Source organism: Ochotona princeps, chromosome 3 (genome assembly GCF_030435755.1).
Source record: "Ochotona princeps isolate mOchPri1 chromosome 3, mOchPri1.hap1, whole genome shotgun sequence".
Classification (NCBI taxonomy): domain Eukaryota; kingdom Metazoa; phylum Chordata; class Mammalia; order Lagomorpha; family Ochotonidae; genus Ochotona; species Ochotona princeps.
Window position 1 is genome coordinate 105,770,880 of NC_080834.1, and position 144,179 is coordinate 105,915,058.

Here is a 144,179-nt window from a genome sequence, read left to right on the forward strand (position 1 = left end):
GCCCCCCCCCCTTTTTTTGATGATGATCTTTACCTAGTTGATTAGGGCTCAAAAGGCCAAGGGCTACAGGAAAATGTGTAGAACCATTATTTCCACATTTTCTTTTTTCCTTCCTGCATCTAGAGGAAGAGGAGAGACAAAGGGAGATGCCACACCCACCCTCCCAGCCATCCCAGGGTCCCCAATGTGGGGCATGCTCTGAGGGCACTGCTCAAGTGGTTTTGATAGTTCAACTGTTCTGAATTGCTGCCTATTTTGCCATTCCAAGCGTGATGGAATCTCTTCAGAATCCACTTCCACATGTTTTTCTCTCTGTCCTCACCCGCCCACTCACCCTTCCCCTCCCCCACCCACACACACGTCTTAACTATGAATAAGGAATCCTGTTTTCCTGGCTAATTTTGGTTGTCATCTTGAGATCATGAACTAAACCAGCCTGAAGGCTAAAGGTAACCCAAAGAGAAGAGAAAGGCTCAAAAAATAGCATGAAGTTGAACATGGAAAACCCTTATACCCCTTTGCCTGCAACCCATGCTATCTACGGTTGTTTGCTGTTACCTGCCAACTGAAAGGTTTCTGATTGATATATGTTGCCGCTTCCAAGTTGAGTGTGATAAATACATAAGAGCATGATTTTATAGTGATTTAGAAGATGGCCAGGAATATAATATGTGATTGTTGTCAATAGATGTCTTCAGTCACAAAAGTGCTGCTGTCATTATGTGTGAGTTAGCTGATTGCACATCTCTGTTAGTATGTTAAACTATTATAAGCATTAACGTGCATATATAGAATACAGGCATAAAGTTCATATCAGCTTCATAAATGTAGCATTACATATAGTATGCATGACACATTCAGGAAAATAGAACGAGCTGGAATAAAGATGAAATAGCTAATTTTAAAGCACTCATAATTTTATTTTGTTCATGGGTTATAAAATATTCTTTACCTCCAACTGACATCATCATCACCTTCATTAAATTATTTATCTAATAAAAAGATACACTGGGTAAGACCTAATGCTTTCAGAAAAGCTTGAAAAATTTGGAACATTTTTTGTGACAAAAATCCTTAATTTTAACCACTGCTATAAATACTTTTTGAAGAATTAACTAGAAAGTGTCTGTATTTAACCAAGATTTTCACAGTCACTACCAAACCAACACCAGGTACTGTAAAATTTCTATTCTTCAAAGCAGTAGTCACACATATGTACATTTGGTCTCATGCATAGACTGCACGAGGTCACCATGCACTGAAAGCTGTAGGTGAATTCAGGTTGTTACTACCAACCCTCTGCATGGCCAAAATGACAGACACTTCTCTCATCCAAACTGACAAACCTATTAAGACAGTATGTGATCAACTGCACATTAAATTTCATATCTAACAACAGAACTTATTATTTTAGAAGATGCAAATAACTGTAAACTCATACTCTCTTCCCACTTGTCAATTGTCTAATACTGTCTTGGTTTGCACTCAAAACAGAATGTAATTGGTTAGGTAGCACTGATGAGCTGCTAAAAAAAACAGAAGAAAACAATTAACAAGTCTACATGTAAATTTATTCTGATTTTTTGAAAAGCTAATATCATGAGATGTTGTGGGCCTTGTTTTTCTGGACATTATATTGATTACAAACACTACAATCACAGTAATTGGTGCTAAATTGAGGAAAAGCCATGTCAGATCAATGTTCAATTCTTCTAGTTAAGAGGTAAGACCAGGAATTTATTCAGTGTAGCAAAATCACGTATAGTTTTATTTTAAGTGCTTTCAACATCAACAGAGAACCAATGGTGTTATTGTTCATTTGTTCAAAAGTTTAGCTGGTTTTAAAATAAGGCAATGGGCTGGCATTGTGATATAGCAAGTTTTGCCTCTGCCTGTGACACCAGCATCCCCCGAGTCCAGCTTGAGTCCCAGCTGCTCCACTTACAATCAGGCCTCTTGCTGACATGCCTGAGAAAGCAGCAACAAAAGGTGCAGCAAGCTGGGAGCGCTGGAAAAGGCTTCAGACTTATCCAGCCCTGACAGTGTGGCACTTTATGGTGTGAACCAGTGGGTGGAAGATTCTCTTTGTCTTTTCTCTGTTACTATGCCTTTAAAATAAACAAAAAATGGATCTTTAAATAAAATGAGGTCAAAGGAAAAAATGGTTACATTTGAGTATTATGAATTCTTGGAAAGTGAGTTGTGCTACACAGCTACCTTTTTTTTTTCTGCTAAGGACTAGACTCTTGATTAACTCCTTAATTGTATTTTAATATTTCTGATAAGAAAGTTTTTCTAGAATAGATCTCAACTGCATATTTACTAACAGTGCAAACCCTTCAAAGAATCTGCAGTAAATGGTTATAGAAGGCACCTCTGACTATGAAACCAATGGCTATACCTTAAGTGACTCTACACTTCGTCTTTTTGAATTTTTGCCTTATTTTTTATTTGTTTCTTTTATTTTTCTCCTATACTTCCATTCTTACTGTTAATGGGAATATCACCCACCAGGCCTTCTTTTCCTTCCTAATTTTCTGCTTGAAATTAGTTTTGACCTTGAACCAAATTGGAAATATCCATTAAGGACCAGATTAGTTTTGACTATGTCCTGGGGTCTCTTTTATGAGCAATGTATTTATTTTAATGCCTGATTGTCATAATTTCCTGCTCAATTATTTAACATTCATTTTTCCCTCTTTGGTATTGGTGAGAAGGCCAGAGATCTAGACTTCAGAATGTGTAAACTGCCGTGTGTGCACACCCCGCTTCTAACTCTTAACTTTTGACCTCACATCAGTGGTTTCCTTCAAACCTCTCACATTATAATACATTTCTTATTTACACAGCTACTCATTTTCCCCTCAGTCTGAGAATATAGGATTTGGGAGAACATAAAACCATCTTAAGAAAAACCAGGAAGTAATCCAGCACTGAAACACAAGTAGTACAAGTTGGGCTTTGTAATTCTTTCATTCAAAAAGAGAAGTTTTCATTCAAAAAAAAGTGGTAGGAATTTGTCCTGGCAGTGAAGATGCTGGTGAAGAGGACTATCCATACTGGAGTCCCAGATGGCTCTGACTCAAGACCTGTATTGACTTTCGAGTTCTGGGCTGGAGCCCTGGCCCAGTCCCAGCCTTTGTGATGACTTGGGGAGTGAACCAGAAACTGAAACTCTCATTCTCAACTTTTTCTGCTGCTGACTCTCTCCTCTTTCTTAATTTTCTTAAGAATACTAACTGATGAATTGTATGCATTTGATTTCTAGAGATCCAGAGTAATATTCTAAATTTTGGCTGAGACAAAGTAAAGGTGACTGAATGAAATATTAAATAGTTTCATTCTTTATATCACAACTTTCAAATTATTTGAATATTTACCAAAATTGAAGTTGGTAATATTCACTTGAAATTTGAAGTACATTTTATAATAGTATTTTTATTTTGAAATTATTATAAGATTTTTTTGAGAAGTTATAGAAATTTAGCAATCAGAAAATGAAGCCATGCAATATTTTCAGCTACGTAAGAGGTTACTTCAGAAACTTGTAAATGAATGACTCGTCTTGGCAAAACGGGACGTGTGAGCAGTGAATTGTGTTCAGTGCTTTTTGCCTTTCAACACACCATTCTAGAATACAATTTGTAGGTCTCCTCATATGAAAATTAAGGCTTCATACAAACATTTATTGGTGGATCGACTGATGATTGATTGATGAGTGAGGGAGTAGGACTTCTGTTGCTGAAATAATAAGAGACCGCCAAGGATCACAGAACGGACCTAGAGAAACCCTGTACTTATCTGTGTACTTTCACTGTCACACATGACAAAGGGAATCAATCATCTGCCTGCAAAACAGGCTCAAAAACTGGTCAGAATTGAGGGTAGGGCTCTGTATACCTCTCCATATGGAAAGGGAACACTGGAACAAATCAGGAATTCCACCTTCCCTCTGCATCGTGAAAGTAGTCATTAGGAGGACACTCCACCCAGCAATACTAAAACATTTTATGACAAGCTGTCCCTGGTCCTTAGAAGCTAATTTCCTTTTTTTATGTTGCACAGGACATATCCTAGAAACTTAGTAAAGGACACGCTACAATATTAAAAGTTCTATAATTAATGTTGAACAGGATTTGAATTTAAATCCTTTACTTTTCAGGGTCTAATTAAAGTCACACATTATTGTGCATGGAATGAGACATTTTCCTGTCCAACCGTATATTAATGGTTTAATATGTAAGGATTTTGTGTTAGAATGCTAAAACATATTTGGAATAATGTGTTTCCCTTTGAAGTCATGGAGAGTGAAAAGTTATCTTGCTATAACATAAAAGGAAAACACCTTTGATAAAAGTGGCCCTAATAGAGCAATTATTATTTTATCTCTATAGTTCTCAGTAGCTCTGAATTACACTATATAAGGTTGTAAATATAATTATAGACACTATATCCCAAGATAACTGCTGTGGCTTAGCGGCTTGTGGTTCTAAATTATTAATTCATTTCAGATCACATTTTAGGCATTAAAATGAATTTGTTGGGGAATGATGTTAAGATTTGCAGCTATCTTTACTGGAGAAGTGTTGATACAATGTAATTATGTCATTTAATGCTTAATTTCAGTATTTACTTGGATTACAAAGATAGTTTAATATATGTCTTGGAAAGTAAGCTGCAAGAAAATAACCTTCTGTTGATGTTTATAATGGATTCCAGAAAGGAAAATGAATCATTTTCAGTGAGTAATTGTTTCCTTATATTGTAAATTATATTTAACAGCATTAATGACTTAAATGTCAATGATAACTTTCTAATAATTCAGGTGTTTACCTATATTATTTCATAATATTTTAACATCACTTCGTGCTTCATTATATTTTAAACCCATAAGTCGTTAAATTAAAATAGGCTTGAAATTTAAACCTTTGAGAGAAATGTATAATCTGTAATCAACAGTAAAAAAATCTCTGTGCTGTTTCATGAAAGAATATTATTGAGATTTTATAAAGAAGAAAACATTAGCTGTTTTAGGTGAAATCCAACTAATATTGAATAAGATTACAGGGCATAAATAAAACATCATAACATGCTATCAAGTGGGCTCTCAATTATTGTGTAAGGTAGAAGTGTATTTCATGCTCACACAGCTTATAATTTTTTCTGTTCCACTTCTTCCCTGGTCCTAAAAGAAAAAAAAAGATCAAGTTCCTTGCTTTCTTTTCTGATCAAAATAGATATTACAGATAATAGAAGCAGGCCATGAAGTAAAACAAAGGGCCAAGCATAAAATCAAGTGTGTTGTAAAGAAGGCCAAATTCTTTCCCAGGTACCAGTGTTCTTTCGCCTGGGCTTCTCAATGCCTTTTGCTGTGGTCTTATGATAACTGTCATTCATTTGTATATTTTCCTAAAACAGAGAATTGGACTGTTAATTTCAGGAAGAAGATAACTGAGTTCCCAGGGCACTGAATGAAATGTGTGAGCACTCAGACATGAGGACATTAAAGCTGAACTTGGATGATTTACCTTTTGTTTGTCACCACCAGCAAGTCCTGAGGTTGTTATCTCTTGAAACTTCCCATGCTTGATTTCAGCAGCCTGGGGGTTAAGTTTCCTTCCAACATAGGAGCTTGGAAAGCAGTTCTTCCAAATCCCAACTAAGTTATTCAAGATAGCATAAGGCAGAGCTAAATTCTTCTGTTGAATTTATCACAAGTCAAACCACAAGCAAATCTAAAGAAGCCTGCCAGACTGCTACACTACTGTCCTCCCTCACCGAAAGAGGTAAAACGGGAAATTTACAAAGCAAACTACAGTGTTCAGAATATATAAATAAATAAATATATATATACATTTAAACTCTACCACTTTGTCTTATTTGCATGAGCATAAATCGTTTTCAACCTAATACCAGAGAAAAAGGCAACACTCCCTGTGATGACTTGCTGAAAAGCTCACTGTATTTGTTTGATAATGGATTTTAGTTCATTGTCATGTACTTCACTCTTCATCAGCAGGAGCACTTCAGGTAAAGAAACAGGCTTTTACCACATTGGAACAAAAGCTATATAAGGGAAAAAAAATTCTGAGCAGATGGAATATTATTTGCATTTGTACAAATAGAGCTTTTTACCACAATTCGTATTACTTCATTGTGAGCTGAGAGAAGCCAGATGTGTCTACAGCATGCTGCAGACTCAGAATCGGCTCTTTTTGTTTGTCGGACTCAGAGGTCCCAACCTTGTGATATCTCTGTACTTGTATATCCATTAGTTTTATTTCAGTTACTTATCAGGAGAGAAAAAAAGAAAATAGCCCCAAGGACTTAAGAGGACCACTACAGAGAGGGCCGAATTAACTACTTTTTAAAATTTTCATGAATGAGGATCAAATAGGTTTCACGTACCTGAACGTCTATTAAGAGATCAGGATGATGATGTAAAATTAAAATGCAGAATGCGTAATAAGATTCATCTCTTATGATTACATTAAATAATCTAATATATCTTTTCTTAAGTATCTCTTGTACAAAGTACAGTAATATGATTTGACATTATTAGAACAGAAATTTAACTCTTAAAGGGTTTTTCTTTTTTAAAGATTTATTTATTTTTATTGGAAAGGCAAATTCACAGAGAGAAGGAAACACAGAGAGAAAGATCTGTCTGCTGGTTCACTCCCCAAGTGACCATAACAGTCGGAGCTGAGCTGATTTGAAACCAGGAGCCAGGAGCCTCTTCCAGGTCACCCACATAGGTGCAGGGTCCCAAGGCTTTGGGCTGTCCTGCACTGCTTTTCTAGGTCACAAGCAGGGAGCTGGATGGGAAGTGGGGCTGGTGGGATTAGAACTGGTGCCCGTATGGGATCCCAGCGGGCCCTAAAATGGATCTTAGATAACTAATTTAACGCTTTCCCTCTACAAATCAGGTAACTGAGGTTCTAGAACTGAAATGACTTACATTCCAGGTGCCAAAGGAAACTGATAGTCTGACCAATCCAAGCTTCCACTCACAGATCAGAATTACCTAAAACGTTTGACTTGGGCTGTACCTCAAACATATTTGATAATTCTGGTTTCAAAAAAGTTAATAAATCTTTCTCAACTTCTGGTATGTGCTGTCTTTAAGAGCAGGAAACAATAAACCAACATTCCCAGTCATGTGATCCAGAGCCTCATTTGAGCATACTACACTCCAAGGCCCTAGTGTCCAGGACGATATTTTGAGGATCAAGAACACTATTCCCTTCACAATAAGAAGACACTAAACACAACTAAGGAAATTACTGAAAATAAAAACAGAGAAGATTTCTGGTTAAACTAATGTAAAGATACTTTGCTGAATTTTAAATTGTAATTGTTGTTTTTGAAGATTTCTGGAAACTTTTATTAATGATTATTTAGTTATTTCATTCTCTTTTATGACATGAGCTATACTGAGGAGCTATTCCCTAGGCAGCGGTACAGGAAGTTGTGAACATTTTTATTTTGTCAGCTTTGTACTTCAAGATGATCACTTTGCTTGTGACATGAGCCCAAGGGAAGGAGGGCAAAGTTGTACACACTTAAGCAATTTGAAAGGCTATGAAACAATCCAGGAGAAAGGTGAAAGTGAACTAAAGTTAGTTTAACTGTAGTAGTGATGAAAAGAAGTGGATAGATTTCAGGATAATCAGATAGGGAACATGAATAGTTCTTGGAAACAGATGAGTTGTGTGGTCAAGAGGGAACACTTTAAATGGTGTTTGATGGGGTATTGGAAGGTTACTTAACTACTTAGTTATACTGAGCTTGGGTTATTACCCTACTGGGCAGCAAAGGAAACGAGTACCCGAACGTAATTAAAATGGTCTGGAGTCACAGGGATGCAGAGAAACTGTGTTTCTTTCCTAAAACCTGATCCTCAAAGGAAACCTTTTATCATCTGGTTATAAAAGAAATATTTGTAGCTTACTAACTTTTTAAGAATAAATGAAGCATTTTAATCTAGCCAATATACATAGTTTACAAAAGTAGAGGAAAGATCTTCCATTTGCTGGCTCATTCCCCAAGTGGCTGAAACGGCCAGTGATGAGCTGATTCGAAGCCAGGAGCCAGGGGTTTCGTTTGGGTCTTCCACATGGGTGCAAAGTCCCAAGGCTTTGGGTCATTCTCTACTGCTTTCCCCGGCAAAAGCAGGGACCTGGAAGTGAAGTGGAACAGCCGGGACACTAACTGGTGCCCACATGGGATCCTGGCACATACAAGGCAAGGACTTTAGCCACTAAGCTACTGTGCTGGACCATATGCATGTATTTTTAACTAAAATCTTATTAACTGAATTCAGGAACTAAAATAAACTCAGAAAGGTGGAAATTTTATATTTATTCCTAATTTTTGTACAGATGTTTTACCAAATTACCCACAGGTTGTTTGTGTAATTCTGTTATGATTTTCTTTTTGTACTACATGTATTTCCTTACATCATCACATAATGTTTAACATAAGATTGCATGGTTTGGACAATCATCCAATCACACTATAATTTATTGAACCATTTCCTTATTGAAGGATATACAGTTTGTTTTTGTTTCTTTCATCACAATAAATACTATAGTCATGGACATGCTTTTTAAAAATAATTTTAATTAATTTATTTTTGTTTGTTTGTTGATAAAATTTAGTTGGCACTGGGTTCTTCCCTTCCCCTCCCCCAAGTTCCCTCCCCTCCTCTCTGTTCTCCCCTCCAGGTTTATAATCTGTGTCCTTCGTTAATTTTCCCAAGTCCATTATGTTTCCACTGGAGTGTCTCCCAACCATATAGGAGACTGTCATTTCCTTGTGAGTTCATTCTTGTATCCTGGGTCCCTAATGTAGGTACATTGAGGATTAGATCCTCATTACTTATGGGCAGTACCAGTGATAAACGGGACATTGACCTTCTCAGGTGATTATAAACAATCAGCATCTTTATGGACGGTTGATTAACGAATTATATCACAAATTCTTGTTGCATAAGGTACAGATAAGTATGAAGTGACATAGAGCAAGATTCATATGTAATATACCTAGATTTGAAATCATATTATCTTTTTTTTTTATATATATTTTTTAAAGATTTATTCATTTTATTACAGCCAGATATACATAGAGGAGGAGAGACAGAGAGGAAGATCTTCCATCCGATGTTTCACTCCCCAAGTGAGCCGCAACGGACCGATGCGCGCCGATCCGAAGCCGGCAACCTGGAACCTCTTCCGGGTCTTCCACGTGGGTGCAGGGTCCCAAAGCCTTGGGCTGTCCTCAACTGCTTTCCCAGGCCACAAGCAGGGAGCTGGATGGGAAGTGGAGCTGCCGGGATTAGAACCGGCACCCATATGGGATCCCGGGGCTTTCAAGGCGAGGACTTTAGCCGTTAGGCCACGCCGCCGGGCCCGAAATCATATTATCTTATATTAGAGCAAACATGTGATATCTGACCTTTTGGGATTGGCCCATTTCTCTTAACAAAATAGTCTCTATTTTGGCCCATTTAGTCACAAAGTAATGTATTGCATTTTTTTAAATTGCTGAGTAGTATCATGGACATGCTTTGACACAGTATTTTCTGAGGATAAAACCTTAAAGTGAAACTGCTAAATCAAAAATCATTGGGGGGACTAGGGTTGTGCATAATTGGCAGATCTTCTACTTGTGATGCTGCATCCTATATGGGTGCCAACTCAAGATTTCCCTACTTATGTGACTAGGAAAGTAGTGGAAGATGCTCTAAGTGATTGTACCCTTTGCCCACATGGAAGATCTGGAAAGAGCTACTGGCTACTAGCTTTTGCCTGGCCTCATGACTGTTTGGGGAGTGAGCCAGCAAATGGAAGACATTTTTCTATATTTCTTTTCTTCTCCCTAATTGCCTTTCAAATAAATAAATAAATAAATAAATAAATCTTTAAGAAAAAAACCTTTAAAAATTATTTACACCCTTAAGTCTTTTAACAGAAATGTCCAATTGAACCTATCATTTTTGCCAATATTTTGAGTATTTTACTTAGCTCCAGCTCTTGAGTGTTTCCAGAAAGCCAAAAGATTTCAGAAAATGTTTGTTAATCAGGGATCTGTATCAGATATATTAAGGATATTTATATCTTTGTTTTGTCAGCCATTTCAAATGGGGTAGTTGTATATTTGGCAGAGTAAACAAATAGTAATTCTAGGTGAGAAGTAAAAAAAGCTTGACCTAAGAAAATCACAGTGAATGTGGGAGGAAAAGGCAGACTACAAAGCTGGTGGAGATGGATCCTCCCTATTGTGAAAGATCAGTATTTAAGGAGATATCTTTGCTCATGCTATACTATTATTTTCTAATGGTACAGAAACAATGTGGCACAGAGACAACAAAGTGGAAAGGCTCAGGCTTTCAAGTTGAACAAAGATTTAGAATGTCACTTTTTTTTGAGATTATTTTTTTATCTACTTGAAGACTACAACTATAGAGAGATGAGAAGATACAGAAAGACACTAGAGCTACATAGAGGTGAGAGAGAACCTTGTAATTGCTGCTATAATATCTTGGGCCATTCTCTACTATATTCCTAGGGGCATTAGCAGGAAGTTGGATCAGAATTGGAGCATCTAGGACATGCAACAGGACCCTGAGATGCTGTCATTCCAAGTGGAGGCTCAATCGGCTTTTCCTCAATGATAACCAACTAGAAAGTCATTTCTAGTTAACTAAGTTAACTAAGACTTTGAAAGTTACTTAGCTTACTTGACTCCTGGTTTTTCTTCTGCAAAGTAGGCAGTTGTAACATCTACTTTCCAGGATTATTATATGAATTTAATGTGACGATGTGGATCCTGGTATATAAAAAATGTTCAATAAATGTCAGGTACCTTTCATACTAGAACTTATTCAATTACTGAATGAAAAAGATACAGTCAGTAATAAGAAGAATGACACTGGCACACATGACTGGGAATTTAAACAAACCACCAACCTACATCTAAAGCAACATTGAAAGTTCTAAGTCTCTTCCTCTTTCACCTCTATTTTTTCTCCTGTGTTATTTTCAATTTTACCTATTCTTTATATGTAGTATTAGGATGGTTCTGTGAAATGTTATTTACACATTTATAACATGCTGTCTGAAAGAAGCTTGATGTTAAATCTCAAGAAGGAACTCAAATTGTTTCTGATTGAGTCCTGTGTTTATCCAAAAACCAATCTCTATGTCCTAGAAAATGTATCATTAACATTGATCCAGCCTTGAAGTCATATAGGACTTTGTCTTGGCATTCTTGCCAGAATGCAACCAGGGAAGGATAAATTCTACTCAGGAAATGAATGTTTTCAGATAAAAATATTTCTTCACACTTTTTCAACTCACATTTTTGTCTAGTATATCCTCCACAATATAATCTTCCTAAATTTCACTTAACTCTCAAAATTAAAAAAAATCTTTGCTTCTCAGAAAATGTAATGCCAACTTCTTTATAGGGATAAAATATGCATGCCTCTCTGACCTTAATCAACCGTCAACTTCCAATTGTGTTTCCCTGAAACCATTTACTCCCTCCCAAAAGTTTTCCCTCTTTTGCCTTTGCTCAAACTCTCTCTTCTACTCAGAATGGATCCTTTTTTGTGTTAGCTTGAGGGTGGCCAATTTATTTTTCCAAACTGTAATGGAATTGATTCTTCTGGTTACCCAGAATCTTTCTTCCTTTAAGAACATGCTTCTGAGGCAAAGCTGTGATATTTTCTGGAGTTTTTAGCAATCCCAGAAGTGCCCTAATTCTGGACACACAATACAAGGCAGATAGATATGTCATCATAATTGTGATCCTAATGCATGATCCAAGGATGAGTTATGAGCTAGAAACTCAAGTGGTTTCAACTGGAGTCCTTCCTAAACTGGTGATAGGGAAGAGACAGCCTTTCTGAATCCTTAATTTGGAGTGATGATATCCCAAATGTGCCAGTGGCCATGTTCTCCAATGCAGGGAGAAAACCCACACACAGTTAGAGAAGGTGAGGCCAGCACATGTAGAATCAAAGAGATATGATTAAAGACCCACAGAGAGACTGCGTCAGAATGTCCCAGACCTTGTTCTGACAAGGCCAACTCATAGCTTCTCTTTTGCTGTGTTTTCTCTTAAACTACTTTGAATGGAATATTTTGTCATTTGAGGAGAATAGTATTCCAGATCCAGTTTAAACATTTCTTTTTCTGGCAGACTATTCTGGCCTATACCTTTGTGGACTGATTTTGTTACGGTAATTGCTGTCTTTGTTTTATAAGGCACACAAAAATATTTGTTCATTCTACTGTGTGCATTTGTTCAGTAACAATGACCAAATTTTACCATGTTTCTGACTGTGCCAGACTGGGGACTTGACTCCCACTCAGCACAGGCCCGACACACAGTGGAGCTACAAGAAGGAGTCTATAGAATGAATTGCCAAAAGTCATTAAAAGAAGTGCTTCCCAATGTGCTTGAGCACATTTTTTTCTGTATTCCTAACTCTGCATTTATAATTGGATCACAAATGATCTAAAATATTTCTGTGAAAATATAATGTTTCTAAAAATATGTGAACAAGTTGAGAACATGAGCTACATTTGAAGTGGGAAAAAGGTTACATTTTCAAATAACGAATTCAAGCCATTTCTGCATCTTACTTCTAGGTACAGATTGGTTTATTTGCATTTTCTTGGTTAATTACACATTTTGGAATGATCTTTCCATGTGGAAGTCATTGATAACAGGATCTAATTCCAGAGACCAAAGTGCCATTCGTTTCATTGAATTGAAGCATTTTCTGAGGTTGGAGTCAGAGCCTGGGAATTAGAAATTGTGGGTCTTAATTACATCTTGGTCACACGTTGGTTGCTTTCTTGGAAGCACATAACCTCAAAAACTCACGTGCCTACAAAATGAATCTGAGAATCTTTGCACCCCTCAACATTAGATGTTTATGTAGTTTAAAGAAAATGTCCATAAATATCTTTGAAACACTAGGATGGTGTGCATTACTTTCTTAAATACTTGGCTAGATGGACTGTTTAGCAGGACAGACCAATAGGAAAAGGGAGTGGACCCTTTTCTTCTTATCATGATTGCTATAGGCTTTGATTAAGGTCTTTGGCATAGGGATATGCAAAGTCTAGATGTTCATAATGAAAGCACAGGACTAAGAAAGGGAAGCAACCAGGCCCAGATTGGGTGTTTACTTTATAACACCTTAATGTTAGGTAAGCCTGCTTACCACCTTTGACACTTATAAAATAGTTATGAGTTAGAGAATATATTTCACCCATAAGGAAACTGAACTCCAGATACCATAAATAATTTTATTCAGGGTCATACACCAACAATTGGATGATAGTTTCTGATCTGGTCTTTTGTTGAATCAATTATGTTGTAAAAAGGGATTATATAGTTGTCTCTAGAAAATTGACATGTAACACTGAATGAAAACTAAGACCCATTATGAGTACTTTATCCAAAATAATGATGTACATTTTGTTGTTCACTGTCAGCTACAGGGGAACTTTGGACTCCATTTTCTTTTTTCCTTTTTTTTTTTTCTCTGTAAGATTGGTTCATAAAATTAGAAAGCTGGCCCTTGAGTTTGTCTCTGGTTGGAATTATAGGAATGCTTTGGAGGGTCATATAGACTAGGCATCACATTCGCTCAAGAAGCTACTTGCAAGAACCTGATCTTGGATTCATTTTGGCAAACTCTGACTCTGAAGCCTATACATCTGTGTGCCTGAGAAGATGGGGAGGATGGCTACAGTCTTTTCTCTGAGTAATGAGATTCAAGAAGTCAACATTTCCTTGGAAGAAGACTAAAAGGCAGTCCAGTGGAGGTACCCAGGACAGGAACCCCATAAAAATCTACGTTCTCTTTAACATAAACTAGGGTTTCTAGAATCGCTTTCCAGTTGCAGATATGTCTAAATTCTCTTCAGAATTCAACTTCAATAAAACCCATTTGGTAGTCATTGTCTGTTCTTGATTTGTCCTCATCTCTCATTATGACAAAGGCAAAGCCGTAACAGTTAAACCAGGCGATGAAGCAGCTCTCTGCGTGGGTGTGAGAAGCAGTTAAAGTGACAATCCTTTGGCAGTAGCCCAAAAATCTTACCATGAGGGAGGCTGCACCCCATTCAGCCAGATAAGGCAGGATAATACCTTCATGTTTCACTTGGCCAGTTCATAATGTGCCACATGAAAGGAAGCAAGTCTGTCAGGCTTGTGTGTGTGTGTGTGTGTTATCTGATTTTCCCCCACACTGCTCCTGCCAGTCGTGCATTGTGTGAGGGGTGCATTACTTGTTGGAGCACCAAGGTTCAACCAATGTGAAGACTGGGTCTGGGGGGATTATGGTGAAGAGCAATGAGGCTCAACTAATGTGAGGAGTGCAAGAGAGAGAGTCATCTAACAACACAACTCTGCTTTGCCTCACATGACCAAATTCAGCTGAAAGCTGGTACAGATTCTGGTGTAACAACTCTATTGGCAAAAGACAGCAAGAGGTTTTCCAAAGCTGCTTCTTTTGAGTTCAAGGAAGTAATGTGACGTGGTGAATACAGTTCCTTAATTTCCTTTATTGAACAGAAATGAGTTGTGTGTGTGTATGTGTATATGTGCATAAATTACTTCTTAAGCTAGTGTAAAAAATATAGATGAAGACTCTTTTGGAAATAGAGTGTTAGGGATAGGCCATTTCGTTGACATTTTTCATGCCCATAATACATGTGATTTCAATTGTTATTCATTGAAAATCAGCAGAGATCAAACAAAATACTAAGGGTTTTGAAGAAATTTAGTCTGTGTGAGGGTTCACATTTTTATTTGGAAAAGCAGTCAGTATCATAGTATGTATTGACTGTAAGTTTGGAGCACATTTGGAAACTCATTATTTCTTAACCAAAATAGGTGTAGTAATCCTGTTGCATATAAAAATGGCACAGAGAAAATCATAAATACCATTTAAAATATTTACCATTTAACAAAGCAAAGAAGATGCCTTACATTTCTTCAACTCCCTGACTTTGTTGTTATTGTTTACAGGTGAAAATACCATCTAGAAAGTGTATGGTAAGATTTATTGGAGACTTTTATATGTACTTTTTATAATGAGCCTTGAACAGTAACAAATAATGATGACTACCATTTGCTGAGTAAGTACTCTGACCTTTATACTTGACTATGTGGGATTTTTACAGACATTAAAGCGTTATATACATATAAGCATTACATACACTTAGTCATCTCAAAGGTCCTATATTCTGATGAGGAAAATAAAGGCCACAGAGCTAATGTTAGTGATGAAATTAGGAATGAGCCCAATGAAGCTTGAGTGATGCTTGGAACCTATTACTGTATCCTAGAATCACAAACACCTTCACCATAACCCACAATACAGCAAGTAGTGTTAAACGGCTTGTCATGCTGATGATTCAAGGGTGCAACTTAGTCACTAGATCACACAGAATTAACACAAATCAAGTAATCTTCCTTGTTTTCTGCCTGGAACCTGTAAAGGACAGACCTGAGTAGTAAGATTTTTAGGTGAAGTTTGTTCTATAAGGCAGCATTTTGCTTTATGTTATTTTTAATTAAGGAAAGCTCTGAAGAAATATACTTTTGTTGTTTTAAAAAAGGAAAAATACAGATACATTCAAGAAAAAAACCACCCATGACCCCATTAACCAGAGATCACTGTTTATTTCCCATTCTTACATTCTTCAAATTCCCTTCCACATGTCTATTTTAAAATTAGAATAGATATTTCATAATATTTTCCAGTAGCTATTCTTTTTAAATCAATATGTGAGTATGTGGTATCAGATTATTATAACATCTTGACAGGATGTTATTAATTCTACTTTCCTTTACAAGAAGGTATTTATGGATTACAGAATAGCATACAGGTTTACTGGCCCACATTGTTGGATAATTTTGTCAATGCCTTGATAATACAAAGAGTTATCTTTTCTTATACATATTCATAATGATTTCTGAAGAATTAATTCCAATATCAAAACTACTGGTGAGTACAGTAAGGGCGCAGTTTTCATGCCACATTAAACATTACATCTGATGAACTGCAAATTTGGGGGGAAGTTATTTAGTGTTTAAATGTCTTATTTTGTGTAAAGTAAACATATTAGTACCTACCTCATAGTGCTATCATAAAAGTTTTTCTTTTAGTATTTAAAAACATTTAGAACACAGCTTGGCACACAGTAAACACCATGTACATATTTACCAAGTAAAAAAAGGAATACTGGAAGTGATGTCATGGTGTAGGGGGTAAGGGCATTGCCTATGACACCATGAGGGTGTCAACTGTCTCCTGGCTGCTCCACTTTCCAGCTGCCTTCCTATGAATGGCCTGGGAAAAGCAGGATCATGTGGGAGACCTGGATGAAATTCCTGGCTCCTGGCTTTGGCCTAGTTGAGTGCTGGCCTTCGTGGCCACCTTGGAGTAGACGAGCAAATGGAAATCTCTCTGAGTGTGCTGTTCTTTTGGGGCACCACTTCTTAGCTTTCCATGTGAGTTAGGAGGCAGGAATGGATTGCATACTTAAAGATGGTTTTGCAGGATATAGAACTCATCATGGAGTTCTACAATGTCAGTCACTAGAAAGAGAAAGGGATCTGGCAATATTCACATTTGGGATTTTAAGACAGGTGATTTTGTCATTTTTTTTCAAGTATAAGTAAGACTTTTTAGTAAGTAAATTGTATAATTATTTATTTCCACTCAGAATGGATCTGTAGGAAGTAAACTTTAAGTTGTAGCATGACAGATATAAGTTAGAATGGTTAAAAATATGTTTGCAATATACATTTTAAAGGACTGCAAATAACTAAGCAAAGAAAGCTGTGCAAGTTCTTTAGGAGTATTTAAAATGGGACTTTTTGGTATTGGTTTCAAATTATTTCAGTGGGTCTTAACTAAAGGCAGAAGAATAGACTAGTAGACTCAAAGGGTTCCTTTCTATGATTTGATGATTAAAAAAAAAAACTTGATCCCATAAAGATTGCTCTGGCTTCTTTTCTATTGCAGCTACCCAAGGAACAGCTGTTGCCTTGACAACAAGGGACATTCTTGGGTTCCTCATATGCTAATAGGAAAACGGCCAATTTTCTTGTTCATAAAAGAAAACTGTTGGTTAATGTGTGCATCTCTCTCTCTCTCTCTTTTTCTCTCCCCCGCCTCCTACCTTTCCTTGCTACCTGTCAGAGAGCCTTGGTGAGAAACAGAGTTAAAATGTACAAGGATAGGGTAGTTTGTATCTTCAGTAATCCTCACTGAAACTTAAAAAACTTATGCAAAAAGGAGTTTGAAGGAAGATAATAGTATAAGGATAACAAGAACTCATCATTGAGTGTGTAGAAAAGAAAAACAATGCGTAGCACAAAATTCTTAGCCTGTTGTAGGTAATGGGCAGGTCGGTTACAGATTCCAAGAGAAGAAAAACAGTCAGTATAACTCACCAAAGTCTCTGGAAGATGGCTTTTCACACAGATACTTCCGATACTCCCAAATGCCTAGGTGTATATGTTACAGATATCATCCACTTGTAAATAAACTGACTAGACTGTATACAGATCTGGCTTCACACAGGACATATGTGACTAATGCTACAATATAGCAGAAGAGCAGCAATTACAGCCACCTACAATTCGTTGAAGTAATAAGCAACAATTAGTGCCCTCTGGGCTCAAGTCCTGGAATAATCTTTTGCTACCTGAAATGTAGCCAAAATGCAAGCTAAGAAACAGATTGACAGCTGATAACAAGTGCTTTGAGTAAACTTACCCATATATTATGTGGAGAGCAACAACTCATAGAATAAAGCAGGCCGCCTCTGTAGTGGCGCTTAAAGCTTTAACTATAAAAAAGCGAAGTGTCTTTGCTCCCTAGAGGGGTGCTTTTTCCCTACAGCAGCACAGAGGGTCCAAGCTGCAGCCTCACAGCAGCCTCGTTTTTGTGCTGTGCGCTCACGGATTGTGTGTGCAGTATCAGGATGAGCAACACATTTCCCTCTCTCTTTACCCTACATTTTTCTAAGGCTTTTTGTTTGTTTTCTGCTTTCACCCTAAGATTTTTTTGCACAATATTGCTGTTAAAAGTGTTTTTTTTTCCTGAAATCATAGAATTAGTGGTCATTGAGAAGAGTAAAAGTTTAAAAAGAAAAGCAATGATGCTGCATTATTTTGAGGAGTGATAGTGAAAACAAAGAAAGCCATCACCAATTCATATTTTTCTTACTGATTGAACAGGGTAAGTCACAGGATGGATGTATGCCTCTGCCCCCTTTCTTCATTTATTTTCCTTGCTGAGAGCTGTGCTTTCTATAGACCCTCAAGAATAATACTGTGATGTGGGATGGGAACATATGGGTGTTCATATAAATTCTCCACACTTAAATTGTGGACACTGAGCACTTTGTGGAAGGTGCATGCATTTGAATATCTGGAGGAAAATGCATTTACATGTAGTCAGGGTAATCTTTGAAAATTTTGCTCCTTATGGCACAATATTACAGGCAGATTTGGGATTGTTCTCCATTCCCCTCTCCCCTACAGTTAGAGCTAATTCTCTTCTAGATGAGCCTGGTTAGCCTTGCACACACCCTCCTAGTGTATGTACCTGGTCTAATTATTAGCCAAAAGTTCTGGAAGGCAGCATCCTAGAATGTTTTTGTTAACAGATACTGGTGCTCATCACTCATCATAGGATGCAGGCCACATATTGGGTGATCAGGGACACATACAATGGAAGGAAAGAACATCCACCGTGTAGTTGTATGGAGTAGTCAATGCTAATCAGCAGCCAATGTACTTTTGTTTTTCACTGTGTTAGTGGACCTGGAGAAGTAAAAAGTGAGTGTCATGATAGCGAAACTGCGATGTGTGTTAACGTTGGAGAAATCTGACGCTAGGTGGACAAATACATGGGAAGTGTATCCAGGCAGAGGGAAGGAATGTGCTACAACTTGAAGTGAGGGAGAACTTGAAAAACGGGAAACTAATTTAGTCTAGAAATTCTGGTGCCAGGTGAAGGGTAGTGAAAGATGAGGCTAGAGAGAAAGTGGAAGTCCATTCATGAGTGGCCTATAAAAAATGTCGGGGAGACCAGGGAGTTTCCATAGAAGGGGGAAGTGTTAATGATGACCTCAGGCACGAAGACTTGAAAACTTTGGTTGCGATGTGGTGATGATATAGAACAGATATCTGGTGGCTTCTGTAATCACTTCTCTACTCGATGGTGACCGCCTTGAGAGAAAGGATTATCATATTTTCAGTACTGTAGCTTAAAGACTCATGCCACTATTTAAACAAATGCAATGTTTCTTTCATGTATGGAGAAAAATCTACTTATGCCAATGATCATATCCCAAAAAGTAAGAATAAGAAAGCTTCCTGCTTTGAACAGATTTATTCCGTATGACTAGTCTAATCATTGGCTTAATGCTACTACTTCTAGATAGGCTGGTTATACAAAGGAGACTTAGCAGCATCCTACTCTTGCCTCTTCTTTCTGGGATACTTGTTGGTACTTACAGTTTGCCTGTTTCACAGGGACCAACACCATCTTGGAGGCAGCAGCTGTCTTGATTTCTAGGTGACAGTCATCCCAAACCCCATGATAAGGTAAACAAAGTAAGATTAACTGCTGCTCTGATCAAAACTTTGTCATCCAGAATGTCTCTCACCTAACTCCTGGAAGAAGCCCAGGTGCATTACAGCTAGCCATGAACCGCCTTTATTTATAGCATCCTTGGCCTGCTTCAAGGTGGCTCATGGCTCCGTTGTTTTGTGGTAGATGGAATGCTTTTCTCGTCTGCTTCCCCAATAAACTATGCTTTGTGCAATCCTGGATTTGCTACTTCTTTTTCAGTCCCTAGACCACTTCTAAATTTAACAGGTAGTTTTTTGTTTGTTTTTACACTGGGTGTTCTCAAGACAGACCATTTGATATCTTTTTTATTAACGTGCCTTTCTCTGGATTAAGATCATATGGTTTTTGTTGTTGTATAACACATCTAGAAATAACCAATTCAATTCTTTGTGTTTTAATTTTCTCAAACACTGATAAAAATCAATGAAGACGTGAGTGAAGGAAAGCATAAACTATGAAATAATTCTTTTGAAAGGTTTCTTTTGCCTCCTCTGTATTTGTAGTAGAATCTAATTCTGAAAAAGGTATAGTGCATCAAACAAAGCCATTTTATTAAGACTTTAGCCAGCAGGTTATGAATACCTACATTTTGTGTAGCACTCATTAGTGATCATAACGTTCATTCTTTTTTTGATTTAGTGAGGAGAGTAAAATTTTCAGAGATTATAACAGAAATTTATGTAATAATGCCATAGTTAAGTCAAAATGTAATACAACAAAACTAATACAGTTACGGAATTGCTCTGATTTTTATATTAGTAGTTGTCACCTTTATTCTTGATTTGCAAAACCACAGTATTCCAAAAAAAATTTTGAATAACTGAGTGATAGCATATTACAAATTTAGAAAGATAAAAGAAGCAGAAATGTTTAAGGAGGATAAAATGGATAACTTCTGGATTCATACTATGTGTCAAGTTTAGCTGTTTCTAGAATATACAAGCAGCAAACTAATTACTTGTAGGTTACTTGCTGATGTAGATTATTTGGGCTGATACTTAAATATGGTCCCTACTTTACTAAAATTTTCACTATTTGATGATTCATAAAGAAACATTAATGTATATTGTTACCTTAATCAGCAATTCAATTACAAATTTCATGGCTATAAATTCTCACATATATCAAATATTTTAAAATGTATGTTATTCACATGAAATTCATTTATGTGGGGATCAATTCCTTATAATATTAAATGTAAACTTTCATTAATACTTATTATCAATGTCATAGTTGTTTCAGAGCAATAGCAACTAGCAGGATTTTGAAGAATAAGTTGGATTATGATTTTGTGCTTCGTGCTTTTACTGGACCATCATAGAGTTCTGTGTGAAACCAAAGAGCTGTCATTTTAGAATGAGAAAGAGCCATTGTGGATGGGGAGGAAGCTAATAGATTGTTAGGCTGGTATTTCGTCCACAATTACATTTTTTTTCTCTTAAATGTATCTCAAATGCTGCATCCAGAGATTTGGCTCAGATGTCAAGAATAATGATCTTCTTTATAATAGTAGACCTTGATGAGAGTTCTGGCTCAAGAAAAGAAAAAAGGCACTTGTGGTACTTCACATAGACAGACATGCAGCACCATCTACTGGATTAGAGTAAGTGAATAAAATCAGGAAAATATGGTTCTTACTACCGAAAGTGTAAAATTCTGAACATCAAAACGTCTCAGAGTGTTCCTTTAGCCCATTCATGTATACTTGATTTTTTCTTTTATGAATGGCTAAGAATACGTTTTTGGTAAATAGTTATCTATTTAAAAATAGGAAATAGTTACAGAAAAGTGTTAGCTTTTATTTAAACTCATTCATATATAGCAATTGATTAGACATGCACACATATCCCACTGTAGTCAACATAATTACATATTAATGCTCATATATATACATACTGTCATACTCAGGTCAATTACATAATATTTCTTACAGTTCAGCAGTTGTCACTTGCAAAATAAATTTTATAAATGTGAGTTTCCCAGAAAATATTAAAAAGTTTGTGATTACAGAAATCTTTCTTCTTTTGTTCTTTTGTGTTGGAAAATGTTTTCCTTAAGCCTAGGTTGCCACTCCTATTTAGTAGGAGAAATAGACTCCTAGGAACAATTCACAGGTTAGTTAATTTGGCAAGTATTAATCAAGATATTGCTATGTGACAGCAACATTTGTCAAAATCCTAAAAAAGCAGGAATACTTCAGAATCATTTGATAATATGAGACATATTCAAAAGTTGATATAAAATGCATATCATGAAAAAAACTATACATAAGTTTCAAATGGTTTTTGTACCATGATAAATGATGACATGGCAGCAAGTTAAGCCTTTACCTGTGGCTCTGACATCCCATATGGTCGCTGGTTCAAGTTCCAGTTGCTCTAATTGGAATTCTGCTTCCTGTTAATGCACCTGAAAATCAGCACAAGATGGGGCAAATCTTTGGGCCCCTACATCCTTGTGGGAGACTGGAAGAAACTCCTGGCTTCTGGCTTAAAATTATCATAGCTCTGGTCACTGCGCCCTTTTGGGGAGTAAACTAGTAGATGGAAGATCTCTCTTTGTTCTTCTCTTTCTGTTACTTTTCCTCTGAAAAGTTAATGTTTTGAAAAAAACTAAGTTTGTCCTTTAATTCTATAAACTTTTTGAAGTATATGTTTATTTTGCTCTGAGATCAAGGCTCCTTTATAAAGAACTTGCATTAATCTCTTTGATTAACAATATTCAACATAACATCCAGTATTCGGACACAGCCTTGTGAACTTAACATGTTATCAAAATTGGTAAAGAGACTCATCACTAAAACAAACTTTGTGTAGGTAAAAAATGGTGGAACAAGATAGTAACCTCTCTGATACTGTTTTCAAGAAATTTGCTTTTTTTAACCTCATAATTATCTATTTCATCCATTGTACTAAGATGTATTTCCCCAGGAGGTGATGAGTACTGAATCAGAATGAAAGCACTGTTTGTTTCTGATGTACATCTTGTTAGGGACAATCTTGCAAGTATTTTTAATATTTAGAATATACACAACACTGAAACTATTAATATGCAACTGTATTAAGAATTAGTTACACAAAAGACCCAAATAAATGGAGACATTTATCATATTTCCATTCAGAAACGCAATGTAATAAAATGTATAGATCCTCTTAACTTATTCTGTATATTCAAGAAAGTTCAACTAACTCTCTTCCTCTTTGTTTTTTCTTTTGAAGTTACCTTGATTCCAAAGTTTTAAAACTCACTTAGAAATGTTTTTGAGGACAGAAAAATAGTTCTGATTCTAGTGACAGATGGTGTGTTTAATCCAAACATATTAAAAAACTGTACTACTCAAAACAGTATGACACTTTTGTAGAGACAATAAATGACATACTGAACTTCTATTAACATATCTAGCAACATAATGAGAATTTAATATGACAAAAGAATTCATTTCAAATCAAAGGTGAGAACAATTCTACTTAATAAATAATCTATTGTTGTCTTGAAAAGTTATGACTATATGACTATATTTCCTCTCACATATGAATACATATTTTATATAGATTCAAATTTTTTATTATATAAATACAAAAATACTAGAAGAAATTAATAGAATCCATTAGTGTGGAGCAAAACATAAAAGTCATCAAAATATAGAAAGTTTTTTTTTTCATGGCCATGGTACTTTATTTGAGGATATTATTTACATATAGTTAAGTGCGTAAATCTTTTTTTTTCTTTTTTAATAAATTTTATTATTCTTATTATTATTTTATAGTACAGTTTCATATTCCCTTATCCCCTCTCCAGTTCCCTCCCCCCCCCCCAGTTCCTCTATATCATTACTAACATGTAGTTCTTCATACTCAGTCATATGTCCATCATTGCAGGCCTGGGCAATGGCAGAGAGTCCAGAATCCTATTGTCAAGATATAGTAAACAGTTTCGTTGTAAGTCCATCTTTGTCTGGAAGCAGAAATGCATACCACACTACATCCTCACATCTGAATGTTAGTCTCCATTTCACAGCTACTGTACATCCCCTTAAATGAAAAGTCATGTTTCAAAATCAACAATAGAAAGAAAAATAGAAATTTACAATGCCATGAAGTTAAATGACATGTTACTAGATATGACAGTCTCCATTACACAACTACAGTACATCCCCTTAAATGAAAAGTCATGATACAAAATCAACAAATAGAAATTTACAATGCCTGAAGTTAAATGACATGTTACTAGGTATGACAGTCTCCATTACACAGCTACTATACATCCCCTTAAATGAAGAGCCACAAAATAAAATCAACAACAGGAAGAAAAAAGAAATTTACAACACCAAGAAGTTAGATAACATGCTATTAAATGACTAATGTGTAGCTGAAGAAATGAAAATCAAGAACCTTCTTGAAGAAAATGATGCTGCCGTATGATCTATGAGTCACTGAATTATTTAATCTGAAGGAAGTGTTTTGAAGAGATGAAACTAACAGAGAATAACAAAACCCATGTGATATAGTTTCCGCTAATCTTTGTTGAAGTGTGTCTCCTCCAGACATGAAGCAGATGGGTTTTGTTTTTTAAGCAAGTGTACTACTCTATGATGTTTGATTAAGCTTAAGCCATTTACATTCAGAGTTTAATATACATGGGTGTTACGTTGGTCCTGTCATTTTAGCAATGGATTGTTCATTGGTTTAGTCTTCTGTTGTCATTTTACTGGGATGTTCTTCCCGTTTGCCTTTGGTTTTGGTAGGTGCTATTCCTCTTCTCTGCCAAGAGAACATCTTGAAGTATCATTTGTAGGGCAGGTTTGGAAGAGGCAAATTCTTTTAGCTTTTCTTTACTGTGGAAGAATTTTATTTCATTTTCAAAGACAAAAGAAAGCTTTGCTGGATATGTTATCCTAGGCCGACAATTTTTTCTTTTAGAATCTGGAATATGTCACTCCATTCTCTTCTTGCCTGTAGAGTTTCCTGTGAGAGACATCTCCTGTGAGCTTAATTGGGATTCCTTTATATGTCAATTGATTTTTTTCACGTGCACACTTAAGGATCTTTTCCTTATGTTCAGTTGAAGAGAGCTTGATGATCATATGTCGTGGTGAAGATCGCTTTTGATCAAGCTTGTTGGGAGTTCTGTGCCCCTCCTGGATCTTGTTTCCCAATTCTTCCTCTAGATTAGGGAAATTTTCCTTTATTATTTCATTAAATACATTTGCAAACTCAGCTTTTCTTTCTGCACCTTCTGGGACTCCCATAACTCTTAGATTTGGCCTTTTAATAGTGTCTTTCAATTCTTGAATACTTTCTTTGGCCTGATCCAGCTCTGCTTCTAGCTTTTTGTTTGCTTCCCCCTGGTGACAGGAAATACCTTCCAGTTCTGAGATTCTTTCTTCTGCTTGCTTCATTCTATTTTGGAGACTCTCCACTGTACTCTTAATTTGCTCTACTGTGTTCTTAATTTCTGATATACCAGCCTTGATTTGCTTTATTGCTTACTTAAATTCTTTGAACTCTTGCATGAGCTTCTCATTGTTGATCAGAAGCTTTGAAATGAGTCTTATGGATTCTGTGTGCCCCATTTTCTCGATGTCTTCCTCAGTTAACTCTGATATTGGCATAGGGTTTTGCTCCCTTGCAGGAGAGTTTTCGGCAATATTCATTGTGCCTTTGTCTCTTTTGCTCTTGGTCATTGCACTCCTGGTTAGCAGAGTCTTCTCCTTGGGGTAGGTTTCTAAGCTGTGTCACCCACAGGTCTACAATGCGATTTTACTTATTGCACTTGGTACACAACTTTTCTTGCAGCCACTTGTGCCACAACCTCCAGCAAGTTCCAGGTCTGGGTTCTTATGTCAGATTTCCACCGTGGTCTCCACAGCTCCAGCTCTTGGCTCACCACTCACCACCTCCTGTGATACCATGGTGAGGCTGCACCATTGTCTCTGCAACCTTTCTCCCACTTTCAGTTGGAGCAGGTCCCAGAATTAGAGAGATACCAGGTGTCCTATATAATTAGGTTGTTGGTGGCGCTGATCTTGTCGCAACCTGTTGGACATTAGGTCTGGGTGCCACACGGACCTATTTTGACCCGTACGATGACACAGTTAGTATTATTTTCCTGCGGGACCAGTGCAGTCTCGGACCTCAGCAAGTTCTCGCGAGATCAGCACATGCGCAATTCACTGTTGTCCCCTGCAGTCCCAAAGCTATTGCCACAGTGCCCAAAATGGTGCCTGCCGTACAACCACTAAGGTACTTGATCTGCTGGCCATCAGATTCGAGGGCTATCCCAGACCTGCCCCGGTGGAACCTGTAGAATGCCACGTTGTTGCAGTTCACCCAGACAGAAATGAGCTCACTCCCAGCTCAGCGCATGCTCAGTCCTCTCCCTCGCCCTTTTCTCCTTACACAAAATGGCGCCCAATTCAGCTCTAAGGGGCTGACTTGGCTGTGAAATCCACTCTGTTCTCGCACTGCCCATCTGAGATCTGCTGCTCTGTCTCTGCTCTTGGTCAAATCAAATGGGCCAGCAGAATGGACAGTTCTTTGTCTGGATTCACCACCCGAGCTCCCAGTGAAAGTCCCTTCCCACCTGGTTGCTGGTGGAGTTTCAGCTGCTGTGGAGTTCTGATTGCCGTGCTGGAGTATCAGTCTCTGCAACACCACACCGCTGTGTCCGCTGCTTTCCTGTGTCAGTCAGTCTCCAGGTACCCCTCTGCTGTTGTTCTGTCCTTTCCTATTTCCTGAAATATGCCCTCTCTATTTCATCCTGGTTAAATGTTTTTCTGTCTGTACAAATGTGTCCTTACCCTATTCTGCCATCTTGATTCTCAAAAATATAGAAAGTTAAATAAAAATTTTAAACTCATTTTTCATATTACTTTGGAGACGGAATTTTATAGACAGCCTTCATGTTAGGGGCATTGTTCCAGTTTCTGAATTTGAGATGAACAAAACTTGTACATTCTCTACCATCTAGTATCTTGGAGTTAGTGAAAAGACAAAAAATTTTAAAATCAGTAAATAAAATTTTAATTATTTTTTAAAGATTTATTTATTTTTATTACTAAGTCAGATATACAAAGAGGAGAGACAGAGAGGAAGATCTTTCATCCGATAATTCACTCCCCAAGTGACCGCAACGGTTGGTGCTGTGCCGATCCAAAGCCTGGAACCAGGAACCTCTTCTGGGTCTCCCACACGGGTGCAGGGTCCCAAAGCTTTGGGCCATCCTCGACTGCTTTCCCAGGCCACAAGCAGGGAGCTGGATGGGAAGTGGGGCTGCCGGGATTAGAACCAGTGTCCATATGGGATCCCAGGGCATTTAAGGCGAGGACTTAAGCTGCTAGGCCATGCCGCCGGGCCCTAAAGTTTTAATTATTAACTGATATGAGCTGTTTACCCCTCTGGTGGTGGGCAGGTGCCAGTGTGCAGTAGATGAAGGTGGCATTGCCAGCCAAGTTCATCACATGGTCGCAGTATTTCTTCCAGTTCCGCCTGTCATGTCACAGGTACTCTTCCATGGTGTTGGGTATCTGCTTCTTCCTATTCTGGGCAGGAGGTCATGCTCAGCCAAAGCTCTGCAGTATCAGCTCAGCCAGAAGGGGGCATACCAGTGACAGGGACTCAGGCTCAGCCCTCCAGAAGTTTGGGGACAGGGGAGCTTCCTGGACAGGTCTAAGGTCTTATCCTTTGTTTTTGCTATGTGGAGGAACCACCTCCCATGACCTTGAAGGGGTTTGAGAAACCTTATCTCAGCCCATGCCAAATCCCCTGGCACCCTTACAAGAAATGCTCCCCACCCCCTTTCTCTGCATAGGATTCCTTTTCCAGAGCAACTCCCAAGGAAGAAAGAGCAGTCCACTTTTCCACTGCTGGACTCCCCACCAATAGGCTGCTGGTGTTCCACAGTAGTTTGGTGAGGAATTTCTCTCTCATTAGATTCCAGTTTAGTGGGAATCTCATGATCAGCTCACAAAACAAAGGCCACAAGGGTCCATCCGGTTTCTGCAGCTGGAGGTGATGGTGACCAGAGTCACATGGGGTCCCAGGAGTCTTGCCCATCTCAGGGTTGAGTTCTCAGTGCACACAGCTACCAAAAGTGACCATGACCTTGCCCTCCTGTTCCATGTCAATCACTAACTCCTGCTCCGGAGCTGAAATGGGGCTGGGCTATCTACCCTGACCCAGGAGGCTTGGGAATGGACTTGGTGACCCTTCTAAACTATGATCTGAGGAAACTGGAGCCCTTATCTGCAATAGACTGGCCATTCATCTCCCCTCCCTTCTGTGTCAGTCCTGGCCAGCCAGAACAGGAGATTCCCAGGTGAAGCTGTGAGGTGAAGAGGGTATTATGAGACAGAATAACAGGGAAACATGACATTAGATTGGATGAGCAGGGAATCCCTTAAAGTTTATTTATAAACTGAAGAATAATGCAGAACCAGCCATTACAGGAAAGAAGTGATTAAGTCAGAGGAAGAAGTTAAGCCGAACACTTCGAGTTTGGAAGACTTCATGGGTGTTTGAGGCTCTGGCAAAACAATTTCAGCAAGTCAAAGTGACTGCAGAGTGATAAGGGAAAAGAAGGGAGTGCAAGAATATCAGGGGAATCTCAACCAAGAAATTATTGCCTACAACATTGTCTTAAACTATTCCTTCTACATTTTCTTCTAGCAATTTCACAGCTTCGGTTCTTAAATTTAGGTCTTTGATCATCTCAAGTTTTTTCTCAGGTGAAGATGTATGGATCTAATTTCATCTTTTTACATATGTATGCACATACACACATACATATGCATATATATACACATGCCTATCCCTGGCTATCTAGATTTCCATATTTATATCTATATCCACTATCATCAGCACCACAAATGAAAAGACAGCATGTTCTTGATACCTTTGTCAAAAATCAATTGTATGCACATGAATTACTTTATAAGCTTTGTATTTTGTTCCATCCATCAATGTGTTGGTTTCAATGCTTGTACAATGCTGTTTTAATTGCTGTAGCTTTGCAGTATGCTTTGAAATAAGGTATGGTGATGCCTCCAGCTTGATGTTTCTTCCTTCTCAGGATTGCATTGGTTATTCTGAGTCTTTCGTGATGGGTTTTGAGGGTGTGGAATTACTGCTTAAGGACATCCATGGATAAGGCCACTGTACATATTGGTGAGAAATGAATCCTGAGGGGTACCCAATGACAGGGCCAATGTATTTGCATGTAAGTGAGGAGACTGAGACTTGGTGGTTTGAAGAGAAGAGACTAGAAGATCTGTATGAGTCAGAATCATGCACCAGCCCACATGGGTGTCCTGAGTTGGCCTTGTTAGAATGGAATATTGCTGACCACCACATGCTAGTCCACGTGAAAGCTAGGGCTGGGGGCCTGTCTAGCAGGACTAGATTCTAGCACCTGACTGAATATCTGAACAGGGTATGGGTCACATTAGGCAGGGCTGAGACATTAAGCAGCACGTGAGAGAACTAGGTCCAAGAGTAGATTCTGTGGGGAATATATGGGCCAAATCCTGTGGAACTACAAGCCCTGCTGGTTAGTTCAAGAGTGGGGGTGGTGATGGGTTAAACTAGGTGTGGCCATTGAACCTGCCAACACTCACAGGTATAGGGACCCAGAATAGGCTTGGCATCTGCATGTGCATCTTAAAACAGGGTGCAAGGCAGGCCAGGCCGCAACATTCACCAGCTCATACTAGGCCAAGATGGAGGTTCAGGCTAAGCCAGGAAAGGAATTGGCATGCATGAGATCTGGGTCTAGGAGTGGGCTGAGTAGGGGAGCTTGGAAAACTTCCCTAGTAGGTCATAGCTCCTATTGGTGAACAGGTGGTCCAGACCTGGGCTGGGCAAGCTGGGTAAGGTAGCTCCAACTGTTGGCAAATATGTGATTTGGTTTCAGAAAGGGGTTGACTGGGCCAGGCCAAACAAACCTTAGCTGACCAGCCAGTGGAGAAACCAGGCTGGAGTGCAGGTCATGCCAGGCTAGGCTGCCACACCTACCAGTTTGCATGAGCCAGGGATGGGAGCAGACTGAGCAGAGCCAGGTTGCAGCACCCACAAGCAAGATTTGGGACTGGGGGCAGGCTGGGTCAGGCCAGGCTACAGCACCCAAAGCCGAAGGCCAAGACAGGAGAGGGACTATGCCAACCTGGGTCAGAGCAACCACTGGTAAGCACAAGATCTATGGCTGAGAAGAGGCCTGGCTGGGGAGAAACGGGTTCACCCTGGCTGGGTTGTGCGTCTCTCTGATGAGTGCAAAGGCTGGAGTGGGGACTGTTGTCTGGTCTAGACATGGCTTCAGTGCACAAGAGTGGATTAAGCCAGGGTGCACCAGACTGAACTGGACTCCAGTATCAACTGATGATTGTGAGAACCAGAGTGGGTGTAAGATGGGCTGGGCTAGGTTTCTGCCCCTGCTGAGCCATATGTGAGCTATGTCTGCATGTGGACCAAGCTTGGCTGAGGTGTAACATCCAACAGTAAAAACCAGAATGGGAGATGGCCAGTCAGGAAAGCCCACTGTTCCTGCTAGGACAGGAGATGGACTAAGTAGGTCTGGCCCATAGACCCACCGGTGTGTGGCATCTGGCACTGGGAGAGGTTCTGATGGAAGAGCTTGAGAAAAGACTCTGTTAGAACACAGTACCTTCAGGTAAGCACAAGAATCACAATAGGGAACAGCTCAGACCAGGCCAGATAATAGTACCCACCAGCATACGTTTGGCACAGGTTGGAGGCAAACCAGGCTGGCCCAGTTCATATCACTTGATGGTGAATCTGAGCACTAGAATGGAATGTGGGTCAGGCTAGGTTGGGCCACAACACAAGCCATTTCACATGAGGGGCAGGACTGGGGGCTGACTGGGCTGGACTGAATTAGGCTGTAGCTCCCACCAGCATGAGCTGGAACTGGGAGTGGGTCGGGCCCTGCCAGGCTACAGCACCCACTGGCAAATGTTGAGGTGAGGTGGGCCATGACTGGGCTACAGCCCCTGGTAGAAGGCTACATGGGGCTCTCCTGCTGGACCATTATTCCAACTGGTGAGTGTGAGTTGGGATGGGAGTAGACCAGGCTGGCCAGAGCTACAACACCTGATGGCCTCATGTGAGCTGGATCAGGGAAAAGCCAGGCTGGGTTGACTATTCCTACTGGTGCATGTATAAGCCAGAGTGGGTGTGGGTTGGTTGGGCTTTGATGCAGCATCAGCTGGCAGATGCTGGTACTGGAGGCTAATTCTGTCTAGTTACTGTAGGACCACCCGAGAGTGCAAGATGTGGGAGTGGCCTCTTAGGGAAATATTGTGAACCTCTCCCTTGAGTTACCACTCCAACTGGTGAGCATGAGAACCAGGACTGGGGCAGACATGGCTCGACAGAGAGTGGTACTTGTCAGCACGTATGTGGGCTGAATAATGGAGCTGGTTGGGTTGAAATAGGCTTCAATGCCCATTGACATGCATGAGAGCTGAAGGGGATGTGGGTCAGAATGGACCAGACTGCCATACAGACTGGCAACCACTGGAACCAGGTCAGGGGTGGACCTGGTAGGGGTTATTGCGGGTTGCTCCAACTGCACTATGGCTCTCACTGGTTTGCGTTAGGGCTTAGTGTTTGGCTGCAGGCTTAGGCTGAGTTGCAACACCCATTCATTTGTGTAAAAGACAGGGCTTGAGACAGATTGACCTAGCAATTGCAACCAGCAGTGTGTGCATAAGCTGATTGGGGTGACAGACTGTGCTGGACTCTGTATTAGCAAGCAAACAAAAGAATCAGGTTTGGGATCACCTCAGATGAAGTTTCTGTGGGGATTCCCTCAACTCAGAACCTCAACCATGGAGAGAATTGCAAGTTTCATGGTCTGACCGTGGAGTGCATGGGCCTCCTCAGTGGCTTAGATGGAGCAGTGGAACATCATATCCAAGCACACATGGAGGATATGGCAGTACAATGGAGTCTGCAGAGGATACCTGGTACCACAACAGAGGATGGAGGACAGAAAACATTGATCAACTACCCCAGCCAAGAGTTTTGGCAGTGAATATCTGGGCAAATGGAAACTCTAAGGTGGACTATATCAACCAGTGCATTCTGGAGAGATTTCATCATGCTTGGAGTGGCAAGATTGGCAGCAATTCAGAACTACTGAATTATCAAAACCTCTTGAGCAGTGCCCTCAGAGCATACCCCACATTAGGGACCCTGAGTGGTGTCGTGTAATGTCCTCCATCCCAGGGTACAGAGGCATTGGGAGGCTGGGTGTCGTTTCTCCCCTTATCTCCCTCCTTCACCCAGATACAGGAAGGAAAAAGAAAATGTAGAAATACTGGTCTCACCCATCTTCCTGTAGTGTTTGACCCTTATTACCCTAATTAACTATTCAAAAATAAATAAGAAAATAAAAAAAATTATTTACTTTTCTTGAAAGTCAAAATTACACAGAGAGAGAGAGGTAAAGTGAGAGATCTTTCATCCAATTATTCACTTCCCAAATGATCACCATGGCCAGAGTTGGGGTGTTCCGAAACCAGGAGCCAGGATCTTCTTCTGGGTCTCCCATGCGGCTGAGGGGCCCACAGACTTGGGTCATCCTCTGCTGCTTTCCCAGGCTGTAAGCAGGAAGCTGGATCAGCAGTGGAGCAGTCAGGACAAAAACTGAATCTCATATGGGATATCAGTGCTACAGGCAGAACTTTAGGCTACATGCCAGGGTGCAGGGCCTCCTCTTTTTTATATTTAGCTGCACATAACCTCTCTCTTCAACCTGGTTCATGCCACATAGGTGCATGGCAGAAGCAGCTTTGGGGTCAAGTCCTTCTGGAACCACAAGTGAGCCACGAGCATGTTCATACATTGGTGGCATTCAGACTACTAGTCGATCGGGACAAACATCACATCCACTTGTGCCTGTGACATCTTGATGTGTTTGTGTCACAAGACTCAGGCATCAGACTTTTGGCCATAAAAGATGGGAGCAGTGACCAACAGCTGCAAGTTCCCCTTGAATGGAAATTCTCCCTGATTACTCTTTCACCAAGATCATTATTGTATAAAAATGTAACTGTTCAAATGTTGAATGTGTGTCCTGTGCCTTCACTGAATTTGTTTATTGATTCTAGTAGTTCTTTGTTGGCATGTCTAGGTTTTATTTGAAATTTTAAGTTTATGATAGAAAATAGTTGTAATAATTTGTGGTGGAAATAAAGGCAGGCACAATAGATGTTTCAAGAAACTGAGGAAGCTGAAAGCAGAGATTGACTGGAAACAGGCAAGAGGGAATGTTTTGTGGTGGTTGTAAGGTTCTATATCTTGGGAGTAGTTCTGATTCAGGCATGAGATTTGTGCATTTCTTTCTATGTACATTTTGCTATAGATAACAGATGAAAACAAAAATAAACATAAGCATCGTGAAGTAGTAGGGGGAAGTGTCCTGATTTGGGCAGTTTATTTTAGAATCATCAAGAAATGCATGAGCCCGGTGGCGTGGCCTAGTGGCTAAAATCCTCGCCTTGAACACGCCGGAATGCCATATGGGCACCGGTTCTAATCCCGGCAGCCCCACTTCCCATCCAGCTCCCTGCTTGTGGCCTGGGAAAGCAGTCGAGGATGGCCCAGATCCTTGGGACCCTGCACCCGTGTGGGAGACCCGGAAGAGGTTCCCGGTTCCCAGCTTTGGATCGGCACAACACTGACCATTGAGCTCACTTGGGGAGTGAATCATCGGACGGAAGATCTTCCTCTCCGTATATCTGACTTTGTAATAAAAAATAAATAAATCTTTAAAAAAAAAAAGAAATGCAGATTTCACTTCTATTGGGTATATTCCTAGGAGCGGGATAGCTGGGTCATATGGCAGGCTTATTTGCCTCTCCATTATGCTCAGTGAAATGAGTCAATCACAAAAGAACAAATACCATATGTTCTCTCTTTCCAACATGGAAAATGTAACTTCAATAATCTGATCCACACTGTTTTTTGTTTGTTTTGGCTGTATCCCATGTGTTTTGATGTTTTTTATTTCAGTTTTGTTCGTTCCAAATAACTTTGTTTCTCTTGTCAAACTCATCACTGGCTCATGGATTACACAGTGGCATTATTTTTCCCAAGAGACTTTTGTGTTTCCTTTTTGTCACTCATGTGTTGGTTAATCAGTGGTGTGTTTTTTTCATGGTGCTGTAATTTGTTGTTGATGTTGTTGTGGCTGTTCTAACTCATACCAGTTGCTGACCTTGTTTCATGGCTTCTCACTTATGGTAACGTATAGTGATGGAGTACTGGGGTCTATCATATACAGTCGTGGGGGATAATGGAACATGCATCCCTGCTTTCAGATGAAAGATAGATTCCCAATGAAACTGTTGGACATGTGTAGACAATGGGATGCTGGACTGTCTGACATTGTCTGTACCAACAATGTCGGGGTGCACTTAAATAAGAGACTGATAGAATTATGATTCTTTATGAAGGACTATATCATTGTATTAAAACGGGGAAAATCTGTTGGAGGGGGGTGGGAGTTTGGGGGGAGTTCCAGACTATACGAAATTGTACCACATTAAAAAAAAGAGATTATACCACATAATTCAAAATTCAAAATAAAAAATGTTATTAAAAAATTCATCAAGAAATGGATTAAACGATAAATGGAAAAATTGAGGTATGGTAACCTCTAAACAGTAAAATACTAATGGTAAAATCTAGGTATCCTCTATATGTAGGGGGTCATTAGTGTTCATGATACAATTATTTTCTTTATGTGACAACATTTTAGAATTAGGTTTTAGAAGAAAAAGATTACCTTAATTACTGGTAGAAGATAAACTTTCCAAGCATAGTGGGAGTGGGCAGCTGGGGAAGAAGGCAATTTTGACAAAGCAGGGGGGAAATGATGAAATCCTGAAAGAGATGGAGAGAGGTAGAATCAATACTGCTTTGGGGCAAGGGGATGAAAATGAGATAAAATAGTGACATGATGGAGTTGGGAGATGAAGGAAGAATAGGGAAAAATGACAAACGACAGGCAAGACTTGATTTTATACAGTTCGATAGATAGTTCTGCATTTGCTGCAGTGGAGCAGACAGACAGAAATAGGTTTGAGGGGCTTATGTTGTGGCTTAGCAGGTAAAGCTGCCACCGGTAACACCATGTGGATGCTGGCTGGAGTCCTGGTTGCTCCACTTCTGATTCAACTTCTCACTAATGTGCCTAGGAAAGTAGCAGAAGATGGGCAAGTGCTTTGATGCCTGTACCCATGAAGATCTGGCCTGGTCCAGACCTAAACGTCACAGCAGATGGAAGACCTGTCTCTCTCTCTCTATCTTCCTCTCTCTCTCTCTCCCTATATAATCCTGTTTTTCAAATAAAATAAATCCTCCAGAAAAAGAAATAGGTTTGAAATATATGTAGGGTGAAATGAAGAATTCTTAAATGTGAGTACCAGCTTTGAGATATATACTGAGACAATAATGGAATTCTCAGAGTTCCATTCAGAGTGAAGGGAGATGAAAGATCTGGGTTAGAGAAACACTAACAAAAGCTGTTAAAAAAAGAAGTTGTTTGGGATGGAAATATGAATCCCATCCCCTCGTAGGTCGGTATGTATAGTTCTAATTTCCAATGTAACTCCTTGAAATAGGGACTACAAGGAGGTAATTCAGGTTAACTGAAGTGACAAAAGTAGTGATAGCAATACCCCATCTGTATAAAAAGAGGAAAACACCAGGACCAAACAGAAAAAAGGCTCTGTTAGGAGCCCGAGAGAAAGGCGGCACCTGCAGGCCAAGGAGAGAGAGCTCATCAGAAGTTTTCTCTGTTAACACGTTGATCATGAGTTTGAGCCTCTAGAACTGTACGAAAATAAGTTTTCTGTTGCTTAAGACCCCCAGGGTCTTGGAATTTTGTTATGACAGTTCAATCACACTGATACACCAGTCATGGTGATTAAAGTCATAGAAAGGGATATGATGACCCAGGAAGCAAGTGTAAAATGAGAAGACTAAAGGGATCAGCCTTGGGGCTTGAGGAACACCAATAGGACATGGCAAAACAGGACAAGGAACAGCAGCAAAAGATTGAGAAAGGTAATGAGATTTCTCTTAAAACACAGAATAACAAGTCAAGAGAAGAAAATGCTTCAGTGGGGAAGGGACAGCTGTGTTGAATATTGCTGTTAGATCAGCTAAGTTGACGATGAGAGTGTGCACTTGAATAGCAAACTTGATTATGGGACCAAGAATAGTTTCTGAGGTGTACATAGCAAAATATACCAAACCCAAAGCTAAAATAAAACCACAAAAACATATTGGTAGAAAAATAATACTTATACAACCCCCACACCTCTCTGTCTACAACATAAAGCACTGATATATTTGTAGTTTAGCCTTGTGAAGTTCATGACTTGAAGAGAGGCAGGAAAAGATATATACTTCAGGTTGTTGGGCTTGAATATCTCAGGTTTAGCAAGCAAGGTTTGTAAAACTGATTTGTTCTTGAATTTCAGTGTGAATAAATTCAAATAAAGTTGTGATCTAGAAGTTGTAGAATTTAAAAGGGAGCTAGGTAATATGGCATGCTGTGGTGATGAGGTGACGCGAAGATATTTAAGGCAGAACTGTAGAATTTGAAAGATGCATGGGCATTTTATTGAGAATTAAATATTGTGTTCTAGCGAGTCCTATACCTTGAGACATGAGGTACAGGACTCACTCAGGACTTCTGATGCTAGTGGCAGGAGGGGACAACCTACTGAAGACACAACTGCTAAGGATTTCTTAGACACATTTGGCCCTGAAAAGCCTAGATCAGTCTGCTGGCACGGGTTGGCAGCTGTCTCAGCATTCACTTCAGAAACTGTGATGGGAAGTGAGCAAGTGCTTAAGACACAGGGACAGCAATGACATCAGTGATTTTACTTTAAAAACTAACTAGGTAACTTTCATTTCAAAGGGATAGAGGGTGAAAGACTCAATCTTACAACTGCTGGCTCACTCCCCAAACGCCAAATGTCTGCAGTGCTGGGCCTGGCTGACGTCAGGAGGCTGGAACGCCATCCATGATGGATGGAATTCAAGCACTTGAGCACTGTATGCTGTTTCCCTGAGATGTGACTGCAGGCATCTGATATGAGATGGAATGCGGGGTCCCCCCCCCCCGCCCCCGGCAGCAGGCTGTGCTACAAGGCTGGCTTCTGTTACTTATCTTTTTTGAGAGGAGAAATACAGATTTTAATGCAAACTCCCTATCTTGAAATGTTAACAGGTGAAAATGTGACGAAGAATAAAAGCACAAAAAACGGCCCGGTGGCGGGGGCTGCGGGGGTGGGGTTGCCACCAAGCTTCACAGTCCATCCTTTGGGATCCCGTAGAATTGGCCCTGAGAGCAGATGTGCTGAGAGGCAGGCCAGTAGGAGATACCACACCAACATCAGAACACCTAACAATGCTTCTAGAGAGCCAACTGTTTCAAAACATCAGTCAGTCTGCCTCGGCCTACTTTAGTTTACAGCAGTGACTAAAATCTCCACAACATAGCCATCACCGCCGATAAAGCAAGCCGGTTTCCTCAGCTCTTACTCGCAGTGGGGTGGCTGCGTGGCGCGGTTCCCTCCCGGGAAGCCCACGGCAATCTTAGGGACGGATTTCTCTCCCGCTGAGAATGCAGGGCGGACCACAGGGCGGTCTTCTGATGAGGAGAACTGCAGGAGGCGAGAGTTGCCCCACTTTCCTCAGCGCTCAAAAAGAGAAGTTTCCTCTTACCTGAAGTAGTTCGCAACCGGAAGTCTCGCCTCCCGGCCTGAGCGCTTCCTGTTTGGTAACTAGGGACGCGGGGCGGTTTCTAGGGCTCTGCGGTCGCGGCTGCTTCGCGGTGAGGTTGGCGCCTGAGGGGTGAAGTGCAGCCGCTGGGGGAGGCCGAACTTTCTTCATCTTGTGGAGGGGTCCCGACCAGGTTGTCATGAGCAGTGAGTTCCTGGCGGAGCTGCCTTGGGAGGATGGTTTCGCCGTCCCGGTGGCGAACGAGGAGAACAAGCAACTGGAAGATGAGGTAAGAATCTTGAGTAAGCGCGGACGCGGTGGGAGGGTTTGTCAGGGGCGTTTTCTGGTCCACTGGGTCACCCGGGCTCGGCACCAGATCCTCCTCCCTCACCCTGACTGCCCTTTTCGGTAATGGTTAACAGCTTGAAAAGTTCTAGTGGAAGTGTAATTGGTATTGAGGTTTATAAAGCGTAAACCGTGACTCCCAAAGCCCACTGCATTTGCTCCTTTCTCGTCCTGGGCAGGAGGGAGAACGCTGGGACTTTTACGCCTCGTTGATGCTTTCCAGAAGTGGTCTCTGCTTTGCTAGGCAACTGTTATTTGCACAAGTTCGCAAATAAAACACGCTCTGGTTGGTACTTTGTAAATTTTTGCCCATGAACTTTAAAGCCGAAGATGACTTGAAATGTTTTAGAAATGTCAAATGTGCATTTGTCACACAAAGTATTTTACGCTGGTGAGGCGCAGTTAGACAAACTACAATTAACTTTTTTTTTTTTTTTTTTTAAGGAGAACTACTCAGCTAATTTTGAAAAGTTACATCTTTTGGTGCTATGTTGTGTACAGAAAGGGCCAAGAACAGAGGGTTTTTATGCAACTTCATGAAACACAGCCGAAAATTTTCTCTTTGAAATGTGGAAATGAAATCTCTGGAGTCCATCTTTTGGAAAGCATTGGAAGTGCTTTTCCCAATATTCTGACATATTCCTCACAGGTCTGATTTACGAGGCTGTATTTTCTGCCTCTAAAATGTGAGGCAGCATTAGTTATAAAACAGACCCAACCCTGAGGGCTGAGGAGTGGTAATAATATTAATCATAATAATTAAATTAATGATAATAACAATAAGTATCCGGAGTCGGGTTCAGTTCCTGTTTATCAGCCCCAATATGATTTCTTCTTTTATAAAATGTGGTAAATAAAATATTTACATCATATGGTTGCTTTAAGACATAATGTACTTTAACATTCCTTTCAAACGTTAGGTTTTGGTATTCTTGTCATGATGTTTGTCTCGTAGAATTTTTTATGACTTATTAGATAAGTATTAGCTATTTTGAAAAGTTAACAGAGCAGTAAAAAGAAGAAAAATGGAGATCATGATTACTTTACCTGGATAAACTCAGACATTAAATAGGCAGCTCTTACAGCCACAGAAGTGGCTATCAGGGCATTCAGCAAATACTTTAGCTATCTCAGTGTAGACAGACAGAAGAGACAAGCAAAAGAAAAATGATCAAAGTAGAATCCCATTATTCATGTTCTTTTTAGTCCAGAATATTGTGTTTATTGTTTGAGGGAAAAAAAAAGACCTGCTGAATTTCAGGGAAATGTTACTTGATTACAATAGGTACTGATTGCTAAAAAAAATTATTCTAGGTAAAAAGAGAGCTTAAAAATGAATGGTTAAATTATTATTCTTAAAAAACTTGATTTTTCAACTAAACATAGAAGTACCATTTCTGTACCTACCCTATTTCTCAGTGTGTCCCAAGGGAGTGGAATCTGATGATCAGAGAGGTGCCTGCAGTTCCACAGCCATGACTGTACCATTAATGATAGCCAAGATGTGAAGTCCACCTAACTTCCCATCAGTGGCTGAGTGGATAAAGCAAATGTACTACAGATATAAATGGTATAATAGCCAAAAAATGAGTAAAATCCTGACATTTGCAATGAAAATGAATAGAACTGAAGGTTATTATATTGATATAAGCCAGACACAGAAAAACCAGTATTACGTGTTTTCTCATAAGTAGAAGGTATTTGTTTTGTTTCAATTTATTTATTTTGAAATGTTTGTTACATCAGTGAGGAAATTGCAGATTTTTGCAAGTCTTTGGGTGGTATGGGAAGAGAAGAGAGTGGGCACAATGGGTGCGGGAAAAGACCCTGCCTGGCCTCTTGTTACCAGGGGGGTGTGGACAGGGGCGAGGAGATGCTTGCTGTGCCACTCCTTCCTGCCAGATCACTACAGCACACAGGGACAGGAGTGGTCTCCTGATTTTGCCCCAGGGAGCCTGGCCTGGGAAGAGTGACCTAAGGATATTACTGGAGTAGTCTTGATTGTTCTTAGAGGGAGTTGGCTTCATTGTGTTGCATGTCAGATACCACCTCCCGTACTTGCCGGCTGTCTGTTGTCTGCTTTGGTATGTCCATAGTCTCAGGTACTTGATGGAGGATCTGGCCTGTAGTATTCAACCTGCTTTTCTTTCCGTACTTGGGTGAGTCACTCAGTCCAGCCCTGGACATTGGGGCTATTTGGGGATTGAGCCAGAAGAAGAGAGTCCTATTTATCTGGTTTTCTGCCTCTCAAATAAAACTTTTCAGAAAGTGGTTTATTATTTTTATATTGCCAGAGCTTATCTTGTTTGTGTTGTATTTAATGTCCTTAAATGCTATATATTGATTTAGTTGACAGAGAGAGTGACAGAGAGAGAGGAGGAAGAGACACAGAAAGAGAGAGAGAGAGATCTTCCATGTGCTTGTTCATTCGCCCAATGGCCACAACAACCAGGGCTAGATCAAATGAATGTTAAGAACCAGGAGCTTCATCTGGGTCTCCCATATTCATGCAGGGGCCCAAGCTTTTGGGCCACCTTCCACTAATTTCCCATGTGCATTTGTAGGGAATTTGAATTGGTGTTTGTATGTTGTGCTTATGTTGCAGTTGGTGACTTAAACCCCTGTACCACAGCAGTGTCTCTCAATGTCCTTAATTTGACACAACTGCTTAGTATCAGTTTTATGTTTAACTTGATTTAGTGATCCTCAATGTAACTGTTTTTATCTGTTTTATAGTTAGTTGAATTTTTCTTTTTTTGGTTCATCTTCTGAATACTTGGAATTTGTTCTCAAATGGTTTCAAGAAGGGCTCATTTAACTGCTTTAAATTCCTCATTTCCTAGTTTGACATTCTTTTTTGTTACGTAGTCTACTTCAAGTATATATACCTTAAATCAGAGGAATAGCTTTGTAAAATATGTATTTATTTATTTATTTGAAAGAGTGACAGAGAGAGCGAGAGCGATAGAGAGAGAGAGCACGCTTCCATTCACTTATTCTCCCTCCAGGTGATTGCAGTGATTGAGTCTGGGCCAGGCTGAAGCCGAGACTCTGGTATTCCACTTGGGTCTCACATGTGAGCGCCATGGTTCCTAGCACTTGGATCATTTTCTGCTGCTTTCTAGGCACAGATCTGGGAGCCAGCTTGGAAGGGAGCAGCCAGGACTTCAATCAGGGCTCATGTGGGAAGCTATCCTTGCAGGCAGTGGCTCAACCCACAGTGTGGGCCCCAGGAGTATCACGTCTTAAGGACACTCCTTCATTCTTTCTCACTCACCATATCTGTTTTTTTTCTGGAATGCTATGTTTTCCAGTATGAACTAATTTTTCACAGGCATATTTCACAAATGTTAACTCGGCAATTCCATTATTCCTGTTAGAGCTTCAGGCTTTATTTCCTGATTCAGAAATCTTTCTTCTAGTATTTACTTATTTTGATGAAGTACTTTCTTGTATCTCCCTAAAAAGGGTGTGTGGGAAGTAAACACTGAATTCTTAGAAGTGTCCTTATTTACTCTTATATTTTGTGCTAATTTATCTGGTTAGAAGGTTGCGACTGTATAGAAGATTTTTCCTCAGTTTGGAGGGTATGTTAGCCAACTTTTTGGTACTATAGAGAAATATGTGAGGCAATCTCACTTTTTAGAGCAAAGAGATTTATTTTGGTTCATGATTCCTGGGGGTCTGATCCAGGATGATGGGGAGCTGAGCATTGTTGCACTCCTCATAATGATATTCTTTTTGATGCTGTTCTGAGGTAGCACAGAGTGTCTCGTGCAAAGTCTATGTGGTATCTTATAAAGTAACAAAATTTAGTTCTGCGGGCTCTACACTAGTGAGGTTTTTTTAAAGCAATGATTTATTTTTATTCGAAAAGTAGATTTATACAGACATAGAAGGAGAGATAGAAGGAGAAGGCTTTATATCTACTGGTGTACTCCCAAATTGGTTGCAGTGGCCAGACCTGAGCTGATCCAAACTGGGAGACAGTGGCTTCTTTTAGGTCTCCCCTCTGGATGCAGGGTTCCAAGGATGTAGGCCTTCTTCACTACTTTCCCAGATCATATGCAAAGAGCTGGATGGGAAGTGGAATAGCCTGGATTGGAACCAGCACACAAATGTGGTGTGGTGCCACAGGGTGCAGGATTAACCTTTCTTCACCTCCTGGGCCAGCTACCCTAGTGACTTATTTAATCACCTCCCAAAGGGCATACCTCCAAACACCATAATTGAATACTTCCCATCCTTTTTAGTACCATCAGCGTATGTCTTAATGAGTCAAACCCTTGAAAAACATTCAACCCATAGCAGATTGAATTGGCAAATAAACGGACATTAATAGGATTTGTATTTCTTTGTTACATTACCTTTTAAAAATCACTTGTCATTACCTTGCATATTTTATTTTGACAACTATATTGATCACCTATAGTTTCAAGTTTTTGGTCACTGCTTTTTTTGTAGAACCATATTCTTGTTTTGGGGCATGATGTTATTTCCAGTTTCTCTCATTAGATGTGTATTTGTGTTTGTCTTTATACGTACTTAGTTCTGATGATGACATTTTAAATTCTCTGTTTCCTCTGGGATTTTATTTTCATATGCCTCATATGATGTAGGCTTTCAGTGAATATTAACTTTTACATGTACTTTTGCATTTAAGAGAGAAACAATAAATGTTGTTTGGAAACTCTAGGGGCATGAGCTTGTAAACTTAAAGGAAGCTAGCTAATTTGCTTTCAGTCAAAATGAAGTTGTACTCTGGGACAAATATACAATAATGGATGATGAAACTAGTAAAGGTCAAACTGTATTTACTGTACTACATAGTGACTGATTATGTCAAAGAGTGGTTATAAATCTGTGCATAGTGTCAAAAGTAAAGTTCTGTTCAGATGCTTCATTAATGATTTTAACAAAGCTTTTTAAAATTCACTGTAACAGATAGAAATAAGGATAGAAAGATTACAAATAATAAAATAAAGGTAAAACAGAGCATGTATTCTTTGAATACAGAACATACACCTTAAATATATGTCTGAAACTTTTTTTTACAAGAGTGAGTTGTGTTTTATCCCAAAGCAGAAGCCTTAGTCCTTTAAAAAGGTTTGTTATTGTAAGTCTTGAAGTCATTATGCTCAGTGAAATAATCTAGACATACAGGATATAGATATTATATCATGCACTTACATGAAGTGCCTGGAGTAGTCAACTTCTTAGAGACAGAGTGGAACAGTGATTGTTGGGAGCTGGGGAAGAGATGTGAAGTTAGCCTTTAATGGGTGTATGGTTTCTGTTTGGGAGGATGAGAAAGTTTTAAAGATGGATGGTGGCAATATTTGCCTAATAGTGTGAATGTACTAATGCCATTGGGCTTTATACTAACAAATAATTAAAATAGCAAATTTTATACTATATATATTTTAGTACATTGTAGGGAAAAAATCATATAATCCCTATATTCTGTACAAATAGAAATCACATAGGTCATTTCTCTGATCATAAGCTGGTAACATTTACAATAATTATAAGAATGTGGGTTATTTACCTTACAATTAGAAATATCTTTCATTTTAAATGGTTCAGCATACTTCCCAGAGACAGTTTTCTTGAGGAGCCAGTGTTGTGGCATAGCAGGTCTAGCCAGTGCTTGTGATGCTGGCATCTGATATTGGGGTGCTGATGCAAGTCCTAACCCCTGTGCTTCTGATCCAGCTTCCTGCCACTGCACCTGGGAAAGCAGGAAGTGACAGCCCAAGTGCTTGGGCCCCTACCACCTGCGTGGGAGACCTGGATGGAATTCCTGGTTTCAGTCTCACCCAGCCTAGACTGTGTGATCATTTGGAGATTCCTCTTGCTTTCCCCTCTTTCTGTCTCCACCACTGTATACTGTGCTGTCTTAAAAGTAAACAAATCTTGGGCCCAGTGCAGTGGCCTCACGGCTAAAGTCCTCGCCTTCAATGCGCCAGGATCCCATATGGGAGCCGGTTCTTATCCCAGCAGCTCTACTTCCCATCCAGCTCCCTGCTTGTGGCCTGGGAAAGTACCCGCTTGGGAGACCTGGAGGAAGTTCCTGGCTCCTGGTTTCGGATCGGCACAGCACTGGATCGGCACAGCACTGGCCGTTGAGGTCACTTGGGGAGTGAATCATCGAATGGAAGATCTTCCTCTGTCTCTCATCCTCACTGTATATCTGACTTTGCAACAAAAAATAAGTAAATCTTAACAAAGTAAACAAATCTTAAAGGGAATATTGTCCTGGATATTGAAAGAGAAAAATCAACTTTTAGAAAACAATGAAAGGTGGGACTGGCATTGTGGGAAACTAAGTAAAACTGCAGCCTGTAATGTTGGCATTTCATGTGTCAGTTTGTGTCCCGTTGCGCTACTTCTTTTTTTTTTTCCCTCTGTTTTATTTTTACTTTTATGGTAAAATTTTCATAGTCTCTGGGATTTCCACTAGCCCCTCCTCATATGCCCTCCCCTCCCCAACTTATTTCCCCCATATTATTACAATAATATAGTACTTCATAAGCAGTCATAAGTCCATTATTCTGTTATTTAAGTGTGTCCTGACATTGCTGGTACAGACAATGGCAGACAGTCCATCATCCTATTGTCAAGGTATATCTTTGATTTGGAAGTAGAGATGCACACTGGATTGTATCTTCACAACTGGATACGATAGTCTCTATTCAGCTGCCCTACTTCTAACCAGGCTCCTTAGTTGCTTGGGAAAGCAGCAGAAAATGGCACAATAGCCTAGGTCCCTGCCACCCAAGTGGGAAACCTGGAAGAAGCTCTTGGCCCCTGGTTTAATCTTGTCCTGCCCTGATCATTGCAGCCGTCTGGGGAATGAACCAGTGACTGAATGGTCAATCTCTCTCTCTCCCTTTCTTTGTAACTCTGGCTTTCAAAGTTAAAAAATCCAAAAGAAGACAGTGAGAATACTTAATGAGAAATAGCAAAATGTTTTCTTAGAGAAAACGGATAGCCTTAAATGTCTTCTTGATTAAATAAGTAAGATCAAAAGATAGCTAAGAAATCATTGTAATAAGCTTTAAAAAAGAACAACAAAGCAAACAAAAGAAATTAAAAATAAAAATTGAAAATCAGAAAACAAGAACCAGGTATTTAAAAATAATTGGTTTAGTAAAATATAGCAGATAAAATGAATAAAATAAAAAGAGAAAAACCAAAGTAATACTGTTTTATCTTAGATAAAAACTTTAATATTTTCTTCTGTGCTTCTGTGTATTAGGTTGTAGAGTGCACGGGAGATAGCCCCTAGTGTTTGTTTGCTGACCTTTTGTCCTATTTTGAAAGGTGAGCTAGTCCAGTGGTTCTAAGAATCTTGTCTTTTCCAAAGGTTTGGCTTAACATTTACCTTATTTTGTTTATCTCCAGGGTTCTAATTCAGAGGCAAATAAAATATATTAAGCAACACACGTGGTGTTGTTTCTGTGAAGCTTTGCCTAAATCTGTAAATTTGAAATCAAGTTCAGGAGGAGAAAATAAGCCTGGCATCCAGCCACTGGCTAAGCTTTTGGTCCTGCTCTGTGTTTTTGCTAAGTCCTGTAACCTCTTGTTTAGTTAAGATGTCTTGGTGGCTTTATTATGGAATAGAAGGTCATTTTTGTCTTATGAGCATATAGTACTGGGGAAAAAAGCATTTTAGCAGTCAGCCACACTGTTGTTGCAAATCGAATAGATGGTGTTAATTTTCATATAATAATCTCCAAATACTACTTTAAAAATTATTTTAATTTTATTTGAAACCTGGGGGCAAGAGAGAGAGAGAGAGAGAGAGAGAGAGAATCTGCTGGTTCACTTTCCAAATGCCAAAGCCATGCACTTGGAATTCCATGTGGGTCTTCCAATTCTGTGGTAGGAACCCAAGTTCCTGAGCCATCACATGCTGCTTCCTTGAGCATGCATTTGCAGGAAACCAGCTCAGAGAGAGTAGCTGGGACTTGAACCAGATCTTTACAGGTGTCTTACAGGATGAGGATGCCTTAAGTGTCATCTTAATCCCTGAACCAAATGCCTGCCACTCTTTGATAATTTTTAAAGATTTATTTATTTTTATTGGAAAGTCAGATATACAGAGAGAAGGAGAGACAGAGAGGAAGATTTTCTATCTGTGATTCACTCCCCAAGTGGCTTCAACAGCCGGAGCTGCACCAATCTGAAGCCAGGAGCCAGGAACTTCTCCAGGTCTCCCATGCCAATGCAGGGTCCCAAGGCTTTGGGCCATCGTTGATTATTTTCCCAGGCCACAACCAACGTGTTCGATGGGAAGCGGAGCTGCTGGGACAGAAATCTGTGCCCATATGGGATCCTAGCATGTGTAAGGCGAGGACTTGAGCTGTAGGCTACCACGCTTGGCACTATTTGATAAGTTTTAAATTAGCAACCTATTACAGCTCATATGGACAGTAAAAGTAGTATGTTGTATACTGACTGTATCCTCTCCACATTCATATAATGGAGCACTAACTGTCCAGTTTGAGTATTTGGAAGTGGGGACTTTGATAGATGTTTGGATCATGTGAGTGGAATCCTCATGAAAGGATTTAACGTTCTTAGATCTAAGTGAAAGATGATTTCTTTCTCTTTGCTGTGTAAAGAGAATAGTGAGAAAGTGTTTGTCTGCAAATCAGAAAAGTTTGAAACAGAAACCCAATTGGCCAGTGCCTTGATCTTGGACTTCAGAACTATAAGGAATAAACTGTTTAAGTCACCTGCTCTGTGATACTGTTATTACAGCCATAGAAACTGACAAAGGTATAAAGCAATGAAGATGTAGTTTTAAAAAAAAAATTAGTTTCTTCAAAATAGCAAAACGTAATAACATTTCTATTTATCATGTCACTTAAATTTATTTACAGTTGTCAAAGCTTCAGAATGAGAGAGCAAACTTGCAGGATCAGCTGCGTGACTATGAAGATCGAATTAATAATATGTCTTCTCACTTAAAAAATGTTCAGCAAGAGTTCACATTTACGCAGGTACAGAAATATTGAAATGAATGTTGATTAGATTGTGTATTCATGGCATTTTTAAAGGTGAATTTAGGTCTGTGTTTGGTATTTTAGCTGCAATGGGAGGTGTTCGTGTAATTAAACGGAGCCTCAAGTAGATAGGAAAAAGAAATTGAGGAACTAATCACTACTTCCAGTTTTAAACAAAAAACCAAATCCATATGAAATGGGAAATCAGCTTTTAAGCAGTCTGCTGCAGCTTTAGGCCACAGACTCTAAGAGAACAGTAGAGTGATGACAGCGAGCTATGATGGCCAACAGCAGAAGCACAGGTAATATGATATTTGTTTTCTGTCTCTTTTCAAACTTTTCAACATTGTTCAGTGAGGCCATCTATTGTCTCAGTAGCCCCAACAGTGTCATTTTAGTACGCTACAAGAATTGAACTTTATGATGATGAAAACTAAAATGGGGAGTTTCAAATCTTTATGGAAAATGACCATTCTGAAAAAGCTGCATGGATCTTAAAAAAAATTTTTTTTTTTTGCATAGAAATAAACTTATCTTTAAAGTCAGGTTTTCTTCTAATTTTTGAACACCTTGTGTTTAGAAGACTTTAGATATGGTAATTTGGGAAGATGATATGTGTTTTAAAATGTTAGCACAATATAATAAAGTTATGTTGATGTGATTAGAAGGTGCCGTTTTATGGACAATCTGTTCAAATGTAGAGTCACTTCCTGATGTTGGGTGACATCCAAAATAGCTTAGCAAGTCAGCACTGGTGAGTTAACTAATTCTGTCTGTCTTAAGCTAATTTTTTTTGAAAGAAGATTATTTATTTATTTTAAAGGCAAAACTGTAGAAACAAGGAAAAAGAAAGAGATCTTCTACTGGTTCATGTCTCAAATGGCCACAACAGCTGTTTCAGGGCAGGCAGGGAACTTCCTCGGGGTCTCTTATATGGGTGCAGGGGCCTAACCACTTGGGCTTTCCTCCAATGCTTGCTTGTTTTCTCCTTTTAAAACAAATGATTGATTTGTTTTTATTGGAAAGACAGATATACAGAGAGAAGGCAGACAGAAAGATCTTCCATGTCCTGGTTCACTCCCCCAAAGGCTGCAAGGATTGGAGCTGAGCAGATTCGAAACAGGAACCAGGAGCCAGGAGATGGGAGCTTCTTCCAGGCCTCCCATGTGGCTTCAGGATCCCAAGGCTTTAGGCCATCCTCTTCTGTTCTGCCAGGCCACAGGGAGAGAGCTGGCTGGTAAATGGAGCAGCTGGGAGACAAACTAGCACCCGTATGGGATGCCAGTACTTGCATGGGAGTGAATTAGCCAGTTTAACTGTCACACCATGTCATCCACTGGTTTCACATTATAGCAGGGAGCTGGATCAGAAATGGAGCAGCCTGGACACAATTGGCACTCGTATGGGATGATGATATTGGTGGCACTGATGATGCTACCTGCCACCACCACTCTACCTCCCCTCAAGCTGTTTTTATTTATTTATTTATTTTTTAATATATCTCAGGGGTTGACACTATGGCATAGCAAGCTGGGTCTTTGCCTGCATATCGGAATTCTGTTTCGGTCCTGGATACTCCACTTCTGATCCAGCTGCCTGCCAGTGTTCTTGGGAAAGCAGTGAAAGATGGCCCAGGTACTTAACCCCTCCATACACATGGGAGAACTGGAAGAAGCTCCTGGCTTCAGAGTAGCTCAGCTCCAGCCACTGTGGCCATATGGGAAATGAACAAGCTGATGAAAGATCTTTCTGTCTCTACTTCTTTCTGTAAATCTGCCATGCAAACAAAATCAGTGGCTCTTAAAAAATAAATCAACATTTCTGAGAAAAAGTATGTAATTCTTAAGGATGAATAAAGCCTTTCAGAAACAATTTATAAATAATACAGATAACAAATTTTATGTGCTGGCTTATAAATATCACCAGAAGGTTATAAAATTGGTTATGAGTAAAAAGCAATATTCAGGATTTCTCAATCTTGATATGAATGAATAGTTGGTAAACAGTTTGGAGCAATGTTTTTTGTTAAGTTTTTTTTGTTGTTAATTATTTTGCTAAGTTTTTTGTTAAGTAGTTTAACTGAGTTGGAGGTTTGAGAAACTATCTCTTTGAAGGTATGTCTTGAAACTATCAAACCTAGTGCAATAGGTTTATATTAAACTACAGGTTAATATTAAACTATAGAAAAAAGTCATACATCTCCTATGACAGAGCAGCTTTAATTCTGCTAAAGTAATACTGAGTATGAACTTTGAAGTATTATGTTATCAGTGGTCAATAAATACCCTTCACAAAATACAACTTGATACAAGGCATGATTATGTACTAATACAGTATATCTTTTTAAAAAAGATTTATTTATTTTTACTGGAAAGACAGATTTGCAGAGCGAGGGAGATGCAGAGAGAAAGATCTTCCATCCGCTGATTGACTCCCCAGGTAGTCACAATGGCCAGAGCTGAGCCAATCCAAGCCAGGAACCAAGAGCTTCTTTCTAGGCCTCCCATGCAGGTGTGGGGTCCCAAGGCTTTGGGCCGGCCTCGACTGCTTTCCCATGCCACAAGCAGGGAGCTGGATGGGAAATGGAGCTGCTGGGACTTGAACCGGTACCCATATGGGATCCTGGCACATGCAAGGCGAGAACTTTAGCCACTAGGCTACTGTGCCAAGTAGCCTAGTATATCTGTTTTAAAAATTATGTCTGTTAATGAAAATGTGCGATCAGATCACTCAAACATCCTTTTTCAAATCATTTTTATCAATACTTTCTGATTTGTAGATAGTCAGTGGGTTACAACTTGTAAGGCTCATCATGCAAACTTTTTTTTATTAAGTTTTCATACAGAAACAATATCTGAAAACTGTTGGTTATATTTTCTCCTTTCAGTCCATTGACTACCTTTCCTGTAGCTAATGTGTAACATTAATTATATTGCAATCACACTCTGGTATGCTATAGGGTCAGGGAAGAGCAAGTAACAACTTAATATAAATATCTTGTCGGAATGTTGTTTTTAAATCTGATACATTATTTAAAACGTTTTATACTATTAAAAATGTACAAGTCTTTCTCTTTTGTGCATTATTCTGCAGTCTCTTTACAAAGCAAGGGAGCATGAGATTGAAAGTGAAGAACATTTTAAAGCCATTGCCCAAAGAGAATTGGAACGAGTGAAGGATGAAATCCAACGACTGGAAAATGAGATTGCTTCAATACAGGAAAAGAAGAGTGATAAAGAAGTGTGTGTTTCAATGTTATTTAAAACTTTATGCTGCTTCTGCTTTGTATTTTGCCAAAGAAACACTTTTTTTTCTGTATAGAAAAGCCATTCAGTAGTTTGCTAGCATCTACTTATACTGTGGTTTTTGAACAATAAAAGGCACTTGTAGTTGTGATTTGAATGTTACGATGATGGAGTATTACAGTCCCCATTTTCATTCACCAGTTATATATTTACCAAATGCAAAGTAATCATGCTAGCCACCTGTTATAAAATACCAAGCATAATTTATATGTAAGAGCTCCTTTTATAACAGCTGTATTTTATTTTAAAGATCATTTTTTGAGTTTTCATTTAAAGTTTCACAGTAAATATCAATTCATCAATTTTGTGGCTGATATGAAATAAACTTAACCTTTTTTGGTAAGATTTATTTTGTTTATTTGAAGGAGAAAGGGAGAGGTAGAGGGAGGAGAGTAGAGGGAGAAAAGAAATGTTCAGATCATCTTCTCTTAGCTGGTTCACTCATGAAATGGCTGTCATGGCAGGGCCAGAGCTCTGCCAGGCCAGAATCACGAAACTGGACCTCAATGTTTGGCAAGACCCAACTATTTGCACCAATTTCTACTGCTTTTCCAGGCACATTAGCAGGGAGCTGGATAGGAAGTAGAGCAGCCAGGATTTAAACTGGTGCCCCTATGGGATACTGGCATTCCAGAATGTTGGCCCTCAATTTTCTTTCGTTTCGATTACTTGATTCGAAAGCTCCTCACAATTCTTTTTGATTTTTCTATTGATATATATGCCAGTGGAAATCCACAAATGTGTATATATATACACATTCAGTTACATACATATTTATTGTAGCTTCAGCATGTATTAATATATGTATTGATATTTGGTTATACATTGTTTTATAAATCTGGATTTCTGTAAGTACTGAAGAAATATTTTTATCTCCTTTAATATTTAAGTTCATTTAGGATTTCAATTTTTAATTCATTTAGAAATGTTTTAGAAATTTCTATATTGACGGTTCTCTTGGGAGCAGCAAATGTGGCTGTAAATGGAGCTGAAGGGACCTTGGGTTTGAATTGGTATATAGAGAAATGGGATGGCTTTGGTGCAGTGACCCAGATTGCTAAGAAGGAGTGACCTAAGCCTCCAGTCTTATAAAGTGATTTTTGGCTTTGCTACTATTCTCAACTCATATAATCATCTCTCCTCTCTTTTTATAACTAAAGAATTAAAATAAAAGAGTAATCGTTATATATTTAAACATGGTGTATTATAAATAGCTGGAAGGCAGGGTCAGGATTTCTTGATATTTTGTAGTATGTGATGTTTTTCATTTTACATTATATAGTAAACAATATTTTGTAATCTCCATTTTTCCTTGATTCTTTGTAATTTAGAATGGCATATTTAAAGCCACTCAGAAATTGGATGGTTTGAAATGCCAAATGAACTGGGACCAGCAGGCACTGGAGGCCTGGTTAGAAGAGTCAGCTCATAAAGACAGTGATGCTCTCACTCTTCAAAAATATGCACAACAAGACGACAATAAAATTAGGGTGAGGAATTAAAAATTATAATTGATATGTTTTCTGTGAACCTGTACTATGTCAACATCTTTACCCAAAGGTATACTTGATGAGTTTTTTTTTAATGCAATGGTTCGTAAACTTTTCTGGTCTGGATATCCTTTGATGTAGTTTCTCTTTAGAAAATGTACCCAAATACCCTTTTGGGGATTCATAGATCTTTGGTTAATAACCTCCTGATTTAGAAGGATTCTTTAAAGCATATGAAAAGAAAAAGTTACAAACTAAAACTGCTTATAGATATTTTAGATATTTTTTCTAGAATGTTATTTGAATGTTTTGTGTAGTTTTTGCTGGTTTGAGCATAAATAGTGCTATTAAATTGTTATAATCATTAAAATTATATCAATATTACAAAGTTAGAATTATAAAACTGGATTTTTTAAAGTAAATTTAACCCCCTCAGCACTATTTTAAACATCTTCAAATAGTAGATTATAATTTAATCTTTTTTCTGAATTGCTTTGAAAAGTATTAAAAGTCATCTTTGAAGTAATAGCATGTTGATTAAGTTATATGCAGATACATTAGATTAACTTTTTGAAGTTCAATGATAATGAAAATATCTATTGCTTTATAGTTGCTTCAAGTATCAAATGAAAAATGTAAAATATGCTTAAAGCTAGATATGCTGTCTAATTGCCTTTAGTTTAAGAGTGGTAATTATAAATAATGTTGTATGTAACTACGTTGCAGGCACTTACTTTACAATTAGAGAGACTAACTGTGGAATGCAGTCAGAGAAGAAAAGTACTTGACAATGAACTTACAGAGACTCTAAGTGCACAGGTTGGTTTGATAAAGATTCTTATTTTTAATATGGATGTTCACAAAAGCACTTGAATTCATAGAAGATGTTGTTTGCTCTTCGTTTGACAGTTAGAATTGGATAAAGCAGCACAAGATTTTAATAGGATTCATAATGAAAGACAAGAACTCATTAAACAGTGGGAGAAGACAATAGAACAGATGCGGAAGAGGGATGGCGACATAGATAACTGTGCCTTGGTAAAGTACTTGTTTGGTCTTTGTCATGTTCAGCTCTATGTGTTTCTTTTGTGTTTAACTTATTTCAATGTGTAAATCATATTATTTGAAAGTAATTTTTGTAACAGGGGATTTGGGGAAGTATTTTTTTTAAAGCTGACTCTACATACATTTGGAAATGTGACTTTTAAGGAGATAATTTGCTTATGGTGTAATCATCTTTAAGGACTAGAACCTGCTGTCACTGAATTGTGGCACAAAAAAGTCAACTTCTAATGTTCTTGCAGTAAAACTGATGACCTGGCTTGCACATGGTTAGCCAGGGTAGCTTGGATTTAATATACATCCTAGCTGATAGTGAGTTACTACTGGTGCAGGGAAATAAATGTTCTTAGACAACCAAGAAACACAGAGAAAAGAAACCTGGACTGCAGTAAAGTCCCACTGTTAAAGCTGGGGTTCTGACAATGACATAAATGCTCGGAAGGGGTGGGGATAGTGGGCTAGTAACAAAGACCTGTTGTTAGTTCTTTTTAGAGGTAATTTGGGAAAATGTTTTTGGACACCGTTAAGGACTGAGCTATTGATGAGTACAAGTAGGATTGAGATAACTTGGAAAGAAAAAATTGAAGAGGAGAGTTGGTGAGAAGGAGTATTACATTTCTTTTTGAATCTGTTTCATGGAAAAGCATTTCTCATGTAGCTAAGGCCGCCCAGGGTTTGGAACTATGATAGCTGAAAGCAATTGTTTGTGATTCTCATAATTTAGACTTGTGTAGGTGAGCAATATTAGGCTGACAAAACAGTGCTATCTTACTAGGAAGGACAAAGGAGAATCAATATTTTTAAAAGATTATTTGAAAATCAGAATTGGAGAGTGTACAGAAGAAAGAGAGAGAGAGAGAGACAGAGAGAAAGAGAGAGAGAGAGAGAGAAAGAGATAAAGAAAGATCTTTCATCCACTGGCTCACTCCCGATAGCCAGGCCCAAAGCTAGAGGCCTGGAATAGCAGCTACATCTCCCACACGAAAAGGGCCCAACTACAGGGAACTGGATTGGAAGTGGAACAGTCAGGACTCAAATTTGTGCTCATATTGGGACACTGGCATCACAAGTGTCAGCTTAGCTTGCTGCACCGTTACATGGGTTCTGAGAGAATCAGTCTTAACTGTGGTTATCAGTCTTAACTATGAGATTATGAAATCTTAATTATGATAGTGATTTCTATTTTTTAACTTACTGTTTTCAAACATCAAGTTCTGACAGGTTCTGCTATGTAAGTCAGATGTGCCGGACCAAAGAATATAGATTCATGATCAGAATTTTCGTACAGCCCATATTTAAATTGACTCTGCAGGATGCACAGCGAGTAGCTCCCTAGTCACAGAGTGGTTTCTTTTTTTCAGGTTGATATACTCTGACTGTTACAGGGATGGTTCTATTTGGTAGAGGGATACTTCTAGATATGTAACAGCTGTTGTCTGGGAACAAGATAAAGCAGTACAGTTCCCCTACCCCAGTGTCTGTGGTGTAACTATATCCATACCAACAAAGAAATGTGTCGATGGGTTCTTGTAAATCAGTAAGAGTGATTTATTGGAGCAACAAAAATGAAATTTTTCTCTACCCTCTTTGAGTTTTTGACCGGAACTGACAAATTAGCTGGAGAAAAACATACTGATTTATCTAGATGTACATGGGTACCTTTACAAGAAAAATCAAAACTCAATAAAGTAGCAAAGTCTAAGTGCTTATATGAGGTGAGACAAAAAGTGATGATTTAGGAAAAGTAACTAAGAAGGTAAAGAGTTTAGGGGCCAGTGTTGTTAAGCTGAAGCCTGCAATGCCAGCATTCCATAAGAGCTCCCGTTTGGGTCCTGGCTGCTCCATTTCACATCTAGTTCCCTGCTAGTGTGCCTGGGAAAGCAGTAGAAAATGAACCAGGTGCTTGGACTCCTGCCATCCATTTGGTAGATCCAGATGGAGCTCCGGGCTCCTGTCTTCTGCCTGATCCAGCCTTGGCCATTGCGGTCATTTGGGGGGTGAACCAGTGGATGGAAGATCTCTCTCTAACTTTTGCAAGTAAACAAATAAATTTTTAAAGACTTAATAAAATTCATTTATACAGAGTTGTGTTTGCCTTGACTACCTGTCTGTGGTGATAAGCATGTTCTTTTTCTTTAGGAATTTCACTTCCTACTTTTAGAGAAAAACATCTGCTGGTATTCCAGTGCCTTTAACTCAGAGTGATCAGTGTGCCAAACCAAAGAATTTTTAGTTTCCTATGTTTATATGCTACAATTGAATTTATACTCTTTTTCTTCCCTCATACTCGAAGAAGTTCTTGCCTTCTCAGTTACTTTCTGGGACAAACCTGACCATATAGTCCTGAAATTGGGATTGTAAAAACAGCAATATTTAGAAAAGGAAAAATAATTTCTCTTTTATCTTTGTGTACAAATTTTGAGATATTATTTACAAGTGTAGCCTAACTGAAAAAAACCTGACTGTGAATAGCACTGTTGAGAAATAAGTTGTAGTTATTAAATTATTTAAGTGTTAAAAAAGATTTATAAGATGCGGAAGCTTTAGAAAGATCATCTAAAATATTTAAACTTCGGAGGTTTGGATCTGTGTTGGTTGAGTGAACATAGCAAATAAATAGAATATTATAACTATTAAGTATTAATTATTACAGAGAAAATATGAGAATGTTGGATTGAACAAATTTAAAATATCTTTTGAAATATTTCAGACATGTATCCATTTAATATGGTAAAATGTATAATTTTACATACGGCATTTGTGAAACTTAATGATTTGAGAAAATATATCTCCTCTCCCGGTCTGAGGCAAGCAGTTATTTGGTAGGATCCCATCTGAGAAAACTTGCAAGAAATGCATTTTAGTCTAATTTTCCTTTCTAATTAATTCAATCTGTTATCACCAGACTTCTTTGTAAAATATCTGATATTTTTCTTCAGCTTTACAATTTTCATTTTACATTGCTTTCAGAGCTGACACTCTTGAACGTGATATTCAAACACTTTCTTTTTTTTTAATTTTTATTAATTATTTTGCATTATGTGACAGTTTCATAGGCTCTGGGAATCCCCCCATCCCTCCCCATCCCCTCCCCCCAGTGGATTCCTCCACCTTGATGCAGTATTACAGTTCAAATTCAATCAAGATTCTTTCATTGCAAACATATACCAAGCATAGAGTCCAGCTACTTATTGTCCAGATGGGTTGAACAGTTTCTTGGGGAGACCTTTTCTGGTCTGAAGTTTGAGCTGGCAGAATATCATCACAGTCAATTAAGAGTCCCAATATAACATCAACAGCAATTTGCAATGTTATGGAATTGACATGGTTTTGAGTAACCAGTGTATTAAAAAGAAAAAAAAAAGGAAAACAAGTCCTAGCCACAACCTATGATTAGCTCATTGACATTTCAATTTTAGTTCATATACAGGACCGGCTGCTCTATACCTTAAAATGGCCATAAGGCACCATTCAGCTGTTTCGTGTCCATTTCATCTTAGTATTTCGCCAGTTGTTGTGTTGAAGTAAAATTTTGCTGATCTTGGCAGATTTTAGGATAATCCAGACTGGTTTGTAATTCTAACAAGATATATGTCGACATTTTAGGTGCAGAACATTTTTTTTGGGGGGGGGGGGCTGTGCAGGAAAATCCTCAACACCATGGTGAGGAGTAACTAATCTTTGTGACCCACCCAGCGAGGCATGAGCCTATCCATGCCAGCTCTTTCCTGTCAGATTTCAAGTTCTACTTTCTGTTGTTTATTTATTTTAGGTTTTTTTTTTTTTTTTTTTTTTTCAGTTTGTAGGATTGTTTGCTGTGAGGGGTTTTCAGAGCGATCCTGATGGTCATTGCGAGCCAGGCTCAGACCAGAGAAAGCTCTCCTCCCTGGTCCCAAAGGACATTAATTGTTCTTCTGTTTCTGCAGACCGCTCAGGGCTTCTGGTTGTCTTTCCGATGACGTTGGTTTCTGCACGGTAGTGTTTGGATTTCTTCCATCCCCTGTGGAAGCTCTGGTTGGGGGTGGGTGACCTCAGAGTACTCGGCCTCCGAGGGCATCCAATTCCCTGTGGCCTCCTTGGCAGTTGGGATATAGTCCTTGTTGCTCGTATTAATAGTTTGTGGTGGAGGTCTGGGAGTCTTCATGGTTGGGATTCAAGCTTCCTCCTTACCACCTGCTCCACTCTGGAGTGCTCCCCTGCTCCACGCACATGACCTCCTGTTAAGAGGTTGTCAGGATCGCACCCGATTCCCCCCTCATGCATTGGTATAATAGTTTTATTGTTGTTTAGTGCCGCTTTGAGTCTGTTGTCTATGAATTACCAGATTTGATCTTGATAGGCTATATTGTACTTTTTTCTCTCACTCTTTTTATGGTCCTGAAAGATTTCCCTGCACTCCCTCCCCATTACAGGTTAACATAGCGTATTGAGGGTATAGTAGATTTTACAGTTTTTCGATGTAGATCTTAAGTATTCTGACATTAATTGTTGGTTTATAGATTATATCACGTTATCTCATTGCATTGGATATAGGTTATAAGAGATTGCAGTAATATTACAATATACAGGTACTATCTTCCAAGTTGTCCTCTTTTCATCTCAGATTAAGGCAAACATGTGGTATTTAACCTTTTGGGATTGGTTCATTTCTCTTAGCATGATGGATTCCAGTCGGGCCCATTTGTCCACAAAGAACTGCATTTCGTTTTTTTTAATAGCTGAGTAGTATTCCATGGAGTAGATGAACCATAGCTTTCTTAGCCAGTCTTCCGCTGATGGGCATTTTGGCTGCTTCCAGGTTTTTGCGATCGTAGATTGTGCTGCTATGAACATAGGTGTGCATGTTGGTTTCTTGTGTAGGAGATGTTTTGGATATATCCCAAGGAGTGCTATTGCTGGATCATATGGTATGTTGATTTTGAGTTGTTTGAGTATTCGCCAAACTGATTCCCATAGAGGCTGTACAAGTCTGCAGTCCCACCAGCAGTGGAGAAGGGTTCCCTTTTCCCCACATCCTCGCCAGCAAGTGTTGGTGGTATTATGTATGTGTGCCATCCTTACTGGAGTTAGGTGGTACCTCATTGTTGTCTTCATTTGGATTTCCCTTATTGCCAAGGAACTTGAGCATTTTTTCATATGCTTGTTTGCCATTTGGGTTTGTTCTTTTGTGAAATGTCTGCCCATTTCCCGTGCCCATTTCTTGAGCAGTTTGTTTGTTCTGTTGTTTTGGTTTCTCTGTAGCTCTTTGTATATTCTGGAGATCAGCCCTCTATCTCCTATGTAGTGTGCAAAGATCTTCTCCCATTCTGTAGGTTGTTTTTTTACTTTGTTGATTGTTTCTCTAGCTGTACAGAAGCTTCTTAGTTTGATGAGGTCCCAATTGTTTATTTTGGTCTCAATTTCTACTGCTTTTTGAGTCTTTTTTAGGAAGTGAGGGCCTACCCCTAAGTGTTGCAGTGTGTTTCCAACATTTTCTTCCAAAAGTTTGAAGGTTTCTGGATGTAGGTTTAGGTCTTTTATCCATTTAGATTCGATCTTGGTGTATGGTGAGAGATGTGGGTCTATCTTTTTGTTTCTGCAGGCTATCAACCAGTTGTCCCAACAGCATTTATTGAACAGACCTTTCCATTTGCTTGGGTTGTTGTCTGTCTTTTTGTCAAAGATTAATTGACTGTATCTGTGTGGGTTTCCATCTGTTGTTTCTATTCTGCTCCACTGATCTTCCTCTCTATCTTTGTGCCAGTACCAGGCTGTTTTGATGACCACTGCCCTATAGTATGTCCATAGATCCGGTACTGTGATTCCCCCTGTTAAGTGCCTGTTCTTCAGAGTGGTTCTGGCTATTCGTGGTTTTTTGTGTTTCCAGATGAATCTGTGTATCATTTTTTCCAGTTCGATGAAGAATGCTGTGGGTAATTTGATTGGGATTGCATTGAATGTATATATTGCTTTTGGTAGTATAGACATTTTGATGATATTAATTTTGCCTATCCAGGAGCATGGGATGTTGTTCCATCTTTCGAGGTCTTGTTCTATTTGTTTTTTTGAGTGTTTTGTAATTTTCTTCATAAAGGTCATCTACGCTTTTGGTTAAATTTATTCCCAGATATTTCATGCTTTTCTCTGTTATTTTGAATGGTAGCTTGTTGGTTAGATCTTCTTCCATCTTGCGGCCATTTGCATACACCATGGCTATTGATTTTTGTTCATTAATTTTGTATCTTGCCACTCTTCCAAATTCTCGAATGAGTTCTAGGAGTCTTTGTATTGAGTTTTTTGGTTCTTCTATGTAGAGAATCATGTCGTCTGCGAATAGTGAAAGCTTGACTTCTTCATTTCCAATTTGGATTCCTTTGATTTCTTTGTCTTATCTTATGGCTTCTGCAAGTACCTCTAGGACTATATTGAATAGCAGTGGTGATAGTGGGCAGCCTTGTCTTGTTCCAGATCTCAGTGGGAAGGGATCCAGTTTTTCTCCATTTAGTATGATGCTGGCATTGGGTTTTTCATATATTGCTTTGATTATGTTGTGGATTGTTCCTTCTATCCCCACCCTGGTTAGGGTTTTTAACATGAAGTGGTGTTGAATTTTGTCGAAGGCTTTTTCTGCATCTATTGATACTATTATATGGTTTTTGTTTTTCAGTTTTTGGATGTGATGTATCACATTTATGGATTTTCTTATGTTGAACCATCCCTGCATTCCCTGGATGAAACCTACTTGGTCTGGATGAATGATCTGTCTGATGTTTTTTTGTATTCTATTGGCTAGGATTTTGTTGAGGATCTTAGCGTCAACGTTCATCAGGGAGATCGGTCTGTAGTTTTCCTTCTCTGTTAATTCTCTATTCGGTTTGGGGATTAAGGTGATATTGGCTTCATAGAATGAGTTTGGAAGAACTGCTTCCTTTTCTATTGTTTTGAAGAGCTTGTAAAGGATTGGGGTTAGCTCTGGTTGGAATGTTTTGTAGAATTCTGTGGTAAAACCATCTGGGCCTGGGCTTTTCTTTGTTGGGAGCTCTTTAATCACTGATTCTATTTCTGATTCGGTGATGGGTTTATTCAGGTCTTCTGTTGCTTCTGGGGTGAGTTTTGGTAAGTGGTGGGATTCTAAGAATCTTTCCATTTCCAAGTGGTTATCGGATTTGTTGGCGTATAGTTCTTTGTAATAATTTCTAATTATTTCCTTAATGGTAGTAGTGTCTGTTGTTATGTTGCCTTTTTCATCTTTGATGCTGCTAATTCTTGCTTTGTCTTGTTTTTTCTTTGTCAGTCGGGCCAGTGGGGTATCTATTTTGTTTATCCTCTCAAAGAACCAGCTTTTTGATTCATTTATTTTCTGAATGGTTTTTTAAATTTCTTTCTGATTTAGTTCTTGTCTTGTTTTGATAATTTCTTGTTTCCTCTTGTTTGTGGGGTCCTTCTGCTGTTGCTTTTCCAGTTCCTGGAGGTGTGTGCTTAATTCCTGCATTTGTTGCCTTTCTTGAGCTTTGACATGCACGCTAATTGCAATAAACTTACCACGTAACACTGCTTTGGCGATGTCCCATAAGTTTTGGACATTTGTATCTGGGTTTTCGTTGGTTTCCATAAATTTTTTGATCTCGTCTTTAATTTCTTCTCTAACCCATTGTTCGTTTAGTAGCATATTGTTCAGCCTCCAGGAGTTTACATGTTTCCTGGGACATTTTGAGTTGTTGATTTCCAGTTTCACTCCGTGATGGTCTGAGAAGGTACATGGTATGATTCTGATATTTTTGTAGTTAGTTAAACTTGCTTTGTGTCCTATTATGTGGTCTATCCTGGAGAAGGTGCCATGCACTGCTGAGAAGAAGGTGTAGTCTGTGGCCTTAGGATGAAATATTCTATAGATGTCTACTAGGTCCAGTTGTTCTATTGTTTGTGTGAGATCTGTGGCTTCTCTGTTGAGCTTTTGCTGCGTTGATCTATCTATTGGTGTTAGTGGGGTGTTCAGGTCTCCCAGAATTATCGTATGTTCATCTATGTCTCCCTTTAAGTCCAAAAGTGGTTGTTTCACGTAGCTGGGTGCATCCTGGCTAGGAGCATAAATGTTAAGAATGGCGATTGGTTCTTGTTGGATCCTCCCTTTCAAGAAGATGTAGCGCCCTTCCCTATCCTTTTTGACATTTGTTACTTTGAAGTCCGTATCATCTGAGAATAGGACTGCCACACCAGCCTTTTTTTCTCGTCCATTGGCATGGAATATTTGTTTCCACCCTTTCACTTTAAGTTTCCTGAAGTTTCTTCTGGTTAGATGTGTTTCTTGCAAGCAGCATATAGTTGGGTCCTGATTTTTAACCCAGTCTGTTAATCGGTGCCTTTTGAGTGATGAATTTAAGCCATTTGTGTTGAGGGTTAATATTGAGAAATTATAATTTTGCCGTGACATATGCCTGTGTTTTTGAGGTTGTTGGTAATTGATTGTCATTTCTGTGGATGGACTTTATTGAGATCTCCCTGATTGCCATCCTTGCTTATGGCTTGCTTCCTTTTTCTCTGGGAGTAGCGCATTTCTAAGGAGATTTTGTAGAGTTGGTTTTGTGTTGGCATATTCTTCTAATTTCTCTTTGCTGTGGAAGTATCTAGTTTCGTTCTCGTATACAAATGAAATCTTTGCTGGGTAGAGTATTCTTGGTTGACAGTTGTTCTCTTTCAGTACTTGAAAGATTTTGTTCCACTCCCTTCTTGCCTGGAGCGTCTGTTCTGAGAAGTCGGCAGTGATTCTGATGGTCCTGCCCCTAAATGTAAGCTTCTCTTTGGATCGTGCTAACCTTAGGATTCTTTCTTTGTATTCATTGGAGGGTAGCTTGATTACCACGTGTCTTGGGGAGGATCGTTTTGGGTCCACCCTGTGGGGAGTCCTCTGGCCTTCCTGAATTTGGATTGGGTTCATGTTCCAGGTATTTTGGAAGTTCTCCTGCAAAATTTCCTCAAGTACTGGTTATATGCCTGTTTCTCTTTCCACTCCTTCTGGGAGCCCCATTATTCTGATATTTGACTTCTTTATGTTGTTGTTCATCTCCTGGATCGTCTTGGTTGCCTTGTGTAGTTGTGACTCTAGTTGGTTAATAATCTGCCTGTTTTCATTCTGGGAATCTTCCAAGTCGGATATCCTGTCTTCTGCTGCTGTAATTCTGTTGGCTAAGCTCTCAACTTTGTTCTTCAAGTCTAGGATCTCCTTTTTGAGCGATTTTGTTTCTGTGATTATGTGGTTTTTAAGATCTTTGAGCTCGTCCCATCGCTTTTCATTGTCTCTGAAGAGTTTTTTAATTATTTTTCTGAACTCCTTATCAGAGACGTCTTCAATTTCTTCATCTGTAATCTCTGTGATTGACCAGGCTTTATGGTGGCTTTTTGGGGCGGAGCAAGCTGTGTCTACGTCACTAACTCTCTTATTTCTTCCCATATTTGTGGCCCAAGGTGTTGCTGGATTCTCACCCTAGTCTAGTGTTTGTTTTTGAGAGACCCAGGCACCAGCTCTCTGAGGGGTCTCCAAGCACTATCCTGTAGAGATCAGAGCGTGCAGGCGTGGAGTAGCAGGGTGTGGGAATTTTCAAGGCACTTTTGGTGCGTCTCCAGTACACTGGACCTCAGGGCACCACTTCCAAGGCCCAGCAGATTCAAAGCGCACTCTCAGCTCGTCCCCTACACGTATGCGACCACAGGACGTGGGGGAATGAAGGTACTCTGTGTGCGCCCCCTTTGCACAGGAACACAGGGCACAGAGGATTCTAGGTGCTTTCTCGGTGTGTCCCCAATGTCGGGGACTGCAGGGCGTGGAGGTTCCAGGTGCTCTCTGAGAACGCCTCCTGCACGTGGGTCCGCAGTGCCCTCCTGGTGTGTTTTCCAAGCACAGGATTGTAGGGCGTGGGTTGTTCCACGTGCTCTCTAGAAGCGCCTCCTGCGCAGGTCCGCCCACCCCAGCAGCACGGGACCGCCCACCTGAGTGCAGGGGACCGCCCACCCCAGCGCTTGCACAGGACCGCCCAGCCCAGAGGCACACCCGGGTCCGCACAGTCCAGAGGTGCGGGTTCCTGTGGGTCAGTACCGCCTAGCTGTGTGCCAGTCTGCAAGGCACAGGGGAGTATTCAGTGTGCCTTCTGCCTTTCTCCTCAGCGCACAGGACTGCTGTGTGTCAACTCCAAGACAGTTTTGGCAGTTTCAAGGCACTTGCCTTGTGTCCCCAGAGGCTGGAATTGCCGGGGGGGTGGTGGAGAGGTGGGGAGATGAGTACCAAGGATGTTCAGGGTCTGTGCGTGCCGCTGGAGAGTTAACTCCCGGAGCCTCCGACCCACTGCTGCCCCTACCCAGCTCCCTCAAACCTCAAGTTCTTGCAGTCTGCCTCTGCCTCTGGTGAGGACTTTCACCGTGGGTGCTGCTCCTGGCGGCTGCGGCGGGTCAGGGTCTGTGGCAGGTATGGCGGCTGCCAGCGGTTTCTGTGGCTGCTGTGTCTCCTGCGGCTGCAGGGGCGGATCCCGGCGCAGCTCCAGGGGTGGATCCCAGCGGCTGTGACTCAGCAGGTCTGGAGCGGAACGCCATCTTCCCTGCCTTTTTTCGTTTGTTTTCCTGGTTGCTCTTCCAAATTTTGTGTATTTTTTTGGCTCCACACTGTCCAGGTAACTTCACGCTCCTCTCCCTGCAGGTCTATGCTGCTCCACTTAACGCTTTTGTCGCTTTCTATCACTCTCTGTCTGTGAGCTCCCTCACATCCATCTTCCTATGTCAGCCATCTTGTGAGTCCCTATTCAAACACTTTCACCATTTGGTCCTCAATCCTTTATTTCTAGACTCGTTCTTTGTATTTGTACCTTGTTCTTACTTCATTGATTCATTTCCAGTCCCTCTCCCCTCACGCTGTGCTTCAGCACATTCGACTATTTACGTATTTCTTTCGTAGGCCTGAGTCAAAAGCTCTCTCTTGGACAGTATTTTCTAATGACTCCTGTGCCAGACAGTTCATCAGACATACTCTTAGTGAAAACAGTAACTATTTCAACAAATGAAAAAAAAAACTAATCTTTAAAATTTGGAAAATTTCATTGAAACTCATGTTTTTGCAAGGGAACTATTTAATTCTGTTATATTTTAAAAGGTTTTAGCCTTCATAAATAAAAATTTCCCTGTTTTTCCGTCTCTTTAATGAAGTTCCAGATTGGTTAAAGAAAATAGAGACATTTGGCAATATGGGTTTGTAGATAATATTATGTATTATATCAGTATTTTTAGTTTTATTCATACAGAACGTCTCTCTTTTAAAAATGTTAGTAGTTTTCATAAAATACTAGCTGTAATAATAGAAAATAATTTGTTTCGGTTTTGTCATATACAACTTACTATTTTAAATAAACAGGTTTCTTTTAATCCCAGGAATTAGCAAGGGTGAAACAGGAAACAAGAGAAAAAGAAAATTTGGTGAAGGAAAAGATCAAGTTTTTGGAAAATGAAGTTGGGAATAATGCAGAATATGAGAAGCGGATTTCTGCTGCTGATCGTAAACTCTTAAAATGCAGAACAGACTTTGAGCATCAGGAAGCTGGTCGGATTCAGCTGAAGGATGAGGTATGTCAGCCAAGCAGAATGCCTTGTCTGTGTGCCGCCCAGTGCTATGAACATCAGCAGGAGGTCTTTCCTCCTATGAAGCAACTTCTTTCCAGCGCTTTGGTCATGTCCCTCTGTTCTGTGGAACTTTCAGAGTCCTCTGACGGAGCCCCTAAAAGATGAGACATCAGGAGTTCTCATTTATGTCACAGGTGTTGGGGAGGGGGCCCCCCTGGAGCTGTGTAGGGCCCAGTCTACCTGCCATATGTGATATTCTGAAAGGGGCTGAGGACCACATACTGTCTGATGTTCTAGGTGGGCAATCATGAGGACAAGAGAGTAGGTAAGCTTGGGATTGAGCATGGGTGATATCTTGGAAATGTCCTCCTGTACCTCATGTGTAGTTGTGGTTTAAATGCTCACATTCATTCTAGATGCTTGCCTACTTTCTTTAGTTTTTCGCTTTCAGACTAAGGGTGATGAAACACTTTGAAAATGAGTGAGGGAATGCAAAACTTGTGCTGCATTGAGATTCTTTTCTCTTTTTTGCAGGTATAGCTGTCAATTAGTCTAAACAAACGGAGAATAAGTGGATTAAGGGAACTTTGTGAATTTTCTGTTTAGTGGCCGTTGTATCTGAAATTACCATCACTTAGGCTGGAGAAAAGAATAGTTACAGCGACTCCTAAAAAAGGATGGAGCATCTCTGTCTAAATTACATGTCATGGCGCACAGCTTCTAAATACAGCTTCATATTTTCAATTTGGGGACTGGCATTGTGACATAGCAGATAAAGCCGCTATCTGCAAAGCTGGCAACCTGTAAGGGTGTTAGTTTGTGTCCCAACTACTACTATTCCAACTTAACCCCTGTTTATTGAGCTAGGAAAAGCAACAGAAGATGGCACACGTATTTGGCCCCCTGTAACCGATGTCAGAAGCTCAGTGAGGCTCCTGGCTCTTGGCTTTGGCTTAGCACAGCCGTGGTTATTGTAGCAATCTGAGGAATGAATCAGTGCAGGGAATATATCTTACTCTCTGTGACTCTTTGTTTTTTTTTAAGATTTATTTATTTTTACTGGAAAGTCAGATATACAGAGAGGAGAGACAGAGAGAAAGATCTTCTGTCCACTGATTCACTCCCCAAGTGGCCACAAAGGTTGGAGCTGAGCCAGTCTAAAGTCAGGAGCCTGGAGCCAGGAGCGTCCTTTTGGTCTTCCAGGCCACAAGCAGGGAGCTGAATGGGAAATGAAGTGGCTGAGACATGCACCGGCACCTGTATGGCATCATGGAGCATGCAAGCTGAGGACTTTCGTCACTAGATTACTACGCCAGGCCCTCTGTGACTCTTTCAAATGAATAAATAAATCTTTTTTAAAAAGTTTCACAGTTGAAGTGGAGGAAAGAATGCAGGAGCAGAGAATCAAGATGGCAGAATAGGGTAAGGACACGTTTAAATGGACAGAGAAACATTTAATCAGGATAAAGCAGAGAGGACACATTCCAGGAAATAGGAGAGGACAAAACAACGGCAGAGAGGTATCTAGAGACTGACAGACAGAGAAAAGCAGTGGACACAATGGTGTGGTGTTGCACTGACTGACACTCCAGTGGCACTCAGCTAATGGCAACCTGAACTCCACCAGCAATTAGAACTCTGCCACCAACCAGATGGGAAGAAACTTTTGCTGGGAGCTTGGGAGGTGAACCCAGACAAAGAACTGTCCATCCTGCTGGTCCATTTGATTTGACCAGAAGCAGACACAGAGCAGCAGATCCCAGATGGACAGTGCGAGAACAGGGTGGATTTCACAGCCTAGTCAGCCCCCTAGAGCCGAATTGGGCGCCATTTTGCATAAGAAGGCAAAGGCAAGGGAAAGGACTGAGCATAGACTGAGCTGGGAGTGAACTCATTTCTGACTCAGTGAACTGCATCAATGTGGCATTCTACAGGTTCCACCCAAGACAGGTGTGGGTAGCCCTCACATCTGACGGCCAGCAGATCAAGAACTCTAGTAGTGGTGCATCAGACCCCATTTTTTACACTGTGGCAAAAGCTTTAGGACTGCAGGGGACAACACTGAACTGCGCATGTGCTGAGCTCGTGAGAACTCACTGAGTTCCATGGATTGCACTGGTCCCACAGAAAAATAATACCAACTGTGGCATTGTACGAGTCAAAATAGGTCTGTACGGCACCCAGACCTAATGTCGAACAGGTTCTGGCAAGATCAGCGCTACCAACAACCTAGCTATATAGTTCACTAGGTGTCTCCATAATCCTGGGACCTGCTCCAACCGGAAGTGGGAGAAAGGTTGCAGAGACAAAAGTGCAACCTCAGCATATCACAGGAGGTGGAGAGTGGTGAGGCAGGAGTTGGGGCTACAGACACCATGGTGAAAAATCTAACATAAAAATACAGACCTGGAGCTTGCTGGAGGGAGTGGCACAAGTGGCTGCAAGCGAAGAGCTATGTACCAACTGCAATAACTAAAATCATACTGTAGACCTGTGGGTGACACAGCTTAGAAACCTGCCCCAAGGAGAAGACTCTGCTAACCAGAAGTACAATGACCAAGAGCGAAAGAAGAGACAGGCACAGTGAATATTACTGAAGACTTCCCTGCAAAGGAACAAAATCCATTGCCAACCTCAGAGTTTATTGAGGAAGACATCGAGAAAATGAGGGACACAATTCAGAAAACTCATTTTAAAGCTTCTGATCAACAATGAGAAGCACATACAAGAGTTCAAAGAATTTAATGAATATATTACATAAGAAATACCAGCAATAAAGCAAATCAAGGCTGATATATCAGAAATTAAGAACACAGTAAAGCAAATTAAGAGTACAGTGGAGAGTCTCTAAAACAGAATGAAGGAGGCAGAAGATAGAACATCGCAATTGGAAGCTATGTCCTGTTACCAGGGGCAAGCAGTGAAAAAGCTGGAAGCAGAGCTGGATCAGGCCAAAGAAAGTATTCAAGAGTTGAAAGACACTATTAAGAGGCCTAATATAAGAGTTATGGGAGTCCCAGAAGGTGCAGAAAGAGAAGCCGGTTTTACAAATATATTTAATGAAATGATAAAGGAAAATTTCCCTAATCTAGAGAAAGAATTGGGAAACAAGATCCAGGAGGGGCACAGAACTCCCAACAGGCTTGATCAAAAGCGATCTTCACCACGACACATGATCATCAAGCTCTCTCCAATCGAACATAAGGAAAAGATCCTTAAGTGTGCACGTGAAAAAAAAATCAGTTGACATATAAAGGAATGCCAATTAAACTCACAGGAGACCTGTCCCAGGAAACTCTACAGGCAAGATGAGAATGGAGTGACATATTCCAGATTCTAAAAGAAAAAAAAATTGTCAACCTAGGATGACATATCCAGCAAAGCTTTCTTTCGCCTTTGAAAATGAAATAAAATTCTTCCACAGTAAAGAAAAGCTAAAAGAATTTGCTTCTTCCAAACCTACCCTACAAATGATACTTCAAGATGTTCTCATGACAGAGAAGAGGAATAGCACCTACCAAAACCAAAGGCAAATGGGAGGAACATCCCAGTAAAATGACAACAGAAGACTAAACCAATGAACAACCCATTCCTAAAATGACAGGACCAAAGTACCATCCATTCATATTAACCCTGAATGTAAATGGCTTAGCTCAATCAAACGTCATAGATTAGTAGACTGGATTAAAAAAACAAAACCCATCTATTTGTTGCCTACAGGAGACATATTTCACTGATAAAAATCAGCAGAAATTATATCTCATGGGTTTTGATGTTTTTGTTAGTTTCATCTCTTCAAATTTTTTTTCTAATTAAATTCTTCAATGATCAGATAGTAGCATCATTTTCTTCAAGAAGTTTCTTGATTTTCATCTCTTCAGCTACACGTTAGGCATTTAGTAGCATGTTATTTAACTTCATGGTGTTGTTCATTTCTTTTTTCTTCCTGTTGTTGATTTTGTTTTCCTACTTTTCATTTAAGGGAATGTATAGTAGCTGTGTAGTGGAGACTGTCATATCTAGTAACATGTTATCTAACTGCATGGCATTGTAAATTTCTGTTTTTCTTCCTATTGTTGATTTTGTATTGTAACTTTTAAATGAAATCACCTAACAGGTAGCTTTTTGTATCTGGATTTCTTAGCATAATATTTCAAGATTTATCCATGTTGTAGCAGGTGTCATTATTTCATACGTTTTTATGTGGATAAAATTATACTGTGTCGATAGTTTTTTTTTTTTTGATTTTAATTTTGATGATGTTGACATAAATGATCAGGATGGAAGGTTCAAGAATTAGGGGAAAGTAGGTGAGACTGTTGCTTCCAAATTTTCTTTTTCTGCTTCCTGTATCTGGGGGAAGAGGGGAGAGAACGAGATGCAACTCCCCAGTATCCAGGAATGGGAAACAGCCACCAGTTTTAATCCATGGTCCCCCATGTGAAGCATATTCCAAGGGTTCTGCTTGAGTGGTTTCAGTAGTTCTGAAATGCTGCCAGTCTCACCGATCCGAGGATGAGGAAGTCCCTCCTAGGTCCATTGGGTGACGTGGTCAACCTTAGAGTCTCAGCTTGTCCAAATTTTAGCTGTCATCATTTTTCTGGGTTAGTTGTCCAATTTGTTCTGCTCTCCTTCCTCTGCTTTGGTACCAAATGTCCTCTGCAGGCCTCAGTATGCTGCCATGATTTTGTGTGCAGCTTGGCATGCTGTCCACTGAACTGCCTTTTCCACTGAAACATGGACTCTAGAGTCAGACCACCAATCTTGGACACGAGCCCTCATGTCCCCGCATACCCTAGCCTGTGCTGTTCTCCAGATGCCCCAAAAGCCCACACAGCAAGGTCTGACCAGTGTGCTACCTAAGGACCTGTAGCAGGCCTAAGAATCCAGGCCAAGTGACCAGACCCCTCCAAAAACCATACCCCAGGGGCACGGACTCAACACCTACTATGCAGGTGGGCCCAATCAGTACCAGGTGATCTGGGGCCCATTTGGACCAGGGCTCACGGACCTGGCACACACCATGCAGACAGACCACAGGACCCAGGCAAAGTGACCCAAGCATGCTGGGGTTCACTCACCCAGCACCCAACACACAGGCAGGCTTAAGGACCCAGGACAGATTACCTGGGCCCTGCTGACACCCCCATCCCCAGGGCTCACAGACCTGGCACCCCCTGCATATCTTTAGAAAAAAAGTAGAGTAGACTAGATGACTGTTTTTGACACACTGGTATAGTTAACACAGATTTGGCAATAACCAGGGCCAGGGAGCTTATCAGCTATTAGCTGCTTTTCTCCTAGCAGTGTAACACTTGCTTAGGTTATTACTCCTATCTTGTTTTGATTTTCTAGCTTTGTTTTATTTTTCATGATACAGTTCCATAGGCTCAAGGATTTCTCCTTTCACCCTGCCTATGTCCCCTCACTCCCGATTGTTTTCCCCTGTATTATCACAAAGGTGCAGTGTTTCATCTGCAGTCACAAGTCCAGCATGCTGCCATTTAAGTGTATTCCGACATTGGGGATAGACAGTGGTTGACAGCTTCCTGTTGTCAAGATGAATCAGGAAGTGTGATTGTTCTACTTTTGTGCTTCTTGTTCAAGATTACCTTAGGCATTTGGAGTCTTGTGGTTCCATATGAGTTTTAGGGTTACTTTTTTTTCTATTTTTGTGAAGAATGATGTTGGAAAATTTTGATAGGAATTTCACTGAATTTTAGATGGCTTTAACTAGTATGAATACATGATGAATGTGTTGAATTTCCTGATCCATGAATGCAGGATGTATTTTTATTTAGTTGTGCTCTTGCCACAGTTTTGTCATCAACGTTTCATCAATGTTTTATTGTTTTCAGTGCATGGATCCTTAACTTTCTATTCTTCTTAGAACTATAATAAAAGGGGTTGTTTTCTTGATTTCTTTTAAAACATTTGTTGTTAGTGTGTAGAAATGAACTGATATCAAATTGTTGATTTTGCATTCTGAAACTTTATTAAATTTTTTTACTAGTTGCAACAAAAATTTTGGTGGATTCTTTAATGATTTTGAAAAGTTTCAAAACCAAGGACAAGATTCATGCCTTATATTTTCTGTTTAGAACTTCAGGCTCGGGCCCGGCAACGTGGCTTAGAGGCTAAAGTCCTCTCCTTGAACGCCCCGGGTTCCCATATAGGCGCCTGTTCTAATCCTGGCAGCTCCACTTCCCATCCAGCTCCTTGCTTGTGGCCTGGGAAAGCAGTCGAGGACGGCCCAAAGCCTTGGGACCCTGCACCCACGTGGGAGACCCGGAAGAGGTTCCAGGTTCCTGGCTTTGGGTCAGTGCAGCACCGGCCGTTGCGGCTCACTTGGGGAGTGAATCATCAGACGGAAGATCTTCCTCTCTGTCTCTCCTCCTCTCTGTATATCTGACTTTGTAATAAAAACAAATAAATCTTTAAAAAAATAACTATCCAAATATATATCAAAAGGAAATATAGAAATGTCTGCTGTCACTAGACCTGATCAGGAAACACATCATAAGCTTGGAGACAAATGAATATATGCTTACAAAATGCTCATGAAAATCATAAGAAGTTTATCTATACTTGGAAAAAAACTTAAGATTTTATATCATCCTCTTAACTAGTGATACACATTTAATGTTAGCCTGAAGTTCTTTTTTTTTTTTTTTTTTTTTTTTTTACAAAGTCAGATATACAGAGAGGAGGAGAGACAGAGAGGAAGATCTTCTGTCCAATGATTCACTCCCCAAGTGAGCCGCAACGGCTGGTGCTGTGCCGATCCAAAGCCAGGAACCAGGAACCTCTTCCAAGTCTCCCACACGGGTGCAGAGTTCGAAGGCTTTGGGCCATCCTCGACTGCTTTCCCAGGCCACAAGCAGGGAGCTGGATGGGTTGTGGAGCTGCTGGGATTAGAACCGGCGCCCATATGGGATCTCGGGGCGTACAAGGTGAGGACTTTAGCCAGTAGGCCACACCGCCGGGCCACTATTTGGGTAGTTATAATTTGCCAATGTTATTAAGCAAAGCCAATTAAAGTTTGATACCAGGTTAATAAGGACATTAGTTCATGTACACTGATCAACAAACATGGTTACTATTTTTATAACCTTTATGTCGATTAGAATGTAAAGTTTGGAGACCAGAACTTTTTGGAATTGAAGTGATGAGATTTAGAGTAAATGCCTATTTTTTGTCTGTTAATAAATAGCTGGATTCTTTGAAAGCCACGGTGAATAGAACTTCCAGTGATTTAGAAGCTCTGAGGAAAAATATTTCCAGAATCAAGAAGGATATTAATGAAGAAACAGCAAAGTAAGAAAAAATGCTTACATGTTTATGGCTTCTTAAAAATTACTTCTAGAAAATCAATTAAGATTTTTTTTGTGAAGAATGATCTCTTGCAAAATTGTAGCTTAAAAAAATTCTGCTTTTTTTTCATCACAAAGGCTTAGAAGCAGCATTTTAATGATCTATTTAATATGCAGTGATAACAAAAGGCTATAGCAAAAGAAACTTGAGTTATAAAGAAATCTTAGGATAAACTATACTTTGTCTACATTAAACACTTTGAAGGCATGTTTTCTTTTTCTCATAAATCCTACTCAGGTTACAGAAATTTAAAAATCACAATGAAGTTGTAAAAGATAAATTAAAGTGCATTACGGAGAAAACCATGTCTGTGGAAGAGAAAGCTACCAATTTGGAAGATATGCTAAAGGAAGAGGAAAAAAGTATAAAGGTAAAGTGCTTTTAATTTTTACAGATTTGTAGCGAGTTCAACAAGAGTGAATTCCTTCGCAATTTGGATCAGAGTGCTAGGAGAGCTTGTTAGAGGCTCGTCTTTGGTATAAGCACATTTGTACTTCTGTGTTGAACCTCTGTCTTTTGTTATGCTTACATCACTATTCTAGTTTTGGACCCTTTTTATGTGTTGTTTCTGAACTTATTCTCAAACTCCTACTTGCTCTACATTCAGTGTTTAACTTTGATGTCTCCTTTTGAAAGTAGCTTTTTTTCCTGTGTCCTGGACTCCATTCTTTTATTATTTTTGTTAATTTTAATTTTTCATAATGCGTCCTATAGGCTCAGGGATTTCCCCTTCCACACTCTATATGCCCCCCTCGCTACTGTTTCCCCAATATTATCACAATAGTGTAATCCTTCCACAACAGTCCCAAGTCCATCATTCTGTTTCAGTGTATCATGTTGCTGGATATATAGACAGTGGATTCGTTCTTTTCAAATGTCTGCAGTGTCCTTGACCCTGCCATCATGCACACATTCATTTGTATCTTACAAACATATCCTTGTTTTAACTGGTTTCTATTTGATTATAATTTGTTTTATCATTTGTGCTCAAATTCTCCTGGTGGTCTACATTCGTTATCCGTATTTGTTTGTGCCCTTTATAATGTGGGATCATTGTTTGGTCTCTGAAGTGTCATCGCTATGCCCATCCAACTGGCACTCCCCCTCTACTGCAAGAGGCCGAGAAGCGACCCCCTCTTCTACTCCAGTCTTTTTGGCGTGTAGGTAGCCGAATGTTAACGTCAGTTTTTAAGGAATTGAAAAGGCTACTTTACCACTTGCTGTTTGAAAGGTAAAAAGTGATCTGTAACTGGGAACAGACACTGTTAGTTCTTGTTTTTACTTTTTTGGGGAGGACTGGGGGTGGTGGTAGGAGAAGAGTAGGTGAAGATGGAGGCAAAAATCCCTGACCACTTTCTGAAGCTTATATATAAAATAGGGGTTCATTTATATGTAGCTCGAGTTCAGCTTGCTCTGTGTTCCGGATTACGAATTATGCAGAGTCTTGACTTGAGAGGTCTTTGAGTCTGAATTGTATGACACTGTTCTAAAGTATGCTATTATTTTCCACCTAAGAATGTACTTTCCTGTAACATGGGAGATAGGATAGTATTATAACTCCTCAGAAACCTGTTAAGACTGTAAAATTCACTTGAAGTTGGCTCTTTGGTCTTAGGGAATGCTTTAAGTTTCTGAAATTTTGGAGGAAGCATCTGAAATAAATAAGAAAAAAGATGATCCTCAGATGTGTCCTCACTAGATTGTAGCCGGACGAGAGGCCGTCAGGCTATGCTATGGCCACTGTGTTAGAAAATGCTTGTGACTTACACCTGTACGTCTAGAGCAGCGCTGCTGAGGAAACTGATGGATTGGCCGTGTTTTGCGTGTAGGTCAGTGTGAGAGGGCATTAAGACAGATGGTCAAAGTGCATGATAATACAGGTGTAGGATTGAAACAAACACTACAAGCAACATTGGGAGATTTATTGAAATGGTGGTGGGGGGAACAACTTCATATTCTCAAGGGCAGAAATGTTGGTGCAACATTTTCAGTTTTACTTATGAGCTCCCAAATTATCATGTTTATAGGAGTAAAATATTTCACTATGTTGTAATTTCATTAACTGCTCTGACGTTTTATTATCAGGAAGTGGACATTCAGTTGAACATAGTGAAGGATGTGCTGTTTAAGAAGGTTCAGGAGTTACAGGCAGAGAAAATGAAAGAAAAAGCTATTCTATCGGAAATTGAAGGCACTCGCTCCTCTCTGAAACATCTAAATAATCAGCTACACAAGCTGGATTTTGAAACGTTGAAGCAACAGGAAATTATGTACAGTCAGGTAAGACTGATGGTTCTCTTGTGACTGGTGATGGTCAAGATACTCCAGTATCCTGGGAGAGAGGACGTCTAAGCATTGTTCCGGGAGGGCACACAGGACTCTCGTGTTAAGTCAGCAGTCGGGTGAAGGAACTTTCAAAGCTGTTGTTCTCAAAGCTGAGACTTGGGCAAGAGGACAAACCACGCTGCTGTGAAAGAAGCATGTCTTGGAGGAATCTAGGGCAGTTTTACCCGAGGAAGACGAAGCGTGTGGTAGAAAGGAGCTTAGTGGAACCGTAGCTTGAACCTTTGTTGTGCAAGCAGACATGCTCATCTCTGCCCTCAGGACAATCGAGTAAAAGTATTGTTCTTGTTTTTCCTTACTCTGTTCTATTTATAATATGTTAGGCTCACTACTATTTAAAAAGTAATTGAGGGCCCAGCGGCGTGGCCTAGCAGCTAAAGTCCTCGCCTTGAACGCCCCGGGATCCCAAATGGGCGCCGGTTCTAATCCCGGCAGCTCCACTTCCCATCCAGCTCCCTGCTTGTGGCCTGGGAAAGCAGTCGAGGACGGCCCAAGGCTTTGGGACCCTGCACCCGCGTGGGAGACCTGGAAGAGGTTCCAGGTTCCCTGCTTCGGATCGGCGCGCACTGGTCCGTTGCGGCTCACTTGGGGAGTGAAACATCGGATGAAAGATCTTCCTCTCTGTCTCTCCTCCTCTGTGTATTTCTGACTGTAATAAAATGAATAAATCTTTAAAAAAAAAAAAGTAATTGAAAGTTAGATTCAAAGAGAGAGGATAGGAGGCGGGGGTGGGGGGAGCGAGAAGGCGGGGCGGGTGGGGGGAGCTGCTTTGCCAAGAACATGGGCAGGAGTCAGGATGGGAAGCACGGAGTGGCCAGGACTTGAAGTGGGAACTGTTAAATGGGATGGTGGTGTTCCAGGCAGGGGCAACCCCCCTCCCTATTCTTGACAGACGCTAAAGTGTAATTACAAAAAATCAATAGAAATTAGTTATATTTTAGCATTAGTTATATTTTAGCATTTCATAGGTAATAATTTAAGACTGTCTTTTTCATTGCATCTCCTAAGATATGTGTATCCTAAAAAATCCACAGCCATATAGGTGTAATAGTAGGATGGAAACTTCCTGGTGTTTCTGTGCTGTCCGATTCCTCCTGTGACACTCTCGTGTTTCCTGATTGTTGGAGACCAGCTGTTGATGTGTCCCTTGCTGTGAGGAGGATCCTGTCTTTAGTTACTAAGGGGTTAACGTGATTCCATTCAATGATGACATCAGGCCAGACTTGATGACAGTATTCATTCTTTAGTTACTAAGGGGTTAACGTGATTCCATTCAATGATGACATCAGGCCAGACTTGATGACACTATTCATTGTGTTTTTGTATTTATTCATTGTGTTTTTGTTCGTTTTGTTTTGTTGTGTTTTTGTATTTATTCATTGTGTTGTTGCTTTGATTTGTTTCTTCCTATTGACTCATTTTTAAAAACTGCAACAGGACTTCTACATTCAGCAAGTGGAACGGAGAATGTCACGGTTAAAGGGAGAGATCAATTCAGAGGAAAAACAAGCTCTTGAAGCAAAAATTGTTGAACTAAAGAAGTCATTGGAGGAGAAGAAATCGACATTCGGCCTCTTGGAAACACAGATCAAGAAACTTCACGTAACTTAGCCAAAATACTTGCTGTTTCAAATATGCTACTTTTTATCCTGTTTTTTAAAAAAATCAGTTAATTCTTCTTTAAAAAGGCAGGAATGTAGGAATTACTGAAAAGAGTGAAGTGTGGAAAGGAGGCAGAAGACAGGAAGACAAATCATATTCTTGGATTTGCATGTAGTTCATCTATAGAATTGAATTTGTCATGACTAATATGGTTCATATATAAAATTCATCCGCTAAAACAAAAAAAAATCAGCTAATTCTTCTTTAAAAAGACATTCTTTAAAATTTGAAAGGCAGATTTTTAAAGAGAAAGAGAATCTTCCATTTGCTAGTTTACTCCCCCACTGGCTGTAACGGCCAGAGCTGGGCAGATCAGAAGACAGGGGCCAGGAGTTTGTTCGCTGTCTCTCAGGTGGATGCAGGGACCCAAGGACTTGGGCTCATCCTCGCTTATTTCCCAGGACTAAGCAGGCATGTGGACCAGAAGTGGAGCAGTCGGGACATGAACCTGCGCCCAGATGGGATGCTGCCTCCACACCTGGTCCTAACTTAGCTTATTCTTTTTTAATTTATTTTATTGTATTGCTGTTGACAATGTTTACATAGTTAATTACGGTTAAAAAAAAGGTTCAGGGGGTATAGAGAAGTGGGTAATACTATTATGTCCATGTTGTTTCCTTCATGTATCTGAGGTAAAGGGGGATATTGAGAGAGAAGCCCCACCCGGTTTCCCGGCCACCCCAAGTCCCGGATGTGGGGCATGCTCTGAGATATTTGCTCGAGTGGTGTTAATAGTTCATCAGTTATGAATCGCTGCCAGTTTCGCTCAATGAGGTCATCCACTGATTGATATGGTCCATCATAAAGTCTCCGTTTGTCCCATATTTCGCTGCCAACATATAGCTGAGATGAATGATTGACCTGTTCTGTCTTCTGTATTTTCTTGGTTAGAGTTCTGAGTCCAGCATTTCAGTTGGGGAGATCTCCAAAGAAACTTTTGAGGTATTCCCAGACTAGTTTCTTGTATGTTCTAGCAAGCACAGGGCCCGGCACAGTCCATCACCCTGATCAGCTGGTGGTTGCAATTGCTGGGATGCTTCTGTTTTCAGTCCCGAGTTGCACTGGAACCAATGGGTGTTGCAGTCCAGTCTGCTTCTGCCCAGCACGTACTCGGCCCTTAAATCAACCAGTGGGATCTGCAGCCTGGTCGGGGCGACCCCCAATAACCCCCACCAGGCCCGCCCCCTACCCTGGTTTGCCAGTATGTGTAGCAATAGACCAGTCTGTCCCCCATCCCATTTGGCTCTTGTACTTGTCAATGGGTATTAGTTCCATCTAACCAAATCAACCATCCAGCCCTCACGGATGTTGTTGAGTGCCTCTTTGTCTAGCCACCCCAGCCCCCGTCCTAGTTTTCATGCCCTCCCGCGGGAATAGTGACCCAAGGAGGGGGAACCCACTTTTTCCCTCCCAGGTCTCTCTCAGTCCCGGTTTATGCACTCTTTAGGTGGTTCTGTGATTTGACTCGACAGAATTAGTCCCCAGTGCCAGCTTCTGCCAGCTGATGCTGTGGCTAAGCCCAAACATCCCTCACCCACTCTGATTTATGCTTGCACCCACAGGAGTAATCAGCCTGGCCTAGCTTTTCCTTGATGTAGTCCACATGCAGCGCACAGGTGTTGCAGCCTTGCTTAGTCTGGTCTGTCCCCATCCCAGCTCACACTCTCCAGTGGGAGTAGCTGTCTGGTGAGGGGACCAGCCCCTTAATCCCTCTGCCAGCTCTGCCACTCCCTTCCTGGATCTCATGTGTGCTGGTTGGGTGCTGCAGTCAAATCCAGTACAGGCAACCACGCCCTGGCATTCCATAATGTGTACTGGTTTTTGTTGCGACCAAACCTGGCTCAACCCACACTCTGTTCTGGTGATCGGATTTGCCAGTGGATGACATGGACTGATTCAGCCTGGTCTGCCCCTGACCCATGCCGAATGTGTGCCAGTGGGAAACTTTCCATGGCCTATTCTGGGCTGTTTCCTATCACGCTTCTTGCGCTTATTTGCAGGGACTGTGTCCTGCTAGAGGAGTTGCCCAGGCTCCTCCATCAGAACCCCTCCCAATGCCAGATTTTGCGCATACCAGTGGGTCCTTGAGCCAACCCTACTAAGTTCACCTCCTGTCCTGGCCCAGCCTAATCAGTCCTACGTCTACCCTGGTTCTCCAGGACACCAGACAGTGTTGGGGTCTGAACTGGCCTGGTGCATCCAATCCCAGCCCACACTAGTGCCTCGGGTGACTACAACTGTTTCCTAGATAGAACGCAGCCCCCATTCCAACACATGGGCCCCTTAGTGGGAACCTCAACCCAGTTAGGGTGCCCCCTTACCTCCCCAGTTGGGCCTGTTCCTAACTGTAAATCACGCACCTGCCCATGGTTGCTCTGAGGACCAGTAGGTGCAAGAGCCTAGCTCGGTATGACCTGTGCTCCATGCTGTTTTCTAGTTTTGCTTGTAGGCTAAGGTTTGCTCAGTCCTGCCCAGTACATTCCGTTCCATTACCAATTTCATAGCTCAGCTTTGTTAAGTGATTGGAAGTTCTTCAAAGGAAGAGTTATTGACATTGGGAATCTTTGGGATTGACTGAGATCCCAGAAACAGTGGGGTCAGCCTGGAGCTACCTAAGCAGTGATTCAGACAACTAATAACCCAGAGCTCCCCAGCCGGGTGGCCAGCAGGCACAGCCTGGCGCCAAATGGCGCACTGCCCGCCCGGGCCCAGGTCATCATGAGCACATGGTGGCTGGGATCGGGATCCGAGCAAGACGCTCCTTCCTGCAGCCCCCAGCAGCCTCCCGGCTGCTGAAGTTTAATCCTGCAGGCCCAAGGTTCGCCCCACCCCAATCCCGTCCACTGCCCAATGAGGGCGGTGGGTGGGCCCCAGACCCCCCCAGTCCCCCCAGTCCCGGAGACTCCCCCCCTTTGGTGTACTCACCCGAAAGGAAGCAGCCCCCGAATCCAGGTGGGCCCAGGCCCAGCTCACCATGAGCACATGGTGGCTGGGATCGGGATCCGAGCAAGACGAAATTAGCTTATTCTTAAGATGACTTTATAGTAGTCTTACTATAAAGGGCAATTGCCTGGCTGTTCACATGGACAAAAATTCTGTGAAACATGTTCATCTTTCTTTTGTTTAGGGAAAAAAAAAGGTTCTTTTATTTATTTGAAAGACCATGTTCCAGAAAGGGAGGGAGAGGCACAGAGAGAGAAAATAATCCATCTGGTTCACTCCCCACTTGGCTGGGCCAGGGTGATACCAGAAGCCAGGGACTCCATCCGGATTTTACATGTAGGTGGCAGGGGCTCAAACACTTGAACCATCTTTCATGGCTTTTTGCAGGACCTTCTCAGGGACCTGGTCAGAAATGGAACATCTGGGACTGGAAGCAACAACCATATGAGATGCCAGCATAGCACCTAGTGTTTTAACTGGCTGTGCCACAATGCCAGCACCAGTGTTCATATTTCTATACTCAGAATGTAACCTTACCGTTGAATCAAACACTTACTATACGCTAAATATTGTATTACATGCTTCTAGTATTGAGTTTCATTTAATTCCTATCTATGAATTTTAAAGGATTTATTATTTTTCTTACAGATGAGATAACTTGTCCAAGGTTATACAACTAGGACATGAAAAGCTGGGATTTGATTTCCGGACCATTTGTCTTAAAACTATATTCTTAAGAATACATTATTTACATAATGGCATTACCTACTTTCCTATCCCCCTGAACCTTTTTTTCTTTTTTTTTTTCTTTTTTTCTTTTTTTTCCTTTTCTTTTCTTCTTTTTCCTTTAACTGTAATTAACTATGTAAAGATTGTCAACAACAATACAAAAAAAAAAGAATACATTATTTAGAACACTAATAATAAATTCCAGTTTTCTGTGATTTATCTGCCATAAAAACTTGATTGCCCCAATATCTTAAATACTATTTAGGAGATGCTGTCTTTCTAGGGGAATTTATTGTTACTCAAATGCCAGTAGCAATATTTCAGATTAGTAAATTTTGTTAGTATGGTGGGACTGCTCTTCATCTTTAGGATTTTTTTATTATTATTAATATAATGTAAAATCTCAGTAAAAGTTTAACAGAACCAGGGGCTCTAGTCAGGACATAAATATTCTGACAAGTTGACAGCTGCAAAGTCTAGTGATGAGTGCCCTCTAGTGGCTGTAAGTAGAATTGTCCTGATTCCTAGAGGGCTGCCAAAGATGAAAAGGAGCTGTCAATTTTTAAAGAAAATTTAAAATGTTTTGTCAGTTTCCAATCCAAGAAATTTCTTTTTTTAGGTTTTATCTTTGTTCACCGAGAAATCACAGGTTTTTAAATCAGAACCTGTTATTTTTGGAATTAAAAGATTTTGTGCAAAACATCTTGAAGACATATATATATGTGCATATATAAAAAGAGTAGATGGGTAGTAAGCTATAAAGAAAAGTAAGAAGTTACCAATAAAGTAAAAGCTGTAATCTCAAGATGATGTGGTAGCGATCAGGAAGGGGCACTTATTGGCTTCTGGGGCATTGGACAATAAGTGACTTCCTGCTGTTGGTGGTGGTTGCATGGATTTTCTCTGCATAATTAATGTTCATGTGCATGCCTTAATTAGCTCTTTTAAAAATATTTATTTTTATTTGAAAGGCAGAGTTACAGAGAGAAGAGGAGAGAAAAAGAGGAGGGGGTGGGAAAGTGGTAGAGAGAGACACACAGAGAGAGACATTTGTCCTCTGGTTCACTCCTCAAAGGACCACGGTAGTTGGAGCTGGGCTGTTCTGAAGCCAGGAGCCAGGAGCTTCTTCTTTGTCTCCCATGTGTAAGGCAGGGGTGCCCAAGAACTTGGATCATCCTCTGCTGCCTTCCAGCTCATTTGGAACTGGAGTAACCAGTGCTTGAACTGGCATCAGTGTGGAATGCTGGTGCTGTAGATGATGGCTTTAGCAACCATGTCATGATGACAGCACCTACATTTTTTAAAAAAATATTTGGTTTTACTTGAAAGGCACAGAAATGGTGAACGGTAGGAATATCTTCCTTCTGCCTCCTTGTTTTCCTGATAGCCGCTAGGCTGGGGCTGAGCTGGAAACTCCATCCATGGCACTCTTGTGGGTGGCAGTGATCAAAATCTGTTTTGAATTTCAAGGTTATATCATTGCTGCTGTTTTCATTTTCTGAGCCCTATTAAATGAAAAGAAGCATTAGGAAGTTTGAGAGAGGTAGAGGAAAGAAAGATTTGGGGACTAGCAAGGTTTGATTTTGTTTTTGAATTGTTCATGAAAATTTTTTAATTCTCTTTATTAGTTTTTCTTTTTTATTATATTTTTGACAATCTTTACATAGTTAATTAGGGTAAAAAGGTTCAAGGGCTAGAGGAAAGTGGGTAAGACTATTATTTCCATATTGTTTTCTTCATGTAACTGAGGTAAAGGGGGATTTTGAGGGAGAAGCTGCACTCAGTTTCACACTCGCCCCAGGTCCCGGATGTAGGGCATGCTCTGAGATCCTTGCTCAAGTGGTTTTAATAGTTCATCAGTTATGAATCACTGCCAGTCTCGCCACTTCAAGCACGATGAGGTTGTCAAAGAATTCACGGATTGACGTAGTCCATCAAAGAGTTTCCGTTTGCCCAGTATTTCGCTGCCAACATATAGCTGAGGTGGTTGACTGACTTGTTCTGTCTTCTGTCTTTTCTTGGTTAGGGTTCTGAGTCCAGGATTTTGGTTGGGGAGATCTCAAAAGAAACTTTGTCTGAGGTGTTCTCAGACCAGATTCTTGTATGTGCTAGCAAGTACAGGACCTGGCACAGTCCATCGCCCTGATCAGCTGGTGGTTGCAATTGCTGAGTTGGTTCTGTTTTCAGCCCCGACTTCTACTGGAACCAATGGGTGTTGCAGTCCAGCCTGATTCTGTCCAGCACACTCTCGGCCCTCACATAAACCAGTGGGATCTGCAGCGACCCCCAATAACCCCCACCAGGCCCGCCCCCTACCCTGGTTTGCCTGTATGTGTAGCTATCCCATTTGGCCCTCGTACATGTCAATGGGTATTAAAGCTTAGTTCCATCTAACCAGCTCCACTATGTAGCCCACACAGATGCTGTTTGGTGTGTCTCTGTCCAATCACCCCAGCCCCTGTCCCAGTTTTCCTGCTTTCCTGTGGGAGTGGTAACCCAAGAGGGTGGAGCCCACTATTTCCCTCCCAGACCATTCCCACTCCCGGATTATGCACTCTCCAGGTGGTTCTGCAGTATAACTTGACAGAATTAGCCCCCAGTGCCAGCTTCTGCCAGCTGATGCTGTGTCTAAGCCCAAACAACCCTCACCCACTCTAATTGTAGTTTGCACCAGTAGGATCAATCAGCCCAGACTGACTTTTCCCTGATCTAGCTCACATGAGGCCCACAGGTGTTGTAACCCTGCTTAGTCTGGTCTGCCCCCATCCCAGCTCACACTCTCCAGTGGGAGTAGCTGTTCAGCAAGGGAACCACCCCTTACACACCTGCCGGCTCTGCCTCCTCCTTCCCTGGTTCTCACGTGTGCTGGTTGGGCACTGCAGTCACATCCAGTACAGGCAACCTCACCTTGGCATTCCGTATTGTGCACTGGTTTTTGTTGCGACCAAACCTGGCTCAAACCACACTCTGTTCTGGTGCTCAGATTCACCAGCAGGTGATGTGAACTGATTCAGCCTGGTGTTCCCCTGACCTATGCCAAATGTATGCCAGTGGGAAACTTACCATGGCTTGTTCTGGGCTGTTTCCTATCATGTTTCTTGTGCTTACCAGCAGGGTCTGTGTCTTGCCAGAGGAGTTGCCCAGTCTCCTCCATCAGAACCTCTCCCAATGCCAGATTTCATGCATATCAATTGGTCCATGAGCCAGCCCTACTCAGTTCACCTCCTGTCCTATCAGGAACAGTGGCTTTTCCTAACTGGCCTTCAACCCATTCTGGTTCTTGCTGTTGGATGTTTCAGCCCAGCCATGGCTCCTCCATACCCACATACAGCTCGCACATGGTTCAGTAGGGGCTGAGACCTTGCCTATTCCATCCCACATCTACCCTGGTTCTCCAGGACACCAGACAGTGATGGGGTCTGGCCTGTCTTGGTGCGTCTTGTCCCAGTCCACACTTGTGCCAGGGGAGACTACGTCCATATCCTGATCAGAACGCAGCCCCCATTCCAGCCCACACGGCCTTTGGTGGGAACCTCAACCCAGTTAGGATGTCCCCTTACCTCCCAGCCGGGCCTGTTCCTAGCCCTAGATCAAGCGTATGCCAGTGGTTGCTCCGACTCAGCTTGACACAGACCCTCACCTGTCCCGACCTCTGCCTTAGACACTGTGGCTTAGCGTCCCTGGCTCACTCAGACCAGTAGGTGCAAGAGCCTAGCTCAGCATGACCTGTGCTCCTTCCTGGTTTCTAGTTTTGCTTGTGGGCTAAGGTTTGCTCAGTCCTGTCTGGTACACCCCGTTCCATTACCAATTGACACATTAGCCAGCTGTTGGAGCTACTTTGCCCAGCTTGTCCGACCCCCAGGTCTGGACCACATGTTCACCAGCGGGAGCTATGACTTGCCAGGGGAGTTGTCCAAGATCCTCCACTTGATCCGCTCCCAGACCCAGTTCTCATGCATGCCATTGGGTTTTAGGCCAGTGCCCGGTGCAGTCTGGCCTTCCATTTGGCCTTGTATGAGCTGGTGAATGTTGCAGCCCTGCCCACCCCACACCCTATTTAGGATGCACATTCGGGTGCTGCTGCTTTGACCAGTCCAGACTGTTGCGGGTTCCTTTACCTGTGATTGATGGCAAGCTGCTTGGTCACACCTAGCTTAGTCTGTCACCACCCCAACTTTTTTTATTAAACAACCTTTTTTAATTTTCTTATTTATTTGTTTATTTTTTATTATTAATTACATTGCATTATCTGAGAGTTTTATAGGTACTGGGATTCCCCCCACCCCTCCTCAAACCCTCCCCCCATGGTGGATTCCTCCACCGTGTTGCATTATCACAGTTCAAGTTCAGTTGAGATTCTTTCATTGCAAGCATATACCAAGCGTAGATTCCAGCATCTTATTGTCCAGATAAGTTCAATGACTTGTTGGGGAGACCATCTCTGGTCTGAAGGTAGAGCTGGCTGAGTATCATCCCAATCAATTAAAAGTCAGGAACAATTTTCAACATTATGGAATTAATTCACATAGTATTGAGTAACCAATATGTTAAAAAATGCAAGTTCTTAACCACATCCTGTGACTTCTTCATTGACATTTCAATTTTAGTTTATACACAACCAGGTTCTATACACCTTAAAATGGCTATAGATTACTATTCAGTTGTCTTGTGTCTATTTTCATTATAGTATTTAGCATTTTATAGCATTGAAGCATAATTTTGCTGAACCTGGCTGTTTTTCGGGTAGTCTAGACTGGCTTATAACTCTAACAAGACATATGTCAATAGTTTAGGTGCAGAACAGTTTTAGGAGGGGTGTGCAGAGAAATCTTCAATACCCTAGTGAGGAGTAACTTATCTTTGTGTCCCACCTAGTAAGGTATAAGTGAATCCACGTTGACCATTTCCTGTCTGATTCTAAGCTTTCCTTATTGTTCTCTATCTATTCTAGATTTTTTGTTTGTATGTTTGTTTTGAGGGGTTTCCGGAGCGATCCTGATGGTCATTGCCAGAGAGGGTGGGGACCCAAAGTTGGAACCAAGCGAGGACCAGAGAACTCTCCCCTCCCTAGTCCCGAAGGAAGTTTACTGTTCTTCTGTTTCTGTGGACTGCTCAGGGCTCTTGGCTGTTGTTCTGATGCCCTTGGATCCTGCGAGGAAGGATTTGGACTTCTTCCATCCCATGTGGTAGATCCAAGCGGGAGTGGATGACCTCAGAGTTCTTGGTCTCCGAAAGCACTCCAATTCCCCATGGTCTCCTTGGCAGTTGGGATGTAGTCCTTGGTGCTCATACTGATAGTCCTTGATGAGGATCCTGGAGTCTCCATGGTTGGGATACAAGCCTCCTCCTGTACCCCTGCTCTGCTCTGGGGTCCTCCCCTGCTCTGTACATATGACCTCCTGTTAAGAGGTTGTCAGGATCGCTCTTGATTCCACCTATATGTCTTTGTAGTTTAACTGTTGTCTAATGCTGATTCGAGTCTGTTGTGTATGAGTTACCAGTTATGATCCTGGTAGGTTATATTTCACGTCTTCCTCACACATTCTAGGGAGATGGAAGCTTTCTCTGCTCTCCCTCCCAGCTATGGGATAGCATAGGGTATTAAAAGTATATTAGGTTTTACAGTTCTTTGATGTAGATCATAAGCAGTCTGACTCACATTGATTGTTGGTTCATACATCACCCCCAACTCTTGAGCTAACCAGTGAGACTAGTATTTCCACAGGGTTTGGCCCACACATCCCCCACAGAATCTACCCTCAGATAAGGTTCTCAAGTGCTAGTTATTGTCATGGCCCTGCCTAATGTGACCCGTCTCCTGATCCATCATCATGTCAGTAATAGGATATGATCCTGCTGGACAAGCCCCGAGCCTTAGCTTTTGCATGGACTGGTGTTTGGTGGTCAGCATTGTTCAGTGATTACAAGTTCTTCAAAGGAAGAGTTACTATCATTGGGAATCTTTAGGATTTATTCACATCCCAGAAGCACAGTGGGTTCAACCTGAAGCTACCTAAGCAGCGATTCAAAGACCAAAACCCCAGAGCTCCCGGCTGGGCAGCCAGCAGGCGGAGCCTGGCGCCAAATGGCGCACTGGCGGCCCGGGGACAACTCACCATGTGTACGTGGTGGCTGTAGTCTGGGATCTGAGCATAAAGACGCCCTGGCCTGAGACCCACCAGCAGCCAGGAGGAAGTTTTGATTTAAGAACTATGAGGGGACTAAAGACCAAACTTTATTCTGGGTAGAAAGAAGGATTGAAAACCAGAAACCTAGTGTCTGTGCAGGTATAACTTATTTCTTCACCTAGCAGAAGCATACTGTACCAGATACTTTCTCTCCAACAATACATGGTCACATATGTATATAGTACTAGTATTATCACTTCTGGTATCCACATGGTGCCAGACACTGTTGTGCACTTGGACTGTGACTCTTTAAATTGTCGCAGCAACCCAGGGAGGTAGGAAGTGTCCTTATGGCCACTTTGGGATGAAGATACTGAGGAAGGTCAAGATGGAATTGACATATTTACTTCTAGAGTTTGTACTAATCGGAAACCTATGCCTTCTCAGGCTTCTTTGTTTTTATTATCCAAGACTTGGAGAGAACCAAACAATGAACTCCCGGATGGGAGTGGTGAACTACAGTGCAGGTTCTTTTCTGGTAAATGATGATCATGTAATAACTCATGTTGGACTTGAATCATTTATAAGTTGTAAGCATAAATGTGTTACAAATTTAAATATTTCCATTTCTGTTATTTTGGAGGTATAGCATAATAGTGATTGTTGTAAGTATTTAAGATAACATAGCTTATTGTAACATGTTTCATATGCTTTAATATTCTTATTATTTAAAACATATGCTGATATGACTTTTTTCTTTTTACAGAATGATCTTTATTTTATCAAGAAGTCAAACAGTAAAAATTGTGATGAAAAACAGTCTCTTATGACCAAAATAGATGAATTAAATCTTTTTATTGATAGATCAGAGAAAGAACTTAACAAAGCCAGAGCTTTCAAACAGGTATAATAGTATGTACAACGTGTAGCACTAGAAAACACATGATCTCATGTTAATTGTAGAAAATGTTAAGAATAAAACAGATTAAGAGTAAATCACTTTTATCACTCTTGTATCAAGATAAATGTTGCTAATGTTTATTTTCCTCCTGTCTTTTAAAAAAGAAAATTGACTTTATATGTTAATATGTTTCCTAAAACATCATTCTTTAAGAAATGTTTTAATTTTCCAACATATTTCATATTACTGTTTATTTAGCCTATTTTTGAATATTTTAATATTTGTTGATTATTTTAAACAGTGTTGTGTTCAATGCACATATGGCATGTTATAATTATTCAGTTAATTGGGGTAAATTCTATAGGTACAGTATGGTTAAAAATAAATGAATATTTTAAGAATTAAGATTTCTCTCTTTTTTTAAAGATTTATTTTATTTTTTATTGGAAAGGTAGATATACAGAGGTAAGGAGAGACAGAGAGAAAAATCTTCCGTCTACTGGTTCACTCCACAACTGGCCGCAAATGTCTGGAGCTGAGCCAATCCAAAGCCATGAGCCAGGAATTTCTTCCAAGTCTCCCATATGGGTGCCCGGTTCCAAGGTTTTGGACCATCCTCTACTGTTTTTCCCAGGCCACAAGCAGGGATCTGTATGGGAAATGGAGCAGCTGGGATACAAACCAGCAACCATATGGATCCCTGTTGATGAAAGGTGAGGATTTCGCCACTAAGTTGGAGAGAAGGAGACACAGAGAGGAAGATCATCCTTTCCCTAGCCCACTCCCCAAATGGCTGCAATGACCAGAGCTGAACCAATCCAAAGCCAGGAGTCAGGAGCTCCCTCCAGGTACCACACTTAGGTGTAGGTTTCCCAAGGCCTTGGCCATCTTCCACTGCCTTCCCAGGCCACCGCAGGGGGTATTTTTAATTTTAAAACTAAAGCTCAGTTACTCCCTTTAGAGTTCCAGTAATACCATCAGCAGTGTGTATGCTTTGTATTGTATCACCACCACTGAGGCTAGAAATTTTAATGTATAAAATTGTTGCCAACATGACATCTCATTAGTTTAGTCTGCAGCTTCAAAATTGGTGACATTTAATTTTATTTAAAAACGTTTAACTGATTTGAAAGGCAGAAGAGATAGAGAGAGAGAGAGAGAGAGAGAGAGAGAGAGAGAGAAATACTTTCTCTGCTGGCTCATTGCCCAAGTGCCTACAAGTGCCCTCCACGTCTAGGCTATGACTGAAGCCAGGAGGTGGAGAAGGTATCCCCTCTGGCTGCAAGCACCCTGTACTTGACCATCAGTGCTGCCTGCCAGGGTTTGCATTCGCAGGGAAATAGAGTCAGGAGCAGTGGTTGGGTGTTGAGCCCAGGTATCCTGATGTGGGGTTGTAAGTGTCTTAACTTCTACGCTCAGCATCTGTTTCAAAACACTTAAAACATGTTTTGTTCTTTTTTTTTTTAAGATTTATTTATTTTATTACAAAGTCAGATACACAGAGAGGAGGAGAGACAGAGAGGAAGATCTTCCGTCCAATGATTCACTCCCCAAGTGAGCCGCAACAGCTGGTGCGCGCTGATCCGAAGCGGGGAGCCAGGAACCTCTTCCGGGTCTCCCACACGGGTGCAGGGTCCCAATGCATTGGGCCATCCTCAACTGCTTTCCCAGGCCACAAGCAGGGAGCTGGATGGGAAGTGGAGCTGCTGGGATTAGAACCGGCGCCCATATGGGAACCCGGTGCGTTCAAGGCGAGGACTTTAGCCGCTAGGCCACGTTGCCGGGCCCAAAAAACATGTTTTGTTCTAAACATAAGCATTTTAAACATATTTAAGGATAAAAGTACAAAACTTGTATGGTTGAGATTTTTTTCATGTGTTATATTTTATAATTTTTGGCTTTAGAATTCTAATGTAAATTCTTGGCACATTTTACCATTGTGAGGTTTCTATTTTTGAATTGCTTTGTAAGATACTTTCATCTGTGAAGATATTATCTCTGTGTCACCAGGTCAAAAATGTTTTCAAAATTCCCCATCTGCCTTTTTGTTCTTATTCAGTGGTTTGATATAAACATTAAAAAATCACATATTATAAGTTTTGGCCTTTATAATTTTTATGCATAGAAACTCATCACAGTAAAAAATCAAATATTTTCTTGTTCTCACAGTTACATTGGTTACATGACTTGCAGGAAGCTCTTAAAAATATTTAGAATATATTTTCAATACATGTGAAATAGGGATCTAATCTTTCTGTAACTAAAAAGCTGCTTATGAAACAGCACAGGCTTATATTCTAGAGTGTTTGTTTCTGGATACTCTGAACATTTATCACTGGTGCGCTCATTTTAGTTCTCTATTCATGAGTAAATTGTTTTAAAGTAAAAATTCACTTTCATCTTGGATGAAATTTAAAGTATAAAAAGTTCATCTACAGGATTTCATCAGCTTCTGGACATTTGAATTTTCTATATTACAAGTAAGTTCTTTTTAAAGCAAAGGTTGAATTTAAAATTGACTTATGTGGCAGACAGCCATATACCTTTTTCTTGAAAGAAAATATAACCATCATGACTCTAAAGCAATTATAAATTTAACTTTAGTCAGTGTCTTAGTCACCGGTTGAATTAGAAAAAGAAAAATTTGGTATACGTAGGAATAAAAATAATTTTGATTCAGTTGTAAAACAATAATTATTTTAATATTTTACAATTTTTATGTTGGTAGGATTTGATGATAGAGGACAATCTTTTAAAACTTGAAGTTAAACGCACTCGACAAATGCTTCACAGTAAGGCCGAAGAAGTTCTGTCCCTGGAAAAAAGAAAGCAGCAGTTACACACAGCCATGGCCGAGCGGACGGAGGAAATCCGGGTCCACAAAACAATGCTTGTTTCACAAATCAGATACGCTGACCAGGAACGCCAAAGCATAAGGTCACTATTGCTTTTTTTTTTTTTTTTTTGGTTTGACTGATCTTTTCACTTTTTATTTTTGCTATATTATTTTTTTTATATTTTATTGTAATGTTGTTGACAATCTTTACATAGTTAATTATGGTTAAAATAAAAAGGGTCAGGGGGTATAGGAAAGTGGGTAATACTGTTATGTCCATATTGTTTCCATCATGTATCTGAGGTAAAGGGGGATATTGACGGAGAAGCCCCACCTGGTTTCCCGCCCACCCCAAGTCCCGGATGTGGGGCATGCTCTGAGATATTTGCTCAAGTGGTTTTAATAGTTCTCCAGTTATGAATCGCTGCCAGTTTCGCTCAATGAGGTCGTCCACTGATTGACACAGTCCATGATAGGGTCTTCATTTGCCCAGTATTTCGCTGCCATCATATAGCTGAGATGAATGATTGACCTGTTCTGTCTTCTGTCTTTTCTTGGTCACTATTGCTTTTAAAGATATATTTATTTTGATCTGAGAGGCAAATTTGCAGAGAGGAGAGAAAGAGAGAGGGAGATCTTCCATCCCTGGTTCATTCCCCCAAAGGGCTGCAAGGTTGAGAGCTGAGCTGCTGCTTTTCCAGGCCATATGCCGGAAGCTGGATTTGAAAGTGCAACAGCCTGGACTTGAATTGGCACACGTATGGAATGCTGGCGCTGCAGGTGGAGGGTTAGCTTGCTAAGTCACTGCACCAACTCCAGCATAAGGTAATTATTAGAGTTTTTAAAATACTGTTAAGAATTTATGAGGGGCCAGTGCAATAGCCTAGTGGCTAAATCCTCATCTTTCATCCACCAGGATCCCATATGGGCACCAGTTCGTGTCCTGGCTGCCCCACTTCCAATTCAGATCCCTGTTGGTGGCCTGGGAAAGTAGTAGAGGACTGTCCAAAGCCTTGGAACCCTGCAACTGCCTGGGAGACCTGGAAGAAGTTCCTGGCTCATGGTTGGTTTTGGATTGGCTCAGCTCCAGCCATTTGCAGCCAGTTGTGAAGTGAACCAACAGACAGAAGATCTGTCTGTCTCTCCTTACCTCTGTAAATCTGCCTTTCCAATACAAATAATAATGATGATAACAATAATAAAATAAATCTTAAATTTTTCATGAAAAGAAAATGTTAATAAGATGTCATCAAAAATGACTGCTTTCTTTTCTATGCTGGTTTATTCTCCTAGTGATGGAGGCCAGAGGCAGGAACTCAATCTTAACTATCTCTTATTGGTGGCAGGGATGCAAGGACTGAGCAGTCATCTGCTGTCGGTCAACGTGTGCTTTTGTGGGAAGCTGTAGTTGCAAGTAGAGTTGGAACTTGAATCTAAGCATGTCCATATGGGCTGTGGGCATCCTAGGTGGTGTTGCCCTACTGTGCTAAGCACTTACTCCAGTAAAACAGTTTTAACAGTATTTGAAAAGAATTAATTCATTGTTCTTTCCTAATGTAAATTTATTCTTTGCTTCATTAACTTCTGATCTCACCTTTTGTTCACTTTTGTTCCTTATTTAGTGTGGTATTTTTGATGTTGATTTTTTAAAAAATTTCTGTAGGTGCTTTATTAGTTGAGCTAAGAGGGCTAACATATCCCTGTAAGTGTTATTTTAACTGTACTCCACAGAATTTTAAATTGTCTTATTTTTTTATCTTTTCTGCTTTTTATTGTCTAATTGAAGTTTTAAGATTTTTTTATAGTTTTAAGATATAATTTTTTGAGATGTCATTTTGAGATATAATTGAGATACAAGTTGATATGTTTTTATGACAGTCACTGCAATCAAGTTACTTATCATATCCGTCACTCCACAAATATCTTAATTTTTCCCTCTAGTAGGGGTAGGGAACCTTTTTTATAACACCATTCATGGGTCATACAAAGTTATCAACTTAAAAATAGTCAGCTGTATATTACTGAATTCTGGGTCCTGTCTGTAATTGCCCAGGCTAGGGTCAATCTCAACACCATCAGTTTACATGAGGGCTGGGATGGGCCAGACTGGGCTAGGCTGTTGCACCCCCCTGGTGAGAGCTGGGACTGGGGATGAGCTGGACTCAGCCAGCTGTCACAACTTCTGGTGAATTCCAAGGTTTGGGGCAGGCCATCTCAGACTAAGCCACAGCACCTGCTGGCACACGCAAGACCCGGGGCAGGGAGCAAGTCTGGTAGGGGAACTTTAGGGACTCCTTTTTTGGGCTGCTGCTTCTACTGGTGAGCATGAGAGCTGGGTCTGGGGGCAGGTCAGGCTGCTACATCCACCAGCACACGTAAGAGCCAGAAAAGCTGTGACCAGCTGGGCTAGGCTGCAGCACTAGCTGTAAGTACCAGAACTGAGTGTGAATTATTCCAGATGGACTTCTGTAAAATATTTTGTTTTTAATTACATTTCCAAGAGCTTAATCTGAGTGGATTCCTATGGTAGGTACTATAATTGTCCAACTTATTCTATTGAGAGTAATTAAGGTTTACTCATGTTGTAAGTATCAGTATTGTATTTCTTTTTATCAGGAATTGGCACACTTCATAAGAACAAGATGAAAAACATGGTAGCTCTTTGAAGGCTGCTTTTTAATTTTTATTTTTTTCTAGTAACTCAACTCTGTCATTGTACGGTGAAAGCAGACAGCCACAATCACGATGTGTTCAAACTGTTGGAACACTGAAACCTGAATTTCTGAGTAATTTTTATTTTTCATGGAATGTAATTTTTATTTTGTTGTTGTCTCTCATAAAAGCTATCCTTTGCTTCTGAACCACGTGAATACAGGTGGCAGGCAGCATGGTTTCGCAACCCCAGTTTTTTATTGCCAGTCTAAAATATTTCATTGGATGTGTTAACACCAATTTGTTTATACCTCTACCTTCTAATGGGTATTTGTTTTGCTTTTAGCCATTATAAATAAATCTGCCCTGGATATATGTGTTCTTGGGATGGACATATGCTTCCTTTTCTCTTGAGAAATACCTAGGAGTAGCATTGCTGGATTATTGAAGAGACAGATACTTAAATTTTCAAAAGCATCAAGAAATTGCCATTTATTCACTTAATTGTTTTTTCTTTTTTTTTTTGCCAGTTTCATTTTTTTTATCTTTTTTGTTGTTTGGAAGTTTTATGTTTTAATATTTCAACTTGTGAATTTTGAAAATTAATTTTCTCTATTGGTTTTCCTTCCTATAGAAGAGTGTTAGCATCTTTCATTTCTGTTTGCTCACCCCAAATTGCATGTATTGCTAAAGTCACTCTGTATTCTCTCATGTTACAATACTGTTTATGAGATATCTGGTTCCAGATTAATTTGGCTTGCTTTGTCTAGAACTTGGCTTTTGCTGTTAATCTATTTTTGTTTGATGCTTCACAATTGCTTGGATATTTTTTCAGTTTTTAGTTTTCTTGCTTGATCCTTGGTGAACTTTTTGTTTCATTCAGTTCACTCAGAGATATTTTCTTTCACTTTTTTTTCTCACTATCACTGCTAATATTTGCTCATTTTTAGTGGATACAGGCCCTACTAGATCTGACCAGATTTATTTTATCTCGTTTTCTGCTTTCTATGTTTTAACATTCTGATTTCTCAGATATCCTCTCCCTAGAACTGTCCTCTTTGTCTTAGCTTTGGTGTCTCTCTCTGTCTCAGGTTACTAATAGAATCTTTATTCTTTCCTGTTGTTAATCTGAAAAGGAAAGCTTGCTTGCACATGTTATTCCTTCCTAGCTGCTTTCTTTTCGTTGATGCTCATCTTGTTTCATGGCAAGATTTTAGAGGCGGCATCCTACTCTCAAGGCTACTGATTAGAACACTTTGAAAGTTCTGTTCTAGTCTGTGGTTCTTTTGTTTTCTCCCAGGGTCTGTTTCTTGTTCATTTGTGTTTTGTTTTTTCCATTCATGCTGTTAAGCTTATGGGTAACATAACCCTTGGTTTTCCATTATTATTTTTTAATACATGTTTACTTAACAATCAGCGGCTACTAACAGATCTGCCAGTAACGAGGTATCTGAATTAGATAAATATCTGTCACCAACAGATCTCTTGCTGAAATGAATGGTGGGGAGGGGATCTGATTATAGGGTCTATGCTAATTTATCACTTAGGGGTGCTTAGCTACAAAAAGTTGAGATCATTATTTTGAGTGAAGACTTTAAAACATCCCTTTGTACCTAGCAGAGCCCAAAGTGGTGACCCAGATATTCTGTGGACATTTCTTTTACTAACCACCCACTGATAGCAGCCTCAGAGACCCCTCATGCTCTTCTAACTAATCATTTCTGAATTTGGATTTTTTTCTATACTGTATATTTTCCCTATTAATCATATCCATGTTTTCTATTTTTCCATAAGTTAATGGGTAAAATCTCATGTATATTTTTTCCCAAATGTGTTACTATTTTTTTTCCAGACTCAGAAGGTGGAGAGATAACACTTGTTCTTAGCCATCATCTTAAGCTTATAGGCCAAAACATATTTTATAATTATGTAAAGCATGAGTAACTTCTTATGAAAAATAGTAATAACTGAAAGTAAGGAAAAGCAAAACTTTTAGCTCTAAGTATATTTTACCATCAGTTTTCTCTAAGGGTAGGAAAACTGGAAGTTTGGGTGGCTGACTTTCATGAGGTTGTGCCAAATGCGTCACTCTGCATATTGCTGTGCGTTAGTTAACATTAGTTGTTTTGTTATTTAGATTTTAAAGATGTCAAGAAAATATGTTATTCTTAAGAAAAAAGCGACAAATTTGGAAATCAGTGTTGGGTGAAAGTTTTCCATTAGTTTTTCATCTTTCTGTTCATTTTGCAAAAAGAAGCAGTAACTGCCCTGTGCTGCACTCTGTTTTAATAGATGTATGAATAGCACACACCATCAAAAACTGGAGCAAAATTTAGCCATGTTTCCTTACTTCCCATTGTCAAATAATTGGATCACCTTAAGACTCCTCAGCTGTCATGCAGACTTAGTTTGTGTGCAGCAGCCCTTCTAGTTCCTCTTTCCCATGTGATGAAGGGAACAAAAGGGTTCCCAATGCAAAAAAGAGACACTCCTGATGTTTGATGCACTATAAGCAATAAAGATGTTTGCTGGGAAAATTATCTTCTGCCCCCATCTATAAATTCAAGGCAGGTAAAGCCTAAGACTCTTTACACTAATTATTAAACTTGAAATGAGGGGCTGGCAATATAGTATAGGGAGTAAAGCTACTGCCTGCAATGCCGGCATCCCATCTGGGCACAATTTCACATACTGGCTGCTCCACTTCTGATCTAATTTTTTTTTTTTTGAGCCTCTGCCACCTACATGTAAGACCAGAATGAAGCTCCTTGTTGCTTGCCTCATCCTGGCCAAATACTGGCCATTGCAGCCGTCTGAAGAATAAACCAGTGAATGGAAGGTCTCGATCTCTTTCAAATAAGTAAACATTTAATAATGAGAATAGCCTGTTTGAATTCATTAATAACATAAACACAAATGTCTATGTTCAATATGGACATGATAGTCTTTCGTTTTTTTGTTTCATTTTTGTTGTCTTTTCATTTTAGTGCAGAGTATAATGAGCGACTAAGTAAAATTGATAAGCTGAAGAACAGATATGAAATTCTGACTGTTGTTATGATGCCTCCTGAGGGAGAAGAGGAGAAAACACAGGCCTATTATGTAATCAAGGTAATCTTAACTGATGTTACAGTTGTGATAGCAAGAAGTAGCCTTTGCTAACTCATAGTAAAAGAACCAAAATGGTATCACTCCTATCCCTGAAAATCTAGCAACTGTCTCACTTAATTAGGGCCACTAATAGCAAAAGCCGGAACATCAATAGCTAGGTAGGGATGCTGAAGCACTACTAATTCTGTATAATTTGAGTTGATGTGGTCACAGGATTGCTCTCTGGTGCCCCAAACCCTTCATTTGAGTTCAGGTCATTCTACTAATCGTTGTTTGTTGGCCATCATTTTGTATTCTGCCATTTCCACTGAGTTGACTGATAATCTGGTGTACCCTAAGACCTCTTATCTCAGCGTACTTTGCTATTCAGTATGCTGAAGCTTGACTTCATCAGAGCCATACTATCCTCCAGATTTCTCATGCCCCAGGAGCTGTACCATTGCTGAATGTTAAACTCCAGTTCACTGCAGTACAGGTATGGCACCTGTTCAGAGAGGAAGCCTGCTATTGTTGCATTGTCAATATAATGTGTGAAGCAAAGATCAGGTGGAACTTGATCTTTCAGAGTTGTCTGCCATCTCATGGTTGTCTTCATGTAGTAATTTTTAAGTGAAAATCAGATATGATTGAGACTCTAAAGAGATTCCCTTCATCAGTACTGCGACAGCAGCCATCTTTTCCATGTAGAAGGTACCCCAAACATGTGTAAATTCCTTTATGGATAGATCTGGGAAGTTACTGAAACATTACACACAGAGAACAGAAATTGCAACTGACTCATTTCCCCATACACGGATAGAGATGATATCTCCCACAGCTTGTGTTAATTGACAGCTTTGGTGGAAGTTCTTTTCCTCTTTACGTATCTCCTTAATTACCCAGGTTTTCATCTATAGTCTTTTTTCAGGTGTACCCCTAGTACATGCATTCCGTATGATATGCCTTTCACTTTTCCGCTGGAAATTCTGATGAATTTACTAAATGTCTGTCCCAGTGTCAAAGCTCTGTTGTATGGACACATGTGTGGTTTATAGCTCTCACCCAGTGCTGCTAGCCAGTGTTGTTTCTGCACATTATAGAACAGACATCAGAAAACCATGGACCCTGTCCAGATGGTCCCCACTTGTTTTGTAAGTAATTGGAGACATAATCCACTCATCCCTCATTCAAGAATTGTCTGGCTGTTTTCATGCTACAGTGGCCCTTTTATTAGTTTCTCTGGCTACTCTAACAGGAGCATTTGGGTTTAAACGATTTTATTGTTCCATACTTCTCGGACCTAGAAATCCAAGATGGAAGGTGTTGGCACAGTTGCTTTGCTCTGAGGACTATGAGGTACTATGTGTTCTACCTCTTCTAGCCCCTGGTGATCTTTGGTTTTTCTTGATTTGCAGGTGCTCCATTCTGGTGCCTTCCTTCATCATCATATGTCACTCTGCCTGTCTTCACCCAGCTTTTCCTATACACATCTGTGTTTAAGCTTCCCATTTTTGTAAATTTGTTATCAGGTTAAGACCTGCACTAGTAGCCTTATTGAAACTTTACTCCAAGTTCAAAGATCTCATTTTCAAATCAGGTCACTTTCTGAGATATTCATGGACATTGTTCAACCCATAGCCCCTTTTTGGTACTAACAGTCCTTGGTCTATGGGACACACATAATTGTTTTTCTTTGTCAACTCCAGTATCTTATAGGGCCAGATTGAAAAATATGGCATAGCTAATGAAACTTTCCAATTAAAGTACTTAAAAATATTTTTAAATGTTGGAAAGCTTATAAAAATTTATAAATATCAGCCATTTTAACACAAAAATAAAGCTCTACATTATAAATCCAATATAGAAACAGATGGAATCATAATTTCAGAATTTAGAAGTAAATGTGGAATTAGAGCAGGGAATTGTGTATGATGAACAAGTCCAACCCTTTTGAAAAATGAGGAAATTGAGCTCAGAAAAATTTAAGTCATCAGTAGACAGTCTAAAATATGGCTGCCCTGGTTCTTTGTCCCACTGGCTTTCAAATGAAATGGATGGCAGTTCTGAACAGAAAAAGACTTAGATGTCATTTATTTTTTAATGTAAAAAACATGTGTAACTCATTTTGAAGCATAACAAATTTCCAATAAAAAGGTTAAGAATCAAAAGATTACTAACACACTTCTCAGTGACCATTGTGGTTTAAATACGCATATTTAGGAATTCAATCAGTTTTAATAAGAGATTAACTTATTTGGACTGAAAATTAGTTTTCTTGCACTTTTAATATATCTGTATGCTGTTTCTGTCAGAATGTAAGGAGTTAATTAAAATTTCTTGGGTGTACATTTGGAGATCTAGCATAGTGCCAGATTGGGCTAGGACAATCACCAAATAGTTGGCACTGCCTTCCATCATCAAATACATTGTTCCTTATGAAAGAGATTCTGTTCCTTTACGATTTGCAGGCCTCATCTTTTCATCCAAATTTATCATGGTCTTTTTTATTTTAAAAATTAAATAATTTTTAAAATTCTTTTTTGGTTGTTTATTTATTCTTCTCCATGACTTGACATCAATGAGAAAGCATCCCTGAATTTTTTTCAGGCAAAACTTTCTTGCTTGTGGTTTAATGCCTTGTTTTAAATCCTCCCTCCAGTTAACTATTCATCTTGGTAGTCTTTTTTTTTTTTTTTAATGTCTGCTTCAATTTTTTTTCTGAAGTTTTTATGTATGTACTGGTTAATTCAATATTGGTTTTGTATCCTGTAGACTGTATTTTGGAGGTCTGAGGATTTGGTCTTTAAAAACACAAGGACTGTTGTCTCTCTTCAGGCCCTATGCTAAAACTGGCATTGCTGTGAGTTGACTTTTCTGCCCCACAGACAGACAGACAGCTCCTCTCCTGACAACTTCTCCAATCAGTTCTATTTTGTACTTTCACAGGCTGCTCAAGAAAAGGAGGAGCTTCAAAGAGAAGGTGACAGTTTGGATGCGAAGATCAACAAAGCTGAAAAAGAAATCTATGCTCTAGAAAATACATTGCAAGTGCTGAAGAACTGCAACAACAATTATAAACAATCTTTTAAAAAAGTTACCCCTTCTAGTACGTAGGAGCTTAATTTTTGAAAGAAATGCATACAGTGAAAGCTGCAGCCATTTAAAGAACACTGTAAGACATGCAGAACAAACCTGTCCTATGTGTCACTGGGTTACAAAAGCTCACTTCTTTTTCCTCCCTCCCTTTGTTATTCTCAATGGTTTACTAAGGTATGACTATCATTATGATAGTTTATCATTTTTCTAGGGAATTTAAAAATGTATAAAATGCAGCATATTTCTGCTCTATGTTGTCAAAATAAGAAATAGCTATATTTTTGACTATACTGTTTTCCCTGAAGAGATATAAGGGATTTAACCTTTCATAGCAAAAATTAGATGCTCAGTACTCTCTATGTAATATGTAAATTACTTCCTGAATAGCAATGTTGAAAACTCATGCTAAAAATTCCCTGAATACTAGGTGAGGAGTATGAATTAAAAATTCAACTAGAAGACCAGAAAAGAGCCATTGATGAAAAATACAGATACAAACAAAAACAAATCAGAGAACTTCAAGAAGATATACAGGTAAATAATACAGGCTCTAATTTAGTAAATCTTCAATAAAAGTTAACCACCATTATCATTACTGTGGTTCTGTTAGAACCTTTACAGGCAAGTCAACTGTTAGAGTGCAATAGAGTCAATTAAGAGAGAAAAACAAGTGATCCAACTACTAAGTAGTTATATCTCAATGCTGAGCATTAACAGTTACTTGTACTTAGTTGAGTAATATTAGCTAACTATGCTCTTCTTAATGAACTTTAATTTCATTACAATTGTAGTAAGATTTCCCTGAAAACAAAATTGAAAAGATAAGTAGTTAGTGGAAATTGCCTGAAATGCCAAAGAACATAGGCAGTCCCTAGATAAAAATTGTTTGAACTCATTAAGCTGAAGTTATGAATTCTGAATATTTCAAACTTCATGCTTTTAATAGCCACTGTTATTTTTTATCCAATATAAAATACTTCACAGTTGAATAACATATAGTACTTAATCTATTAATTATACCTATTTTCCACTAAGTTTTTTTTTTTAAAGATTTATTTATTTTTATTGGAAAGGCAGAGGAGGAGAGACAGAGAGGAAGATCTTCCATCTGATGATTCACCCCAAGTGAGCCGCAACGGCCAGTGCTGTGCCAATCCAAAGCCAGGAGCTAGGAACTTCTTCCAGGTCTCCCACGTGGGTGCAGGATCCCAAGGCTTTGGGCCTTCGACTGCTTTCCCAGGCCACAAGCAGGGAGCTGGATGGGAAGTGGGGCTGCCGGGATTAGAACCGGTGCCCATATGGGATCCTGGCATGTTCAAGGTGAGGACTTTAGCCTCTAGGCCACCGTGCCAGGCCCCAAGAGTTCTGGTATACTATATCGTATGTGAATTACGTGGTGAATGGCAAGCATATTACTCTGTTTTTCATTAATAAAAGGAAATACTTGAGGGTAGTCTACTTTATAAAGAGAAGTGGGTTGTTCCGCTCACTTCTGCTGATGGCTTTCCTATTGGCAGAGCCTGGAGCAGCACATGGTGTTATGTGGCAAGAGATCAGGGGCACACATGCCTGTGTCTGTGTGTTGGATATGTCCTTCCTCTCACAGAGCCTTTAGGATTCAGCCATAGCTTTCCACCGTACTGACTTTATTTAAATCTAACCATGTCCCAAAGATCCCCTCTGAACACCATAACTGGATTGTTTCTACCCTCTTCCTATCATTGACATATAAATTGTGGATCAAAAACCTGCATGAGAGCCTGGCGCCGTAGCCTAGCGGCTAAAGTCCTAACCTTGCACGCGCCAGAATCCCATATGGACACCGGTTCTAATCCTGGCCACTCCACTTCCCATCGAGCTCCCTGCTTGTGGCCTGGGAAAGCAGTTGGGACACCCCAAAGCCTTGGAATCCTGCACTCGCATGGGAGACCTGGAAGAAGTTCCTGACTTCTGGCTTTGGAGTGGGATTCGGTGTCACTTAGGGAATTAATCATCATATGGAAGATCTTCCTCTCTCTCTCTCCTCCTCTCTGTAAATCTGACTTTGCAATAAAATATTAAAAAAAAAAACACCTGCATGAGTTTAGGAGAATAAACCATACTCAAATCATAGGAACAACCAATAAAATACAGCTTTTGATTATAACCAACAGGCATGTTAATACTTTATTTCTGCAGAGCATGGAAAATACTCTAGATGTCATAGAACACTTATTAAATAATGTCCAAGAGAAAGTGTCAGAGAAGCAAGCTTATTCATTTCAACTACAGAAAGAGACTGAGGAGCAAAAGCCAAAATTGGAAAGAGTAACTAAACAGGTACTGATGTCTTGCAAAAACTGCCGTCGTATTTACTTCTTTTTATCGTCCCAAATGGCAAACACAATACCCCTTTAGCCTTAAAAATCAAGTCTTGGGAATCAGGCTTATGTAATAATCGACTGTCACTTACCAACAGTGTGCTAAACTCACAAAAGAAATCCGTCTTCTGAAAGGAACAAAAAATGAAACACTAGAGGAACAAGACATCAAACTTCGTGAAGTTAAACAATTTCACAAGGTCGTCGATGAAATGTTAGCTGATGTCATAGAAGGAAATGCTGAGCTCCATCTAATACTGCAAACATACTTTCGACAGGTACTAGGATATCCTCCAAGAAAACCTCCTTAACATTTAATGAGAACAAATTTATAGTGCTCATCATAGAGTGAAATCTAAAATATTTTTCTTCTGAAATGGAGTAGGAGTAATGACTTGCTGTTAAATGTCATTTCAGAATGGGTTAGAACTACCTATAACTGGTCCCAAAGGCAGCCGTCACAGTTCTAGATCAGCCTCGCAGATTTCACTGCTGTCAGCAAGGTATGTGGAAGGTTAAAACAAGAAAAAAAAAAATCTCACCCTCCCAGCTGCTGCCCTGGAAACCCAGTCACTTACACATGAGCATGATGGACTGGCTCATGAACTCACGGTCCAGACAACTGAAATGTGGGGGTTGCAGTTAGAATTTGGAGGTGAAATTGGGGGATGAGGGAAGAGAGATTTTTTAAATCACCCAAGGGCAACTTACATGGACATATGTTCAAAACCCATTCATAAAATTTCACATCATTTACGATGCTTTACTAAAAAGGAAAGTAATTTTTAACTTTTATTTCTGAAACTGTTATCCAGGAATCTGTCATCAGAGATACTTTAATCAACAACTTTATTCTGTTAGGAAAAGTTACTAATGATGATCCTCATTTTGGAATAGTTAGCAGTTGCTTAAAACTTCCTGCTAGTTCCTGTTGATTTCATGAGGTACCCATACTTCTGTGAAATGTATTTTAAAAATGTATCATTTCAAAGTTGTATGCTTTCTCTCAGCATGTCTCTCCTCTTCCTCTTCATTTTAAATTACACATCTTAGGATCCAGCCGTGGTAGCCTAGTTGCTAAAGTCCTTGCCTTGCATGCACCAGGATTCCATACGGGCACCGGTTCCCCACCGGTTCCCCATCCAGGTCCCTGCTTGTGGCCTGGGAAAGCAGTTGAGGAAACCCCAAAAGCCTTGGAAAACAATTAAAAATGGCCCGAAGCCTTGGGACTCTGCACCCGCATGGGAGACCCAGAAGAGGCTCCAGGCTCCTGGCTTTGGATTGGCTCAGCTCTGGCTGTGGCAGCTGCTTGGGGAGTGAATCATCGATTGGAAGATCTTCCTCTCTGTATATCTGACTTTCCAAAAAATTTTTTTTTCTTTAATTTAAAATATACATTTTAATTATTCTTGCTAGAAATACTCTTGCCCTTGCAACAATCTTGCAAAACCTTTAACGCTTAGTGATGCTAAGAAATGGATTCCAGTTGAAAACTTTTCTCACATAAAAACATACTGTATTTATTAAACTATTGAAATTATTGTTTTAGACAATTTATTTCTATTAATCATCATACTTCCAAAATTTATTAGCACTACTAATATGTACTTTTTGACTTCTTAGGGAATTATGGTATCTTTTACCCCAGTAATAGGAGGGTGGGAGAGATCTATATTAAAATATGAAATTTGCATCGACTTTAACATAATTGTTCTTCTTTCTAGGTCATCTAAGAGTACAAGTTCTTCTGCATCTCAGTCCTCAGTTAAAGTGTTAGAGCTCAGCTTCCCAGACTCCTCTGCGCCGGAGGGCAGCACCACTCAGCCAGCTAGAGGTAGCAGTAGCCCCAGCAGCAAGAAGGGCAGCAAATGAACGTTTATTCTGAACTAGTTGTAAATGCAAAAATCTCCTATTTTACAACAGTAAATCCTTTTCTATGTTTTTGTGTGCTTCACAATGATACAGATGTTGAATGAAAAAAGTGTTAAGACATATAGAATGACCAGTTCTTATCCAGCACTCAACTACTGGTAGTTAGTTTTCCTATTATTTTCTTCATGCAAAAAGAAGTAACAGCAGATTCTCAACAAAGTCACATATTATACAAGCATGAGGAAAATAGTTTTCACTATAATTTTGATTTTCATTGTTTTAAAAAACACATTTCACAACTGTTTTATCAAACTGTGCCTAAACATGTTTAGGCTATCATTCTGGTATAATCACTTTACTGTTAAAGAGTTTCTAAAAATAACAACTCAAATAAACATTTTTTTGGGGGGGTGGGTAACCTGTTACAAGCAATTTCTTATCTTGATATAATTTTTAGCCAAAAAATCGTTACTTCCCTCCCATCAAAGAAAACAATTCATCAGAAAGACACACTGTATATTAATGAAAAATGGCTTAGGTTTCTGAGAATTACTCCATCTTGTGAAATAAGTCATATGTGTTTAACATTTGTTGTCAAGATACAGCCAAAGATAAAGCATAGTTTTTGAAACTTCCTTGATTTAATAAAGTTGGATGTGATTCTATTTGCAATAGGGATTCTATAAATTCATAGTGGAGATACAACTTCAGATCCAGAATTAGTTTTTCCAGTTAATTCTTTATTGCAACATGTCCAACACTTTGAATTCTACAAAGTGTGGACTACTAGTTCGTAAGTCTGGATTCCAAATAAACATCAGAATTTGGGTCCATAAATGGCTGTTTCCTTCAAATACTGGAAAATAAATTTATTGACAACTGTGAACAACATTTTCATTTCTTTCTGAAAAGCAGTAGTGGTAATCTCTCCTATCATTTTTAGTTCTGCTTACAAAACAGGCACAGGGAAGTCCAATGAGTAAGATGGGTAAAAAGGTAATTTGTGGCTAAAACACTGCTTTGTAAAGTTTCTGGACTTGATATTAAAAACTGCACTCAGGGGAGGCAGGTGCTGTTTTACAAGTTGTGTCTGTGGATGGTTAACTTCTCTGCCTTTCCCCCTCAGAATTTAACAGTGACAGTGTCCTATTGCTAGGATAACTGGATATGGATAATACGAACAGTGCACAAGCCTTGGCATACTATAACTGCACTGTAATGTCTGTTATCGAGTCACCACCATGAACGCAGCGTATCTGCTGAATAGATTCTTAGCACAGAAGTTCACATCTAACTCTTAAAATCATAATTGTGACTACGTAAAACAATGCCAATGTTTTATTTTCAGATGTGGGATCAATCCCTCTAATTCCTAATCTGGAGTTCTCTTAACATCCAAATTCCCACACTTCATCTAATTCTAGAAGTCACAATATAGATAGCCTGAGTACATGCAAAAAATATGCTATGCTGAGACACTGAAGATGTCACTGGAGATGGTGGACAAATAATTCAATTATTATTATTATTATTATTATTATTTTGCTGTAATGAGTTTCTTGAAGAAATTGGTTAACTTTATCATGTCCCAGAAAGAAATGGAATTTCTAAATTTAGACAAACAAAATGGTATGTGCAAAAACAGTAAACTATATTAGGCCATTATCAACAGGCAGTTTCCTCCTTAGCAACATCACTATGTACGACTACGTAGGAATGGCACTGAAGCTATAAATGCATGCGACCCAGCAGAAGTTCCGTCTTGGTGTAGAGTGATGGCTAAGCGACTGACATATTTCTACTGATTCTAACAAGGGTTTTTTTCCTTGTTTCACTTAAATTTTAGACTTTTGATCAGGCTCCCATTGAAGGACATCAATAGTAACCTCAGTTATGCTTAAAAAATGTGGTAATTTACTGTGGGCAAGAACTGCAAGGCAGAACAAGGAAGTGGAAGTTTCTTCTCATTCTACTTTGCATAGGCCTTGACAGATGGATGCTCATCTGCCCACTCACTTACACCAGTTAGTGTTGTCATGAATGGCAGCATCAACAGCCTCGAACATCCTGTAGTGAAAGCGTCTGATGACCAACACCTCTGATTTTTATCTACCTCTCCCAAGACTACACTATACCATTTAGAGTCAATCTGAGAAGATATTTACAATCCAAGTCTCTTCTTTATATCCACCTGCTGAAATGTAGAGTACAGCTAGGCTCCAGCTGGTCAACGTATTTATTCAGACCTTGAGAAAGGGGACACCAGGGAAGCATCAAGAAGCGATAAGAAATGCAGGCCAGCCCTAAATTATTTAAAAAGATGCCTAGTACCTTCTTGACTGAACATCTGCAATACCAGGACAGTTTTCCAATTTTCTTTCCCTAAAAGAAAATTGCATTTACTGTGTGCTTCTCTGCCATGGCTTTGCATGCTGAAAAGATCTTTTCATATTGTGATCTTGCTTGGAATATGGTCTCTTAAGAGTCGTGCCAAATGTAAGGTTAAGAACTTTCTTATGGTTATAATGTTAGTGAAGAGATGAAACAGAGAAGTGAAATGGGCTCTTAATTCAGCTTTCATGGTCTTATACCTATAGTACTAAGCTGGATAGGAGCCAACTGCCATTCCCCAACCATTTTAATTTAACTATAGAAAATATTTTTTAAAAAATGATGGATATACACTAGTATTCAAGAAACAATCAAACAAACTTTTTCAAAAACTGTGGGCTTTTAATTCAACAGAAGCAAGTAAAGTAATAGTTGATGAAAAACTGTTCAATGCACAAATTCAATTTCCTCACGAGTCAGTTGAGCCCAGGAACTCTCAACCCTCATAATACAATGAAAAAACAATACATTCAGAGAATTAGCTTTAAGTGAAGAGGTTTCTATTGTCAGAGTAAGAAATACACTGTCCATATCAAAATCCTGAAAATCGTGACAAGGGGACCTGTAACTGAAACATGAAACTTGAGAAAAGCACTGCTTTTTGTGAACTCTGCACTGGACTATTGGTGACTGAAACACCCTCACCGTTTTATTAACGGCATTTAATATAATGGTGTTGATTTTTTGGCATCTTAATTTTTTGGCTTATTTCCCTTTTCTTTCTCAAATTCAGCTATCTGATTAAATATATTGAGTAGATTTTGAGGTAAATCTTTCTTAACTTTGCTATCTGACTGCTCTTGGCTATTTAGTCTGCTTGCTTCTGGAATCTCTGCTTTATTTTCCTCCTCATAATTGTTCTGTCTTTCATAGTCTCCTTGATTTGTATTTAATCGATACCTGGGCTCATGTCTGCTGAAATCACGGGACGCAGAATGAGTGTACTTTTTGTATTTTTCCACCGACCTCCAGGGGTAGTCTGAGCTTGCTGCCGGGGTGGAATACCTCCCGGAACCTGGCTCCCACCTTCGGTAGTGCTCTTTTCTCCCCTCTGTATCTTGTTCAAACCTCCTAGAACCATACATTTTTGTCTTATCCTCCGAATTCCTACAATAGGAATCTGAGGAATTTCTCCTGCCATAAAAATGTCTTTCTGATTTACATGGCTTTTCTGTTTTGCTGCTACTTGCCTGGGTTTTATAGCTATTATCAAAGTCTTTTGAATCTTCAGACCTACCTCTGTCATCATCCGGGATTTCACCTGAAGATGAAGGGAGAGGGCATCTTTCCTTCTCTTTCACCTGTGTCTTTTGATATTGTAACCTATCTGGCTTTTCCAGCAGTTTTTCCACTTCTTGTTTTTGGTTAAGGAAAGATGCCGAAGTATTGCTTGGCACTGGATAGCATTCATCTGTCCTATTCTGATCTACCTGACTGGAGGATGCCCGGGATGAATGCCTTCTGGAACTCCGAGAAGACTCTGTGCGGTTCCTCTTGTGCTTCTTGTGCTTTTTGTGAACAGAAGATGAGGAGGAGGAGGAAGAAGAAACTGACTCAGCAGCAGAAGACACACTTGAAGAAGAAGTAGATTTTCTTCTTTTCTTCTTCAGCCTAAAAAAGGCAGTTAATTCATCAGATATGTTAAAAAAAAGATATTCCTATATACCCATTGATTTTCATCCTGTTTCCTGAAAAGATTTCAGAAAAATGATCTAAGAGTTCATCAAAATGCTCAAGGAAAATGCACATTATGAAAAAACTATGCTTGGATTTTTTTTTTGCGGGGGGGAGGGCACCAAATTAAACATCTCAATTCCCTTTTTCCAGGAGAGTTTTGAAGCACTAATATCTCCTTGGAAAGAAAACCACTGTTAGCCAAGAAACACTGCTTTATTTCTCCCTAATATAGTTAAAATAACAGCCTGTATTTTATTTCTAAGGTCAATCTTTTTTTTTTCCCTCTAAGGATTGTAACCTTAGACTTTACTCTGTTTATTCTCCTATAGAAAAAAGTGACACACATACTTGTTAAGGATTTTTAATTCACTGTTTATCACTTGAAAAACTTCTTGGGCCTAGCGGCGTGGCCTAGAGGCTAAAGTCCTTGCCTTCAATGCGCCAGGATCCCATATGGGTTCTAGTCCCGGCAGCTCCACTTCCCATCCAGCTCCCTGATTGTGGCCTGGGAAAGCACTTGGGGACGGCCCAAGGCTTTGGGACCCTGCACCCGCATGGGAGACCCGGAAGAGGTTCCTGGTTCCCGGCTTCGGATTGGCACAGCACAGGCTGTTGCGGCTCACTTGGGGAGTGAATCATTGGACGGAAGATCTTCCTCTCTGTCTCTCCTCCTCTCTGTATATCTGACTTTGTAATAAAAAAAAGAAAAATAAATAAATCTTTAAAAAAAAAAAAAAGAAAAACTTCTTATACTTACTTTACCTCCATCTGGGATTTTGGGTTCAAGCTAGTAGCTGCCTTAAGTTAAAAAATACTGAACATTATGTTTACCTTTTCTCCTCTTTTAAGAGCTTACGCAACTTTTCTGCACTTGTCTCTATTGTCTTTGTTTTCTGCTTTTCTTCTTTTTCAGCTTGTTTTTCTCTTAATTCCAAAGATTTCTTTTAGAACCCAGATATCGAGAAAAACAACACGTTAAAAATAGCATAATATATAAAACCCAGCATTCAAAAGACCACCCCCAACCAGAAACCCAATTTGTTATAACCAGTGATCATACAGCCAGCATTAAATACATTTTTTAAGACATTAAAAATAATGAATCATACATATGTTGGCATTAATCGTTGGGATGGCCAGTGTAGTATTGAGGACCATATTGCAGTCGGTATCCCATGAAAAAAGGGGACGCCATTGCAGTGGTACCCCATGACCCACAGTGCAAGAAGGGTGGAATACATAATACAAGAAGATCATTTTTAAAAATTAAAAAAATTCAAATGGGACACAAATTTTACAAATAAAATCCAAAAACGTTCCATTAAGATGAATTGAGGAAGGAATCACCACGTTCAAATACAAACCATTTTACAAATAGCACAGCCCAGTCGGATACATGATTACGTATGAAACCATTTTCCAGTTGTGGATGGGGACGAACAGCACCAGATGTCACAGACACAGCAGCAATGGTCCAATTCAGAAGAGAATGCATGAGAAAACATCATCATCAGTATTACAGGAAGATGCCTGAATTATGTTTACAAAGCTTTTTTTCCCCTCTTTTCTGGTTACTCGTTTATAGTGGCAATACTGTACTGGTTAATCTTATAGCCAATAGGTAAGTTCACTACAAGGAGAATTCTCAAAACCACATATCAAATTGAGTCTTTGGGAATTTTCTCCCAGGCTATTTTTACTTTTAAGGATAACTAAGAAAGGGCAATATGAGCAACGTTAATCCCCATTAGGGGACATTTACTTCTACAGTTTTCTCTAAAGATAAATAGGTTTTAGCATTAAAGAGCAATCCAAGAGGAAATAAAGAATCACCTGCATATATTTATGGAGTTTCTGCAAAGCATCCTCTGCATCTTTAAACGTCTCATCCAAAGCCAAAGCTTTCTTATAGTAACTTTCAGCATTTAAAAACTTTTCTTCTTCTTCTAACCTAAATGTAACAGACAATGACGTATGACAAACCAATGTCTAGGCATCTGTAAGATCTTGAGCACAGGTCTGTATTATGAAAACTCAGAAATTTTAGCTATAAAGCCGCAAAAGGACTTGACAAGACACCTTTAGTTCTTAGAAAAAAAATCACTATAAAGTAAAAACAGTAAGATCACCATTGGGTCCACAGGTTGGATATTGGAAAGAGTAAGTCAAAGATGAGCAGTGTTTATGGCTTGTATAACTGGATGATACCAGCTAAGTGACACTGCCTCCTAGCTGAATGACAACGGTATGTGGGTAATAAGACAACTGAGTAGGAATTAGTTATCTACCTAGTGAGAAATTAAGAAGTTGTTCTGATAGAATGAAATAATAGGTTAACAAGACAGTAAAACTTTACAGCTACAGTACACTCAATTATATCTGCCTTTGTACCAACAGAATGATGAAATTTAAGGGTATGTCTAGAAAAATAATGCTTACTTAATTTTTTATATTTTTCCATTTATGTTTCTATATGATGAAAACACAGAACAGAGCACCTGAGACAAGAACCTCAGAGACAAATAAAAATCAATGAGGACTATATTTAGAAGATATTGTCAACTAAAATTAAAAGCAAAACTTCTAAATGACATCAGTTAACGATAGTATTTTCTTACATTCAGGCTTTTACAGTGCTAGAATATTAGACTTCTATTGTTAAATAAAACTCAACACTTACTGCCCTCCTCTCTCTACAAGTGTCTGGCAGAGATATTTTCTTGCATTCCTGTGAGTAGGACAGTTCTCTAGTGCAAGCTCAAAATCTTCTATTGCTTTGTTCAGACTTCCTTTCGTTGCATATCTAGACATGAAGTAAAAATTAAACAAATGCATCATGCAAAGTACTCTTAAATATTAATAACAGTTATCTTGTAAATGTTCCTGAAAATCCACAATTCACTCACAAGGCTCCGCGTGCCACCAACGCTTCCACATTTTGTTTGTCTATTTCCAGAGCTTTATTGTATTCATTCATAGCATCCACATGTCGCCCAACCTTAAAATAATCAACTCCAATCTTCACACTAAAGAAAACATTTGTAAATCATAACTTTTGTCTGGCATGTTTGAATCAACCTGAAATGATATATTCTTACAAAAAGCTAATGTCAAAAAGGTATCATCATAATTTATCTACAAACTAATTTTAGTTTGGATGATAAGCAAGGTTGTCTTACCCCTAACCTTCTAGACCAGAAAATGCAATTGTTGAAATATATTCTTCATACCATTTTAAAGCCCAAGATGCAGACTGTTTCTTTCTTAATGCAGAAGCATAATCATCTTCAGAGAAATTTTTGCTATTAAAAAAAAAAGTTAAGCTGTAAATGCTTTTTAAATAACTACACTTGACATTCTGTCTGAAAAACTCATAACACAGAAAGAACAAATCCCAAATTTGTATTCTATTTACATAGCAAAATCCTTGAACTATCACAAATGATTACTGTGAAATAATATTTTTCTTCATTATATACAAAAAGTTCTCTTAAGTGCCCGGATCCCTCTCTACGTGATTACATGTTCAACCACAGGTAAGGAAGTCCTGTCCAGGAGATGGATCACCCGGTTCAACCCCTGGGGCATTTCTTCGCTACATCCTTCAGCTGCCCACCTTCAGCTCAGCACAGTCCCCTCACCACCTGTGACAGTGACTCTGATGTACTCTACCTTTGTAGGCCTCTCATTAACGATGGTGGATTAGATTCATCTATTCCCAGTTTTTCTAGAAGAAATTCAACTACTCCTGGATTAACAAATCCCAAGGAACTTTCCATGATATTTTCATAGGAATCCAAAGAATTGTTGCTTAATTCAACACTCCTCCTTAAAAGAAAACACAAACACACACACAAATACAAGAGTGAGTAGTATAGTTGGTGCATTCTATTTCTACTAAAGAAATAGCATTACTACTTAAGGTTTAAATTCTAATAACATTTTATATGAAGGCATAGCAATATTATATGGCTCCTTCTATCAAGCTAAAGTAACAAAAATGAACACATTTTCATTAAGAGAAGTTAAAACCTCACTTTAGGGTCAGTTTAACAAAATTTGCAAATTTCATAACCAAGGATATTTTAGTTAACAAAAATAATTTTTACCTATAGTACAAAGGAAGTTCTTCAGAGCTAATTACACCTAACTTAATGCCAGACAGGTGTGGTGGAAGAGATGCGCTATACAGAGACACTGCAAGCTTTTCATGATATCTGTCAATATCCTTGATTCCAGCTAAGTAAGAGAGAGAATGTGCTGATTAATAAGAAAATGTAAACAAACATCAAAAACAAACTTTATAAATGATACCCATGTTGAGACTTCATTTTCAAATTTAACCAAAAAACCCCACTATTGTTATTTATTTTTAAAATTCATTTTCACTTTACTCCAAGGACAGAGGAGATAGCTTGCTCACTCTCCAATGTCTGTCCTGGCCAGGGCTGTGCCAGCCTGACCTCGGGAGCCCAGAACTCAGAGCAGATGTCCCACACGGGCAGCAGGGACATCACTCCTGGGACTGATCCCCTCGCTGCCTCTGGGCATTCCAGAAAGCGGGCAAGGAGTGGACTCCAACCCAGGCACGTGAGGTGGGCACCCCAAGCTGCATCTCAGCTGCCATGCCAAACACCCACCCCATTGTTACTTTTTTATTAGCACGATGAAAGCTCATCACCTCGAATGATGTCACCAGTTTGATAATATGATAAAGGATCCCCATGGTTACTCTGAGCAGGTACATCTCTTAATGGACAAAGTGCCTGCAAGGAAGTGTTTCAAAACATCAGGTATTTCATTCTTGGTAAGGACAGTGTCTTCTTTAATCTCAGTTGCTCAACAAGATACATACATTAAAAACAACCCACACCTTAATGTCTACATTTAATTGATGATTTCAGTTACAAAATAACCTCTGTGTCCAAACGCTTGGTTTTCTGGTTCGAAAACTAAAGTTTCAAAACAATGTCTATTAATTTTAGGAACCAAATCTACTTCTGGATTAAGAAGCAAAAAAAATATTTTGCCCTCATCAAGAACAAAAGTTTCTCCAGAAACTGCAAGGATTCCAAAGAAAATGAAAGGTGAATTCTTCAAAATGGGTGTCTGTTACGCAGTCTGTGCCACCAGCTGCTTTTCTTTCTTTTCATCTGCCTGCCTGGACAGCCATCACCCCATCCTTTACAGTGAGGGACTATACATCTTATACACAAGAAGCTAATGTCGCCTTCAATGATTAACACCATGCTCAACTATAAGCTATGTCAACCTCCTCATGTTCGCGGACCATCTCCTTGGGTATTCAAAACACAAAGCAAGCCAGGAACGCAGAACCTAACTGTAACTCTCCCACTGTCGGAAATTTTAAAAAGCTACTTTTATCCTTCCGATTCTGCTTATTTCATTCCCCAAAAATATCTGGACATATATGCTACAGCTTGGGATGCAGACATAATGTTTGCACGGAGGCGATTTTATTAGAAACAGAAGCAATCCACATCGCTAAGAAGTGAGTAACTTACTGTGATTTCCAAGTGGGATATATCTCTCACGATGCCACTTCCTAAACAGATCAACACCATGAAAAATCCAAATTCCCGAATGGAAGTAATTCTGCCAATGACTATGTCACCACGCTCAATATCACGGAAAAACAGTTCTCTCCTGTCCATACTCGGGATCTCCATGAACTGCTCCAGGGGCGGCATGACTGCAAAACGATCTGGAAAAAACAAAAAGAACAAAATCACTGACAACACTTGAGTCCCGTTTCAGCCCAAGTACTGCTTAGCTAAACAGCCTTTTTTTTTTTTGAAATTTTGAATTTTAGGGTACAATTCTGTGCAGTCTGCGATTTCTCCCCATCCCTCCCAAATGATTTTTTCCCATTTTGTTACAATAGTATAGTCCTTCACGAGGAGTTATAATTCCATCAGTCTTAAACTGCAATTTGTAAAAGGTCTTTAAGACTGGACTTACCTTCACTGTCTTCATTGACTTCAGAATCTGCAGGCGCATTTGACTTCCAGGAAAGTGCAAAAAGCAGATCTGCTTTCTTGGAGATGAATTTTTGTATCTCTGTGTTGTCAACTCTCTTCTCCTTTCTTAACAGAGGGAAACACACTTTGTGACCGTGCTGGCTTCTGACATTCTTTGCCCCAGCTGCTGCCAGTCCGAGCCCCAACCCCGGGGAGACCAACTTCTGACCAGACTTTCGCTCACTGCACTAGGACGTGGAAGATGCTGAAGCCTGCAAGAGATGCTATCAGCCGTACTAGTGCAGGGCCGCTGGGTGCAGCCTGCGTGGGGAGACACGCCGTGTGGACCCTGCGTCGGGGGACACTCTGGCTGGACCCCACACTGGGGCACACTCCGCCCGCCCGCGTGGGGGGGACATGCCGTGTGGACCCTGCGTTGGGGGACACTCCGCCCGCCCGCGTGGGGGGACATGCCGTGTGGACCCTGCGTCGGGGGACACGCCGCCCCCGTGGGGGTACACTCCGCCCGCAGCCCGCGATGGGGGACACGCCGCCCGTACCCGCGCGAGCACACGCAGCAGGGCGCCCACCGTCCGCTCACCTGCCCGGCAGCGGCGGCGGCAGCGGCGGGCCCCGAGCCGACTCGCCCGCTGACCCCAGCAGGCTCCGGAAGTGCGGGTTGTCCTGCTGCTCGCTGCGAAGCAAGGACAGGAGCGACGGCCCGTGGCAGTTGAGCGACTGCCGCAGGAGGTCCCGGTCCATGGCTGCGGAGAGCCCCGGGCCCCGCGGCAGGCCGGCCAGCCGCGCCCTGCAGCCGCCAGCACCCGCCGGCAGCCGCCGGCACCCACCAGCACCCCACGCCGCAACCCCGCTGCCACGGCCGCCTCCCGGAAGTGCTCCGGAGCCGCCCCTCGCGGCGGGGCGCGGGAACTCGGCCTCGGTCTCGCGACGCGGAGCGAGACTACGGAAGCCCGCGGGCCTGCGCCGTGTGGAAAGCTTGCGTGTGAAGATTTCTGTGGTGGTTTTACGTTGAATAGAATGAAAAGTAGAAAGAAAACGTTTACGAAGGAACTGGAGTTGTGTTTTGTATAAGCAGCCTGTTTCCTTTTAGGGGTTTTAGAAAGCTAGAATGACTTTTAAGGATCCACGTACACAGGTAACATTTTTTGTAGTTTCTCACAGCGGCGGCTGCTGTCTTGGTGCTGCTAAGACTTACAGTATGGCATTATGTGCACTGAATGCAACGTGCTCTTCCCAGGGGTAGCTCAAGTGACTTAAAAATGGTTTCGACCTGGGTGTCCAGGCTCTAGACCCTAACCACCATCACCACCTCATTTTACTTTCCTGTCCAAGACAAACAAGCTGGGGTCTTAGTGGATTGCTCTTAACTCTTAGTTAAGGATTGTGGAGTTACGATTGCGGCCAAGGACTTGGGAGATCATGTAATGTTTCACCTTAAAACACTAGAGAAAACAAACTAAACAAAAAGTTATCCGAAGGAAGGAAACGATGCAGTGCAGAGCAGAAGTGTGTTAAGAAAAGTGAGCAGAAAGCTGTATCACTTTCAACCAAAATCAAAGACATGGAGAGTTGCTGTTTTGAAGAAATTAAAATCAGCAGAACTTTACTTAGACAAAGGAAAAACATAGTGCGCAAACTCAAATAAGTGCTTTCAGAAAGGAAAGTGAAGACATTATAAAGAACACCTCAAAAATAAAGAATCTTAGCGGACTTACAAACATATATGCACCAACAAATTGGATGATTTAGAGGAAATGGATAAAGTCCTGGAAACATACATCCCATAAGACTGAGTCAAGAAGTGAGAAGCCTGAAATACTGCTAAATTCAATTATAAAAGGAATATTCCGATGAAAAACTAAACCTGGGACTTAACAGACACATTACCAAAGATGCTATACTAGTGGCAAATAAACATAGGAAAATATATTCCACATTGCCTCATGAAAAAACAAAGCAGAGAGATATACAAAAATGGCACAGCTGTTAGAATGACCAGATTCCAGAACACTGCTAACATCCAGTACTGTGAGGATGTGAACAGGAGCTGGAGTACTCCACAGTGCAGCCATTTGGAAGACAGGTTGGTGCTTTCCTATGAAACCAAATGTATTCTTACTCTGTGATCCCAGTTCCTTGGGACTTACCCCAAATAAAGACTTATTTATTTTAAAGATCAAACTATTTAGATTTGTCTTAAGTTTAAAAATTTTTTTTTAGTATTATTTACATAGTTGAGAGGGATGCACACCCATGTGGGCCTCTGATTAGGGTGGAGAGGGTCAGGTGTGTGGGAAGGTGAACAGGATGAATGTGTTCCGTTTTCTCCTGTGTCTGCAGGGGAAGAAGGCGGGGAGGCCGCTCCTTGCTGTCAAACCATCTCAGCACCTGGGGATGGGGGACGGTCCCTGAATGCCTTAGAGACCCTGATGTGGGGGAGAGTGTTCCAAGGGTGTTACTTGAGTGGTTGTGAGATCTTCCGAGGTCTGTTGGTTGACGAAATCCACCTTAGTGCATCCACAGACCCGGAAACATGCTGCTACTGTGGCCAGGAGAATTGACAATCTGTTCTGCTTTCTGTCCTCTGACAAGGTGGTTGATGTCCCTTGCTGTCTTAGATGAAGTGGCCTTTATGTCCCTTGTGTTTATTTTGGCATGCTGTCTGCTGTACGGGTATCAGCAACTGAGGAGCCCCAGTCCTGATGGATACTCTACAAGCTCTGACCACACATCTTGTGATTTTCCCTGTGGCCAGTGTCTGGGTCCAGCGGTCAAGTTGGGGTTCCCCAAAGAAACCTCACCTGGGGTGACCTTAGCTCTTCTGTGGGCTAACCAGTACAGGAGCAGGTTTGGTCTGTCACTTGCACCAGTCAACACACATATGATAGATGCAGCTGCCTGCTCAGTCTAGCCACATCTGTTACATGAACTGAGGAGTCCCCTGGCCTGGCCAATCCAGCCCTCCATAGGTTCACAACTCACTAATACCAGCAGATGTTATGGCGTAGTTGGGACAACCGGCAATGACTGCTACCATGCTGCCCCCAGCCCTTGTTGCATGTGTGCTATGGGCTAGCCCACTGTGTCCTGCATCCCTTTGGGTCTCATGCGTACCCATTGGTGCTGCATTATAGCTCGGCCTCGCTTGCCCCCTCATCTGGCCACCTCAACTGGCCCACATGTATGCTAATGAGTGCTGATGCCTTGACCAGCCTAGCCTACCCCCAGGATTGGTTCTTGTGATCACCAACAGGTATCAATCCATTTTGTCAATATTTATCTTTCATTTGGATAATTTGGGCAATTTACACATAACGTTCTTACTTTGCTTAGATTCCTTTGTGCTTTGTGCTTTTACTAGGAGATTTTCTGCCTTCTTATTTTTTTTTTAAAGATTTATTTATTTTTATTGGAAAGTCAAATATACAGAGAGGAGGAGAAATAGATAGGAAGGTCTTCTGTCCGATGATTCACTCCCGAAGTGTCCTCAATGGCTGGAACTGTGTTGGTCTGAAGCCAGGGGTCTGGAGCCTCTTCTGGCTCTCCCACACGGGTGCAGGGTCCCAAGGCTTTGGGCTGTCCTTGACTGCTTTCCCTGGCCACAAGCAGGGAGCTGGATGGGAAGCGAGGCCACCAGGACACGGACCAGGGGATCCCATGTGGGATCCTGGTGCATGCAAGGTGAGGATTCTAGCTGCTAGGCTACTGCAACAGGCCTGCCTTCTTATTTTTTATGATGCAGACTATATTTTTCTGTTCTGTTTAGCACATCTGAAATCTTTTTTTAACGCTAGACAAGTGGTAACATATTTAGTTTTTCTTTATTTCTGAATGCCTTTTTCATCTTAATTACAAATGGATTGAAAGTTATTTTTTTTTTTCTTTTAGGGCTTGGAATATGTCTCACCGTTCTCTGCTATCTGTATGGTTTCTGATGAGAACTCAGTTGTCAGTCTGATTAGAGCTCCTTTGAAGGTAATCAGTGTTTCTCTTGTGCATATTTTAGTATATTTTCTTTAGGTTTTACTTTTGAAATTTAATTGTAATGTGACATGGTGCAGATTTTTTCTGATTATGTCTACTAGGAGTTCTATGTTCTTCCTGTACTAAAATAGCTCTATTTGTATAAAATAAGGAAATTTTCTACCATTATTTAACCAAAAAGAGATAATAATCCATTCTGTATCTTCACAACTTCAGAAACTCCTATGATACATATGTGTGGTCATTTGATAATTTTGCATACATCTAAAACACAGTTTTCAATTTTCCAAATTTTTGCCTAGGATACTCCCCAAAATTTGTCTTCTAAGTTAAATATCCTTTTTTCTACCTCACCTCATCTTTTGTTAAGACTTTACACTGTATTTTCTATTTGATATATTGAACTTTTCATTTCTCAGTCACGTCATGTATGGAGTTCTTCAATTCATGTATTTGCTCACTGGTAGACTTGAGTAGTCTTATGATCATTCTTTTGAATTCCATTTCAGGTATTTCATCAATATCATCATCTTTATATTGAAATACTGTTGTTCTCTAGGGGAATCATAGCATCTTCCTTATTCCCATTTCTCATTCCTTTATATGTACTTTTGTGCATTTGTAGAAACACTGTTTTTCTCATCTGTCCTCAGCCCCAACTCTCAGGTTCACCAGCAGAAGCTGGAGACTAGCAGGGGATTCTCTAAGTTCCCCTACTAAGCCCACTGTCAGCCTCAGATCTTCTGTGTCTTGGCAGGTGCTGTCGCCCAGCCTGACATGGCCAGCCCCTGGTCCTGGCATTGACCATTGGATACTGTGTGCTAGCCTGTCTGGACTGCACCCATTCCAATTCTCACTGGTGGATGCTACAGCCTATCCCAGCCTGATCTACCCCAAGATCCAGCTCTCATGTGACCAGGCAGGTGCCTCAGCCTAGTCTGGCCTGCCTCACACCCAGTCTAGCTCTCAACAGTGCCAGCAAGTACAATAGCCTAACCCAGTCAGGCCTGAACCTAGCCCCAGGCCACATATATGCTGTTAGGTGCTGAATGCCTGCCCAGCCTGGTCAATCCACAGCCCAGTTCTCACACTCACCAGTGGGAGCTGCAGCCTAGCAGGGGAGTCCCCAGAATCCCCCTGCCAAGCCAATTCCCAGCACCGAGTCTTGAGCATTCTGGCATGTGTTTTGACTCAACCTGGCATGGCATACCCACAGTCTCAGCTCTCACTGACAGGTGTTGCAGCCTAATGAAGCCAATGAAGCCAGGCATGCCCCACATGCTGTGCTGGCTTTTAAGCATGCCAACAGTTGCTACAGCCTGGGCCAATCCAGTCTGTCTCCAGGCCTTGCTCACACAAATGCTATTGAATGTTACATCCTAACTTGGCCTGCCCTTCTTTAGCCCTAGCTCTTGTGCTCCCCAATGGAAGCTGTGACTTAGTAGATAGTTCCCCAAGTTCCCCTTACAGACCAGCTGTCGGCCCTGGATCTCACACTTGCCAGCAGCTCTGCCCTCAGTCCCAGCCTTTGCATGTACTAGTAAGTGCTGTAGCCTATCCCAGCCCAGCTTCCTCCTAGCATCAGCTCCCACAAGTGTTAGGTAGATTCCTGCCAGGTGAGTTCTGTGGTCCAGGCTGACTCAACCATCACTATCCCCTGCTCTCTGTGTAGACTGGTGGATGCTGTAGTCCCATAGTGGTGAGCTGTCAAGTCCCCTACAGAGTCTTCCCCCAGATCCAGTTCGCTCACATTCTGGTGAGTACTGTGACCCACCCTGATGTAGGCCTACCCTCTAGGCATTCCTTGCCCCCACCCCTGAGCTCCAGTGTTTGTGTGGGTCAGTGGGTAGCCCATCCCGTGTTTTGCTTGTATGCAGATGCCTTGGCCTGACCCAGACATGCCCTCTGGTTTCCCTGCTCTACGGCACTGCATCTCAGCTCCCTGGACTACCTGTGAATGTAGTCACCTGGTCTGTGGAAACCCCCATTTGTCATTTCTCCCCTGTGAAACATTCCCTCAGCCACTTATACTCCAACTCCGATATATCTCTAGACCACCTTCTCCTGCAGTGTACATCATGCCTCTACCTCTGCCCCTTGCCCACCCACACTTGGTGACCAGGTTGGAGTGTCTGAGCCTGGGGTTCCTGACTTTCCCTACATATTGAAAGAAAGAGAGAAAGAAAAAGAACGAACAAAGGAAGGAAGGAAAGAAGAAAGGAAGGAAGAAAGGAAGGGAGGAAGGAAGGAAGGAAAGAAGGAAGAAAGGAAGGAAGGAAGGAAGGAAGAAAGAGAAAGAAAAAAAAAGCAACTATGCTAGAATGCTGGTATAGTTAACACAAACTTGGTGTTAACCAGGCCAGAATGTCTGCATTGGCTGCTTTTCTCCCAGCAGTGTAGCATTTGCCTAGGTACAAGGCAACCTAGGCAGTTGCCTATTTTTGGGATAGGACTTATGTTTACACGAAAATCTGAACATGGATGATTATGAAGGTCTGAAAACTGCCAAGATTTGGAAGCAACCAAGGTCCATGGGTTGTTGAATAAACAAATGATTCTGTTTCCAGGTAATGGAATAACATTGAACTTTGAAAGAAATAAGTTATTTAGGCATGAAAAGAAGTGGAGGAAATTTAAATGTGCATTGCTCATGTAAAGAATCCATTCTGAAGCATTACATACTATGGGATCACCACTGCAAGATTTTCTGAAAAAGGGAGAATTGTGAAAGTAAAAAGATCAATGCCAGGAATTCTAGATATGGCAGAAGAATAAAGAACAAGACACTTTTAAGGCAGTAAAATTACTTTTTATAATACTCTATACTCTATAATACTCTAAAATCACTTTTTATAATACTCTAATACTCTAAAATACTTTTATAATACTTTTTATAATACTCTAATGGTGAATACATATTATTTTATTGTCTAAACCCATGGATAGCAGTATGAAAAATGTACTCTAAGGGGGCTTTGAACTTTGGGGGATAATGATGTGTCAAGGCAGATTCATAATTTAACAGATGTGCCATTGTTTCATGTGGCTGTTTGCCATCTGTATATGTTGTTTGGTATGATATTAATTAAGATCTTTAGCCTGTCTTTAAATTGGGTTGTTTATTATTGTTAAGATTTAAGAGATTTTTGGATTTGAAGGTCTTCTGCAGATATTTTCTCCAGTCTGTGACTTGCTTTTGATTCCCTTAAGGGTATATTTTGCGAGGTAGAGAATTAATTTTTGTGATAGTTAGCATATGAATTCTTTTATGAATTGTACATTTTGTATTGTATCTAAATAGTCAGCAACAAGCCCCAGGTCATCTATATTTTGTCCGATACTGTATTCTAAAAGTTTTGAAGCTTTCCATTTTACATTTAAACATATGATCCAGGTTGCTTTATATATTTTTTTGTGTGAAGAGTAAAAGACTTGTGTATAGACTCTTTTTGTATGTGTGTGCATGTCTGTTCCAGCTGCATTTCTGAAAGACTCTTTTCTCCATTGTAATGTCTCTTTGTCTTTGTTAAACATCAGTTAACTGTACTTGTGTATGCTCTATTCTATACCATTGGTTTATTTATTTATCCTTGCACCTACACAGATTGTCTTAGTTACTAAAGCTTTAAAGTAGGTCTCAAAATTGTAGTGTCAACTGCTCCAACTTTGTTCTTCTCCATCTTGACTCCTTCCCGTTTTCCCCTTAGAAAGTTTCTTTTTCGTCACATAGACCAATTTGAGTAAATTTATGTGTTGGAACCAAGAGTCTTGACCAATATACTAAGAGGACAGTAGTTAGCAACTTCTCTTTCTATTCCACTAGCTAAAGAAAACAATAAAAATATGGAGCGATTAAAAGTATTTGTTGTTGTTGTTTTCCAAATAGCTATTTTAGAATCCACGCTAGTAGCCTATCAATGATCTTTTCACCATACTATGCAATTAGAGGGTCAGTGCAAGCCATGTGCCATAAGACTGTGACCTTAAAATATGTGTATATGGTACTTATTTTATCTTAAAATGTTGTGATGATTTTCTTTGTCATCTTTACTGGACCAAGGAGTCCATAACTGGCTAAAACTTTCTGGTTGTGTCTGTTGGCTGGTTTTAGGTGAGACTAGCAGTCAACTCAGAAATGTGGAAGGCTTTCCTTAAGTTTAGATGGGCATTGAACAATCTATTGAGTGCCTGGACAGAGCAAAAGAGAGAGGAAAGACAAACTCATTGAATGTTTTTTCTGCCTTATTATTTCACCTGGGACATAAAATTTTCATTTTTGTCCTGCCTTCAGACTGGATTTTACTACATTGGCTAGCCTGGTTCTTGGGCCTTAGGACTCTTACTGGATTACATCATCAGCTTTCCTCACTTTCCAACTTACTGGCTCCACAATCCTCTGTAATCATGGGAGATAGCTCAATGATATACAGGTTTTTCCTGTTTTGTTTCTCTGAAGAATCCTGCAAATATAAATATCTATTATTATTATCTGAAGTCTGCCTTGAACCTTTTTCTTCAAGTAATGGGACCACTTCATTTTATTCATTTTATTATTAAATAGATGGGGTAAGATGTTCATATTATAGCTCTACTACAAAAGGTAACTAGCTGTGTCCTATAAAAAGAAGACTCAGAAAAGCATAACCAACAGTAATATCCACTCATATGTTGAAAGAATAATTAAAATAATAAGCTCTGTTAATAAGTGTTGATCTATTTTTACTCATCCCAGCAATCTTGGAAAGGACCTCACCATCTTATCTCTTCCTCATATCACTCACTGACCAAATAAGTCTGTTGGAGAAGAAAAACATTGCCATTCTATTCCACTTGAGGGTGCTATAAGATTATTGTGATACCAAATCTTAGCCCTTTTAACAGAAAACCTACCAACTGAAAATTCAGAGATAATGAATGACAATATATCAAATAGAATCAGCTTAAATTAATTTTGTCTCTAAACTTTCTCTGATTTTTAGTGACTGGTAAGTGTTTTGAAGCTATTATTTTATTGTAAATCAGCCTCCTATTTAATTGCCCAGCACTGATTAGCTTAGTGATTGTAGTTATTATTTTTTCAAGAAAAGATTACTGATTTTAGATCCAACTGGTTTGTTCTCAGAAAACCTGGAGGTATATGTTGCACCACGTAGGATGAAAAAGCAGCTTAGTGATACGTTTTGTAATCCATGAATGATGTATGTGGCACTCCTAAAGATGTGCAATGCTTGGCCATATGCAGCGATCACCACAATGCAATACTCAGCCAGTATTTCTTCTGTGTTTATCTTTGTTTCTAAAAAGAACTAGGAAATAGAATGAAGGTATTTCAGAATAGACATGTTATGATTGTTCTGGAAAAAAGGCAGCTAAAAATGTTTGCAGTGCTGATAGAGTGTGCTTAATTTTAGGCACTTGATCATAAATGTTGATAAAGATACACACACATATACACACATAAGCACATTTCTTAGATTCTTGTTTTGTGATTATTTTCTGAAATAAAATCCCAGAGAACTTGTCAGGATTAAAACAAAGAAATATTACAAGTTTAATAATAAATAATATTTTCATCAGAATGTTCTGAATTGCTTTACTACTTATCTTAAATACAGTGTATACATTTTTGTAAAATGAGAGTAATCAGTCATATTTGTTATTAAACTATTCTTAATTTTATTGATGTTGATAACAGAATTTCAGAGAACTGACATATATTAGATTTCTTAATGGAATCCAGTGGAAGATTTAATATGTTAAGGAAAGAATTTACTTTGACGCTAATCACTTTACTTTTTTTTGTGTGCAAGAATTTATTTATTTGATAGAGAGAGAGAAAGGAGAGAGCAATGTCTTCTGGGGTTCACTCTCCAAATGCTCACAACACCCAAAGCAAGGTTGGGTCAGATCAGAGTATCCCAAGTGTAGTCAGTAGATCCGTCTAGGTCTCCTGCAAGAGCGGCAGCAACCCCTGTCCTTGGGCCAGTATCTGTTGCCTCTGAAGTGCATTAACAGGAAGCTGAGTCAGAAATGGAGGCTGTCCATGTTCACGGATAGAAAGAATTAATATCAAAATGTCCACACTGTCTGAATCATTTTAAAGATTCAATGAAACCCTAATCAAGATACCAAGGACATTCAGATCTAGAATGAAAACCAGGAAGTGTGGAAGCACGAAAGACCCAAAATTTCTGAAGCAATCTTAAATAAGAAAGGCAAGTTGGTGACCTCAAAATACCAGACTTCATGGCATACTACAGGGAAGTTATGATTGAAACAGCCTGGTACTGTTACAAAAATAGATGTGCAAACCCAAAATAGTAACTTCAGAAATAAATCTGTGCATCTACGACCAGCTAATCTTTGACAAACAAGCTTAAACCAATCCCTGGAGATATGACAGTCTCTTCAATAAATGGTGCTGGGAAAACTGAATCTTCATGTGAAGAAGTATAAAGTCATACTGCCATATTACACTTTATATAAAAGTCAATTTTAAATGGATGAAGAATCTAAATCTATGATCTAAAACCATTGAATTATTAGAGAAAAACATTGGGGGAAACTCTTTAAGACAAAAGCATAGGCAAAGGCTTCATAGAAAAGACCTCAGAAGTATAGGGAATTGAAAAATAGAGAAATGAGATTACATCAAACTAAGAAGCTGCTTAGGAAACACTCAATAAGGTGAAGATGCAATCAACAGAATGGGAAAAATATTTGCAAACTGTGCAACTAAAAAAGGATCAATATCCAGGACTCATCACAATAGCCTAATAGCTTAATCCTTATGCTGCATGCACGGGATCCCATATGGGTGCTGGTTTACGCCCTGGTTGCTCCATTTCCCAATCCATATCCCTACTTGTGTCCTGGAAAAGCAGTAGAGGATGGTCCAAAGCCTTGGGATCCTGCACTCATGTGGGTGGCCTAGAAAAAGCTCCTGGCTCCTGGCTTTGGCTCAATTCAACTCTGGTCATTGTGGCCACTCAGAGAGTGAACCAGAGGAATAAGATCTTTCTCTCCATATCTCATTGTCTTTGTAAATGTGTCTTTCCAATAAGAATGAAATAAATCTTTTTTTTCCCCAAAGATTTATGCATTCTCACTGGAAAGTCATATATACAGAGAGGAGGACAGAGAAGATCTTCTATCTGCTGATTTACCCTCAAAGTAGCCACGATGGCCCAAGCTGAGATGATCTGAAGCCAGAAGACAGGAATTTCCTCCAGGTCTCCCACAAGGATGCAGGGTCCTGAGGCCTTGGGCTGTCCTTGACTGCCTTCCCAGGCCACCAGCAGGGAGCTGGATGGGAAGTGGGCCCATCAGGATACGAACCAACTCTCATATGGGATCCTAGCATGTACAAGGCAAGGACTCTAGCCACCAAGTTATTGTGCCAGGCCCTGAAATAAATCTTTTAATAAAATGATTATTAGCCAATAACAGATTGCTTTAGGAGTGTGGGATCTCTTGTATTTTCCAGTGGATTTCAGCTTTTTTTTTTTTTTTTGGTAGAATATCCTTGGTGTTTTGCTATAAAGGTTAGACATTGGAGAAGGAAAAAGGACATGAGCAGAAATTTTGCAAGATATGAAATACAAAATACCAAAGCACATTAAAATATGCTCAAGATCAGTAGCAGTCAGGGAAATGCCAAGAAAAACCACAAGGAGATATTGTCTCACCTCATTCAGAATGACTATCGCTCACAAATGAAAAAAGTAGTAAATACTGGTGAAGATGTGAGGAAAAATGTGCATTAATCAACCTTTGGTAGGAATGTAAACTTGTACAACTATTGTAGAATATAGTGTGGAGATTCTCATAAATTTGAAAATAAATCTTCTGTTTAACCTAGCCATCTCATTCGTGGGAATTTACCCAAAGGTAATGGACTCAGCATATGAAATGATTGTACTTCATGTTTATTGCAGCTCAAAGCAAAAATAATTATGATATATTAAACAATCAAGATGTCTGTCAGCTAATCACTGGATAAAGAAAATGCAGTACATTTATACCATGGAATACTACTCATCCATGAAAAATAATGAAATCCTGCCATTCAGTAAAATGGATGGAAATGGAAATGTTTATACTTATTGAAATAAGCCAGTCCTAGAGATAGAAAATATTGTATGGCTTCTCTGATATATAGCAGTTAATACAGAATACAAAAAAATGATATATATAAGTGAAATGAACATCTTATAGTATGATTGTTATTTTTAGCCCTTGTTTATACTCTGGTGGAACTATGGTCCTTCTAGTTTTTTACATTTTGAGTATTAGGTTAGTGGTGAATTAAGCTTGTGACTCAGGAGTGGATGTAACATATGTCTTTGCAAAAATTAAGGAAAAAATGGAAGGAGGGGAATGAGGGAATATGAGCGAGGAAAGTATGTTTATCTTCTTAGAACTGTAGCCATGAAACACACATAGTCTGTTCTCTTTATAAAGCAATAAATGGAGGCTGAACTTCATGCTACTATTGCTTTGAGGTAGGCGTTTACAGGGATAGGAGCATTGGTCCAGGAGTCCAAGCTGTATTTTGGAAGAATCATCTAGCCTCTCCTACTTCCCTTGTTACTTTCAAAACTAAGGGGTTGGACACAATGAACTTTGAGATCTCACCCTTACCATTTTCTGTTCTATGATAAAAAACAGTCCAAGTGCTAAAACTGCATGTCAGTCTTAAAGTCACTATACTCCTTTTTCTATGAAGTCGGTATGAAGTTAGTTTTCTATTGTATTGCATTGCCAGTTAAGTGTGGATTCCTACTGTGGCTGGTCTCTTTAAATGAATGATATTCTCTGGTTTCTTTAGTGTGGTTAGAAAAGGCACCCACAAGGTGTAGAAGGGGATTGATTGGTCACTCTTAAGAAGTCTTAGCATGGTAGTTTCATGAGGTATATAGATTGCATTCTGGATATTAATCCTCAGTTCTGCAAGTGCAGACGTGTAAGTCATTTAGACAGATACATACTAACCAAATTAACTAGACACAGATTCAAAATCACATTGATGATATATTAAAGATGAAATATATATTCTGTGTAGGTTAGAAACTCACATTGAGTATTAGTATAGTTTCCAATGGAAAACCAACTTTAGTCAGAATTTGGAGTTTGCGATAAGAGCAGATTCAATCCATTGATACTTTCATTTCCTCTGTATGGGTAAGTCTACTCAGCTATCAACTCTTCTGCCAGCCACGGCACTGCTTCTCTTTCTGTCTCTATCTCACACACAAATATAATATATATATGTGTATATATATATATATATATATATATATATATATATATATATAAAATGGAATACACTCATGTGAGGACACTTCAAAAAGTGAGAAAAATGAATTTAAAATGTGAGTGTAGAAACGCAGAAAATTTGGAATGCAGCATAGCCTTTTTCATAATATGTTGTTTTATAAATTTTCTCAAGATCCTGCATGCATTTCAAAAAACTTATAGCATCAAAATAAACATCTTTTCCATGAACTTCATTTTCCAAAAACTTTTTGAAGTATCCTTTCATATGTGTACAAAATAAATATAGTATTTATAGCATGTATATTGTGAATATAACTGCTGATATGTATGTTATGCCATATATTTCAAAGTTCCTTTAAAATATAATGTTCATTTTTTCATATGTTTATTTGCCATTTGGGTTTGTTCCTTTGTGAAGTGTTTGCCCATTTCCCGTGCCCATTTCTTGAGTGGCTTGTTTGTTTTGACATTTTGGTTGTTTTGTAGCTCTTTGTATATTCTGGAGATCAGCCCTCTATCACCTATGTCATGTGCAAAGATCTTCTCCCATTCTGTGGGTTGCCTTTTTACTTTGTTGATTGTTTCTCTAGCTGTACAGAAGCTTCTTAGTTTGATGAGGTCCCAATTGTTTATTTTGGTCTCGATTTCTACTGCATTTGGAGTCTTTTTTAGGAAGTGAGGGCCTACCCCTAAGTGTTGCAGTGTGTTTCCAACATTTTCTTCCAAAAGTTTGAAGGTTTCTGGATGTAGGTTTAGATCTGTTATCCATTTAGATCTGATCTTAGTGTATGGTGAGAGATGTGGATCTATTTTTTTGTTTCTGCAGGCTATTAACCAGTTGTCCCAACAGCATTTATTGAAGAGACCTTCCCATTTGCCTGGATTGTCGTTTGTCTTTTTGTCAAAGATTATTTGGCTGTATCTGTGTGGGTTTCCTTCTGGTGTTTCTATTCTGCTCCATTGATCTTCCTCTCTATCTTTGTGCCAGTACCACGCTGTTTTGATAACCACTGCCCTATAGTATGTCCAGAGGTCCGGAACTGTGATTCCCCCTGCTAACTTCCTGTTCTTCAGGATGGTTCTAGCTATCCGTGGTTTTTTGTGCTTCCAGATGAACTTTTGGATCATTGTTTCCAGTTCCATGAAGAATGCTTTGGGCAATTTGATTGGGATTGCGTTGAATGTATATATTGCTTTTGGCAGTATAGACATTTTAATGATATTGATTTTACCTATCCAGGAGCATGGGATGTTACTCCATCTTTTGAGGTCTTGTTCAATTTCTTTTTTAAGTAGTTTGTAGTTTTCTTCGAATAAGTCTCCTACATTTTTGGTTAGATTTATTCCCAGATATTTCATACTTTTCTCTGTTATTTTGAATGGTATCTTGCTGGTTAAGTCTTTTTCCATCTTGGGGCTGTTTGCATACACTATGGCTGTTGATTTTTGTTCATTAATTTTGTACCCTGCCACTCTACCAAACTCTCGTACAAGTTCTAGGAGTCTCTGTATTGAGCCTCTTGGCTCTTCTACATAAAGAATCATATCATCTGCATATAGTGAGAGTTTGACTTCTTCGTTTCCCATTTGGATTCCTCTGATTTCTTTTTCTTGTCTTATGGCCTCAGCAAGTACCTCTAGGACTATGTTGAATAGTAGTGGAGAAAGTGGACATCCCTGTCTTTTTCCAGATCTCAGTGGGAAGGGTTCCAGCTTTTCTCCATTCAGTATGATGCTGGTGTTGGGTTTTTCATATATGGCTTTAGTTATGTTGTGGATTTTTCCATCTATGCCTACCTTGGTTAGGGTTTTTAGTAGGAAGTGGTGTTGCAATAAGGGAAATCCAAATTAAAACATCAATGAGGTACCACCTAACGCCAGTAAGACTGGCCCACATGAATAAAAGCACCAACAACACTTGTTGGCGAGGTTGCGGGGAAAAGGGATCCCTACTCCACTGCTGGTGGGGCTGCAGGCTGGTACAGCCTCTATGGAAATCAGTATGGAGAATATTCAAACAACTCAAATTCAACATACCGTATGATCCAGCAATAGCACTCCTAGGAATATATCCAGAACAATTGTTTTATGAGAAACCAACGTGCACTCCTATGCTCATAGCAGCACAATCAGTAATTGCAAAAACATGGAAACAACCAAAATGCCCATCAAAAGAGGATTGGATAAGAAAGCTATGGTTCATCTACTCCATGGAATACTACTCAGCTATTAAAAAAAACAAAATGCAGTTCTTTGTGGCCAAATGGGCCAAACTGGAAACCATAATGCTAAGGGAAATGAGCCAATCCCAAAAGGTTAAATACCACATGTTTGCCTTAATTTAAGATGATATGATGTTATGTATAACATGTTATGTTTTGAATGTTATATGTTGTGTATAAACTAAATTGAAGTATAGGTGAGGTGGTCACAGAAGGTGGCTGGGAACTCGCATTTACTTTTAACATGTTGGTTACTCATTACTATGTGAATTAATTCCATAATGATGTAAATTTTTGCTGATGGTATGCTGGAGCTTTCAATTGACTGGGATAATACTCTGCTAGCTCTGTCTTCAGACCAGAGAGGGTATACCTAAGAAGCCGTTGAACTTGACGGGACAATAAGATGCTGGACTCTATGTTGGGTGTATGCTTGCAATGGGGGAATCTCAACTGAACTTGAGCTGTGGTTATGCAACAAGGTGGAGGAATCCACCATGGTGGGAGGGTTTGGGGAGGGGTGGGAGAACCCAAGTATCTATGTAACTGTGTCACATAATACAATGTAATTACTGAAGTTAAATAATAAAAAAAAATATAATGTTCAGATTTTTAAAAAAATTCCTCAAATTTAAACCAATATATAAAGCAGATGCTAGCAGATTAACCTTCCTCTTTACCTCTGTGCATATCAAATGGTGGCTGGAGAGACACCTTTAAAGGATATTAACAGATTATTATTTATTAATCATTTTTATTAACAGATTATTCCTTCTGGTAAGTCTCTATCTTCTCAGTGTATGTGTGTTGGCAACTCTGGATTGCACGTTTCTTAAATGATTAAGCCATAAGCATGCATGCACTTTGTTCTCTGCTTTTAGCTACTCTCATACCTGGTGGCTCATTTTCATAATATTTGATCTTTTCTAAATTCAACTTTCTCAAGAGGGTTTTATTCTTTGCTCAGTTAAGTTTATTACAAGGTTCTTAATCTGGCAACTGACTGTTTCCTAATTTGTCTTTAACCCTCTCCATTTTCTAGTACTTGTAAATTTTGAAAATTCTCTTCACTTGATACTTAATTTTTTTTTTTTTTTTTGAAAAAGAGAGTTAGAGAAAGCAAAGCAGGGAGTAAGAGATGACTATAAGGACTGGAGCTAGTCTAGTCTGAGGCCAAGATCCAGGGCCTTCTAGGTCTCCCACATGAGTAAAAGTATCCTCTACTGCTTTCCCAGACCCTAAGCAGGGAGTTGAACGGCAAGTGGAGCAGCCAGGACTTGAACTGGCACCCATAGGAGAAACTGGCAATGTAGGTGGAGGCTTAGCCTGATGTGCCACTGCACTGGACCCCACCTCTCATGTTTTTGCTTTCCATTTTCTTTAATACTCATCTCTCCCTTTTCTTTTTTAATCTTCATTATTAGCTTACCTATTATTCTCAGGACTCCAGGTTACTTCCAACATGGCAACTATCATGTTTTTATGCTTTTTTATTTGTCTTCCTCGCTAAAATAAGACACATGAAGACAGGGCCATATCACACCTTAACTCTACCCAATAACCAGCTCAGGCACATGTTAGATACTAAGTAAGTATTTCTAGATATATGCTGACCACATGCACATATATACTTGTAGTTAAATATTCAGAGTAAGTGATGCAACAGAGACTGTCACATATATGATTGAGTAAACTCAGTTAATGATATTGGATGGAAGAGTACCTGAAAATAAATTCCCATTCTGGCCCATGGGATAACACATTGGTTTGCAGGGTAGTAATGAAAAATAAAATACATTAATTGGAAATTGGGGCAGTAAATAGCTGTATTCCCACCCCCCAAAAAGTAGTCTATATTGTAGTTCAATCTTGAGTCAGATACTTCCTTTTTAAAATTTATTTATTTATTTATTTTAAAGATTTATTTATTTTTATTGCAAAGTAGATAAACAGAGAGTAGGAGAGACAGAGAGGAAGATGTTCCATCCGATGGTTTACTCCCCAAGTGACCACAACGGTTGGAGCTGTGCTGATCAGAAGCCAGGAGCCAGAACTTCCTCCAGGTCTCCCACATGGGTGCAGGGTCCCAAGGCTTTGGGCCATACTCGACTGCTTTCGCAGGCCCTAAGCAGGGAGCTGGATGGGAAGCGGGGCTCCAGGGATTAGAACCAGTGCCCATATGGGATCCCGGCACGTTCAAGGTGAGGACTTCAGCTGTGGCCATCGTGCCAGGCTGAAAATATATTTATTTTACTTCTTTGTAAATTGAAATGCAGATTTACAGAAAGAAGGAGAGAGAGAGAGAGAGAGAGAGAGAGAGAGAGAGAGAGAGATCTTCCATTTTCTGATTCACTCCACAAATGGCCACAAAGACAAAGCTGAGCTGATTCAGTGCCAAGATCCAGGAGCTTCCTCTGGGTCTCCCACATAGGTACAAGGTCCCAAGGACTTGGGCCATCCTCTGTTACCTTCCCAGGTCAAAAATCAGGGAGCTAGATGGGGAGTGGAGCAGCTGGGACATGAACTGGTACCCATATGGGATGCCACCTCTGCAGGCTGAGGCTTAGCCTTCTATTCCAAGGCATTGGTCCCTATGTTTTACTTCTTTATTGCTATAACATGAATGAGCAAACTTAGCTCATTTCACAATACATTTTTAGGAGGATAGTGATGCCTCCCACCCATGCACTCTCCTCCCTGCATTACCCTACTTACCCTCCTCAGGTCTTTTTCTCCCCCTAATTTTTACAATGGGATTCTTTCACTTCAGTTTATAGTCACAAGCTTAAAACTCCATTAGGTAAAGATATCAGAAGTCTAGAATTCAAAGTGAGTTTCCCATGTGGGTAGAAGGGAACCAGGTGCTTCAATCATCATCTACTCCATCTTAGCCTATAGATTAGCTGGAGCTGGGAGCAGAGCTGAGACTTGCTTGGCATCTATCTGATATGTCGTACTGGTATTCCAAGCAGCATTAAAAAATAATATAGATTCATTTATTTGAAAATCAGAGAGATTCCTGTCTATCTATCTATCTATCTACCATCTATCAATCCATCAAGAGGGAGAAATTTTTCATCCACTGGTTCACTCCCCACATTTTCACTGGCTAGGACTGGGCCAGGAGGGAGTCAGGTGCCAGGTGGGAGTCAGGAGCCTGGAGCTTTTTCCAGAATTTCCACATGGGTGGCAGGGATCCAAATTTGAGCTAGCATCTTCTGCTTTCCCATATACATTAGCAGGAAGCTGGATCAGAATAGAGCAGCTGGGACTCAAATTGGTATCAATATGGGATGCTCTTATCACTGGCAGCAGGGTTACTAATTATGCTACAATGTCACCGACCCCCAAAATCATAACTGCTATGTCAACAGTATGCTCCCAAATCATCATATCAGACTTGTTGTATAAATGATAAATTTTTAATAGTTTTTTGGCCCCAAATTTCTTTAATTTAATTTAAGGGCTTTTGTCAAAAGAATTCTAAGCTTATGATGCTTTTTAACATCAAGACCTAGAATTCAAGATCTTTACTTGTCTTCCTTGGTGGTTTCTGAATAATAATTTTGGTTTGAAATACCGAATAAAACCTTAATTATTATGTTACATGTTTATTAACTCCAAGTGACTTTCTTTTTTTTTTTTTTTTTAGTAAGTCAGCTCTAATTGTGACAACCTATAGTTTTGCATTTTAGCTATTTCATGTTCATTTCTGTGGCCACGTTTCAACTCTCCTTTCTCAATAAAAAACAAAATTTTACAAAGATAGAATAATGTTGTAATGTTTTTGTTGTCATTTTTTTCCTATAATTTTTTGTTAGCTAATGACTAAGAATTTATGGTATTTATTTCACTTGCATTATGGCAACTAGCATGAACAAAAGAGTGGAAATTCATTCATTCATCTGCTTAGCATTTATTGGATATCTACTTCAATCAGCTTAAGAATCTGGGAGTTTAGGGATGAACAAATCATGACATGATACCAGTTGATAATTGGTGTGAATCATTATTGTTGATGCTTTATTTTCATCCTGAAGAATCTTTTGTAATTCTAAACCTGTGTGACTTGGATATGAAAGACAAGTACGTTGTTTTATACCTTTAGTAACTCCACAGAAAAAAAGAACTGGCACCATGTTAAAATTTAAATATTTAGGAAAGAAATAATTTATAATAATAGATTATGATTTTAAGATGACGAATGCCATCTCTGTATAATTAAAATATTGCTAAGCCTTTAAAATTATCTCTTGCTTACAGCCAGATTAAATCGTTTACTGAACTGTATAACAAGAAGTCTCTTTAGAACCTTTGGAGTTAGTGATGTGAGAACTGTGTCAGAGATATTTTGTGCACTTATACATTTCTTTATTGAAAATTTTGAGTTTTTGTGGTCTGTTTTCTGGAACAAGAGTGGTGAATTGTAAGAAAAATATTCTTATGATAGATTTCATTGAATTTTTAAAACAATAAATTGTTTTTTATTGTTTTCAAAAATTATTTATTTGAGGGGAGAGAGAAGGAGATAAAAGAACAGAGAGGCAGAGATCTCCTATTATCTGATTCACTCCTTCAGATGTTTACAATGGCTCGGACTGGGCCATACTAAAGCCAGAGAGCCTGACATTCCACCTAGATCTCCTACATAGCTGTCAAGAATGACTGGAGCCATTGCCTGCTATCTCCTTGAGCATGCACATTAGGAGGAAACTGAACTTGGAAACAGAGCATTCTGACATGGGGTGCATGCATCCCAAACAACGTCTTAACCAAACCACATGTCTGGCCCTAGATACATTTTATTTTAATAAAAATGAGTTGATAGCATATTACTGCTGCAATTTTCTGGGCAATCTCTTTGTACAAACCTATTAGTTTTCTTCAAACGTCGATCTATTCTCAGAATTGCTGTGTGAGACTGTGTGGCATGCTTGTCCGTGCAGGTTGTGCAATCTTCCAGTTTTACTGAAACTCCAGTTTAGAGTTTTAGTTTGAGTGGGAGCTATGAAAATCCTTTTAGATTTTTTCACTTGAGCCTCCATTACTCTTTTCTGGTACATTAGGTTTTATTTTCGACATGTGAAGCAGTGGCCAGGAAACTCTTCAGTTTAATTAGCAAAGAGTTGCATTTAATACCCTTTTTTGTTCAAAAGGAAGTTCTTTAGGAAGCCTTTTATAGATCTCATATGGATCTTCTTCATCAATAATTTTTCAGCCCTATCTAACTGTGTCACACATCTGTATTATTGCCGGGACAGTAGTACAAAATTTGACTGTACAACATAGTTTATAGGCCTATGGAAATTGGGGATAAAGTATGACAAGATGACTTAAAGATTATTGTTTTGTTTTCCTGGAGCAACGAATTAAGTGACTATCCTTTCCTCATTTAGATAATTAATGCAGAGGAGAACCATTGCTGTGGGATATTTCAATAGTAATACATAGGATAAAATCAAAAGCCTAGATTAAAGCTCTGATTGAATAGCTTGCATCACACTAACTTTCCCAATAGAAAAATCTTTTATCTTTAAAAAAAGAAAAAAAAACTTGAGAAAATATATGAAACAACTGTTTTCAGACATTTGATAACAGGCAATGCAAGATTACAATATTTGACAGAAGGGAGATAAACTCTTTCCTATAATTGCCCACATTTCTGACTGGAAGCACTTATTGTATGATTGTGTGGAGAAGGAAACTCAGAACTTGTAGACTTGCAAGAAGGATGATATAGATTTCAAAGTTTAGGAAAAGTTAAACAGTTGAAATTTATAGGGCAGAAACCCCCAAAAAAAAAAAAAAGAAAGAAAGAAAAAAGGAAAAGCAAAGCAAGGAAAGAACTCTAGACAATACATCGAACTCTATCGGCATATTTTATTACCAAGATGCAAATATTTGACAGTGCTTCAGTAAGTTTTTGAAAAAATGAAATTAAAAGTGCAAATTTAATTTGGTGCAAAAGATCTTTTTGGTGCATATTTTCACAACATATGGAAGATTTGCATTATGGAAAAAATGTGCATTTTTTGATGATTTTTTCCCCCAAATTGAAGTAATACTTTAAATTCCACTTCTCCAAAAATGTTTTTGAAGTGCCTTTATATGGGGTGAGCTTACATCAGGACAAATGGCGGACAATTACCAGATAAAGAACAGCTACTAAACAGCTATCATCTGAAGAAATACAGAAATTCCTTAAGTTGATAAGTGTTTGAATTCTGATAAATTGGGATGAAAGACCTTCTTGAGCAGTCAAACAGTTCAGTTATCCCTAAGAAGCCATGCTAGCTTTAGTCCTCAGTCTAAGGGCTACAACCAGCCAGCCTCAGGTTGAAGGGTAGTCTGGAACCTTTTTTTTTTCTTAAATACAGATTTTAAAAGGTTTATTGATTTTCATAGGAAAGGCAGGTCTGCAGAAAGAAGGAGAGACAGAAAGATCTTTCATCTGCTGGTTCACTCCCCAAATGGCCACAATGGCCAGAGCTGAGCCTACTTGAAGCAAAGAACCAGGAACCTCTTTCAGGTCTCCCACACAAGTGCAAGGCCTGAGGCCTTGGGTCATCCTCCACTGCTTTCCCAGGCTACAAGCAGGGAGCTGGATTGGAAGTGGGGCATCAGAGACACAAACTAGCACCGAAATGGGATCTTGGCATTCATAGGAGGTGAATTACACAATTGAACCATTTGTTTGAAAGTCAGAATTACGGAGAGAGTGAGATAGAAAGAGAGATGTCTTCCATCCACTTGTTCAAGCTCCCGATAGTTGTAATGGTCAAGGCCAGGCCACTTTAGACATCCTCTGCTGCTTTTTCCAGGTGCATTAACATGGAGCTACATCAGCAGTGGAGTAGCCAGGACTTGAACCAGGTCCGTATCAGGTGCTGCTGCCAAAGACGAAAGCTTTACCCACTACACCATAACACTGATTCCTAGATCCTTCTTAATATAGTTGAAAAAGTGGCATTAAAAGGATTGAATTTATGCCCATGTAAATTTTGACAGAACAAAACTCAACTCTGTTTATAAAGAAACATGTAAGAATCACTCCGTAATATAATTCAAGGCTAACGTTTAATAAGCATCATGAAGATGCAAAAAACATTAAAAAGTGATCCATATACTCGTGAAAAATCCTTGAATACAAACAGTCCTAGAAATTATAGTAATGATGGAATTAATAGACAGCTATTACAGATATGTATGTAAGTTTAGACTAGGAATTAAGATGGAAACAAGGAAAGGGAGAATTGACATTCTTTTCTTGTAGGTGTCTCCCTTGGAATGAATTCTAAGTACAGGAAACAAGTGGAAACAAACTCCCTTTCACATTCTTCCTTTGATGATTTACTTTTTGTGCCTTACCTGTCCTCTTTGGAACACTGGCGAGTTTGCTTAAGTTCATCATGCCATAGCAATTTGAAAGCAAGGGATTAGAGTATTCTGGATGGGTAATTTGGCATAATGAGCGCCTGGGGGAACTTTATGGTCTTTCGTGGTATGAGAGGTGTATGACAAGGCAGAAAATATCTTCCTGAATTCACAAGAAAGAAAGAGTACAGAGTACAGGTAAAGAAGACTTAACAGATTTGTAGGAGGCTTAATGTCTCAGCCTCGTTGAAGATGCCTAATGAAGATAGAATGTCAGAAGAGAATGGTGCCATATCTCAGTAGATCACCAACACAAAGGGGAAGCAGTATCTCCAAGGACACCAGGTGGCAAGAATGAGACCAATTTAGATCCAAAATGAACAGTTCTTCTAGCTGAATGTCTTGGTGAAATTTATTTAAATCCCCAAGGTCAGTAACAATAAGAGTAGATAAGAGGGTGAGAGAAACTAATCTTAAAAAGAGTATTGCATTTTCATTTTGCTCTAGTTTGTGTTTTGTTAAACAGTCCAAAATAAAATGATTTCTTGCTCCCCAATTGCCCTTCTATGCAGGTAGCATGAGATTTGTTAGTGGATAATTTTAGAGATGTTCTTGATTCTGTACAGGAATAAACAGAGCCAGACTGCAAACCTCTGAGAAGCTAACGTGCTTTGTGTAGGTAAGCAATTTAAAAACTAACATGTAGGTATATTATTGACAGGAAAAATAAAAAGTGCAGTGGAAAGCTAAAAATAAACAGTCCTCTGTATAGTTTCAGAGAAGATATGATGATTAAGTACTTGCACAGTTCATTTTGTCTCATCAGCAAGTACACAGCTGCACAAAAAGCTCTACATCTTATCCTATCAGTATGATTTGATGAAACTGAATTATGTGTCTACCTGGTTAAACCCTTCCTTCCCTAAACAGTAACAAGATTTAAGGGAACTGTGAGTAGACATTTAGGATAGAGCCCAATATTTTCTTGCCATTCATTTGATAAAACTCATTGTGGGTTACAAGTCCACATGGTATTACTGATCAAACTTTGCAGTTATAATCACTCCTGTTACCACATCATATTGTAATTTTTTCTGGGACATGTCAGTAGATTTTCATTTCTTCAGTGTTGACTAGTTAGATTATTTGGACTTTGCTGGTTCTTAGTTCCTAAAATAACCTGAACATTTCTAGTTTTACATGTATCTGTCACTGTGATTCTTTATGTTTCAAAACCACTTATCTTGGGTAATGATGTTACTTGTGTTTCAAAGTGAAATATTTCAAAGTGTCATTTTATGATTACCATCATATTGGCTCATTAATTCATCCTCCTTTGCCAATAATATTAGAAAAAAGTTTAATAAATAGATAAAACAGAAATGATGTCTCTTTCAGGAGTTAGCAACCTAAAAAGAATGCTAATATTGTAGGAAGCATTTACAAACTCTAGAAAGTTAATATAAGTGTTTTATTGTACAAAAATCAAAGTATTGCATAATTGGAAGTTTTATATATACACATGAGTATGTTTTTATATCTATATATATATGTATATATAGTAGCTTATTTGGTTTAAAATGTGGAAATTATTCCTAACCATATGATAATTGAGAAGGAAGAGGGAATTTGCTTACTAAATAGATCCTAGTGGTCATTTGTTGTCTTTTGGATGCCTAACATCCATTTCTTTAATTTTGGTAATAGTACTCTTAGCTTCTCTCAAGGGATCATCCTTCCGCCCCCCTGCCCCCAGTCTCTGTCATTTCATTTTGGGTGGCCTCCAGCATTGAATGTTCAGATGGATATGCAACTTTAACTTAGTGCAGGCTAATAATTAGTTTTAATCTTTGTGATTAAATCAACTGGTTTAGGAATGGATAGGAGACTTCATTTGGGCTAGTGAAGTCATCGCCAAGAACCATGATTAAACTGATGACGAGTTATTTGCTGTTTTTTATTATTTTAACTTTTTATCCTACTTTTTCCTTCTGGATATTAAGTTGAAGCTTCTATGAGATTACATGTTACCATATGAAGAATTTGAATGAAGTCTCCATGGGAAAGAACAATGCTGAGAGAAGCAATGATGCTGAGCCCCATGACATGCTTTGAGATGGTGGATTGAGCTGGCCATAGATATGGAACTGCCCCTAAACTCCCCAAATACGTAAATCAGTAAATACTCTTGTTTGCTTACAGAAATGTTAGTTAAGAGTTTTGCTTACTTACAGCAAACATGCCCAGTGGTGGATGTTTCTCATTTGCCTTCCAGAGTCACTCTGTATTCTTCTCTCTCCTACAATGTACCCCAAGGGATTGACCTGCGAGGAACTCAATTTCCTTGTGGTGTCTGACTGTGTTTAGCCAATAGAAGTAACCCTAGAGAGTGAAGTCAGCATATTTATTATCTATAGGTTTTCTGTACCAGAGCACAACAGCTTGGCTGCTCCTTCTTGAAGGTACAGATGCTGTTAATTACCTTTTTTTTCCCCTTTTTCTCCAGGTTTGAACAACCATTCTCTCCCTTCACACGATCAGATACAGGGAAGCAGCATCTTTGTACCATTGCTAGCATAAGATATCATTTTTATCTCTAGTTGATTTTCCTTTACCCTTCCCATATTCTTGTCAATAGCATCCATTGATTTAATTTCAATTATCCAGTTTGAGGGAGCCATCTGTGTCTGTGATGATCCAAGGTGATGCATTACTCCATCTGTCTTGACCTGCAAAATAAATAAGTTTTGAAACATATAATCAACTTTATCATACACATAATTTATTCCCTGATAATGAATACTCAATTGAATATTGAGATTCCAGAGATGGCTTTGGGCCATATTCTACTGCTTTCCCAGGCCACAGGCAGGGAGCTGGATTGAAAGTGGAGCTGCTGGGACATGAACTGGGACCCATATGGATCTCGGCATGTACAAAGTGAGGATTTAGCCACTAGGCCATTGTGCTGGGCCCAAGATAAATTTAAGTATTTTCCCATGTTAGCTCTGAGTGAGCATTTTTAGAGACACAACATTTAAGATTAACCACACTGAACATACATAATGGATTAACAGCAATGGAAATTCAATATTAGCTTGAGGGAAGGAGTACATTCAATAGTTCAACATGAATCAAAAATGTTACTTTAAGTTGAGAATAATAAATCAATGAAGGTACTTCACCTGGATAGTACTGGCTCTTCACTTACAACAGCACACTTTTATATTGGATAATAGATCAAATTAATGCCAAAGATGCAATTGCCTCATTTATCCACATAGTTGTTTATTTGAGTGATAGCAAGCATGGAGAGTTGGGGAAAGCCAGTGGGTTGGTGTCCTATCACTGGATCCTCTTCCCAAATGCCTGCAGTGACTAGGCCAGGCCAGTAAAAGCCGGAGCTGAGAATTCAGTCAAGGTCCCCCAGGTAGTAGGGACCCAACCTATAATTAATCACTATTGCTTACTAGGGGTATGTAAGGAAGCTGGAGTCAGCAATAGAGCTACAACTGGAACCCAGACAACCTTTCCATTACAAAATGAGGGCATTCCAAATGGTGTCTTAATCGAATGACCACCTTTGCCAGGTTTTTCTGGACCTGGAAATCGACCTATTGTGAGAGGATATTTAAAATAGTCTATATTCTAAGGAAAAAAATGCTAAGGCATAATGTTGCTAGGTGTGTCCTATCTTATGTGCAAATATACTTTATCTTAATCTCTTTCAACAGCAGAAGTTTAAAAACTAAGTACCAGTCTTTGAAGAAATTCCATAGATAAAATATTTAGGAAAATGTCAATTATAATATTAGAACACTGCAAAAGAACTTTATAGCAAGATTAGTGCTTCAGTTTACAAAAGTGGAAATTTAGAAGCAGTTAACTATTTTTCACTTGGCAAGACAAAGACAATACTTAAACTTGGCAAATATTCCTATGGCAGGATATTTTCCTTTGCTTGGGTGTAAAGCAATAAAAACTTATATGATGCTTTCTCGCCATATTGAACTCTACTAAGTAGGCACTTTTGTTGATTACGAAGTACAATAAGGTATGGTTTTGCTCTTAGGGAATGGGTGATCTAATTTAAGGAAGTGAATTGTTAGCACAGGGCTGTACCAGAAGCTGTGACATTATAGAGGGCAGGATTACCAGAGGACTGTTGGATGAAGAATGAGGCAGTGTGTGCAGAATGCTGGCCATCTATATTCTCGGCCTTAGTTCTAACTGTATCTCATGCTAGTTATTTGACATTGGCTAATATCCTGAGCAAGATTCTTTTTAAAATTTTTATTGGAAAGTCAGATATACAGAAAAGAGCAGAGACAGAGAGGAAGATCTTCCATGTAATGATTCTCTCCCGACGTGGCCGCAACGGCTGGAGCTGAGCTGATCCAAAGCCAGGAGCCAGGGGCTTCTTCTGGCTCTCCCATGTGGGTGCAGCATCCCAAAACCTTTGGCTGGCCACGACTGTTTTCCCAGGCCACAGTAAGGGAGCTTGGTGGGAAGTGGGACTGCCAGGACACGAACTAGTGCCTACATGGGATCTCAGCACATGCAAAGTGAGAATTTTAGCCACTAGGCTACCATGGTGGGCCCCTGAGCAAGATTCTTAAAGAGAGTTACCTGACTGTGTCACAAAATTACTAAGGGGATCTGTGCTCAACCTCACAATTTTTTTTTCTCAAATTTTCTTCTGTGTATTTTATAGGATTACTTCATCAGCCTTCTTAGGTTTAGTTCTGTGATGTTTCTCAAAGTAACTGCTGATGTAGGAAAAGGTTCCTTAAGCCCACATGTCCAAACCTAAGTTTAATGATCAGGTTCATTATGTAGACCGTATTCAAGGTGATGTAATTTGTAGTTGTTTTTTTTTAATTATTTATTATTTAACTTCAGTAATTACATTGTATTATGTGACACAGTTACATAGATACTTGGGTTCTCCCCACCCCCTCCCCAAACCCTCCCACCATGGTGGATTCCTCCACCTTGTTGCATAACCACAGCTCAAGTTCAGTTGAGATTTCCCCATTGCAAGCGTATACCAAACATAGAGTCCAGCATCTTATTGTCCCGTCAAGTTCAACGGCTTCTTAGGTATACCCTCTCTGGTCTGATGACAGAGCCAGCAGAGTATCATCCCAGTCAATTGAAAGCTCCAACATACCATCAGCAAAAATTTACATCATTATGGAATTAATTGACATAGTAATGAGTAACCAATATGTTAAAAGTAAATGCGAGTTCCCAGCCACCTTCTGTGACCACCTCACCTATACTTCAATTTTAGTTTATACACAACATATAACATTCAAAACATAACATGTTATACATAACATCATATCATCTTAAATTAAGGCAAACATGTGGTATTTAACCTTTTGGGATTGGCTCATTTCCCTTAGCATTATGGTTTCCAGTTTGGCCCATTTGGCCACAAAGAACTGCAAGTATGGCAGGGCAAAATCACAACCTCTCAATTTTAACTCTCAACACAAATGGCCTGAACTCACCAGTCAAAAGGCATAGATTAACAGAATGGATTATCAAACAGCACCCAACTATCTGTTGCCTACAAGAGACACATCTAACCAGAAGAGATTCGAAGAAGCTGAAAGTGAAAGGTTGGAAACAGATATTTCATGCCAATGGACGAGAAAAAAAGGCTGGGGTAGCTGTCTTAATTTCAGATGATGTGGACTTCAATCTGACACACATCAAAAAGGACAGGGAAGGACATTATATATTGGTGAAGGGACTGATCCATCAGGAAGTAATTACCATTGTGAACATATATGCACCAAATTCAAACGCACCTAGCTACGTGAAGCAATTACTCACGGACTTAAGGGGAGACGTAGATATGCACACAATAATAGTGGGTGATCTTAACACCCCACTAACAACTATAGACAGATCAACAAAACAAAAACTCAACAAAGAAACAACAGAACTCATACAAACAATAGAACAACTGGACTTGGTTGACATTTATAGAATTTTTTACCCTAAGGCCACAGATTATACATTTTTTTCAGCAGTGCATGGCACCTTCTCCAGGATCGACCACATGATAGGACACAAAGCAAACCTAAATAACTTCAAAAAGATAGGAATCATACCATGTACCCTCTCAGACCACCACGGAATGAAGCTGGAAATCAGCAATTCAAAATGCCCCAGGAAATACAGAAACTCTTGGAGGCTGAACAATATGCTATTAAACGAACAATGGATCAGAGAAGAAATTAAAGATGAGATCAAAAAATTTATGGAAACCAATGAAAACTCTGACACAACATTCCAAAATTTGTGGGACACTGCCAAAGCAGTGCTACGGGGTAAACTCATCGCAATTGGAGCTCATGTCAAGGCCCAAGAGAGGCGCCAAATACAGGAACTAAACACACACCTCCAGGAACTGGAAAAACAACAGCAGAAGAGCCCCACACACAATAGGAAATAAGAAATCATCAAAACAAGGGAGGAAATCAACCAGATAGAAATAAAAAAAACCATACACAAAATCAATGAATCAAAAAGCTGGTTTTTTGAGAAGATAAACAAGATAGACACTCCACTGGCCCGACTGACAAAGAAAAAACAAGAGAAGGCAAGAATTACCAGCATCAAAGATGAAAAAGGCAACATAACAACAGACACCGCATCCATTAAGGCCATAATTAGAAATTACTACAAAGCACTGTACTCCAACAAATCAGAAGATCACCAAGAAATGGAAAAGTTCTTAGACTTCTACCACCTGCCAAAACTTAGCCCAGAGGCAACAAACGACCTGAACAAACCCATAACTGAAGTAGAGATTGAATTTGTAGTTTTTATACTGTAAGTTCAGTACGTCTGAGCTAAGAAACTTAGAAAAAACTAGTCTTTGTGCACCTTTGTTGTGATTATATATGTATGGATGTATATATATATATACACATATATGCTTATATGTACATGTAAGATTTGTGTTTAATTGAAAGACAGATTTTACAGAGGCAGAAGGAAAGATAGAGAATATCTTGCATTCACTGGTTGACTGCCTGAAATGGTTGGAATGGTCAGAATGGAATCAGCCTGAAGCCAAGGCTGGGAGTGTTTTCTGGGTGTCACATGGGGGTTCAGGGTCTCAAGGACTTGGGTCATCCTTTGCTGCCTTCATAGGCCATAAGTATGGAGCTAGATTGGAAATGGAGCAGCCAAGACATGAATTGGTGCCCTTATGGGATGCCTGTGTCACAGAATGTGGAGTTAGGCTGCTATGCTACTGCACTAACCCCAACTGGAACATATCTTAAACATAAAATGTTGATGAAGAAATATGAAACTTTACTCAATAAAGTTAATGTTATTGGAAATATGATGTAATTTTGAACATTCCATATTTTCAAATTGTTTTATGCATTATAAAGTGAAGCAAATAGTTAAGTGTAAGTTAATATGATTAGGAGCCAATTTTTTCAAGGTGAGTACAGAGCAAAAAATATTACCTCAAAGAAGTTAATTAAAAAACTTATGTTAATTTGAATTAGGAATATCAGTAAGAAGAACCCATACCCTTTTAAAAATAGACTTTAGTTTTTGGAGCAGTTTTAGATTTACAGAAAAACTGAGCAGAAAGTACTGAGTTCCCATATGCTTCCTCCTCCTACTTCCTTAGGATTAACATCTTGCATTAGTGTGGTAAATTGGTTATACTTCTTGAACTGATACTTATACATTATTTTAAAATACAGTCCATAGCTTACATTAAGGTTCAGTGTGTGAACTGTAAAGTTTTATGGGTTCTTAAATACCCACAATGTAATGTTTTCACAATTACGGTGTGATGCAAATAAAGTCTCTTATGACACACCTGATCATTTCTCCCTTCGTCTTTCAAACCTAGCGATTGCTGATCTTTCTGTTGTTCTGAGATTTTTAACTGTTCCAGAGTGTCGTATCAGTGGAATCATATAGTAGGTAGTTGTTTTAGACTGGTTTCTTTGCCTTAATGTGTGTTTAAATTTCCTCCAAGTCCTTTTGTGTTTTGAAAGTTCATTTGTAAAAAAACACTGAATATTGTCCTGTCTGTGTAGCAAAATGTGTTCATTCATTAACTCTTTGAAGTACAACTTAATTGCTTTAATAACCCTAGACTGAGCAGTAGGTGCTCAGAGAGATGCAGAGTACAGTAAGGAAGAGTGAATCTGACATTCAGAGAAGCCTTCAGAGAGGAGGTGACCCAAGCTGAGCCAATGGATGGGGGTGGACCAGGTCAAACCAGGACGCTGAACTCCTTCTCCTTCTCTTGCAATGGCAATGATACAAGCAATTGAGCCATCTTTCCCTGCCTTTCTCTGCTTTCCTGCAAGCATTAGCTGAGAACTAGATTGGTAGTAGAGAAGTTAGCACTTGAGGTGGTACTTACATAGAAAGCTTATGTTACACCTGAAGGATTAACCAGACACACCACAACACAAGCCCCTGATTTCTATATTTTTAATGTTAGAGACTTATCTTTTTGCCATTTCTACTTTATGAAACTTACTGAGATTTTCCTTGGGACAGAAGATATTGTATTAATAAATTTTATGTGCAGTTGAGAGGAAAATCTTTTCTGTTTGTGGGATGTAAACTTTGATATTTGTTCTCTTTTATATTTGCTTTTTAATTTTGATCTTACAGTTTGCATGAAGGCTGCCTTATGCAGAGAGAAAATATGGTATTTGTCATTTTGGGTTTGACTTATTTCACTGAGCATAATGGTCTCTATTTGGGACCATTCAGTTGCAAATGGTATAATTTCGTTCTTTTTAATGGCTGAGTAGTATTCCACAGAGTAGATGTACCACGGTTTCTTTAACCACTTCTGTTTGGATGGGCATCTGGGATGTTTCCATGTCTTTGCTATTGTAGATTGTGCTGCTGCAAATATAGGATTACAGATCCCCTTTTGATGTGCAGTTTTCTTTTGCATGTATTTCTAGGAGTGGGATAGCTGGGTCATATGGCAGGTTTATTTGCAATTCTCTAA

The 144,179-nt window shown here is 39.7% G+C and overlaps 2 protein-coding genes and 1 long non-coding RNA gene across 6 annotated transcripts; 1 reads left to right on the forward strand and 2 right to left on the reverse strand.

Annotated features, from left to right (window-relative positions):
* Positions 1-5,026: 5,026 nt before the first annotated feature.
* On the reverse strand, positions 5,027-6,246 carry LOC131479835 (uncharacterized). Its single transcript, XR_009245129.1, has 3 exons — positions 5,961-6,246; positions 5,529-5,659; positions 5,027-5,409 (listed from the first exon to the last, which is right to left on the reverse strand). It is a non-coding gene; the product is annotated as an uncharacterized LOC131479835 (long non-coding RNA).
* Positions 6,247-37,590: 31,344 nt separating this feature from the next.
* CCDC39 (coiled-coil domain containing 39) lies at positions 37,591-102,291 on the forward strand. The gene is made up of 20 exons (XM_012928724.3): positions 37,591-37,732; positions 46,680-46,799; positions 49,896-50,042; positions 51,439-51,597; positions 52,324-52,416; positions 52,507-52,635; positions 64,048-64,239; positions 71,450-71,553; positions 71,848-71,980; positions 73,696-73,890; positions 75,391-75,555; positions 86,182-86,319; positions 89,045-89,253; positions 94,792-94,915; positions 97,841-98,000; positions 98,418-98,524; positions 100,169-100,309; positions 100,449-100,628; positions 100,768-100,853; positions 102,075-102,291. Exons 1-20 carry the CDS (start codon positions 37,643-37,645, stop codon positions 102,220-102,222), a joined length of 2,820 nt encoding a protein of 939 aa, XP_012784178.2. The 5' UTR covers positions 37,591-37,642; the 3' UTR covers positions 102,223-102,291.
* A 2,945-nt stretch (positions 102,292-105,236) lies between these two features.
* Positions 105,237-113,101, reverse strand: TTC14 (tetratricopeptide repeat domain 14). 4 transcript variants are annotated; one of them, XM_004591262.3, is made up of 12 exons: positions 112,873-113,101; positions 112,273-112,397; positions 111,816-112,015; positions 110,972-111,056; positions 110,400-110,529; positions 109,963-110,118; positions 109,521-109,592; positions 109,197-109,316; positions 108,971-109,093; positions 108,124-108,241; positions 107,122-107,231; positions 105,237-106,224 (listed from the first exon to the last, which is right to left on the reverse strand). In XM_004591262.3, the coding sequence occupies exons 1-12, from the start codon at positions 113,031-113,033 to the stop codon at positions 105,306-105,308; spliced, it is 2,319 nt and encodes a 772-aa protein (XP_004591319.2). In that variant the 5' UTR covers positions 113,034-113,101; the 3' UTR covers positions 105,237-105,305. The 4 variants fall into 4 exon arrangements, 2 of the variants coding, with proteins under 2 accessions (XP_004591319.2, XP_058518206.1); XR_009245187.1 differs by having other exon boundaries at positions 106,089-106,688; positions 107,044-107,231; XR_009245188.1 differs by having other exon boundaries at positions 106,096-106,224; positions 107,122-107,214.
* Positions 113,102-144,179: the final 31,078 nt, after the last annotated feature.

Coding starts and splice junctions, on each gene's coding strand:
- CCDC39 (XM_012928724.3), top strand. CDS start 37,643: ATGAGCAGTGAGTTCCTGGCGGAGCTGCCTTGGGAGGATGGTTTCGCC. Junction 46,800..49,895: donor AAGAGTTCACATTTACGCAG/GTACAGAAATAT, acceptor ATTATTCTGCAG/TCTCTTTACAAAGCAAGGGA. Junction 100,854..102,074: donor ATTTCACTGCTGTCAGCAAG/GTATGTGGAAGG, acceptor TCTTCTTTCTAG/GTCATCTAAGAGTACAAGTT.
- TTC14 (XM_004591262.3), bottom strand. CDS start 113,033: ATGGACCGGGACCTCCTGCGGCAGTCGCTCAACTGCCACGGGCCGTCG. Junction 109,593..109,962: donor TTAATGAGAGGCCTACAAAG/GTAGAGTACATC, acceptor TTTTTTTAATAG/CAAAAATTTCTCTGAAGATG. Junction 109,094..109,196: donor TTGGTGGCACGCGGAGCCTT/GTGAGTGAATTG, acceptor CTTCATGTCTAG/ATATGCAACGAAAGGAAGTC.